This window comes from Pinus tabuliformis, chromosome 2_2 (genome assembly GCF_031772625.1).
Source record: "Pinus tabuliformis cultivar Carrire ecotype Pingquan chromosome 2_2, CPIR1, whole genome shotgun sequence".
Classification (NCBI taxonomy): Eukaryota; Viridiplantae; Streptophyta; class Pinopsida; order Pinales; family Pinaceae; genus Pinus; species Pinus tabuliformis.
In genome coordinates, this window is record NC_142300.1 from 1,074,917,536 (window position 1) to 1,075,061,714 (window position 144,179).

The following is a 144,179-nucleotide window of genomic DNA, read 5'->3' on the forward strand; positions in this document are numbered from 1 at the left end:
ATGTCCAACCAATCTACAAAAATTACAGAACAACTATTGTGAATTCTGTGTGTACTTCTATAATAAATGGCAGTTGTTCGTAGCATGCTTTCCTCCAATTTGACAAATCACACACCATAAAGCAGGCATCATGCTAGGTCCTGCTTATGCCTCCAGTCTTAATGACATCAGCCCTCCTCCTGCTAGGTAATTCACGAACACTAGGCAGTGGTCCTTGTCATGTCCCTAACCCTTGCATTTTACGCACCATACTTCTTCGTGTACTTTTGGGCGAGTTGTCCTATCCTGTTTTAGACTCTGCATCTCAAGGCATAAGTTTTTCAACTACGCATGGATTTGCGAAACTCCCAGGTTATGATCTTGTATTGGGGTCTCATGCAGCCTCATTGCGATCTCCAAGGCCTCTGCCTGGGTTGTTAACATCTTTTGTGACAACGCATTCCTCAAATGCGGCATTAGCAATTCTACAAACCATTCATAGTGTTTTCCATCTGTCAAAGTCATTTTAGCTTCACGAATTGTGCACTTCAGTGTCTAATCCAACTCCCAAGGAGTCTTACCGAATAGAATTGTGCTTTTTTTGAAACCAATGATCGACTACGCCTTTGACTTCGGTCTGCTAAATTATCTATTTAGCGCAATTTGGATATCTGTGATCCCCGCATTCGATTTTTTATTAGAATGCTTAATATACCAGGTCAAGACGTGATCTTGTAGAGTACTGACCAACATCACTTTCTTTATATTATCATTTGTAACTCCCTGTGCTTCCCATACAACCCTTACATGAACCAAAACTGGTCTGGATCTTCATTTCCTACTCGCTTGAACACCAACAAATTTATCACACTTGCCATGTTGACTCATGGTGGTGGCGAAGGTGGTATGGGTCAAGATGGGGTGAAGGCGGTGAAGCTAGTGGTGGCATGGGTGGGGGTGGTATGCATAGAATCCTCTGACTTATAAAATTGATCACACTCCTCGGTGAGACCTTCATGAGCTCTTCCTCATTCCCTCATGGAGGTGAAATCAAAGGGCTATTCTCTGATCCCTTACTCCTTTCGTTTCTATAGGTTTTTCCACTTTCGTGTAGCTCCGAACATCAAGGTAATCGCATAACCATTTTTTCACACAACAACATTTTAATCCAAGTATTCAGAGACTTTAGATACTTACCTCACAGTCCTTTGAGAAAGTGTCACTCTGCCTAGCTATAGCTGACTGAAGTATCCACCACAAACTTAGTAATGAATCCTCCTATAATCCGATTGAGCCAATGGTCAACAATGTGCGCAATATTATCCTCCGATACTTCCAACCTGTGCACCAACTATGGGGTCCAAACAATAGTATTCTCGTGTTTGCACCTTCCTTGGCTATCTGCTACCTTCGCTATCCACTCATAAAGTTCAGTAGGGAAAGATGCAAAGAAAATTTCACGGATCTATGCGTACAGGTAGCAGTCGAACCACTCTTCTTTTAATAGTAGCAGATTCTTGTTCTCCTGCACCGCGAACTCGTGGATTCTTCTGCCCAACCACCCATTAATTTATTTTTTAGTTGGATTCCAATGATACAACATTAGACATCTCTATGCAGATTATGGTCTCGGCAAACGAACCATTTGTTGGCTTGATGAGGCCTAAACTAGGGTCAGAGTTATTTAGCTAAACAAATCCCTGTACTACTGGCCCTTTCAGTAATAGCCCGCAGAGCGCAAACTGAGGTTTCACCCGAAGCAGTATGGGGGGATGCTGGAACCAAGTTTTCGCACCCTTGAGATGTCTGTGGGGTTGATTTAGTCCACTTATGAATACCTTCCCGTAGGTTACTTCGCACACTTTCCTGACCCGTGAGGCCTTTGCACCCTATTGTATTTGCCTTTGTGCAGCTCTAACCAAGGGTTGTGGAGCCTTCGCATTGTTAGAGCAGTGATCTGTGCTATTTACCCAAGTTACATTGCAGATCTTACTTATCTTCTTATGACAATTATTTATCTTCATGTAAACAGATACTTTACCTTGTATTTACTTATTTAACATAATCTTATAAGTGTGCGCAACAAATAAATAGTAAACTTGCAATTCATGCCCATTATACTTGAATGCAGAAAACAGGAACCAAGACACATAAATACTATAAAACTTCTCTTTATTAATGCTTCAATTAGTTACAGACTCAACTTGCCCTGCGCAGTCAGCTGCAAGGGTCCATGCACTCAGTTGTGGACTACTAGGCCTCTATGCACTCAACTGTAGAGCCTTCTCCTACTCTATGACCCAAATACATGATTTTACTCAATGCTTCCTCATTAGATATTCTATATTCTTTGATCTTTTAGATGTCTTTACACTTAGATCCTCACTCTATTCATTCAATCCCATGGTCAGCCAACACTACATTTTACAAAAGTAAGGGTAGACAACCCTATGACTCAATTACAACTTTGTGCTCTGCACCCACAAATCGTGGAGTCTTTACATCAGACTTAGTAAAAACTTGGGCTTTAAGCCCCAAAACGTGCCTTGGGGGGGATCCCATGCCAAACACTTCAGATTTCTTCTTAAGGAAATATATCCATGTATTCCTTGAGAAGTCATCTATAAATGATACATAGTACACATACTTACCCAGTGATGGAACCTTCACAGGTCTAAACACATCACTGTGCACAAGCTCTAAAATTTGTTTCACCCTCTTACCACCAGAGGGGAAACTCACTCGATTTTGCTTCCCATATACATAGTTTCTGCAGAAATCAAAATACAGAGAGCTATTACTCATACCTTCTACCATACCTTTACCATGAAGTATTCGAAGGCCCTTCTCTCCAATATGTCCAAGCCTTTGATGCCACAACATGGTCTTCTCTCTAGAGACCACTAGATTTTTTGCTCCACTTTCAGGAACCACATAACTTTTGCACCCATCAACAATAGTGCTACCTTGCAGCTTGTACAGAGTTCCAATCCAAACTCCCTACATCAATACCAGTGCTCCATGAACCATCTTGCAGGTATATTTCTCGAACACTATTTTTATACATGCATCATCCAACTTTCTTACAAAAATTAGATTTCTGGCCAATGCAGGAATATGCAAAACACCCGTAAGTGTTCTAACCCTTCCACCTTGCAAATTCAACTTTACTTTTCTGTGACCAATGATTCTAGCCTTCCTATCATCTCCTAAGAAGAAATCACCACCATCGTATTTCTCATACTTGCAGAACCACTCTCTATGGGGAGTGAAGTGAAAGGATTCACCTGAGTCAATCAACCATGCCTCATGATCTACATGTGTATTTGAAGAAGCCAAGTACACATCCCCACCTTCATTTGAGGTGGTTTTCACCTCTACAAAAGGAGCATCATCAGATCCCTTTCCCTTGTCATGAGCTTTAGATTTACAGTCCCTTTTGTAGTGCCCTTCCTTTCCACATTTCCAGCAAATCACCTTTACAAGTTTTCCTGTAGATTTAGATCTCCCTCTAGATTTAGATCTCCCACTCAATGACTTATTTTTGTTTCTGTTCTTGGACCATCCTCCTATAGACAAGGCATCACCATTTTGGCTCTCCATATTTTTCCGTCTCATCTCCTCTGTCATCAAGGATGAGACTATTTCATCAAACTGCAAGGCAGTTTTATTTTTACCTATTGCAATAACCAGAGTATCCCATGAATCTAGTAGAAAACACGACAAACTGATACACTTATCTTCATTTGAAATTTTAATATCAACAGATAATAACTGACTTACCATAGTATCAAATGCATTCAAATGCTCTGTCAGCAAATCTCCATCTTTCATCCTCAAGTTAGACAACTTTTTCCATAGGAATAGTTTATTCACCAGAGACTTAGATTGGTACAAATTCCCTAACTTGTCCCACAAAGCCTTAGTTGTAGCTTCCCCTGATACATTTAACAATACTGAATTTGAGACACACAAGCGCATTGCACTCTTTTCCTTTCGATCCAACTTCTTCCATTCTTCATCGGACACTCCCTTTGGTTTAGTACTTGGATCTACCGTGATCCACTGATCTTTATCCACCAATAGATCCTCCATATTGAGTTTCCACAACTCAAAACTTTGACCATTAAATTTCTCGATCTCTATCTTTCCACTGCTCGCCATCTTCTTTCACCACCAAAATTGATCCCATAGATCTCCCACTGAACAGGGTCTACCACAGGCCCGAGTGAAACCCCTCATCAATAAAGGCATCCCCTTGAAGCCAAAACATCTCTAATACCAAATGTAGGTTTAAACCCCATATAGAAATTACCTGCATATGAATTCTAAAACATAGAAAATAAACAATGCGAGAGCATAACACATAAAACACATATACATAGAGAATTTCCCCTGGATCCCAAAACCGAGACTACAAGATTGATTTTTCATTATATTTCTTTCAATGTTACAATACATATTTATACATGTTGAAGCAGCCAATACCATGGTCTGAAAATCATCACATCCAAAACCATGGATTGAAAACATCGTGTCCAAAACCATGCACAAAACCATAGGGAGGTCCACCCAACCTAATATAGGGTAAAAAGAAAAAAAATCCTTGGGAGGGGGCTACCCGCCCCCCTCAAACACCCTAGACAGGGGGGGCTACCGCCCCCCTTGTGACCCCTCCACTGCGCAATTAGCGCAACGAAAGGGGGTCTCCATCCCCCCTCTAACCCCCTAGTAGACTACATGGGCTAGTTGTGGAAAGAATATAACACAAACCAACAATGAATGCCTACTGGCAACAATTAATCTACTTGTGGTATTGTAGTATTATGTTACACTGCCAAATACTCTTTATCCTATTACCACCTATGGATTCATTTCTTAATGAAAATTTATCATTTGAACAACATTTCTAATAGCCAACATGCATGGTAACCTATATCTTATATACATTATATCATTGTTGTCCAATCACTTTACTGACAATCATTAATATTTATCGTCGGTCATATGTTTGCCACTTTTCCACCGAAGGTAAATATCCATTTACATCATAGTATAAATCTTTTATGTTTTACGATCATTTAAAATATTTTTATGTGTAATGCTTTGATTGCCTTTATTGTATTTTACACCACTTTTATTTGATTGGTTGACTACATTTATGAATCCTCAATGTCCTTTCCCTTTTTCCAATGCCTTATGGTCATGGATTCCCTTTTATAATTGGAGGGGGGAAGGCATGCGTTATGGGATAACAAGCATAATAATTATCGAACTTTGCCATAACTCGCTGATTTGACAAAATATTATTATTTCATTTATACAAAATTTTTTCTAATTGAAATCTTTGCATGTGGCTTATGCGTTGTTGTTCAAAACTAAAACTCTAAATTCAACAAAATTTCATGTAGAGTAGTGAATTATTTATAGGAGACCAATAAGTATGGGGGATAACTCTATTCGTAACAAGCCCACACTATTGCAACTAATTGAAGAGGCTCGAGAAACTTGGGATCATGAACAATTGTTCAGACAGGATGTGCTTGCATGGCTTCCACCTTTTGCATCACTTTCAGCATCAGCTCAGCCTACATCAACTTCAACAAATGCCAATCCATACATGTCATTCCATATATTTTTTTCAGAGGTAAAACTTGAGGTAAAATAGCATAAGTGTCTGATTTATTAAAACATTAGGATAATTTCATGAAAATCCATTGAGCATTATTTATCATCATTCATTCCACATCTTTACCACTTCCCATTTTCCAGAGACATAGAAGATTTCAGTTTGGGGGAGTGTTACTTTCATTTATTTATTTATCATGACCGTGCCATTAATATTCTTTATCATCCATAGATCTCCTTATTCATTCTCAACACCTCCCTTATTCCATTTTTTTTTATACCAAGCATAGATTTCAACAACGATTGTAGCAACTAACTCAATTTTTTTTCTAGTATTTCATGTGGGCATGCTAATTCTCCAGTTTAGAGGAGAAATTGCTACACATGATGGATGTTTTCTACTTTCTTTCTCATTTAAGGCATATAATTTCATTTTTATATCGTACAGAAATCGATTTGCATATATCTTTAAAACTATGAACTGAATTCTTGTGATTTTTGGACAACAAAGAGGTATCATTAAAATACACAAACCCAAAAAATTTCAAGTTAAATTAGTTTGTAAAATTTTAGAAATCATGCACTGTCACCTACATCCATTTTTCTTATATCTCATGATCCGTGCATCAAAACGATCTGATTTTTGGATTAGAGAAGCATTAATATAGTAGAAATCTTCTTGCAAAATTTCAGCAAAATCTAGTTTGTAGTTTTTGAGAAAATGGTTAATGAAGTTTTTTGTTACTTATATCATATTTTGCTACAAATTCATATACATATAGTTGAAAATCAATGTGAAAATTGTTACACCTTCAGCAACATTTCTAAAATTTAATATACATTATTTCAGGAAGAACTCATTTGTTCCATCAATTTCATGAGTTGGGATGAACATTTTTGTATTATAACTTGGTTAATACAAAGGCTTTGGGTTGCATGAGGACATGCAATGTATTTATTTTGGGGGTATGTCGGGCCACTAATTTGTCATTATTATTATCACTTTTGAACATCTATTTCACCCATTTCTACCCTTCTTTATCATTTCATTTATCATAATTTATCATATAATTCCATTTTATAATTATTTATGCTCTTATGGATAAATATTTTTTCTTCTCCTTTATTTTTAATAAATTGATGATTATTATGCATGATTTTATCAATGATGGTTTATTAATGAATTTTCTGTAACATCACTCATGATTTTAGCCTCCAAGACCTTTTCCAGATTGCAAATTTGATCTCCAGCTCATAATTAAATATTCCAACTCAGAAATTCATTGGAATAAGAAGCGACCATTTTCCATTGGATGTTTCAGAGAAATGAAGGAGAATCTAGAAAATCCGAAACATGGGTTTTGCCTAGAACGGACCGAGTTAGTTTTGGGATGTGAATTTTTCCAAAATTCAGTATGTATTAAGAGAAATGGAAGGTTCTTTGAAGATGATTTTTCTCATATTTTCTATTGTAGCCATTTTCCAAATTCTTCCAATTGCAATACCAAATTTGACTTGTTCCCGCTGAATGTTGATGGAAAAATCTTTAAGATATCATCTTGCTAATCGATTTTCTTTTTACAATCCAAATTTGTAATGGAAATAAGTTTTTAATCAACTTTGCTGTAACATCCCTTTGCTCTCTGTGTATTTAAATGAAAATAGAGATCAAATAGGAGGGGCATAATGAGGATATTGGGAAGGTAATTGGGAGGAGAATGAGAATAATTGGGAGGATAATCGTGGGGATAATAGGATGGATAATTAGGAGATAGGATATGGATAATTATTAGATAGGATGTAGGAGAAGAGACAAGAGATGAGAGATGGGAGATGAACACTTATTGAATTTGAGGAAAAGCTAAGAGCTTCATTATGCTGTAATTATTTCTCTCATATATTTTAATAAAGGAAGTTAAACATTGATTTCTACATCTGTTACTTATAATCTGATTTGAGTTATTTCTCAAGGTGGAACTGAGTCTTGTGCAGTCGGGCCCACTACCTTGGACGAGGTCCTACCTTGAACATCTACAGTGGTTTAGTTGTGTGCTTGTTTCTTTCAATTTCAATCATTGTTCTTTAAAGTAAATTTCCATCTTAATCAAGTAATTTGTTAAGTTGCTACATTTTCCATATTTGTTATTTCATCCTGTTTCTAGATTTAATTTAGTTTACTACTCTAGATTAGCATCTGAATTATGTTGGGTGCAATAGATTAAATTTCCAATTCATCAATGTGTCTTTTAAGTTAGCAATGATTCAAGTTGTGTGATTAGGATAATTGTTTTTCCTGTCATTTATTTTCTTCTTTTAAATTTTAATTTCATTATTCAAGGCTTACATTTTATTTCTTGTTGAATGAACTTGATGGTATAAAACACAATCATATAGAATCAGTGTTAGCTGTTGGTATTGTTATGCATATATTTTTTTGATTCTCTTGAAATAAAAATATGCTCCTCGGGTTGATAATTAATATCTAGGTGATTAGTTTCTTTATTTATTTATTAAGCAATTAATTTTCCCCAACAATGTGCATGCTTTCTTTTTTCTTAAGACTATTAATTTTTTAAATTAAAGGATGGTGTTTTCATCTCCCAACCCAAATACTTGCGAGAAACTTTAAATAAATTTTGACTGGAATATTGCAATATAGTTAGCACTCCCATGGTTATGGGCTATAGGTTATGCATAGAAGATGAGACACCTCTGTTAAATCAGGTTGTCTACAAATCGATGAAAGGAATCTTGTTGTATCCCACAACATCTAGACTAGACATCATGCAGTAGTAGGTCTAGTCATCAAATTTCGAGCCTCCCCCCATGAAATTCACGTCATTGTTGTCAAAAAGATTTTCAAATATTTGTAACACACAAAATACTATGGGTTGTGGTATGCTAGGAGTAGAGAGTTTAAATTAAAGGCCTATATTGATTCTAATTGGGGAGACAATATTGACGAAAGGAAGCAAAACTTTGGTGAAACATTATTTTTAGAAGAATGCTTGGTATCTTGGGTTAGCAAGAAACAAGACTCCATCTCTCTATCAATAGTTGAAGAAGAGTATATTGCATCTCCCACTTACTGATCACAAATTATTTGGATGAAGCAAAACTTAAAGGAAATCAAGGTAGATTTGATTGATCCAATTCCAATAATTTGTGACAACACTAGTGCTATCAGTATTCTAAGAATCTTGTCATGCACTCAAAGACCAAGCATATTCCTATCAAGTTTCATTGTTTTAGAGAACAATTTGTTTCTAATGTTGTTCGAATTGAATTCATGGCCACTAAAGAGCATCTTGCAAACATCTTCACAAAGCCACTTCTAAGATATCCCTTTGTGTATCTCTAACAATAGATATGAGTTGTGACTCCTCCTCCCAAATGACTCAATTACAATGAGTATTGGAAGCTACTCACCTTTAAGGATCAGTTGAAGAGTAGGTTGTAGTGTTCACGGGGGAGATTTCAAGATCGTCCTTTGGCATTGATGTCAAAGGGGGAGAAGATGATTAATATTAGTAATGATAAGGGGAAGAAAAATGATCATGAAAACCATACATGGTTTTAGTGGGAGTTTTTTTTTTTTTCCATTGATGCCAAAGGGGTGGGTAGTTGGCTTTGTTTGAGTGGCTAGTGGTATTTAGTATGTTCGCATTGATTTCAACAAAATTAGCATAGAAATTAGTGGAAATAAATGTTGGCACTGATGTGCAAAACCCAAGGCGCATCTCATCGTTGCTACAACATTTTAGAGAATCATAAGAGTAATAGGCTTAGTGGAGAAGCCATAAAAATATGACTATGATGGTTGGGAGTCCCAAAATTTGGAGGATATTATGTCTTAAGAGATCATCTCAAATTATCATGAAAGTGGTATAGATGGAAAGTTATTGGCAAAATATTTCCAGTGGTATGATGACGTCTGTAAATGGGCCTCTAAATCAAAATTTATGGCTAATCAAAATAAGGACCTTAAAGCCATACGAACAATGCCTAGAATCTCGAGAGCTTGGAATCCCATAAGTTTATTTAAAAAGAGTCACGAGATGGATTTGAGTTGGGGTAGCGAGAATAGTGCCAGGAAGCCCAAAGGCGTGAAAGCCTGTAAGGTATATGGAATTCATTTCAAAAAGGTTACATGCATGTGGGAATTCAGAATCCAACCCTCCAATAGTTTACATATATATATATATATATATATATATATATATATATATATATATATAGATATATATATATATATATATATATATATATATATATATATATATATATATATATGAGTGGGGATAGTAGCGGCCACTATGGTGTACATGATGCTAATAGGTGTAAAGTGGGTGAAGCCCAAAATACCCAATAACAAAGGCAGAGGAAGAGGAGCTTCATTACCTGTGGTGCACATAAGCGGGCCAGGCCCAAATCCTGGAAGCTCGTAAGGAGTAGGAAATTCATTTTATAAAATGTCACAAGCATGCAGGCATCCTGAATCTAGCTATGCAATGGATAATAGGAAGATAAAGGATAAAGTGTTGAGATTTAATGGAAAATAACAAAACCTAGTAACGAAATTTTTTACTGAATCATAGTCCGTCAAAAGTCGAAAGGTGCACCCACTACTTGGTTTACGGTTATTTCACGAGTCTTTGTGCCAAGGGGAAGGTGAAAATACCAAAAGAAATATCACTATGGGAATATGGTAATGGAGATCGTGGGCCATACCTAGAGGTTATTTCCTGGATGTTTGAAGAATTGAATTTTATAAAAGGTTACAGGTATGCAGGGTTCCAAGTTCATAATCTATGTTGTGATTTGGATGAGAGGACAACTCTTTGGTATATGTGCCATATTTGATATTACGTCATAGTTATGGATGAGTTAGAAGCTCTAGGACATAATATTTAGAGGACGTATGAGTTGGAAACTGAGTTAAATGTGCACAATAAGGTGGGTGATTAGATTAATTGTGATTGCAAATTCTGTCCCAAGAAGAATCAAGCCTCCTCTATTCTAAATTTCATGCCATGAGGAACTAAATGAAGAGGATGGCTCGGGGACACCATACCAGGGAATTTATACACTTTGATGGTGTGTTACATATAAATAAGGAATGATGGACATACTAGGAGTATGAGCTCAACACTGCGGGTGGTTAAGAAGGATTAAAGAGTCATGTCATATGTGTAGACATAAATCATGAGTGATACTCATTGAGTGTGTAAGTCGATTAAGATTTAATTATCAAGTATGGAGAATTCATAGGTTCCCATTATTATGCTTAATGCAGTTGTAGTGGCATATCTCTTTGATGGAACAACAACATGGAGAGCCATTCAAAAGTACATCTTCAAAAAATATGTAGTAGAGACAATAGGAGGACAACAAAGACATCATCAAAAATTGTGTAGAAGAGGAAAAAAAACACCATATTTCCATTGAGAATTTGGGGGATCCAACATTTGTCTACATTTAGAGTGTGTGAGGAGCAAAGAGCTAAGTGTTGAGAGTTAGATGTTTTTATAGTAGAGTTGAGGGCTAAGACTAGAGATTTTCAAGACGTGAAGAGGGCAGTGGAAGGTGGAACTACAATGCAGATTGGAAGGAGTTGATGTAGTAGTAGAATAGGGTTATATTTCTGAGCATTTGTTTTAGGTCTCTGTTTTATGTCTGAAAATTATATGAAAAGAAAAATAGTGGCTAGAGCAGGTAATGGCCTACATTCATAAGAGGTTGGAGCCTCTAGGCAAGTAGTGTCTTGCTACCTTAAGGGGGTTGGGACATCATATCAGTAGGTGCTCACAAACAAATTGATGTAATTAAGTGGGTGCTTAATTTAATTATAATAACAAATAGATTGGTGGTTTTATCCCTTTCGATTTCCACGTAGAAAAATACTTGTGTCAATATGTATGTGATGCTCAATTTATGGAATGTGTTCTCATGTGAATGGTTTATTTTATTATAGTTGTATGAATTCTCTCACAAGTAATAGGCTAAAGTAAAAGGAAATCTAAGAGTTTAGTTTAAATCTTAAGAACCTCACTGTGATTGATTCACCCTCCCAAGTAATTCCTTATTCCAAGCAAGTTAGCATCATAAACCAAACATGTAACAAAATATATACATGGAAACCATTACATGAAAAAATTGTTATCAACCTATTTTTCTCCTGAGGGTTAGTACCCCTAAGACATTATGTTGATTAACCTTTTACTTAGGCCTTAGACCTTCTTTTTCCAGTCATGACACCTAGTCTCATGGATGAGGACCTTGTGAGAGTGACTATATCCTTTCAGTCACTTGCAAGAACACGTTATGGGAGTGATTTTAGTATTTTCCCTTCTATTCTATGCCTCTGACTAGGGACTCCTAGAATTTTCATGGTTCCTAGGAGACTAGTTCAACCCATAACTTGTTCGAGTTTTCAAGGGCTTATCATGAAGAATGTTCCACAACTTCTCATCATCCTGAGCATCTACATTCATCCTCTTGGAAGCCCTCTTCATCCTATTGGTATTGGACCACTTGGGAGGGTTAGGCTAGACATAGAGAGCTTGAGTCTTGGATATATTGAGTTTATGGTTTAGATTTAGATTCTTGTAGAGAGAGAAAATTTTTGTGAGGGTTATGTTGTTGGAGTCCATATTTTATCTGTTGTAGTGAGGAGACTCTACTAGTTCTTGGAGAGGGAACCTAGGCGAAGTGATACTTGTACTTATGATTTTGGATTAATAGAGATTCATGTTCCTTCTTTGTATTTACATGTTTGCAACCATATTTCTTGTTATTTCTATGATTTTTTTCAGCTAATAATATTTTGAGGAAGATCACTTGTCATCTTTGCATGTTTGTGATTCTGTGTAGGTATTGAGATCGAGCGTGGACAAATAAGATCATTGAAGTAGAGCCTTGGGATTTTTCATAGATCTCTAAACCCTTAACCGATCTGCGAGAAGGCCAGTTGCATACCTTTCCCAATAACATCTAGAACCATTTGTGTTTTTCATGTGTGAGCCTTGGGTTGGTATCAATCTATCTATCCATTAGCCATCTTCCTTTTGATGTCTAGTAATCCTTTTGGTCAGAAGATTGCAGAGCAATAGCTCCTTGCATAATTCATTGCAACAAAATTGGTGCTTTCAAAGAGAGCTTTTCCTTTTTCCTACTTTTTTTAGATATCCTGTTCTTCTTGATGCTTTCTAGTTTTCTCTTGTTTTTGTTGAGTTCTCTATGGTTTGTCAAATTCATTTTGATCTCCATTGGTTTTACATGCTTCACATTTGAAGTGATCTTAGATTTGGAGTTTTGTTTTTCTTAAATGAGAGAATAACACATCGCGCATTTACAACCAAATTATGGAATTTTATATACAAATTTTTGGTTGAAGTGACCATAGATATAGATTCCTCTTCAAAATTTTGACCAAGAAAAGACACTGAAAATGGACTCCATATGAAGATTTTATGGTTGATTAAAGTGAGCTAGTCAAATTGTTTTCCCTAGTAGGAGGCACAATACTACCTAATTTCGACTGTCTCTTTTTGGTCACTTTGTTGCATATATCAAGCTAGTGACCAGTCAAAATTCTCTAGGTGCATATTTGTGACCGAACTTATATATTTCCAAATCTAAATTTCCCCTCTAAAATTTTTTGTCTCAACTTTGGATCTATGTTGCCTTTCTATCTACTAATTGGTCCTGGTCCAGATCTATCTTCTGGTGCTTCATTTCCTTGGATTAGGTTTTCTTTTTTGGAAGAGGCTTTTTACTTGTTTTGAGAATTTATCCTCTTGTTTCTTTCCGATATATTGGAGATTTGTTGGATCTATGATTTTTTTTGTTGATTGGCTAGCGATTTTTTATTGATCTGAAGCTATTTTTGATCAGTTTGTTTGAGGTCTTCTATTGTTAGTATCTTTTAAGGTTATCTTGAAGATCTTGTTTTACTTTGGTTGAGGCTTGTATTCTTGCCTCTAGATATCATTTTCAAATCTATTTGATTTTTTTAGTGACTCTTTAGATACATTTCATATCCCACTTTTGGATCCTTTTGGCCTTAGTGTGGTTTTGTCACTTATTTATAAGTGATCCTTTTCTTTTCTTGTTCATTTTTATCACAATTGGTGGTGTTGTGATTGTTTTTGCAATTGTCATCTAGAGAAATTCTTGTGAGTGCATTTTCATTGATTTTTATCAGTCTTTTGATCTTGTTTAGGCCATATTGCCTCTAGGGTTTGGTTTTGACCTTTGTAGAACGCTGGCCTTTGTTGAGCCATTTTTCTATAGCCCTAGCTTGATCCAGATTTAAATAGGAATGCAACAAATTACAGATATAACCATACATACAAAGATGTAGTAGAAACAATACTTCATTTCGTTACTGTAAAATACTGAAATATGCTTACAAATAGAAATGGAAATAAACAAGCTAGGGTGATGGTAGCTGACCTCTGAGAAGAGATGTGGCAGCTACATGCCTCTCAACTATCTTACAATGAAACTCAAAGGCCTATTTATTGTTGAGAAACAATGGAAAACCCTAAACATCCAAAAACCTAACCCTAGGAGATGAAATGCCAAACTATGGGCCCCATTTTGGGTAAATTGGTACATCAACTTCCCAGGGTCGTAACTTTCGCATACTATCTTCGTTTGACACGAAAAATACCTCATTAGAAATATATATATGAGGAATAAAAATTTGGGAAGAGCTAGATCAAACCATGGACCCATGTTTCTCCCAGTTTTCCAAAAAAGGTCATTTAGGGCCTCAAACCGGCTGCGGAAGTTCAGGACCCAAAAAACTGCTAAAAATAGTAAATTGTGCTTGTAGAAAATTTGTATGTAGGTTAACTCGATAATGTAATATGAATAAAAGAATAATACTATAACCTACTTCCGCTATCAATTTGTGGAAGATTAGAGATCGAGTTGAACAATATAACCAGAAGAAGAAGAAATCAATTGCACAATACACATGAAAATACTTTGGGGAAATCCTCAGCTAAAAACCCCACTATCTTTATTATCATACAAGGTGGAAATACATAGGAATTATACAAAGGCTTAGCTCTCAAAACTAGCCATCTCTTAGTATAATCCTCACAGATGCTCATAAGAAAACTTGGCTGCTCTCCAGCCTTGCTCTCTATCCTCCAAGCTCCTATTTCCTTGCGATGCTCCTCTGGGATGATTCTCTCTTACCAAGTGGAAAGCTCATCTACCAAGTGGATGATCACTTAACCTCACAAACTGTCAGAACTGTACAATACTCAAGGAATGATTCCTTGATTACACACATGAGTTTTCTTTATAAGAAAACGCGTGCAACTGATAATACATTTTCCTTGACATTTAAACTGATAAAACATCGTCCTTGACATTTAAACTGATAATACATTGTCCTTGACATTTAACTCAACTAGTTCTTTCTCGAAATAGACATGCATGAGTTTCTGATGAGGGAATTGTCAGTTAACTGGAGTACACTAGTTGAGTGCATGCATGCATCAACTGACTATTAACTCTCTATTAGTTCCTAAAATAGTTTGGAACTAATTTAACTAGACTTAACTCAGTAAAATGAGTTAACTAGTTACAACTCAAATATAACTCAACCTTATCTCCTTAATTTTAGGGATAACTCTTGCATGACTTCAGAAAGACTTCTAACTTGAATTTCTCCAACTAATTAAGTCAAAATAACTTAATTAGTTATTTCCAAGTAGCTATTAACACTAAATTCGATTTTAATTCACAATTTAAGTCAAGGACAAATTAAATTAGAATATTCTTGTTGCCACATTTCAACACTCCCTCTCAACAAGAAAGGGATTATCTACCACCCCAATCCTGTCTCTATGGAACTCGAATTTACAGTTTGACAATGCCTTTGTCAAAATGTCAGTATCTTGCTCCTCTGTTGAAATATACTGCAACAACATGATCCTCCCATCATCAGCAAATTGCTTTACCCTGTAAAGCCAACAGGAACTCACAACTGACTTGCTCTCTAGTCTCAGAACCACGTCCCAAACACTATTACGAACTATGGAGTCACACTTATCCACCATAGCATCAACCCAAATAAGCTGCTACATTGATTCCTCAAAGGAAGATGGCTCGGTATCAACACATTCCCCAACAAGGGCCATGTATCTAGTGTACCTCTCAGGTGACCTCCTCCGTCTGGGCTGAGAAGATGGTGCTCCCACATTCTCTCTCGCATCCTTCAACAATATTTTATCTTCTCTTGTGCACTTTCGTCCATCTCTAGAATACTATGCTTGAGTAGATGTCTCCATTCTTGGAAACTCTGCATGTGGATGCTCTGCATCAGTCTGAGGCTCCTCCTACCTAGGAACCAATAGTTCGTCCGCAGCCTGTGGTTGGAGCTCCCTCTCAAGGGAAAATCATATGACCTTCTACTCATCAAACTTGAGATCTTTGTGAACCACTGTCCTCCAACTCGTAGGTAAGTACACTTGATAGTTGTGAGGTGTATCAGTGTACCCCACAAGAATCCCCAACTCTGGGCTCAAGCTTCTTCCATGCATCCTTTCTCATAGGGAAATATACTGATAAGCCAAAGATCTTGAAGTGACCCACATTTGGTCTCTTATTGGAGAAAGCTTCCTGTGGAGTCTTCATCCCAAGTATGCGATGCGGGACTGGAGAAAGCTTCCTGTGGAGTCTTCAACCCAAGTATGTGATGCAGGCTTCTATTCTGCAAATAGATCGTTGTGTTGCACGCCTCAGCCCACAAGTGAAGTGGTAGGCCTTGGTCATGCAGCATTGCGCATGCTACCCCTACAATAGTTCTGTTCTTCCTCTAGACAACCCCATTCTGCTATGGGTTATGAGGTGCCATAAACTCTTGTTTAATTCCTTCCACTACACAGAAGTCCTTAAACTCTTGAGAGACATATTCTCCACTGTTGTCACTTCTCAAGGCCTTGATATTCTTCCCTGACTCTTTCTCGACCAAAACTTTGAACTCACAAAACTTTGTGAAGGTTTGGTCCTTCTTCTACATGAAATAAATCTAGCATTTACGAGAACAATAATCAATGAAAATCACATAATACCTTTGCTTCACTGTGGATGCCATCGAGAATGGTCCACACACATCAATATGAACTCGCTCTAAGATATCCTTTGCTCAACTATCTCGATCATGAAAGGAAGACTTGGTGTACTTTCCCAAGGTACAACCTTTGCATGTGTCAACTTGCTCAAGTTAACCTTTGGGAAGTCCTGTAGATACCTATTGCATTATCTTCAAATCCCCATGATGCAAATGGCCCAACTTTCTGTGCCACAACTCGCCAATGTCTTGGCTTTGCACCAATTCTAATTTTGTATTCAATGCTACACAATCATCTACCTCTAGTTTATAGAGATTCTTCACTCGAATCCCTATCCTCTTGGTCTGACCCATGGCTATGTGTCTTGGATCACCAATAGATGCGGCCCTGAAATAGCTCCGATACCATGTAGGAATTTACAGGTTAAGTTCCTCAGACAGAACACCAAAGGACACCACTCACAAATAGATCATAGATTAATACACCAGTATTCTTGATGTGGTTAAAACCCTCAAAGAGGGAAATAGTCCATGGCCTGAGCCAACATGGACACTTCAGGCAAAAGAATGAAAATTTACATAAGCTTCTCTGAGGAAAGGTCACCCTACAAATGGACCTCCATGCTCTTTAAATAGAGATCATGGACCAATTAGGTATCAAGCCACAGATCAAGTGTTGGTAATACGAAGGAGAGAATGAACCATCGGATCACTACATATCATGACTGTCGGATTGTAAGTTACAAAAGTACATAGTAAAGAAACACACTTTACCTAACTCTACACTAGAGTCGGAATACCCTAACACCTTTACTGAAGACAACATTGTAGCCTTTGTCCTCCAACATTGTGACTGATACCAAGTTCTTATTCAGTCTACGCACATACTTCACATCTTTCAAGGTGAGAGGAGCTCCATGCTCCCTCTAAAAAGCAACCGTGCACACTCCTGAAGCACTACACCTTCCATCGTCACCCATCTCTATGCAGATCTTGAGGTATTTCTCCTCCAAGGCACTGAATTTTTTTTATCACCGGTCATGTGGAATGAGGCTCCACTGTTGAGATACCAGACACAACTCATCATCGATGACACCATGCAGGCAATGAGGGTAAACTCAATTTTTAAATGAGAGGCTAATGCCTCACCTTCTGATCCTTCCGAGGATCCCTTCTTAGACTTCTTCGATGGGAAATTAGTTGCATAATGTGCCATCTCGTGACAATTAAAGCATCTCAGTTTAAGCTTGTCACCCTTATTCCCTCCATGATAAGAATTTGATTTGGAATGGGAAGCCTTCCCCTTCCCTTTCCTTTTCTTACTTGCTAAGGCTAGATTTTATTCATCATCATCCTTGGATGAAGAACCATCTTGTGTGCTCCTCCTAATATCCTCCTGCATGATATCTGACCACAATCATTCCAAATTTGACGGTTTCTCCCTTCCATTCACAAAGTCCTGGTAGCTATTCTAATTCTTTGGAAGGCTAAGGAGAGGGAAACTCACCATATATTCATCAACGGTAGTTATTCCCAAACTTCCAAGCTCATCTTTGTAGGTGGTGAGCTTGTTCAGATTTGTGGAAATAGTATCGCCCTTCTCCATCTTGATTCTTCGAAGCTTATCCTTGAGCACCAATTTCCTCTAGTTGCTACTATTCTGGTAGAGGTCCTTCAATGAATTCCACATTGAAAATGGAGTATCCTTTCCATGGAGACTTGAGACAATATGGTCTCGAACTCCCTCAAGGATGATCTATCTCGTCTTCGCCACACAATTCTTCCACTCAGCCAACTCTTGTGCATTAGATGAAGTTGGCTTTGGGATTTCTTGATCAATGAATTCCTTCAAGCCATTGTCTTCTAATATAGCCTCCATTCTATCTTTCCATGCTATGTAATTCGAGCTACCTTCCAAGGAATAATTGAGTCTCACTCCGTAGAATGCCATTGGCCAATCTTGAAGTATGATATGAATTCAATTTGTACCTGCAACCCTGAACTTCAAACTTTGAATTTTCTTCTCAGTTTACTGTTCACAATGTTGAAAATAGAAACAAGAAATGCTAAATATATAAGTTCTAAAAATAGCATTGCCATAAATAGCATTTCGGGATACCTTCCTATTTTAGTTAGTCCTCGAAGTAAAATATAGAAGTAAAATTTGAATTTGATCTTAGCAGTTGTTTGTAAAATAATTAATTAATTCATCTTGAATTAATTAGTTGTAGAAAAATCAAACATGAAGTCTATGTGAGGACGCGCAACAATTATCCCATTAATTAAGGAATTTATCCTTTAGTTAAAGAGATAAGGATGAGTTGTAATTAGTTAGCTCAGTTAACTGAGTTAAGTCTAGTTAGATTAGTTCAAATAGTTTGTTGAACTAATTGTGAGTTCAGTTAGTTAATGCATGCATGCATGTAACTACTGCACTTTAGATAACTGAAGTTTCTCTCATAAATAACTCATGCATGTGAGTTCAAAAAGAGACCCACTTGAGATCAGATGATGGGACAATGTACTATCAGTTGTACGAATATTCCATGGAGGATATCTCTTGCATGCAGAAGGAATTCATTCCTTGGAGATTGCGCAGATACTTTTGGGTTTGGTGAGTGTGTAATGAGGCCAATTCACACACGTGGTATCATTGGACCCGAAGGAGAACTGTGCAAGAAAATAGGAGGCTTGGAGGGCTGAGGGAAGGCATATCTTGTGTCTATTCAGTATGTGAGCTGTATTGTTTGATTGCAGAGAGAGCAGGATAGCTTGTGAGCTGATTCTTTGTGTAATCTGCACATATTTCCACTTGTATGATAATACAAAGATCATGGTTTTTAGCTGGGGCTTTCCCCAGAGTATTCTTCTGTGTTCATGTGTGATTGATTTCTCATTCTCAGTTATATGTGTTCTATTTTATCTTGCTCATATTCGATTAAGCTTCTGCAAGTTTGTTGTAGAAGTAGATCTTGTATTTGGCTTTAGTATATTACATAATCTATTGATCTACAGTGGGAATTTCTACATGGTATCGGAGCAAAGGTGATCAAAGCAAAGAAAAATATACAAACAAGGGAGAAGTTTCAAGTTTCAAGTTCCTGATTATAGAAATCGAGTTCTTATCACATCTCAATTTCACCAATGGCGTTTAGTAGTTTAAGACTTGAGTATGCCCTTGATGGCAACTTGAATTATATAGCCTAGAAGGATCATATGGAAATAGTATTAGAGGAGAACGGTCTAGAGGACTTCATTGATCAAGAAGTCCCCAAGCTGGCAGCAACTAATGCTACAGATTTGGCAGAATGGAAGAAATTTGTTGCTAAAGCAAGGAGAATCCTCTTGGAGGGAATTCGAGACCACATTGTCTCGAGCCTCCATGGGAAGGAGACACTGTTTCTGATGTGGAAAACATTGAAAGATCTATATCGGAACAACAACAATTAGAGGAAGATGGAGTTGAAAGACAAGCTTCAGAAAATCAAGTGTGAAAAGGGTGACACGATCTCTACATATTTGAACAAGCTCACAACCTACATGGATGAGCTTGGAAGTGTAGGGATCATGACAGCCGATGATGACATGGTGAGTCTTGCACTCCTCCATCTTCCTAAGAGTTGGCATAGCTACCAAGACTTAGTTAATGGAAGAGAAAAATTGTTAGATTGGGAATGACTTTGGTCAGATTTGATGCAGGAGGAGATAAGAAGCACTAAAGATGGATCCTCATCAAAGCAAGATGATGAGGAAAATCTAGCCTTAGTGAGTAAGCAAGGAAAGGGAAAGGGAAGGTGTCCCATCCCAAATCCAGTTCTTCCAATGGTCGGAAGAAGTTTGACAAATCGAAAGTGCGATGCTTTCATTGTCATGAAGTGGGCCATTATGCTACGAATTCACCACAGAAGAAATCCAAGAAGGGATCCTCGAAGGGATCTTATGGTGAGGCATTGGCCTCATAGTTTGAGTTGGATTTCTCTCTTTTTGCATGCATGGTTTAATCCTTGGTGGAATGTGTGTGGTACGTGGATAGTGGAGCTTCATTCCACATGCTAGGTGATAAGAATATTTTCAGTACCTTGGAGGAGAAGGATCTCCAGATGTGGACCGAGATGGGCGATGATGGAAAGTATCATGTTTTAGGTGAAGGTACAGTTGTGTTTCAGAGGGAGAATGGATTTCCCCTCACCCTGACTGATGTAAAGTATGTACCAGGTCTGAAGAAGAATCTTGTGTCTGTCACTATGCTAGAAGATAAAGGATGATGTAGTCTTTAGTAAAGGAAAGTTATTCCTGAGGCATATCGGTACTGGACAAACCAAGCGAATTAGGATTCGAGTAAGGAATCTCTACAAGCTAGAGGTAGACGAATGTGCTGCATTGAGTTCCAAAGCTGAGATGGTGTAGAGCCAAGATGTTGGCATGCTATGGCATAGAAGACTGGGCCACTTGCACCATGGAGCACTGAAGATCATGCAGCGGATTTCTATTGGACTTCCCAAGGGAAAACTATAACAGAAGGATACATGCAAAGGTTGTACCTTGGGTAAGTATGCAAAGTCTTCCTTTTCGGATTGAGATAGTAGAGCTGGAGCAATCTTGGAGTGAGTTCACTTAGATGTTTGTGGACCATTATCTATAGCCTCCACTGCTAAACAAAGGTACTATGTTATTTTTATTGATGATTTTTCTCGTAGATGCTGGATCTACTTTATGCAAAAGAAGGATTATACCCTCTTGAGGTTTTGTGAGTTTAAAGCCTTGGTAGAGAAAGAATCAGGAAAGAAAATAAAATCCTTGCATAGCGACAATGGTGGAGAGTATGTCTCCCAATAGTTTAAGGACTTTTGCACTGGAGTGTTGGCTAGTTGAATTGTTTATTGATTAAACAATCAAGTACCACATTAATTTTCAACCTGGGAAAGTCTTTTTATTCCAAAGGCTACCGCGTACTGTATGTACTTAATCCTAAAAGCATTAAAAAGTTGTAGTATACGTAATCCTTACGCTAAGTTATCACTGTACTGATAAAATGAAAGTAATTAATTAAGATTACAAATCTGAAAAGCGAAATGATGGATGCTCTGTTGGCAGAGGATCAGGACCCTATCCTCCAGGTGAGGACGTTCAGCACCTGCCTCTGTAACCAGATTGCTAACACACATTGCACTCTAATTCACCGGTGAAATATCCTTGCACAACTTCAAGCAATGAATGAAACAGAGTACTAGCAAAGCGAAAACACCAGAGGTAATGCTACAGAATCCAAACAGAGTACCAGCGGAAAAAAACTATCACACACTTACACACTTTGACAGCAAAGTAAATGGGTGAATCTTGTGAGGAAGGCAGGCCCAGTCCCTCTCACAAGATTCCCCAGAACACAAAGGCTAGATTAAGTGCTCAGAACAATCTTCTATTCATCTGCCAAAAGATTCAAGTACAATAAAGTTCAGACTTGTTGATGTCTCTCAAAATTTCCCTTACAGATTACACACTAACCCCCCTCTAATGTAGATGTCTCCTCTTTATAGAGGAGACATCTATTACAATAGATTTTTATAGTTCATTCAGTTAACCCATTCTATCAAAAATAAGAATTACAGAACGCTGTTACAATAGTATAATAATATATTCTTTCTTAGGTTCTGGCTGTTACGCAGCTGGTAACTGTCTTCGACCGTCTTCTTGGGATCTTCGCATTCCTTAGCTGTTTCCCCATGATGTTCCTGATTTAAGCAATGGTAACTGTGTTCTACCCGCTTTAGATAGCTGCAGATCGTGCCACGTCAGCGTTCTTCAGATAGTTGCCAGTTGTTATTCCCAGCTGTTGCAAAATAGCCTGCTTTAGATAGTTGTTGTTGCTGACTGTAGCAACTACGTAGTTGCTGCTTCTGGTGTTGCAGCAACTGCGTAGTTGTTGTTTCTGGTGTTGCAGCAACTGCGTGGTTGCTGTTTCGTGTGTTACAACAACTATAAATTATAATTTCTGCAGGCTTAAGACAATTACTTGGCAACTTAGTCATCTTTTCAAAGATAAATATAAAGATACTCACGAATATGCAATGAACAATTAAACATATAGATATGCGGAAAGTTACTTCGTACCTTGGGGTGATTAAGTCATTATGTAATCAAAGCTTACAACTTATGACTGAAAAGGATAGTATTATGGCAAAAATATAAGGTCAAAATAGGTCAATTCTGAGTCCTAACATCCCCCCAACTGAAGAGATTGCATGTCCCTATGCAATGCCTACTCTGAGTCTGAGTCGGAGTACTGGGATGAACAATGTAGATTACTGAGACAATAGTTATAGGAAGTGGCATCAAACTTCTTTTTGAATCCACAGGCAGTCTGTATTTGCCTCCATGTTGTTGCTTCTTCCCTGTTGGATAATCCAAACTTTCCTTTGTATTTTTCACCAGATAGCCATAAAAGTGGAAATTTAAATCTGTAACCCATCCAATTTTCAGCACAGTGCTGCATGCAATTAACATAATGAGGTACCCTTGAGAGTGCCACCTGCAAATTAGGTGGATTATAAGGGTGATATTCCTGCCTCTCCTTGGGGCGGTTCTCCCAAAACAGTTTGTTTGCCTTGATAGCCAAGGATGCCTTAGTCTTTACATAATGCTGACAGTCTTTCAGGACCATTGCTTGCAGTTGCTTAACATGGTCCTTCATTTCAGGATCACTTACCATTCTCAGGTGTTGTGCAATAAAGGTGGCTGCGTTATGCGGTTCAGCTCTAATCCACAGAAGACAATTATGTTCATTATGTTGAGCTGAAGCAAAGGTGTTCTGCCATGTAAGTTGATTAGCTAAAAAGGAGATAAAGGATCTCAGCTGTATGTCGCCAACTACAGGTATCATATTCATATTTATTTCTTCGGACATGGCTTCATTATGGAGATAAATCTTGCATAACAAATTTTGATCATTTTTAGGTGCCTCTGCAAAGGTTTGCATAAACTACTCTGATGTAACTACCTGATGAGGTCTACCTTCTTTGACAGCCTTTATATGCAAAAATGTGAGTCTTTCCCTCAAAAATGTTGCATAATTAAAAGAGCCTTTCCTTGTAGCAAGTAGTCTTTGGAACAACTCAAACATCTGGGTCAATCTGGCTTTTAGCTCCTTGATCTCCTTGTACTGGGCTCTGCACTGCTCAAGTGCTTCCCAGTTCTTGTATGCATGACTAAACCAGATCCCTTTTTGCTGTTGGAATGCCTTGCCTTGTGACTGCTCATATTCTCTCCACCACTGTCCCTTTAATGTTTGAAAACTATCCGTTTCTGTGCATACATCACTAACGGAGGGGAGCTCTGTTTGTGTAAAGGCATCCACAAGGATAACCTGCTCTGTAGGAGTAGGCTGGGATGATCCAACATCTTTTTCTTCATTTCTGGCTAGTGTCTCTTCTTCCTGTTGTTCTGATTCATTTTGTTCCATGGTGATTTGGGTGGGCCGGGGTGAGTCTGTGCCTTTTTCCTCATTTCCTTCTTCTTCTTCTGCTTTGTTGGCAATTTGAATAGAGCTGGGTGAGTCCAGTTTTTCTTCATTTCCTCCTGAAACTACTTCTTTTTCCTCCATAACAGTTTGGGTAGGCCGGGGTGAGTCTATACCTTTTTCCTGATTTTCTTCTTCATCTTCTGCTTCCTTGGCAATTTGGATAGAGCTGGGTGAGTCCAATTTTTCTTCATTTCCTCCTGAAACTATTTCTTTTTCCTCCATAACAGTTTGGGTAGGCCGGGGTGAGTCTATACCTTTTTCCTGATTTTCTTCTTCTTCTTCTTCTCGTTCCATGACACTTTGAGTGGGCCGAGATGAGTCTGTGTTTTCTTCTGCATTTCCTGATTCTTGTGTAACTACTTCTTCCATAGCAATTTGGGTAGGCCAGGGTGAATCTGTATTCTCCTCTTTCTCATTCCTTGTTTCTTTCTGCATAATTTCTAGGGAACTTGCTAGTTCTTGTGTGTCAGCAAGCCCTTCTGCTTGTTCTTGCGCAATCTCTGGAGAACTTACTGGTTCTTGTGTGTCAGTAAGCTCTTTTGTTCGGACCTGTGCAGTTTCTGGGGAACTTACTGGTTCTTGTGTGTCAGTAAGTTCTTCATTTTGGTCTTGTGCAGTTTCTGGGGAACTTACTGGTTCTTGTGTGTCAGTAAGTTCTTTAGTTTGGTCCTGCATCTTCTCTGGAGAGCCTGTTGGTTCTTGTGTGACAACAGGTTCTTCTGTCTGCACTTCTTCTGGAGTACCTGTTGGTTCTTGTGTGACAACAGGTTCTTTTACTTCAGCAGAGGATTGTGGCATTTCTGTCTATGTAACAACAGGCTCTTTTGTTTCATATACAGCATCGGAGGCTTCCTTCATTGGTTCTGCCACTACCTTATATCCTGCCTGAGTGTATATTTCACCACAATTGGTACACACATATTAATTATCCTTACTTTTCTCTGCTGCAGACGCTACTCGTGCTAAAACATGCAGGCTGAATTCATTCTGATATGCTTCCTTAACCCTTATTATTTCCTCTTGATAGTCCTGAATCTGAGATTTCAGGAATTCAATTTCTTCCTGTAGGGCAGGTATGGTAGGCTGGTCCTGCGGAGCAGTAGATTCCAATGGAGGCAGAGGTTGTGTTTCATCATTCTGATCAGTATTCCCCACAGGTGGTTCTTATGTGTCACCTGGGGTAGTGGCTGTTTCTTGTGTTGTAGCCACTTGGTCACTATTACCTTGGGTGTCGGCAGCTGGTTCTTGTGTGTCAGCTGCCTTAAAGTATGATGTCACGAAGCTATGAACACTCTGCATCTCAGCTTCCGAGGGTGAGGGAGAGGAGTTTTGAGGACTGGTGGGAGTGCGGATCCTTATAGTGATGGGCGGTGAACTGGGGGAATTAGGAGATTTAACTGTTACCGATGACCGAGTTCTTCTCTTTGGTAGAGAAGCAAGGAATTCAGGCGTTTTTCTCTTTAGGCTAGCTCTCTTTAGGCTGGGGACAGTAGCCGGAGTAGTAGGTGCCTTAGATGAAACCCTAGTTCTCCTTCTTTTCGATGGGGTTTTCTTTTCCTGCTGCCTTTTTCGTTTAAGCAGGGTAATAGGGATATTGTCATCGGAGTCATCAGTAGAAATACCAAGTATGGGAATGGAAGGATTGGTTCCTTTGGGAGATGGGGTTGTTCTCGTGGTTGCTGCTTGTTCATTCTCAGCAACTTGCGGGGGTGTTTGCTGGAGTTGTTCAGGAATGTGCTCTGCTTGCTGAGGGTTTTCTGGAGGGATTTGTTCAGGCATGTCCTCTGTTTGCTGAGGAGGTTCTTCATCTTGCTGAGGTGTGTCCTCAGCTTGGTGAAGAATTTCCTCTTCTTGATGAGGAATTTCATGTTCCGGCTGTGGAATTTCTGCCTCCTGATGGGGATTAATGGGGGGTGGAGGGTTATTTAGAGCGAGGGCTCTATTAATCAGCAATTGGGCTAAGCGGTGGTGTTTTAAGGAAAGAAGTGGATGCTTCGCTTTCACAGCATAACGTGACATATTTTGGAGACAACCCAATAGATAATATGGCATGTTTATTAACTGACCATTTCTCAAATGATTTAACAGGACGAAATCGTGCTGGTAAATTACCTGGTAGCGGCCTTCGCACGTCAGATATTGCTTTACAAATTCAGCAACTTTCGGCCACGGTTGAGGTAACGACCGAAGTGCTACGCCTCTGCCTTTGGGCTCTACCTGCTCGCCTGGTCGGAGAAAATCCTACTGTGCATTAAGAATCAGGTGCTTTCTGCTGAACCACCATGTGCCATTAGCTGGTAGCCCGGTAACTTCGGCTATGATTTCCTCCGTGACCAGAACTTGAATTCCCTGGATGACAGAGAATCCTTCTATTAAATTGCATGCGAATTCAAGGACTTGCTGCTCGTCAAAGTCCGGAAGTCTCCTGAAGTACTCTATCCATCCCGCTTGCAAGAAAATTTGATAAATCTCCGGAAAGAGTTCAAGGACTGCTGTCGTGCCAGGCTCATGTGTAATGAGGGTTCCTCCCATAGCCGTTGTTTCAGTAAATTTCAGAATTCAGAGCCGAGCTTCCAATTTCAGTTCAGAGTAGAACGTCGCAAATGGTAACATGTCGTGATAGGGTGGTTTTTACATATTACCAGGAGAGTTAAGGGTGGCGGTAGTTGGCATAGTATGTCATTATGAGAGTTGCTTTGGTAATCCCCCCCCTCCTACGTGTAAACGATATGATTGGAAGTGCAATTATTTGATAGTCCTATCAACTTCTCTGCATTATCTATTATTTAATGTCCATACATAATCATGCATACCTTCGTATTTTACCTTTTTGATTGCTGCGTCAAAAAGTCTTGTCTTGTCTTGTGCTGGATTATAATGATTACCACGGATCTAAAAGCATGGGAATACCGGTGATTTGTAATGATAATGACGGGAAGTGATAGTAGGGTGCTGTAATCATCACAAGAAGTGGTATATTTTATCAAAATTTGTTCCTTGGGGCTGAAGTGGTAAGACTGGCGTTTTCGTACATGAAGGAATTTGCTGGGAAAGATATTCCGTGATCGGGAAGTGATGTTGTAGCACTGGGATTGGTGTTGCAGCAACGGAAAATTGCTGATGTGGCAACAGGGAATGATGTGAGACGTTTGTAAAAACGGGAATTGTGCTGGAGCAATAGGAATGGTGTTGCAGCAACAGAGAATGGTGTTGCAGCAATGGGAGTGGTGTTGTAGCAACGGGGAATGGTGTTGCAGCAACAGGGAATGGTGTTGCAGCAATAGGAAAATGGTGTTGCAGCAACAAGAAAATGGTGTTGCAGCAACAGGAAAATGGTGTTACAGCAACAGGAGTTCCGAGTCCGCAAAGTAATTCCTTTGAAACTTTTGTTCTCAGCTACTTCCCAGGCTAAAATCTGCAAAATACTGAAATGTAATATCGCAATCCTTGGTAGGATTTATTAGTTTCTTAAGAAAAAAAGAATATCTAACCTAAAAAATTACATAAATAATAGAAACTCAAGTGCTTTGAGGGACAACAAGTTCCCCTGGAAAAGAATACTGTTTTATTGCCATGCAAGTGGCTTTAAAATCCTCTTTGGAAACCGGCCGCTGATATAACCGAAGTCGGTAGCCATTCACTAACAGTGGTGTTCTGGTTCCATCAATTGTTAAAAGTCTGACTGTTCCATTTGGAAAAGTAGCATCCACTTCATACGGCCCTAACCACCTTGTTCTTAGCTTCCCTTGGAAATTCTCGAAACGGGAATCATAAAGTAGAGCCCAATTACCTTTCTGGAACTGCTTTTGCTTGATGGTTCTGTCATGCCATCTGCTTCTTTGTTGTTGTATCATAGTTGTTTGATGGACAACATCCAGTCTTTTCTCATCCAATTCCTGAAGCTGCTGCAACCTAGCTGTCTGTGCATCAGTTAAATCAAGGTTAACAGCTAAGGCAGTTCTTAAGGTTTTAATATCAAACTCTACAGGGAAAATAACATTCTTTCCAAAAACTAATTCATAGGGTGAAAAGCCTGTTGTATTCCTCCAAGTGGTTCTATAGACCCATAGAGCCTCGGGCAACCTCTGAAACCAGTCCCTTCTATTCTCCTTTATCGTTTTTGTTAAGATGGCTTCTATGACTTTGTTGGTACTTTCCACCTGCCCATTTGCTTGGGGTTGGTACGGTGTAGTCATTTTGTGCTTGATATGATATTTTTGGAGTGTATTTTTGAAGCCATGAGAATTAAAAGGAGGTCCTCCATCAGTGACTAATTCTCTGGGTAGTCCAAATCTAACAAAGATTTCTTCAAATAAGAATGTTAGTACTGCTTCTTCATTAGCTTTAATGAGTGCTTTGGCCTCTACCCATTTAGTCATGTAATCTGTGCATACTAATATATAGACTCTTTGATTAGATGGAGGATTAATGGGACCTATAAAATCTAATGCCCATTTCTCAAAAGGTTCAAGAGTTACCTGGGGATTAAGTGGCATTTCATCCCTATAGTTAGGCTGGCCCATTCTTTGACAGTTGTCACAAGCCTTCACATATTTTCTAGCATCTTTAAAAAGTGATGGCCAATAATAACCCATTCTAAGTACCTTGTGTGCTATTCTTTTGTCTGCAAAATGTCCTCCACAAGGGCCATCGTGACAAGCTTTTAGTATATCATAAATCTCATCTTCCCCAATGCATCTCCGGATTTCTTGATCTATTCCTGTGTGGAACAGACACCCGCTTATCCAGCTGTACCTAGCACTTTGCTGGATGATCTTTCTTCTTTCCCTGTGTGATAGGTGTGATGGTAATTTTCCTGCAACTAGATAATTGACAATGTCTTCATACCAAGGTGAGTGAGCAGATACTGCAAATAAATACTCATCAGGAAAAGAATCATCTACTGGAGCATTTTCATCAGTTTTTAAATGAGAAAGGAAATCAGCAACTACATTTTCTTTTCCTGGCCTATCTACAATTGTGATATCAAATTCTTGTAACAGTAATAACCATCTGGTGACTCGGGCATTTGTAACTGATTTATTCATTAAATACTTAATGGCCGAGTGATCAGTATGCACAAAGGTAGTGTAGCCAGTAATATAATGTCTAAATTTGTTGATAGCATAAATAACTGCTAGAAATTCCTTCTCAGTAACTGTGTAATTTAGCTCAGCTGGTGTCATGTTCTTGCTAATAAAATAGATGGCATAGGGGAGACTGTTTTCTTCCTGACCCAGGACATCTCCAATTGCCATGTCTGAGGCATCAGAGGAGATATGAAAGGGTAATGCCCAATCAGGTCCTCTCAAAATGGGAGCTGCGGACAACTGATGTTTAAGTTTATTGAATGCATTTTCACAATCATCAGTCCACTTAAATTCAGCATTTTTCATTAACAACACAAATAGAAGAGAAGCTATTTTGGAAAAATCCTTAATGAATCTTCTATAGTATCTGGCATGTCCTAAAAAGCTTCTTACATCAGTTTGTGTTTTGGGGATAGGAAGGTTCTGAATTACCTGTATTTTAGCTGGATCGACTTGAATTCCTAAAAATGAAACAAAGTGACCCAATACAATACCTTGATTCATCATCATATGGCACTTTTCAGTGCTTAAAGTAAGGTGTGCTTCTATACACCGCTTAAGTACTTTTTCAATATTTTGTAGTGCATCCTCAAAGGTCACTCCATAGGGAGTAAAGTCATCCATAAATATTTCTAATGAATCATTTAACATATCAGAAAAGATCCCTATCACCGCTCTTTGGAATGTTGCTAGAGCGTTACATAGCCCAAATGGAAGTACTCTGTAAGCAAAGGTCCCCCATGGGCTAGTAAATGTGGTCTTGTCCTGGTCCTGGGGTGCAATCTTAATCTAATTATATCCACTAAACCCATCTAAGAATGAAAAGAATTTCTTACCTGCTAAATTATCCAATACCTGATCAATAAATGGTAAAGGGAAATGGTCTTTTTGGGTGGCTTTATTCAATGCTCTGTAATCCACACATACTCTCCATTTCCCATTTTTCTTCGGTACAATTACAAGTGGGGAAACCCACTCACTATCAGATATAGGGTATATAAATCCTGCATTCAAGAGTTTTTGAAGTTCCTCCTTCACAATTTCTCTAAGGTTCGGGTTCATTCTTCGCTGGGGTTGGCAGACTGGCCGGGATCCCTCCTTAATATAAATACGGTGAGTGCGTAGTTCAGGGGAGATCCCTTTCATGTCTGTGTAGTCCCATGCAAATGCCTCTTTATTTTCTTGGAGTAACTTTATTAATTTCTGTTTTTCATTATCAGTCAAATCAGGATTTATATTTAATGTTTTGCCAGGTTCAATTTCAATTGTTCTACTTTTGGAAGGGCTGCCTACTGTTGTCTGAAATAAGTTTTCATCTTTCATGTTCTGCTGAGATTCAGATTCTAAGATTGCAGTGAAGTGATTATATGTTTCAGGGCTGACCGAAGAGGGTTCAGAAATAAAGCTGCTAATTAATTCATCTTCGGTGGAGTCCTTAAAAGTCAAGGCCTGTCCAATAGTTAATATAGGTTGGGTCTCTTCATCCTCATAGTCTACCCATACAGAATTGTCATTATTAATCATGGGTGTAGCATGAGGATAGAGGGTAAGCTGTTTGGTTTCCTGTCCATTAGAGATGGTCATTGATCCAGATCTACAACTGATGAAAGCATCTGCTGTAGCCAACCAAGGTCTCCCTAGAATCAACGGATGACCCCCCAACTTTGTTTTAGTTTGTAACACCACAAAGTCAACCGGGTAATTCCGGGATTCTACAGAGATTATAAGATCTTCAATGACCCCTTCAGGTTTAATCGTAGAACGGTCTGCCAACTTCAAGATAGTTGGAGTTTCCCTGATAAAGTTTTTTAACTGGAGCAATTGTGCTGTTTCGAGTGTCATAATATTTATTGCAGCTCCTAAATCTACTAGGACTTTAGAGATAAAGGTTTTTCCAACCTGGATTGTTACTGTAGGGTGACCAGGGTCACCATACTTTACAGGATAATCTTTTTCGGTCATTAAAGCAGTTAATTCTCCCATCACATAAACTATGAGGGGATCCTTAGCCTTCCTTCCAGGCTTTTTTATACAAATGTCTCTAATAGTTCTAGCATAAATAGGAACATCCCTTAATGCTTGCAATAATGGGATTTTAACATACAAGTTCTGTAGCTCTCCTAAAAGGTTAAAGGTAGGTTGCTCAGGTGTTTTAGTGAGAGCCAGCCGTTCAGGGAATGGCAGATCTATTGTTTGATCATTATTATTAGGTGTTGATTCTGCTGTTTCAACATTATTGTTAGCTGGTTTCTCTTTTCTAGCTTCTTCTTTGTCAGAGTCAGTAATATCATCTATAATGGGTTCAACAATTCTCCCTGAGCGAAGATGAATATCATTACATTGCAGGGGAGACACAAGCTGATTTTGAATGTCAATAACTTGCAGGGCTTTATTATTATTTGCATTGGGGTTAGGTTTCACAGGCAGCTGTGGTCTCATTGCCTAATTATTTGGAGGAGTATTGGATGGTAAGGAAAGAGAGTGTTGTTGTTAAGGAAATGGTATCTGTTGGGCTGCCCAGTTTGGATTCCATTGATTAAAATATGGTTGCTGGGGAGCCCAAGGATTCCACACAGTAGGATCACGAAAAAGAAGATCTGGTTGCTGCATAAGTGGAAAATTCATTGTATTAAACGGTGGGTACTGCATTTGGTTCATGGGTGGGTAGTTTGCTTGAAAAGGAGAGTTATTATTCCAATGACTGAATGTTGTGTTAGAGTTCATACCTTGTCTTTGTGGCCATTGCCTCCTCTGTGTCATCAGGTACACTGCTTCAGCCTCTTCTTCAGTTGACTGCAATGCTGCTTTGATTCCAGGCAGAGAGGGGCATTGCTGGGTTTCATGGTCCTTCTCACAGATTGTGCAGATAGGTATCTTATCCAGTGGGCATTCCCTGAGTGGATGTTTTTCTCTGCATTTGGAACAGAAAATAGCTAGAGCAGCTTCTGCTTCCGCCTGCTTCTTCTTAACCTACAGAGCATCAATTTGTGAAGAAAAAGAGCTTAACATCTCAGTTTTAAATTCTTCTAATAAATTACCTATTTCAGCCCTTGTTGCTCCTCCACTTGCTGACTTCTGAACTCTTGAATATACATTGTCTCTGCTTTTTGATCTGCCTACTGCTCCCCTCAAACATCTCATGCAGAGATTGATAATTTCATCAAAGGGTTCTTTGGAAATGTCCCCTTTTCCCAGCATGTTTAACATGTCCAGGCAGTCATCTCGTACTCCTTTCAGTAGTATAGTCTTCAGAATATCTTTACTCATATTAGGATGATCAGACCGCTGCAGATTATATTGTAACCTTTCCACAAAATCTTCCAAATTCTCGTCCTCTTTCTGAACCATTTTAAACAATTCTTCCTTCCTTTCTCTCGTCCGGCAGTAGTCTTGGTACTTAGCCAGAAAGCTTTCTTTCATCTGGTCCCAAGTAGTGATTGCCTGAGCTCCTAGGCTCATATACCATCTTAGCGCATTCCCTTTCAGTGTTGCTGGAAATAGTTTTAGTTTCTGATTAGCGCTCACATAATCATAACTCCTACATAGTATGTCGAATTCGAAGAGGAATTCATCCGGATCTTCAGAGGATAACCCATGAAAGTTGGGTAATGCTGAGAGTGGAATGTTTTTCATGTGGGTTGTTCCTCTCGAGAGCTCCCCAATAGGGAATTCCAGGATAGAGAGCGAATTTTCCCCTCTTCCTTCTGTTATGTTATCCTCCATTGGTCTTTTTCCTTAATCACTTGCTTTATCTTCTGTGTCTTCTCTTTCTTCAGGTTCTTCTACCGGTTCCTCGGTGTATTCTGGTACTTCCAGCTTCCTTTCAGGTCTTATTACTTCCTCCGTCTGTCGGTCTGTTTGTGAGGAATACTGGATCTGAGGTCTCTGGGAACTTGTCCTTTGTGATGTTTCAGCCTTTGAGATGATTTCGTCAATATAAGTTTTTCTTCCTCCTTTGCCGCCTGTGAAATTAGGTTTCTTGCGTCCTCTCATGCATCTGTTATTCTCAAAAAGAAATCATTAATGCCTTTAGAAATCTCTAGTTGCCTTCCCCGGCAACGGCGCCAAAATGTTGGCTAGTTGAATTGTTTATTGATTAAACAATCAAGTACCACATTAATTGTCAACCTGGGAAAGTCTTTTTATTCCAAAGGCTACCGCGTACTGTATGTACTTAATCCTAAAAGCATTAAAAAGTTGTAGTATACGTAATCCTTACGCTAAGTTATCACTGTACTGATAAAATGAAAGTAATTAATTAAGATTACAAATCTGAAAAGCGAAATGATGGATGCTCTGTTGGCAGAGGATCAGGACCCTATCCTCCAGGTGAGGACGTTCAGCACCTGCCTCTGTAACCAGATTGCTAACACACACTGCACTCTAATTCACCGGTGAAATATCCTTGCACAACTTCAAGCAATGAATGAAACAGAGTACTAGCAAAGCGGAAATACCAGAGGTAATGCTACAGAATCCAAACAGAGTACCAGCGGAAAGAAACTATCACACACTTACACACTTTGACAGAAAAGTAAATGGGTGAATCTTGTGAGGAAGGCGGGCCCAGTCCCTCTCACAAGATTCCCCAGAACACAAAGGCTAGATTAAGTGCTCAGAACAATCTTCTATTCATCTGCCAAAAGATTCAAGTACAATAAAGTTCAGACTTGCTGATGTCTCTCAAAATCTCCCTTACAGATTACACATTAACCCCCCTCTAATGTAGATGTCTCCTCTTTATAGAGGAGACATCTATTACAATAGATTTTTACAGTTCATTTAGTTAACCCATTCTATCAAAAATAAGAATTATAGAACGTTGTTACAATAGTATAATAATATATTCTTTCTTAGGTTCTGGCTGTTACACAGCTGGTAACTGTCTTCGACCGTCTTCTTGGGATCTTCGCATTCCTTAGCCGTTTCCCCATGCTGTTCCTGATTTAAGCAATGGTAACTGTGTTCTACCCGCTTTAGATAGCTGCAGATCGTGCCGCGTTAGCGTTCTTCAGATAGTTGCCGGTTGTTATTCCCAGTTGTTGAAAAATAGCCTGCTTTAGATAGTTGCTGTTGCTGACTGTAGCAACTGCGTAGTTGCTGCTTCTGGTGTTGCAGCAACTGCGTAGTTGTTGTTTCTGGTGTTGCAGCAACTGCGTGGTTGCTGTTTCTGGTGTTACAACAACTATAAATTATAATTCCTGCAGGCTTAAGACAATTACTTGGCAACTTAGTCAGCTTTTCAAAGATAAATATAAAGATACTCACGAATATGCAATGAACAATTAAACATATAGATATGTGGAAAGTTACTTCGTACCTTGGGGTGATTAAGTCATTATGTAATCAAAGCTTACAACTTATGACTGAAAAGGATAGTATTATGGCAAAAATATAAGGTCAAAATAGGTCAATTCTGAGTCCTAACATGGAGAAGGAATTAAATGGAAGGATGGCACCCCATAACCCACAGCAGAAGGGGTGGCCGAAATGAAGAACAGATCGATTGTGGGAGTAGCTCGAGCGATGTTGCATGACCAAACCCTACCATTGCATTTGTGGACTAAGGCATGCAATACAAAAATATACTCACAGAACAGAAGCCTGCACCGTATACTAGGAATGAAGACACCTATGGAGGCCTTTTTTGGGAAGCGACCAGATGTGAGCCACTTCTAAATCTTTGGATCATCGGTTTACTTCCATGTGACCAAAGATGCCCGGAAAAAGCTAGATCCAACAGCTGAGTTGGGAATACTTGTGGGTTACACAGATACACCCCACAACTATCGGGTGTTCCTGCCTACTAGTCAGAGGATAGTGGTACGCAGAGATATGAAGTTTGATGAGTAGAAAGCCATGCAAGTATCACTTGAGAGGGAGCTCAAGTTGCATGCATATGAGGAACTTTCAGCTCCTAAGGAGGAGGAGCCTCAGATTGATGCAGAGTACCCACATGTAGAGGATCTAGTGGTGGAGACATCCACTTCATGTTGAGACTTCCAGAGATGATCGAAAACAATCAAGGGAAGCTGACAGGTTGATGTTGGATGTGTTGGAGAATGTGGGATAGCCATCTTCTCAACGTAGGCAGAGGAGGTCACTCGAGCGGTACACTGGGTACCCGAACCTTCTTCATTCAAGGAGGCAGTGCAACAACCAGTCTAGGTTGATGCAATGGTAGAGGGGTACAACTCTATCATTCAGAATAGTGTGTGGGATGTTGTCCCAAGACCTCAGGACAAGTCAGTCATGAGTTCTAGATGGATTTACAAGGTAAAGCAGGTAGCTGATGGTAGTGTTGAGAAACATAAGGAAAGGTTTGTTGCTTGAGGTTTCTCACAGGTCGAGAGGATCGACTACGATGAGGCCTTTGCTCCTATAGCAAGGTACTCATCTATCAGAATGATGTTGGAACTATCAGCTCAAATGGGTTGGAAGATCCATCAGATGGATGTGAATACCGCATTCGTCAATGGGAAGATTGAGGAAGAGGTGTACATTGAGAAACCAGAAGGTTGTGAAACCTTCGATCGTGAGTCGCATTTGTGCCAACTCAAGAGGGCTTTGTATGGGCTGAAGCAAGCACCTTGTTCTTTGTACACTAGGATCGACAGTTATTTCACTGGGTTGGGCTTCACCAAGAGTGAAGCAAATGTGAACCTTTACCAAATCATGGTAGAAGGTAAGCCATTAATCATTTTCCTTTATGTGGATGATCTAATTTTGACAAGTGATGATTAGTTGATTAAGTCTTGCAAGGAGGACCTTGCAAGAGAGTTCGAGATGAAAGACATGGGCCTTGTGCACTACTTTCTAGGCATGGAGGTGTGGCAGAAAGATGGGGAAGTATTTGTGTCTCAAGGCAAGTATACCAATGAGATACTCAACCGCTTTCACATGGAGAAGTGCAATCCCATGAAGACTCCTCTAGTTGGGAACTGGAGGAAGGAGGATGCTACTTTAGGTGAGGTAGTAGCTGCTACTATTTATCGGCAGCTTGTGGGTTCACTTATGTATCTAGTGAACACACAACTAGACTTGTGCTTTGCGGTGAACCAGCTGAGTCAAGCTACGTTTCAGCCTACCAAGCTATTTGGAAGGCAGTGAAGCATGTGCTCAGATACCTCAGAGGTACATGTTAGTTTGCATTGTGGTATAGGTGGACAAAGGGAGTGAAACTTCAAGGCTTCACAGATGCAGATTGGGTAAGGAGTCCATTAGATCAGAAGATCTCTTCTGGAGGAATATTCAACCTTAGTTCAGCTACAGTTTCCTGGAATAGCAGGAAATAGAGGTTAGTTGCACTTAGCTCAGCAGAGGCTGAATACATGGCTACTAGTTAGGTTGCATGTGAGGCCATTTGGATATGGAAGATTCTAGTGGGATTGTTTGGTCAGAATTTGGATCTAACTGTGACCTACTGCAATAATTAGAGTTGTATCAAAATCTCTGAGAATCCAATTTTCATGACAGGTCGAAGCACATTGATATCCAGTATCACCATCGTCGAGACTATGTGGTCAAGAGGATCATGTTGTTGATATATGTTTTGACCGAGGAACATGATGCAAATATTTTGACTAAGGCATTGTCAAAATGCAAGTTTGAGTTCTAGAGAGACGGGATTAGGGTTACTAATAATCCCTTTCTTGTTGAGAGGGAGTGTTGAAAATAGAAACAAGAAATGCTAAATATAGAAGTGCTAAAAATATCACTGTCATAAATAGCATTTCGGGATACCTTCCTATTTTAGTTAGTCCCTGAACTAAAATAGAGAAGTAAAATTCGAATTTGATCTTACCAGTTGTTTGTAAAATAATTAATTGCTTTATCTTGAGTTAATTAGTTGTAGAAAATCAAACATGAAGTCTATGTGAGGACATGCAACAGTTATCCCATTAATTGAGGAATTTATCCCTTAGTTAAAGAGATAAGGATAAGTTGTAATTTGAGTTGTAATTAGTTATCTCAGTTAACTGAGTTAAGTCCAGTTAGATTAGTTCAAATAGTTTGTTGAACTAATTGTGAGTTCAATTAGTTAATGCATGCATGCATGTAACTGCTACACTTCAGATAACTGAATATTCTCTCATAAATAACTCATGCATGTCAGTTCAGATAGAGACCCAATTGAGATCAGATGATGGGACAGTGTACTATCAATTACAGGAATATTCCACAGAGAATATCTCTTTCATGTAGAAGGAATTCATTCCTTGGAGATTGCGCAATTACTTTTGGGTTTGGTGGGTGTGTGATGAGGCCAATTCACATAGGTGGCAACACTGGACCCCAAGGAAAACTGCATACGGAAATAGGAGGCTTGGAGGGCTAAGGGAAGGCATATCTTGTGTCTATTCAGTCTGTGAGCTGTATTGTTTGATTGCAGAGAGAGCAGGATAGCTTGTGAGCTGATTCTTTGTGTAATCTGAACATTATTCCACTGGTATGATAATACAAAGATTGGGTGTTTTAGCTGAGGCATTCCCTAGAGTATTCTTCTGTGTTCATGTGTGATTGATTTCCAATTCTAAGTTATATGTGTTCTATTTGATCTTGCTCATATTCGGTTATGCTTCCGCAAGTTTGTTATAGAAGTAAATATTGTATTTTGCTTTAGTATATTGCATAATCTGTTGATCTATAGTGGGAATTTCTACACACAGCTCCGATGTCATGTAGAAAATTTCTACAAATTTAGCTCTGATACCATGTAGAAAATTTGTATGTAGGTTAACCTGATAATTCAATATAAGTCAAAGCAGAATACTATAACCTACTTCTGCTATCAATTTTCAAAAGCTTAAAGATTGAGCTGAACAATCTAACCAGAAGAAGAAGAAATCAATCGCATAATACACATGAAATACTTTGGGGAAATCCTCATCTAAAAACCCCACTATCTGTATTATCATACAAGGTGGAAATACATAGAAGTTATACAAAGCCTTAGCTCTCATAGCTAGCCAGCTCTCAGTACAATCCTCATAGATGCTCACAAGAAATATTGTCTTCTCTCTAGCCTTCCTCTCTGCCCTCCAAGCTTATATTTCCTTGCGTTGTTCCTCTGGGATCATTCTCTCTTACCAAGTGGAAAACTCATCTACCAAGTGGATGATCATGTGATCTCACATACTATTAGAACTGTGCAATCCTCAAGGAATGATTCCTTGACTGCATGCATGAGTTTTCTTGATAAGAAAACACATGCAACTAATAGTACACTGTCCTTGAAATTTAACTCAACTGGTTCTTTCTCAGAATAGACATGCATGAGTTTCTGATGAGGGAATCTTCAGCTAACTTGAGTACACTAGTTGAGTGCATACATGCATCAACTGACTGTTAACTCTCTATTAGTTCCTCAAACAGTTTGGAACTAATTTAACTAGACTTAACTGAGTAACCTGAGTTAACTAATTACAAATCAAATATAACTCAACCTTATCTTCTTAATTTTAGGGATAACTCTTGCATGACTTCAGAAAGACTTCTAACTTGAATTTATCCAAATAATTAAGTCAAAATAACTCAATTAATTATTTCTAAGTAGGTGTTAAGACTAAATTCGATTTTAATTCACAATTTAATTCAAGGACAAATTAAATTGGAATATTCTTGTTTCCACATTTCAACAGTTTTACAATTAAGGAAACTAAAAAACTGAAAGAAACAATGGTGGGGGTCCAAGTGGAATTGGCAGGTGGCCACCAATATCTACCTAGATCATTCCTCCCACCTTAGGAATCAATGGTCCCCCTTGCGTTGAGTTCCTCCATGAGATGAGGAAACTTCTGCTAAACTTGGTCCATGGTGAGCCACTTGCCCTGGTGAAGGAGTTGGCCTGCTTTGACAACTCGATACAGTTGTATCTTCTGTTGGTGCGTGTGCTTGATCTGCGTGTCCATGATCTAATCAGTTGCAGCTTGTCCAATGCAATCTGGATTTAACTCTATGGGTGTGATTTGTTCTGCAATGTCGGATGCGTCTAGTAATGGTGGAAAGTATGGTTGAAGGCCGTCCACATTGAAGACTAGGTGCAGGCCAAGGAATGGGGGAATGCTGAGCTCAAATATATTGTCTCCCATAGCCTTGGAATGGTGTAGGGACCATATCAGAGTGGTCTACATTTCCAATAGGCTCCTGTAAGGTGTTACTTTTGAAAATTCAACCAAACTTTGTCTCCCACCTGAAACTTGTGTGGCACCCGATGTTGATCATGTCGTTGCTTGTACTTGGCATTTGATTTCTCTAGAATTTCATGGACCTACTGGAAAATATGTTGGATGTGCTCAATGAATTTGTTTACCTTCTTTGTTGCAGACTGGACATGAGTCGCATCTGCCTGAGTAGTCACAAATGGCATGGCCACATCAATGGGACATAGTGGTTGGAATGCCAAGCCCACCTGAAAAAGGCTGTGTCTAGTCAAGCTATGGAGAGCCTGGTTATAGTTTTGATGAACATAGGGGAGGCTCTCATCCCATGTGCATCGATTCTTTGAGTTGTACATGTGAAAAATGTGTACGATCATCCAGTTGACAACCCCTATCTAGCCATCAGTTTGGGGATGGAAGGTTGTGGAGTTAGTGAGTTTGGTGTCGAGCATCGACCAAAGACTAGACCAAAATGTACTGAGGAACCTGCTTTCCTGATCTGAGATGATTGACTGTGGGAACCCAAAGTGTACCCACTTGTTCAAAGAAGAGTTTATTAGTGGCTTCTATTGTAATATTCTTCTTGCAGGCCACCACAATGGGTATCTTTGAGAACCTGTCGATCACCACAAAAACACAGTTGTTTCCATGCTTAGTATAAGGAAGGCTCGACATGTAATCCATGGAGATGGATTTCCAAAGTCATCCAAGGGTAGGTAGTGGGGTATAGAGGCCTTGCTTCTTGATGGTCGGTTTGGCAATGGCACACGCAGTGAATGATATGATGTACTTCCCGACATCTTCTCAAAGATTTGGCCAATAGAAATCCTTTTGTAGTACTGCCACCATTTTCTCGACCCCAAAATGTCCAGCAGCCCGACTATAGTGTGCTTCCAAAATCATCTTGGCATGCTCCCTTGAAGGAACAAAAAGATGACCCAGGTGGCATAACAGGGCATCTTGGATGTGAAAATCTGAAACATGTTGACCCTCCAAGAGTGTCTGGTATATGTGGCTAGATTCTGCGCCACTTTTGTAGAGAAGTGGCCAATCAGAGGTCTCGTACCCACAAGAGTTGAGCATGGTGGTTAACGCCATGATTGGTGGTCAACTGAGGCAATCTGAAACATTATTGGTGCTACCCTTCTTATACTTGATATTCAAATGGAGCTGTTGCAGGTAGGTGGATCACTTCTGATGGCGATCATTCTGAAATTTCCCTTAGGTCTGTATGAACTGTAGGGGTTGGTGGTCTATGCGGATGATCGTTTCCTTCCCCAAAATGTAATTTTTCCATTGTCGACAGTCTTGCACAATGGAATAAATCTCTTTTTCATAAGTGGGATACTTCCTAACTGTGTCTGAAAGTGTCTCACTATGATATACCACTGGATTCCTATGTTGAGTAAGGACTTCCCCAATGGCATAGTTAGAGGCATCTGTCTCGACCTCAAATGGTTGTTACAAGTCTGGTAATGTGAGCACTGGTGCCGAGCAAAGGCGATGTTTCAACTCTTTGAATGCCTTTTGTTGAGATTCATACCAAAAGAATTTTTCTTTAGCTCCTCCCTCAGTGACCTGACTCAAGGGCCAAGTGATATGAGAAAATCCCAACACGAACCTGTGGTAGAAGTTGGAAAGACCTAGAAAGATGTAGAGCTCTGTCAGAATGGTTGGAGATGGCCAATCCCGAATGACTTGGATATTGGTTAGATCCACATGCACCCCCTGTTCATCAATAATATATCCCATTTACTGAACCTGGGTCATTCCAAAAGTGAATTTCTCCAAATTGGCACATAAATTGTGTTGGCACAGTGTTTGGAGAACCTATCGGATGTGGTGGAGGTGCTCTTCCCAACTTTGGCTGAAGATCAGGATGTCATCCAAGTATACCACTACAAATGAGTTGGTTAATGGCTATAAAATGTCATCCATTAGCCTCATTAAGGTTCCAAGAGCATTTGTTAACCCAAAAGGCATAACCAACCATTCAAAAAGGCCCTCGTTGGCTTTGAAGGAAGTCTTCCACACATCGAAGGGTTCAATTAGTATTGGGTGATATCCTGACTTCAAATCAATCTTGCTGAAATATTCCCCCCCGTTCATTTGGTCCAGGAGGTCATCAATCCATGGGATTGGGTACCTATTATGGACAATGATCTTGTTCAGCGTCTGGTAGTCAATACAGAGTCTCCAAGTCCCGTCCTTCTTATGTACCAACACAATCAGGCTCCCACAGGGCGATGAACTCGGATGGATGTGACCTTTCTGTAGCAGCTCCTGAATTTTCCTCTTGATTTCATCATTCTCTTGAATAGAGCGCTAATAGATTGGTCCATTGGGAAGCAGTACACCTGGGGTTAGATCGATGGAGTGCTTGACCTAACAATGTAGAGGAACCTCCATAGGTGAGGTGAATATGTCCTCGTATTCTCCGTGAACTTGTCCATCTGTAGTTTTCATGCGGAGGGGCCCTATTTGGAGGTCATGGCCACTGTCTTCTTCTTTCCTTAAGGGCGTATCATCAGGAAAAAAAAATTCCCGGTTTTGGAAATGAGCTTACTAAATTGTTTTGTAGTAACCAAAGATATGAGAGTAGTCAGTGCTACCTTTGGTATCTTATACAACTTATTTCCCAAAGTAACAATAATAGCATGATGCCTTGATTCATACAGAGCATGTCGCTTCCACAAGTATGATTAGCCTAATAATACATCACAAACATCAACGGGGGAAACATCATAGAATGCCTCATCCGTGAAGGGCTTGATGTTGTATGGAAGAAGACACAGCTGGCTGAGGGAAAGATCCCATCCTTGGTGAAGCTGCCCAATGTTAAATGGTTGTGGTTGTGTTGTGGTCGGTAAGTCTGGCTGCTTCATGACCTCTGGCAAAATGAGGTTCTTTTGGCTCCTACTATCGATAATCAACTGTAGCGGGGAGCCCTTTACCCACATCTGGGAGTGGAAGAGGCGCTCCTCCTCCTCTGGATATTTCGGTTCCTCCTTTTGGACCTTCGTGGTGACAAAGGTGGCATTGGGCTCCGCATCGATGATCTGCTTCCCATTGTCATTCCCCTTGTTGGGTTCTGACTCAAAGGCTGAACATGCATCTCATTCTGAAACCATTAGTTCGGCCACTAGTGACTACATGGCCTGACACTCGTGTTGTGAGTGGAGCTATTATGGAACTCACACCACTTTCTCGTGTCCTTTTTTGGCTTCGCAACATTGTTCTTTACTTGCAACTTTAGTGGGTTCATGCAGGAGCATCTAGACCTAGCCAAAAATGTGATGGTGTGTTCACATGTTGTGGCTAATGAGGGTTTGGATGAAAAATTGGTTACTTAATTTTTATTAATTGCAAATTATGCAAGTAGTTGTTTGTTGGCAAATTCTAAACAAAAAAGGGAATAAGTGGCAAGTTGATCCTCCCTGCGTGGTGATCAAGCCAAGTAGTTTAGATTATTCAGTTAGGATAGGATTTGGTTTCTAAATATATATTAAATTCCTTCATTTGTAGAAGGATATTGTTAGATCGGATATATTGTATTTCCCTTTCTTTTCTGAATGATTACTTGAGGGAGGAAGAGAGGGAGCAGAGAGCGAGAGAGTAAAACATGTACTGTAAATCAAGCCATTAAGGGCCAATGGAAAGACTCTATTTTATTTTCATATTCTTTTAATTTCAGAAATGATTCTGTACATAGCTATCTGTGTTGAAATTCACTTTTTTTGTTCACTTTGAATTAGTTAATATTGTGATGGTGAAAGCCTGTGTTAAATAGTTCTATTTTTAGTTTCTTGTTTGTACAGTGGGAATTTCACCTGATCACAGTTCTTAAAGAAGAATCAGATGGATGATATTGGAACAATCAGATTCTTGGAAAAAAACTTCATAAATGAAATTGCAAATCGAGTCCAGAACCATGGGATTGACAAAGATCCAGAGAAGTCCAGCGAATGTGCGAAGTTTTAGTAAAGCGTTGTGCTTTCTCAAAGGAAGAGGGCTTTTCCTCTTGTCACTGTGATTTTTCATAGGGAATTGTGCTATTCATGGTGGATGGGCTCTGCACATAAACGGAGTTCTTAGTTGAAGCATTGCGCTTTACCTTCAAATATCACATATCACATTCAACCTAAAACTTTCATCGCAAATCACAATTTAATCCTGAGTATTTATTGCATATCAGTAAAGGGATCCACAATTGCGATAAGCTAAATTGTGATGACCCTTTTATTTGCGATATTGTGATGACCTTGAGTTTTGCGATTTAGGGATCAATCGAAAACGTCATGGCCCTTTTACTTGCGATTTAGCGATTAGCCAAAATGGAATGAACCTTAATTTTGCTTAAATTGAGATGAGCGTATTGCGATGTGATATGGATTTTTGATGCAATAAGAAATTGCGTAAATAGTATTTGATTATCATTGCGATGAAGGATTGTGAAAAGCACATGAGAAGGAGCATCAGACATTGTGAAGTGGTCATATGAAGAGGTGAAGGGTAGAAGTGTTAGTTGAAAGCACTAAGTTTGAAAGGCCTGTAAGGTTTAATTTTAATCTTAGTTTCTAGAGTGGGTTTTAAGGAAAATTTAGAAAGAAGTCTGATTGTAACACAAAATAGATTAAAGACTAGAGTTGGGAGAGGTTTACCAAGCATGGGTAGTATAAAGATAAGGCTATTTTGGGTGTTGGTGGCCATATGGTTGCATCACTTGGTATCAGAGAAAGGATCACTACAAGAAAAAAGGTCATTGGTGAGGGTCATGCTTGTGATGGACCTTTAAGGTCCGTCATCAATCTCGCATATGGTGAGGCTCTTTAAAAAAGCATTGTTGTAAGTGTATATAGTGATGTTTCTTTAAGGTTTGTCAACAAATCCATTTTCAATGACACTTTTGGTGAGGGTCGTTAAAGGCCCATCACTAATTATCTCTTTCATGACACTTTTAGTGAGGGTCATTAAAGGCCCATCACTAATTCTCTCTTTGGTGACACTTCCACTAACGATATTTTATTGATCATCACTAATGATCTTTTCGGTTACCTTTGGTGACGCTCAATAAATGTTGGTCATCATTGATCATTCCAATGAGTTTTTAATGACGCTTCATGTCTGTGACAGACCTTTAAGGTCAGTCACCAATGTCACATATGGTGACAGTCTTTAAAAAATCATTGTTGTAAGTGTATATAGTGATCGTCCTTTAAGGTTTGTCACCAAAGCCATTTTCAATGACACTTTTGGTGATGGTTGTTAAAGGCCAATCACTAATACTCTCCTTAGTGACACTTTTGGTGAGGGTCGTTAAAGGCCCATCACTAATTCTCTCTTTGGTGACACTTCTAGTGATGATCTTTTATTGACCCTCACCAATGCTCTTTTTGGTTACTTTTGGTGATGGTCATATTTATTTCGTCATCATTGATCATTCCAATGACTTTTTGATGACGCTATGTACCTGCTACTATATCTTTTGTCAAAAGATAATGATTTAAGACCATTGTTGTGGAGTATTTTTGATTATGTGTCCAAGGTCATAGTGGTTATAATATTCAGTCAATTTTTTAAGAAGTAATTAGTGTGTATCATTTCCCTCAAGTCATAAGAATATAGTTTTCCTATGAGCCAACACATGATTCATCTATATTAGGTTTATTATCTAGCAAATTTCCTTTAAATAAAGTTCCACTAGTGGGTGTAGGAACTATATCATCTAATACATAATAAAGAACTGTCAATTATTAATGAGAGAGACCTGGCACTCCTTAACACTCATAACACACATTAAAATGCTTTGGAACAATACACTAACATTCCTTTGCACCTCACATGTCTTGGAACATATTTGTACCTACAACATCTTACCATGAGTAGGATGGCCAAGCACATGTTGGCATGCCTTAGCATAGCATAACACTCCCCTATCATGTGTTGGCATGCCCTATAGTCCCTAGAATTCCTAGAACACCTTGGCATAATATTACATTGACAAACATTATCACTTGGCACATATTGGCACTTGGAAAGTATTAGAACATATTATTAGTGTGCCTAGCATGCCCCTTTTGAAAATGATAAAGTCTCAAATTATTAACCCTATTATGTGTTCATTGCCTTTCATTTTATCTTTGTTATTCCTTTTGTTGCCTTCAAACTCCTTAACTGATATTGGCAGACTCTGACATCCTACACATCCTAGCATGTCTTAGCACTTGTCATGCCTTGGAACTATTTGGCACATGTTAGCACACCTCGGAAATACCTAGCACACTCTAGCACTTCTTGACATTCCCTGATATTCCCTGTCATGCCTTACCTGTGCTTAGCATACCTTGTCACTCCCTCCTTGGCATGACAACTAGCACTCATTCACACTCCCCAACACACCCTCATATTCATTCACTTCCATGCATTTTGACCTAGTGCTCCCTTGTGTTGTCTTAATACTCCATATCACTCATAAGCATGCATTATCACTCTCTAGCACACCTTAGCACTCTCCGATATATTGTGCCACTTCATAGCATGCATCAAAATCCCTGATGCACATTGGCACTTGGCACATGTTGGCACTTGGAAATTCTTAGCATGTTTGGCATGTGTTGAGATGACCTAGTATGATTTGGCATGGTTTAATATTAAATTTAATTGGGATCAATTATTGGAAAGTAGATGAGAAGAAATGGAGGAAGATTTGGCACTTAGACTGCATTGACACTTGGCACTTGGCACCTATTGTCACCTATTTTTGGTGTGCCTAGCATTCCCCTCATGTAAAAGGTAAATTGATGACTTATTAACCCTATTATGTGCTCATTTCCTTGTACTTTAACTTGTTCCTCCATTTTTTTTCCTTAACAGTCCTTGGCATGCATTGTCACACCCTTGTACATCTTGGCATCCCTTAGCACTTGGCACATCTTAGCTTGTTTGACATGTCTTCGTACTATCTAGCACATGTTAGCATGCCATAGCGTTCCCTAACACACCTTGGCAGTCACGACCTCACAACTAGCATTACTTTTTTCCATGACTTGGGAACCTAACATTCACTAGAACACCTTGGCACTCCCTAGTTGTCATGTCCTTTGTTATCCTCCACAATGTCCTAGGCTGATGAAGATATCGATGGAGGTAACCACAGACAAAGATTTTAGTTTGGTAGCTAGCCCTACCAAACCAGAGAGGGCTCTCTCTATGAAATCAAAACCAAGAGACGACTGGAATGTAAAGGATTTTAGGCTAGATAGCTAGGCTTAGGTGGGTTTTGGAAAATTTAGGCTCGTCATGTTTGCTTGATGACCCCACCTCCATGGGTTGTACTAACATGGTTTGGTGTTGGCTTGGTGAACTAGTTATATGCATTTTCAAGGCTGCCTCAATGAAGGTGTCCCATGTCATGTTATTCTCTTTCAACTAATGGAGTACTATAACCTTTATTATTTTATGGTGAAAGAGGCTAGGATAATGCACTTTTTCTTTAAATTTCACCCTTTTAGACATTTTGGCTAGGCTCCTACACAATTAGCTGGACAAATTTAGAGACTTGGCAGCTGTAAATTGCATGAATAGTATTATGTGGTATTGATATAGCCTAGAAAATCTACCCTCACATGTGAAGAACTTCATGGAAACCTTCATCAATGATGCATATCTCTCCAACAAGTATTGTGATTTCAAGTATGGATTGTACTCTTATAGATCTAGGTTCATGCCTTTGAACCTGTTTTCACCATGGTTTGGTATGTCTGTAGCTTGAGAGATGGCATCCACTAAAAACATGAAATCAATCCCTGTAATGGTGATCTTGTCTTCCTTCAAGGTGAAGGCAAATATACCCATGAGATTCTTAGGGTAACCTACTTCCTGCACTCTTTGAAAAAAACCTAAACAATTGACATCTTCAAAGCATTTCACGATAAATGTGGAGGAGGTTATTTCATTGCAATTAGAGGGCTCAAACCTCAGTATCCTTCCCCCCTCAGTATCTTTAGACCAAATGAATTGATGCTATTACAGCTAGGTGCCTTTGTGCTAGGCCTAAATCCACAAATAATATACTTTTGATCTAGTTATAGGTTCTTGTGAGACATAAGAAGGATTGAAGGTGGGGTATAAAGGACACACAATGTTTTAGTAAGGCTTTAATTGTACTCAATAAATTATGGAAAACTTTCTAAAGGTATTTGGTAATAGGTTATTAAAGAGAAATATCTAAAAAATAGACATCTTAAAGAATGGATTAAAGAGGCGGCTCCAAAGAAGAAAGTGGCATCTTATATATGGAGAAGCATGATGAGAAACAAATATTGGCTACTAATGAAATCTGAGATGGGAGGTTGGAAGGGGGAATAGGATAGAAATAGAACTAGATGATATCAAAGGAGTGGAGGGAATACATACTCTTTCTATTCACATACTTGAGCATTTACATAACGAAAGGCTTTACTTTATGAACTAAATCTCTTGTGATTGACGATATTCTTCTGTTACAAGTTATTGGCTTAATGCATTTGAACTTGGATTTCCAGAGGACCTATTTGTGGAATGGGCACGTTTCACAACAGAATTAATTCTAACAGGTTTAAAACTTAGTGAGAAGAAAGAAAAGCTAAAATGGGAAGGTGTTATGTATAATGAGTAGATCTCGGTTAAGGAGATTTATAAACATATTTCTCATGGAGGTGGCTTGAACGATAATGCTTTTTGGTTTCATAACATGCGTAGATAGAATATAGCTCTCAAATTAAAATATTTTATGTGGTTGGTGGTCCAGAATAATATTTTAACTTGTGATAATATCCATAAAAGGGGCTGTTAGGATCTTGGAAGATGCTCTTTATGCAAAGATTTTTTAGAAGACATGGAACAACTATTTCTAACCTGTCCTTTTGTGATCTCGATATGGAGTGGGGTTCTTCAAACACTTAAAATACATGTAATATGGAACATGGTTAGAATTTAGAGATGTCTCACTCAATAGTTTGAATGTTTCAAGATATATCGTTCCTTTCCTTTCTAAATTTTGTGGGGCATATGGAGAAGCAAAAATGAGAAGATTTTTGAACAAAAAAAACTAGATACTATAGATGCCTATTTAAAGATCTTTGCACATTGTATGGAAATATGGCTAATGAAGGAGGAACAACCGAGAGGACATTTTTGACTCATGGAGCTATGGTCATACTTTATTTTTTTAATTTTTATTTTTAATTTCTATTTTTTATGGGGCATCCACCAACAGGATTTGTGGAAGTGGGTGTATGGAGCATTTGCCATGTCTTGGAATGCCTTGACCCTCTTTGGCACATTTTAAAACACACTAGAACTCCCTCGCACACTTTGGCACTTCTTAGCATGCCCTGATATTTTGTAGCATCCCTTACGAGTGCTTAGCATACCTTGTCACTCCCTCTTTGGCATGCTAGCTAACACTCGTTGACACTCCCCAGAACACCCTCATATTCATTCCCTTCCATGTATTTTGACCTAGTGCTCCTTTGTGTTTCCTTAGTACTCCCTAACACTCCTTAGAATGCATTAGCACTCTCTGGTGCACCTTAGCACTCTTTGACATGCCTTGCCACTTCATAACATGTGTATCACTCCCTAACACACATTAGCACTTGGCACATTTTGGCGCTTGTCACGTCTTATCATGTTTAATTTTTCATTTAGATTCCTTGGTATGATTTCGCATGGTTTATTATTAAATTTATTTGATATCAACTATTGGAAAGTAGATGAGAAGTAATAGAGGAGTATTTGGCACTTAGAATGCACTAACACTTGGCACTTGGCACATATTGGTACCTAGTTTTGGTGTGCCTAGCATGACCCTCTTGGAAAAGGTAAATTTATGACTTATTAACCCTCTTATGTGTTCATTTCCTTGTATTTTAACATGTTTCTCCTTTTTGTTGCCTTGACAATCCCTAGCATGTATTTTGACACCCTTGCACATCTTAGCATGCCTTAGCACTTGGCACATATTAGCATATTTGGCATGCCTTCACACTATCTGGCACATGTTAGCATTCCTTAGCACACCTTGGTACTCACACCATTAGAACTAGGCTTACATTTTTTCATGACTTGGGAACCCAATCAAGTCCTTAACTACTACAGTTCATGTGACATTGGCTTGCTTCAACGACAATAACTTGACCAATTTCACCTATTACGAGTAGATTGTTCCTTGTTCACATAAGAACTTTCTATAACTCATCTTAGGTAACTCATGTCCAAGCTCAACTTGTCCCACTTAAGAACTTACCAAGACAAGGATCACATCTAGCCATGGTCATAAAGCAACTAACCAACATATCTTACATAGACAATATTTCACATGTATATCTAGTTCATCTAAATAATAGAGCATTAACTAAGAGTTTTCAATAACCACAAGATGCACAAGACGCACATGATATAATCTGACACAAGTCAAATGCCCCAAAAATTATAAGCAACAATGTACAATATGAAACTGTCTAAAATAGTTTAAAACATGAGCATTTGGCCAAAATGTGCCACATATAATATAAAAATAATAGCTAAAGGAAAAACAAATTTGTGCCTAAAACGAAGTCTCCCTTTGTCTAAAATTGCTCTGTAGATCCCCTTATTGCAACCGTAGGCTTACCTCTTGAAAATCCTATTATGAACTTCTACTAACACACTTCATCCTTGGCACACTTAAATTCACTGACACTCCCTAACACTCCTCAACACCTATTTTTTCATTTCCATGCATTTTGACTTAGTTCTCCCTTGTGATTCCTCGACATTCCCTAACACTCCTCAACATGTATTTATATTATCTAACATGTGTTAGCACACCTTTTCATTCCTTGTCATGCCCTGACCCTCCCTAGTTATCATGCCCTCACAACTACCCTTATTTAACTTTCAACTTGGGAACCCAACCAAGTCCTCACTTGACTCCAAGAGCTTGAAAAGGTTATGATTACTACAACTAGACTTGTTGTTGAATTGTGTATCTAGGGAGGTACTCCACAAGCCTAGTGAGTTGGGTTTGTGTGAGTTCAGTCAAAAAATGATTTGTGGGAAAAGAAACCAAGTGAAGTGGTTTTGGATCGAATATGGGGTTTAAAATTTAAAATAAAATTAGAAAGTAAAATCAATATTTCATAAGGTCTAAGTGGATAAAACTCGTAAGTTCTAGAGGGTTCCTAAGAGGCCTCCTAGGAAAATATATTTAAGGAGGCATTAGTATGAAGGTTGGAACATCAAGTGAGAAGGAGCTCATTTGATCAAGGAATCCAGGAGAGATGTAGTCCTAAAGTAGACCAAGTTATAGGGTTGAGTAAGGGTTATTAAAGGGAGGCCATGATCATCCAAAAAGCACAAGATCATCATCTGAGGGTTCACAAGAATGTCACATATCTTAATGGGTTTGAGCTAGGAAGTAGGATGGCATACTGTTGGTTCTCTTATGGTAGATCGAGCTCAAGAGAGGCGACTCATGAGAATTTGGGCATGTGATTTTATTGGTTCTTTACTCTGAAGGCCACCTCAAATTCTAAAATAATAGAAAGGGCTGAGACCCTATATTATGGTGGTCAGTAGGTTGCAAGGTCTATGATAAAGACCAACACAAATAGAGGAGGGCCTACACTGGAATTGAGGGTGAGAACATAAGTAGCTGCAGGTGTAATATTGACTAAGGTAACTATAGTTTGAGGGTTATAGATATCTGAAGTTCAGGTTAAGATTCAGTAAAGGAAATGCCAAGAATCTATGGATCCACATGAGCTAGGAAGAGTCCATTATCGAGGAAAGAGTTGTTGTTTTTGCTATGGGTGGATATGATTTGTTCTAAAGTAATTATAATATAAGTATAATGCCCTAGTTAGGGTGGTTTCTTAGCATGTTTATTCCATAAGATATTCCCTTATGACTGTGACAAATCTGCATAGAAGAAGAAGGGTCATGGCCGTTAGAGGGAAAATTTTGATGAGTTTAGTTCAGTAAACTAGTGCTACCTATCATACCATGTGACTCCCTCCATAACACACCTGGAACTCACTGACACTCCTTGTCACACACTCTTTTTCATTCATTTCCATGCATTTTTACATAGTTCTCCCTTATGTTTCCTTGGCACTCCCCAACACTGAGCACACATTGACACACCTTGGCACTTGGCACACCTTGTTATGCTTCCCTAACATACTAGCATGCCTTGGAACTATCTAGAATATCTTGTCACTCATTCCTTGGCACACTTGGAACTCATTAACACTTCATTTCCATCAATTTGAAACTAGTACTCCGTTGTGTTTCTTTGACACTTGGCCCAAACATTCCCTAGCATTTTTTCACCCCACACCCTAGCACTTGGCACATCTTGGTAGGCCATAGCACTTGGCATGTCTTGGCATGCATAACATGCCTTGGAACTATCTAGTACTGCCTAACATTCCCTAGCACACCTTGGCACTCCGTAGTTGTCATTCCCTCATAGATAACCTTACCTTTTTTGCGGCTTGGGAACCAAACCAAGGCATTAGAAAAACAATGTTGTGCCCATCCCAAAGTATCCTTTTGTTTGAAAATGCTTCTTCTAGCCCCTTATCGCAACCAAATTATTTTTTCTTGCAAGCCTATTATGAACTTCTCGTTGCACACTTCGTCCATGGGACACCTAGAATTTCCTGACACTCCTTGTTACACACTCTTATTCATTTATTTCCATGCATTTTGACCTAGTTCCCCCTTGTGATTCCCTCATTGAAACGTATACCTAGGTTTGGTCTTCATAATGACATGTGTAATTGCGATTTTCTGTAATTGGCATAAAGAATAAAATAAAATTATTTTTGTAATGCTTGAATCATGGCTTTCATGTTCAAGGAATTTTATTTTTAGTTAGATGCTCTCATTGTGAGCTATTATGTTTGGTCATGAAGCCATAAAATTCATAGAGTCAATTTCAAATATTCAAGACCCATTTTGGGCATGTAATCCATTTAAATAAATTTTATTAGCCCTCCAAGACCTTGTCACAAACTCTTCTTCATGTCGGCCTAAGGATGCTTCCAAAATGTCAAGTTCTATTACCTATATCACAAGTTGGCTTATTTTGATGGATGAAACACTATATATACGAGAAATCGACCTCAATTTGTGGACAAGCAAATCCAGTTAAGTAAGTTTGCAAGAAGAAGTGAGAAGATTGTAGGTTTTAACCCCGTACAGAAATTACTTGCATACGAATTCTAAAACACAAAAAAAAAAACAATGTGAGAGCATAAAAAATAAAACACATATACACAGATATTTTTCCACTGGATCCCAAAACCGGTACTACCAGCTTGATTTTTCATTATGTTCCTTTCAATATTACAATAAATATTTATACATGCCGAAGCATCCAATACCATGGACCGAAAACCATCGCGTCCAATACCATGGATAGAAAACCATTGCGTCCAAAAAAACATGTGTGAAAATCATGAACAAAACCATAGGTGGGTCCACCCAACCTAACATGGGGTCCAAAACCAAAATTTTCTAGGGCGTCGCCCCAGACACCATAAAGTGGTGTTATGGATGCCCTTCAAACCCCCTGTTAACTACGTGGAAAGAATATAACACAAGCCAACATTCTCCCACTTCTTGTTTTCTTTCCACAAGGAGCCACAAGAGAGCTTAGTCATTTTCCTAGCCTTGAAATGCCCATTGTCTCTCTGCACCAAGAGAACTTCTCAGAGCTTACAAATTTTGTCAATGCATCTGTAGTATTCTTCAAAGTGTTCACCTTTACCAGCAACACCCTATTTTCTTCTAAAATATCCCTCACAAAGTGATACTGAACATCAATGTGCTTTGTCTTTGAATGATATGCAGGGTTCTTTGCCAAGAAAATTGCACTTTGGTTGTCACAGTCTATCCTTATAACTTCCTGTACAGACCCCATACTTGAACACAATCTCTGCAACCAAACTGCTTCCTTGCTTGCATGAGTGGCTGCCATGTATTCTGTCTCTGTAGTTGATAGTGCCACTATAAATTGTTTCTTACTCATCCAACTGATTGCACCTCCAAATAGGTTAAACACATACCCACTTGTAGATCTTCTCTGATCCAGATCTCCAGCCCAGTTTGCATCAAAAAAGCCACGAATATCCAACACTTTTTCTAATCTTGGTATTCCTTGATAGCATAGACCATAATCACTAGTGCCACACAAATACCTGAAAGCCCGCTTCACTAATGTCCAATGCTCATTTTCTAGTTTTGACATAAACCTACTCAATACTCCCACTCCATATACACTGTCTAGTCTAGTACAGACCATTTCATACATCAGGCTACTGACTGCACTTGCATATGGAACACAGGACATGTCCTCTTCCTCTTCCTGTGTCTTGGGACATTGTTCAGCAGATAACCTCATACCTGTAGGAATAGGGAACTTCATCGGTTTACTATCCTGCATATTAAACCTCTGCAGAATTTTCTCAGCATACTTCCTTTGGTTTAACCAGAGCTTCCTCTTTGCCCGATCTCTTTTAATTTCCATGCCCAAAATATAGTTTGCAGCACCAAGATCTTTCATGTTGAATTTGGAGGACAATTGGGTCTTCAAATCTAGGATAATTTCTTTGTCATTTCCAACCAGCAAGATATCATTCATATACAAGACCAGATAAATAACATGGTCACCAATTAATTTAAAATACACAATTTGATCTGCTTTGATTTTGGTGAAGCCAAGTCCCCATATAAATGTATCAAATTTCTGATACCACATCCTTGGCGTCTGTTTTAACCCATACAAAGACTTCTTCAACTTGCATACCGGTTCTTTCTTACCCTTCGCTGCAAAGCCTTCAGGTTGCTTCATGTAGATTTCCTCTTCTAGATCCTCATGAAGAAATGCTATCTTCACATTTATCTGTTCTACTACAAAATTAAAAGTAGCAGCAACAAATAAAAGTAATCTAATAGAAGTTACCTTGGCAACAGGAGAAAAAATATCACCAAAATAAATTCCCAGCACCTGGGAATAACTTTTTGCTACCAACCAAGATTTGTATTTCTCCACATTTCCTTCTGCATTTGTCTTCTTTTTGAACACCCATTTGCTACCAATGGGATTCCTTCCAGCCGGCAACTCCACCAGATCCCAAGCCTCATTTTTGTGCAAAGATTCCATTTCATCAACCATGGCCTCTTTCCAGAGTTTTCCATCTGTTAGAAAATTATATATTACGGAGCAATGGAACACATAAAATATTGCAGAAATATAAATACAGAAAACACACAAAACAAGAGAGACACAAATATACGTGGTTCACCCAGTTTGGGCTACATCCACCCCGAACAGCCAGTCCTTCCTTTCTATTATCCAACAAAATGAAGAGACACAACCTATAGCAAATCCGCTGTAATATCCTCTGTTTTCTCTCATAGTCTCACCTATCTGTTTCTCGCTCACAGAATACACATCTATATCTCAGCCTCAAATACAATGCCCTCATGCAAAGAGAGGGGGTTGCCTTCTAGGGCAAAAAACCCTAAACTAAAAATAAGTTCTACTGTCAGATCATCTGCCTAATGAACAGCCCAGATTGACTAGAAATTACTATACTTTTACAAGGCAATTTTACATTTGTTTTTAGCTTCGGGGGCGCTGCCCCCGAGCCCCCGCCGAGGGACCTCTAGCCCACGAACCCCCCAACCGGGGGAGATCGGCCCCCCGATACCCCCGCGGGGGGGACAAGTCCCCATCGCACCCCCCGCGTGGACGGGTGTACAAACTTCTTGGGTTATACATCCAGCTGAAACAAAGACCTCTGAACAATCATGCTCCACACACAACAATCTCCCACTTGGAGAATGATTGTAGAAACTCCACCACTGCTTCATTTGCTAGACAATGACTCCTCTTTGGACCTGGCTGTTTCTCATCTTCATCGTCATCCTTGAAGACCAATTGAAACTGAGCATATTCTCATTTTCTCCCTGGTTACAACCTTTGTTAGAATATCTGCAGGATTCTGGCTAGTGTGTATCTTTTCTAGCTTCAACTCTCCATCTTCCAACACTGATCGTATGAAATGGTACTTGAGTTGTATGTGTTTAGTCCTAGAATGAAATGCTGAGTTTTTTGCAAGATGAATGGCACTTCAGCTATCACTGTGTAATGTGCCCATATCATGCTCCTTACCCAATTCACCCATAAACCTTTGTAACCAAATCATTTCTTTAGTAGCCTCTGTAGCAGCAACATACTCTGCTTCTGTTGTTGAAAGTGCAACAACACTTTGTATTTTTGAAACCCGACTGACAGCTGTTCCTCCAATAGTAAATACATATCCTATAGTGCTCCTCCTGTTATCTCTGTCACCTGCCATATCTGCATCAACATATCCCTGTAGAGAAATGTTTGAACCACCAAAGCATAATGCTTGATTTGTGGTACCTTTCAAATATCTGAGAATCCATTCCACTGCCATCCAATGTTCCTTTCCTGGATTGTTCATGTACCTGCTTACAACTCCCACTGCATGTGCAATATCATGCCTTGTGCAGATCATTGCATACATTAAGCTTCCAACTGCTGATGCATATGGAACTTTAGACATATAATCCATGTCTTCTTGGGTCTTTGGGCACATTTCCTTGCTAAGTTTGAAATGGCTAGCAAAAGGTGTACTAACTGGTTTTGCATTTTTCATATTAAATCTTTTCAACACCTTTTGTATGTACTCATTCTGAGACAATGTTAATTTGCGATTTTTCCTGTCTCTAGTTATTCTCATACCAAGGATTTGTTTTGCAGCTCCCAAATCCTTCATTGCAAATGAATTTGCCAATTTTCTTTTGAGTACATTTATTTCCTGCATGTTAGATCCTGCAACATGCATGTCATCCACAAACAATAACAACATAATATAGCTGCCATGATTTTGCTTTTTCAGATAAACACAATGATCGGAGTGACATCTAGTATAACCTTGTTCAGACATAAACTTGTCAAATTTTAGATACCACTACCTTGGAGCTTGTTCAACCTGCACACTAGTTTCTCCTTCCCTTTCACCTCATATCCTTGTGGTTGCTGCATATATATCTCTTCCTCCAAATCCCCATGGAGAAAGGCTGTCTTTACATCTAACTGCTCAAGATGAAAATCTTCAGCTGCTACAAGACTTAAAATAGTTCTGATTGAAGTCATTTTAACAACAGGAGAAAATATTTCATCAAAAACAATACCTTTCTTCTCTGCAAACCCCTTCACCAAAAGTCTAGCTTTGTACCTCTGTTTTCCTCCATCTTCTTCCGTCAGCCTGTAAACCCATTTATTCTTCAATGTAGTTTTTCCTGCAGGCAACCTGACTAAATCCCAAGTCTGGTTATGCATTAAGGAGTCCATCTCTTCTTCCATGATTACCTCCCACTTCTTCCTGCTTTCAACCTGCATTGCTTCTTCATAACATTCGGGTTCACCAGAATCAGTCAACAATAAATAATATAATGAAGGAGAGTATCGTTCAGTGTGTCTACTTATCCTGGTAGATCTTCTAACACCACTTTCAGGTGTTTGGGGTGCCTGTTGCTGTTGTGGTGGTTGCTGTTGTTGATTATTATTATTTTCAGGAACCTTTACCTTTACAGTGATGTCATCAAGAACTGCGTATTCCTTGTTTTTGTTTTCTTTCTTCTTTTCCTGGAACTGATTCTTATACAAGACCTTTTCATTGAATATTACATCTCTGCTCCTAATGATTTTGTGATTTTCGTAATCATATAAGCGGTAACCAAAATCATTAACACCATATCCAATAAAGGTACATTTCTTTGACTTTGCCTCAAGCTTTGTTCTATTTTCTTTATCAATATGGACAAAGGCCTCACAACCACAAGGTTTTAAAAAATAGTAGTTTACCTTTGTACCTGTCCATGCTTCCTCCGGAACACCACCATCCAAGGAAATTGAAGGCCCTATGTTTATTAGATAAACAGCAGTATCTACAGCATCTACCCAAAACTGTAAAGGCAATCCTGCATGCAATCTCATGCACCTTGCACGCTCCATGATTGTTTTGTTCATCCTTTCTGACACACCATTTTCTTGTGGTGTTCTTGGAACTGTCTTCTCTCTACGAATTCCATGTTCTGAACAATACCTATCAAACTCTTTGCTGCAATATTCACCTCCATTTTCTGATCTAAGACACTTCAATTTCTTTCTTGTCTCAATCTCAACCAAAGCTTTCCATTTCTTGAAAGTATCAAATACATCAGATTTATTCTTAATACAATAAATCCAAGTTTTTCTAGTTGCATCATCAATAAAGGTAACATAATAATGAGAGCCACCGAGAGATGATACCTAAGTAGGTCCCCATATGTCTGTATGCACAAGCTCTAATTTTTCGTTCTTCTTTTCTTTCCCAACTCTGAGAAATCTGACTCTCTTCTATTTTCCATAAATGTAGTTCTCACAGAAGTCCAAATCAACATTCTTCAAACCCGGCAACAAATTCCTTGAGTGAAGAATCTTCATCCCCTTTTCACTCATGTGTCTGAGCCTATGATGCCATAATGCTGCATCTGCTCCTTAGGAAGTTAAATCATTAACAGAGTTATAAATACCATTGCATAAATACAATGTACCAACCTTTTCGACTTTTTCTAATACCAGGGCTCCTTTGGTGACCTTCCAAGCTTTATTTGTGAAAGTTGTCACACAACCTTCACCACCTAACTGCCCTGTTAAAATCAGATTTTTCTTTAGATCTGGAACATGCCTTACCTCCTTCAATAGCCATTGGTTTCCATTCTGCTGTTTTACAAGAACCTTACCCATTCCAATGATTTTACAGGTTTTATCATCACCCAGACGAACTTGTCCAAAATCTCCTTGAACATAGTCATGAAAGTATTTCTTATCAGGTGTGGCATGGAATGAAGCCCCTAAATCTGCCACCCAGGAATCAGTCATATTTTCGAAAGAAAGAATCAAAGCATCTTGTAACACCTCACCTGTCACATTTGCTTCATGATTGTTTTCTTGTTGTGCATCTCCTTCTTTTCCCTTCCGAGATCTACAGTCTTTCTTTAGGTGCCCTTTCTTTCCACATTTCCACACAACACCATCCTCTGAATCTACTACTTCCTTCATAGTTCTGGGACCATCGTCAGTAATAGATAAAGAAAAACTTGAATAGAAAGCATATGGACTATACCTTTCAGGTTGCCTTCTTTCTCAAGCTGATCCTCTCACAGCCAGAGTTTGTGGCTCTTCATCTTCTGCTTCCTCCTCTGTTGTAGAGTCTGATTCTTCCTCCTTTAGCTCAAACTCTAACTTCTCAGGTTCCTTTAACTGGACTTCATGTTTAATAACATCTTTTGCCTCTCTGAACACGACATCTCGGCTATACACAACCTTCCATGTGACTGGGTTACAAAGCATATAACCCTTTAGACCATCCTTATACCCAATAAAGATGCACTTTTCAGATTTACTATCCAACTTGGTTCGTTTCTCCTTTGGAACATGTACATATGAATCACATCCAAATACCCTCTGATGTGAAAGAGAGGGTTTCTTACCAATCCATACCTCTTGTGGGGTCTTATCCTCCAACGCTGATGAAGGTGACCTGTTGACCAAGTAACATGCAGTATCCACCACCTTTGCCTAGAATTCCTGTCCTAACCCGACACCACTAAGCATGCTTCTTGCCCTTTCCATCAACATCTTATTAATTGTTTCTGCAACTCCATTTTATTGAGGTTTATATGGAGTAGTCTTCTGTCATGCTATACCACACTTCTTACCGAATTATTAAAATTCCTTACTGCAAAACTCTCCACCATTATCTATCCTCAACACCTTTATCTTCTTCTTTGTCTGGTTTTCCACCAAAGCCTTAAATTCTTTAAACTTCTCAAAGACTTCATATTTCTTCTTAAGGAAATATATCCATGTATTCCTTGAGAAGTCATCTATAAATGATACATAGTACATAGACTTACTGAGTGATGGAACCTTCACAGGTTCAAACACATCACTGTGCACAAGTTCTAATATATGTTTCTTCCTCTTACTACCAGAGGGAAAACTCACCCGATTTTGCTTCCCATATACATAATTTTCACAGAAATCAAAATCCAGAGAGGTATTACTCATACCTTCTACCATACCTTTACCATGAAGTATCTGAAGGCCCTTTTCTCCAATATATCCAAGCCTTTGATGCCACAGCATGGTCTTCTCTCCAGAGACCACTAGATTTTTTTCTCCACTTTCAGGAACTACAAAACTATTGCACCCATCAATAACAGTGCTACCTTGCAACTTGTTAGAGTTCCAGTCCAAGCTCCCTGCATCAATACCAGTGCTTCTTGAGCCATCTTGCATGTATCCTTCTCGAACACTGTTTTTACACATACATCATCCAGCTTGCTTATAGAAATCCGATTTCTGGCCAATGCAGGAATATGTAGAACACCTGGAAGTGTTCTAACCCTTCCACCTTGCAACTTGAACTTTACTTTTTGGCGACCAATGATTCTAGCCTTCCTGTCATCCCCCGAGAAGACATCATCACCATCATATTTCTTATACTTGCAAAACCACTCTCTATGGGGAGTGAAGTTAAAGGATGCACCTGGGTCAATCAACCATGCCTCATGATCTACATGTGTACTTGAAGAACCCAAGTACACATCCCCACCTTCATTTGAGATGGTTTTTGCCTCTGTAGAAGGAGCATCATCAGATCCCTTTCCTTTATCAGGAGCTTTAGATTTACAGTCCCTTTTGAAGTGCTCTTCCTTTCCACATTTCCATCACACCACCTTTACAGGTTTTCCTAGAGATTTAGATCTCCCTCTAGATTTACATCTCCCACTCGGTGACTTACTTTTGTTTCTATTCTGGTTTAGCCCTCGTACAGACAAGGCATCACCATTTTGGCTCTCCATATTTTTCCGTCTCATCTCCTCTGTCAGCAAGGATGAGACTATTTAATCAAAATTCAAGGCAGTTGCATTGCTACCTATTGCAATAACTAGACTATCCCATGAATCTAGTAGAGAACACAAAAAACTGATGCACTTATCTTCATCTGAAATTTTAATATCAATAGATGCTAATTGACTTACCATGGTATTAAATGCATTTAGATTCTCTGTCACCGAGTCTCCATCTTTCATCCTCAGGTTATACAGCTTTTTCTGCAGGAACAGTTTATTCACTAGAGACTTAGATTGGTACGAAGTCCCTAACTTTTCCCACAAAGCCTTCACCGTAGCTTCCCCTGATACAATCAGTAATACTGAATCTAAGACACACAATCGTATTGTGCTCTTTGCCTCCCAATCCAACTTATTCCATTCTTCATCGGTCACTCCCATAGGTTTAGTACCCGGATCTACCGCAATCCACTAGTTTTTATCCACCAACAGATCCTCCATCTTGAGTTTCCACAACTAAAAACTCTGACCATTAAATTTCTCGATCTCTATCTTTCCACTGCTCGCCATATTCTTTCACCACTAGAATTGATCTCACAGATCTCCCACTAAACAGGGTCTACCACAGGCCTGAGCGAAACCCCTCAACAACAAAGGCGTCCCCCTGAAGCCAAAACAGCTCTGATACCAAATGTAGGTTTTAACCTCGTACAGAAATTACCTGCATATGAATTCTAAAACACAGAAAAATAGCAATGCGAGAGCATAACAAATAAAACACATATACATAGAGATTTTCCCACTGGATCCCAAAACCGGGACTACCAGCTTTATTTTTCATTATGTTCCTTTCAATGTTATAATACATATTTATAGATGATGAAGCATCCAATACCATGGACCGAAAACCATCACATCCAAAAAGACATGTGCGAAAATCATGCACAAAACCATAGGTGGGTCTGCCCAACCTAACATAGGGTCCAAAACCAAAATTTTCCGGGGCATTGCCCTGGACCCCATAAAGTGGGGTTATAGGTGCCCTTAAAACCCCATGTTAACTGCGTCGAAGGAATATAACACAACCCTTATCTTAGCTAACAATTGCAGGATAGCAATGGTCTGCATGGTTCCTCGGAGCTGGTCGTAGGCATGCTGCAGTTCCCAGGCCTTTGCTTCCAACGTGTGGAGTGTGGGATCTTCCTAAAGAACAGTGAGCATATCAATTGTTTGAGCTAGCAACTCAGTACATTCTTCGAGTGACTGAGCAAGCATTATGTGGCCCATATTGATAATGTTCTTGTGCTGTACGACGACCTCTAGGGGCATTGGTGGTGGGACTTGCAATTTCAACTCGGCGATCTGCACGGTGAGTTCGAGCTGCAGTTGTGTGGCCTCCTCTTTTGTCCTTCGGAACTCCGTAGCCAATGTATGAATCTATGCTTCAATAGGCAAGTCCCCTGTAATATCTAATGCTAGAGCACTCAAATAGGCTTCCGCTACTACCTTATCCATTTACTATTTTTGTGTGACTGCATCATCGCGTTGGTACCGTAGCTGTTCAATATTAATTTTCTACTCTTTGAGTATCTGGTCAACATGGCCAGCCCTTGCACGAAGTTTGATTGTGATGCTGTCATGGAGTTGTTGCAAACTATCATGTGGGAGTGCAACCACGTCCAGTCCCAATCCAGTAAGACGTTCTAATATTGCTCGGTCTTCTGGTTGGTTGGTGACCAATGCGCTTGCCGGGATCGAAGTAGACTGAGTAACCTGGGCTCTGAGCAATGGTTCTATAGCTGTCATACCAGAGGCTTCTGTAGAAATGCTAGGGCCTACCTGTTGGGTCCCTATAATACTAGTGATTACCCCATTACTATTTTAGCTGTACCCCTTATTAATATCGTTGTGCCCCTATTATCCCCATATTGTTATTACTATGCCCCATAGAATCCCTCTATTGTTATTTTTGTGGCTTTATATTATTATTGTTAGGTCAGCTGGGTTATATTGTGACTCCTTAGACTCCTATATATAGAAAAGAGGTTTTGTCATTTGAATCAGCCAAGAATTGCTCATTTATGTAATGTAAAGGAGGTTGCCCCCTCGAAGAGGCTGAATTCTAAGGCATTGATCTATCTTTTCTATCTTTTCTTGAGCTGTTTTCATAACATTTGGTATCAGAGCTTTGGATTCTAGTGTTTCACTGCTCCAAACAGGTCATTGTGGCATTTTCGCTATAAATGTTTTTCTGCGACGTTTCAAAAGTTAGAAAAAAAACCCATTTGAGAAGCAATTGCCCTGAACCTCGGGTCTGAATTTCAGAGCTATTCGCGCTACATTTGTGGAGATATGATCTGAGGAAGTTGGTCTTTTTGCAGAATCCTAAAATACATTCCAAACAAGTGACCTGGGGAAAAGTGTAATAACTTTCTCTATGGGGATCAGATTGAAATTTCATAAGGTACAGAAATAGGATGGACTGTAGTTTCTTGTATGCATTTTTCAGATCCAAAGGTCGAAACAGTGAGTCGTGGCACGTCGCACAAGTTCGCTCTACTGAACTAGTCTATAATCAAGTCACTGTGGGAGCTTTCGCATAACTCTTCCTTGGAGAATCCAATTTGGGTTAGAATTGTGGCATTGGAAAGAGGACACAGAGGGCTACTGCAGGTCACAAATTCAGATCTAGATGATTGGAAAGTACAGAGATACATCAGAGGCAATATCCAGCTCCTACAAAGTGAAAAAAGGTGAGTAGATTTTCTTAAATTTTTTCTTAAGCTTGGTTTGAAAATTTATTTTGAAGGAATTCAAAGGGTATAGTAGAGCATTATTATCAGTAACTGATGCCCTGAGGAAAGAAATTATTATACATAGATTGTGAAGAGGAAGAATAAAAGGAGCAAGAAAGGTCAAAAGAAGAGGATATACTGCAGGAACAAAGCCTAGATAAAGAAGAAATGAATCCGACCATATCTTGTAATGCATTGGTGGGAATTACCACTCCTCAAACCATCAAGATAGAAGGAAAAATCAAGAAGAAAAAGGTAATACTGTTGATTGATTCAGGAAGTACCCACAATTTTATTCATTGTAAGGTAGCAAGAGAATTGAATTGCTTCTTATATCCAACACCATAGTGTCAAGTGATGGTTGCAAATGGAGGAACAATAAATTGCTCGGGAAAGTGCCATAATATCTAGCTATCCATGGGAGAATATATTCTGACTAGCCCAATGCTTTCCATTCCAGTGGGAGGTGTTGATGTTGTACTAGGAGTCTAATGGCTACAATCCTTGGGTACAATAGCTTTTCATTTTCAAGAACTTTTCATGAAATTTTTAGTGAAGGAAAGGAAGTTGAATTAAGGGGTATTGCAGGGAAAATGGGAAAGATAATCAGCTCTAACGGTATGACAAAGATTCTAAAAAAGGAACAAAGAGGTGTAATTGCATAATTATGTTCGCTAGATGTGTCCACAGTGGAATCATCTATTTCTCTAGATCTCCAAAAAGTCTTGGACAATCATTCCAAGGTATTTGAGACTCCCAAAGGTCTCCCACCTATTCGTGATCATGATCATGCTATTCATCCGATTCCAGGAAGTGTTCCTCCAAACATCAGGCCGTACAGATATCCATATGCCCAAAAGAGTGAAATTGAACGCATGGTTGCAGAAATGCTAGAGGCTGGTATAATTCAACCAAGTCAAAGTTCTTTCTCTGCTCCAGTCGTATTGGTGCACAAGAAGGATGGATCATGGTGCATGTTTCCGGATTATAGGGAGCTCAACAAGCTCACTATTAAAGATAAGTTTCCCATTCCTGTCATTGATGAATTACTGGATGAATTGCACGGATCAATTTACTTCACCAAGTTGGATCTTCGTTCAAGATATCATCAAATCAGAATGAAGATTGAAGACATTCCTAAAACAGCATTTAGAACTCATGAGGGTTATTATGAATTTTTGGTCATGCCTTTTGGCCTTATCAATGCACCTTCAACATTTCAAGGTTTTATGAATTCAATTTTCAAACAATTCCTTAGAAAATTTGTGTTAGGTTTTTTTGATGATATACTAATCTACAGCAAGTCTTGGAAGGATCATGTTGAACAAGTTGACAGGGTACTACAACTATTGGAGGAGAAACAATTATATGCAAAAAGATCCAAATGTTTCTTTGGAGTAAAAGAGGTGGAATATCTGGGTCATATTGTATCTCATGAAGGATTTAAGGTACACCCTAGAAAAATTAAAGCCATTAAGGAATGGAAAATTCCCACATCCATAGAGCATCTACGAGGATTTCTCGGGTTGACAGGGTATTATCGCAAGCTTTTTAAGAATTATGGGAGAATAGCAGCACCTCTAACAACATTATTGAAGAAAGATGCATTTTCCTGGACTCCAGAAGCAACAAAGGCATTCGAACATCTTAAAGCAGCAATGTGCCAAGCACCGGTCTTAGCTACACCGGACTTCACAAAAACCTTTATTGTGGAATGTGATGCTTCAGGAAATGGAATTGGTGTTGTTTTAATGCAAGATGAAAGAGCCATTGCTTTTGAAAGCCATCCAATCAAGGGAAATTTTTTACACAAAGCTATCTATGAGAAGGAAATGTTGGCAATACTCCATGCACTTAAGAAATGGCAACCCTACCTAATGGGAAGACACTTCAAGGTAAAAATGGATCATGATAGTCTTAAATTCTTTTTAGAACAAATATTATCCTCTTAAGAGCAACAAAAGTGGGTCACAAAGATGTTGGGTTATGACTTTGAAATCATGTACAAAAAAGGGAAGCAAAATGTGGTGGCAGATGCACTCTCAAGAAAGGATGAGGATGTGGAAGCATTGTTGTGCGCCATTTCTATTATCCAACCAGATTGGATAAACGAAGCGAGGGAGGAATGGAAGAATGACGAAGAAGTGTGGGAACTTATTCGAAAGTTACAACAAGATTCCAGTATGTCTGATACATTTAGCTGGCAAAATGATTCGTTATGGTACAAAGATCGCTTATACCTCTGTAAGAATTCCCAGCTAAAACAAAAGATTCTTATGGAATTGCACACTTCTCCCTTAGGAGGGCACTCAAGATTTTTAAAAGTTTACCATAGGGTTAAGAATGAATTTTTTTGGGATGGCCTTCAATCAGATATTCAAACGTTTTTGGTGGAATGTTTGGTTTTCCAACAAATTAAAGTTGAAACAATTAAGACACAAAGACTATTACAACCTTTATCCATTCCAAGCCAACGTTGGGAGGAGGTTTCAATGGATTTTATCACAGGTTTACCCAAGTCTGAGGGAAACAGTGTCATCATGGTGGTAGTTGACAAACTTACCAAGTATGCACATTTTTGTGCATTATCACATCCATTTAAAGCCAGTACAGTTTCTACTGCATTTATGGAAACAATTCAAAAGCTACATGGAAACTGAAAGATTATTGTAAGTGACAGGGATCCAATTTTCACTGGAAATTTTTGGACAGAATTATTTTCTTGTCTTCGTACTCAGTTAGCTCATAGCTCATCTTATCATCCTCAATCTGATGGGAAAACTGAGATAGTAAACAAATGTTTGGAAGGATATCTTCATTACTTTGTATCTAATAAACAGACACAATGGGTCAAATGGTTGCCTCTGGCTGAATGGTGGTATAACACTTCCTTCCATACAACAACAAAAATGACCCCATTTATGGCACTTTATGGGTATCAGCAACCATCTATCATCATATTTAAGAGAAAATTCTAAGGTTCAAGCAGTGGAACATCACATTGAACATCAACAACAAGTCCTCCAACTCGTAAAGGATAACCTCATGTTGGCACAAAATAGAATGAAACAACAGGCAGATCAACATCAGAGCGAAAGAAGTTTTGATGTAGGTGATTGGGTATTCCTACGGCTACAACCATATAAGCAAATGTCCCTCAAGCAAGCTAAGAAGGATAATAAATTATCACCAAAGTATTATGGTCCATACAAGGTGTTGCAAAAGATTGGTACTATGGCATACAAATTGGAGCTTCCTGTAGCTTCTCGATTGCACCCAGTTTTCCATGTTTCATGTTTAAAGAAGGTTATAGGCGACAAGCTCCCAGTTCAAAAAATATTGCCAGAATTTGACGAGGAAGGAAAAATTATATTGGAATTGGAAGCAATCACAGAAACAAGAACTCGACAGCTACGAAATCGATCAATTTCAGAGTATCTTATCAAGTGGAAGAACTTATCCGCTGAAGATTCCACATGGGAGGATGAGAATTTTATACAGAAGCATCCAGAACTTCTCAAGCGTTGAGGACAACAATTTTTTGAAGGAGAGGGGCATGTTGGGTCCCTATAATACTAGTGATTACCCCATTACTATTTTAGTTGTACCCATTATTAATATTGTTGTGCCCCTATTATCCCCATATTGTTATTACTGTGCCCCATAGAATCCCTCTATTGTTATTTTTGTGGCTTTATATTATTATTGTTAGGTCGGCTGGGTTATATTGTGACTCCTTAGACTCCTATATATAGAAAGGAGGTTTTATCATTTGAATCATCCAAGAATTGTTCATTTATGTAATGTAAAGGAGGTTTCCCCCTCAAAGAGGCTGAATTCTAAGGCGTTGGTCTATCTTTTCTATCTTTTCTTGAGCTAGTTTCATAACACTACCTGTGAAATTCTTGATCCCAATTCGCGTAACTGTGTCTAGAGCTCCCCCAACATAATGTGTTGTTCTGACATAGCCTCGTCGACTACCTCCCAAGTAGCTTTGCGAACGATGTTTTTGATGTCATTTAGATTTCCCTCTGTTAGGGTGGTAACTTCATTGTCGATCTTAGATGATTTTGCTTTTTTTCATGCCTTCGGTTGCTCTGGTGTGGCTAAGAGCTTTAGTGGGGTACCTATTGTGACCGTCTGAGTAATTTCCTTTTGAGTTCCTTTATCCTTTGCTGGAATTTGCGTGCCTGGTACATTTTAGTCCGTTGCTGCAAGTTTGGCCTCCCGTGCTACCTTAACCTCTGCAGCATACTATTCATTCCTCTTTTGTTGTGTAGCGCACTTGGATACCTCTTTTTGCTTTTGAATAGTGGCCTCGTTGCGTTACACTGTCGTGGGTCCTCGCCAAGCCACGGGCCAAGCCTCGACAATCTAGTGAACAATGTCATTAGTGACAATGAACCAGAGAGGGGTCCATGTCTAGGCTGGGTCCTTCCGCACCTAAATGTAGATGTGATGCATATCTGCTTTGAATTCTGCAATGTGCTTCATACTCTCATAAACTTTATTTATTAAGCATGGTAACACATTGATCCACTAATGTTGCCTTAATGGCCCGCCACTTGCTTCAAGGTACTTTAAATGCACCATCATACCATGGACAGTATCTTAAACGGTCACTTTCCACATTTCCTTTGCAACATTGAATCCCTAAGGTCGCAGATGTGGTTTCTGCAAGGGGCTAGTGGTCATATCGCGCCATTGTACAACAACCTATTTTAAAGTTGCACACCCTCTTCTAATTTCTTGGGGTGCTGGGACTGAACCCTTGACAGATAGTCAGAAGGGTGAACCCTTCCCGCGGGTCCCCCAGTTCCTCACTGACCCAGCTCACGAGCACCCTTGATGTCCTCCTGCTTCTATTACAAAATTATGGTGTGCACGCCCTTATGGCTTTTGGTGCAGCCGTATCAAGGTAGGAAAGCCAACCATGTTGGTTTCCTCGGGCCATTCCTTTTCGTTATCTAGGGTGGCCACTTCTAATTGAAGTTTCTCAATGGGTTTCTCTAACTGCATACTGGGGTCACAGATTCAGGCCTCAATTTTTTCCAACTCATCAAGTGATCGTTTTGCACGCAGAATGGCAGCCCAGAATTGCTAAACCGTGTCGCGGATGTCATCTTTAGTGGGAGAATCTATGCCTATAGTGTTTGATTGGGCCGTATGGGGGAGTTTCCCTCTAGCCTGATGATCCTGTGGTCCACTCTGGTCTATTTGAAGTGTCGGTCATCTTCCATACACCCATATTCTTTGTGCTCTCGTTTTGTGCCAACTTAACTGCCACACATATCTTCCAATTCAGAGTCAAAACTTTCTCATGTATCTGAGCTTTCCTAATCCTTCTATCGGTGCACACGCCCTATCTGTCGACGCACTGGGTGGTTCCTATACTACACATGTGAGTTGGTCTTTAGTAGTCACGTCCTACTCTTTCTGGTAGTGTCTTTCTTCACATCGTGCCGACTGAGTCACCCTATTACAGTTGAGTGTTGTAACTCCCTGCAATTGATTCTACCATCACTCTGTTTCCTCCTCAGAATCGATAGTATAGATACTCTCACGTTCCCATGAGGTTCTTCTGTTGTCGTTGCAATCCATCTGACTAGGGTTCTGCGCCGTTATCTATAAACGCAATCCAGTTCATCATTATTTTCCTCGTCACGAATGGGTTCTTTGTAGTTCTCCCCTTCTGCTGGGTCCAGCGGAACTACTACGTGAAGTGACTTCTTTTCGAAAGTCATCATGCACCTTTTTAAGTTGATGATTCCTTTCATTTATATGGCCCAATGAATCCCGAGAAAAGTAGGGTAAGGATTGCTATCATCGATAAGCTCTATGACTTCGAAGATGGTCTAGGTCGTTACACCATCCATATCCACCATCACCCCTTGCAATCGGCCCATTGGTAATATTTTTTGCTAGTTAGCCATTTGTAGTTGAATTGGGGACCATTGTAGTACGGGCTTGCCTATACGCTCCCATGTTTGCTTAGGTAGTATATTTGCATCCAAGCCTAAATCCAGGATGACTTGATCCATCTCATAATCTCCTATTTGCACCGTCATTATCATTTCTCATCCAGTGCATAGAGCATGCCATCCCATCCTCCGGACCACCTGGTGTTCGCTAAATTCAGCGCTCTTGGTAAGAAACTCCTATAGCCCTTGGACAGCCTTTTGATTCCGTAGTAATTTCATGCATGCATCAAGAAAGGAGGTGACCATGTAGGAGTCCATTTTGGCATCCATTTGGTTCTTCTCACCTAAGGTAGCAACTTTCGCGAAGCTCAGCTGATCTTCATTTGACATTGCCCTTCCTTGCTTTAATTCAATAGTACGGTTCCCCATATGCAGGTCGCCTCGCTCCCCTCCTGTGTTCCCTCCTTCCGTTGCACCATTCCTTCGCACCATATTTATACTAATGTCCTCTTCATGGGGTTCCACATGCATCATCTGGACATTCTAGGTTGGCGGAGATTGAAGAACCCCTTTCTCATTTTAATTGGACAAGCAAGGTTGGACAATCTACCAATTTGTGATCGAACTATTTGCAATAAGGACATGAGGTCCTAGTTCGGTTAGTGCACTCGCGAGCATAATGTCCTTGTTCACCATAATTATAACAATTTATCTATCCACGACCTCGGCCGGGTCCCCATCCTCTTCCCTGACCTCGTCCTTGAAATCCTCCCTGTGTTTCAGCCTGTAACGTGTAGGCTGGGGTCCATTCCATCATTAAGTTGTAACTTCGACACGTTCACTCATTGTGTCCTACTGGTTGAAAAACATTTCAATATAACTATTGTGAGGTCTCGATATACTTCTGTAATAGATGGAAATTATCTGTTGCATGTTTCCCTCCCACCTGGAAAATCGTGCACCAAAGCACAGGCATGGCATTTTGTCCTATCTGGACTTCCACTTTTAATGGAATTGGGCCTCCTCTCACCAGATAGTTCGTGAAGACCGAGCAATGGTCTTTTTCGTGTGTGTGGCTTTTACATTTAATACACCGTGCCTCCAGCTGTACCCCTGATCAAGGCATTCTTCCTTGCTTCAAGCTTTGGACCTCCAAACTTAAGTTCTAAAGTTACGCATGGAGTTGCTGAACTCCCAACCCTGGGTATGGAATCGGGGTCACGTATAACCTCATAGTTGCCTCTAGTGCCTTGGCCTGGGTTGAGATCTTCTGTTGTGACAGAGACGTCCTTAGATGGGGTGTTAACGATGCTAGAAAGCACACACAATGTTGTATGTTAGTCAATGTCATATTAGCTTCACGAATAGTACTATTTAATATTTGGTTCGGATCCCACGAGATTTCACCAGGCAGTATTGCTATTTCCTTGAACCCAATGATTGATTGGTTTTCAGAATTTGGTTGGCCAAACTCCTTATTAAGTGCTTCCTATATAACTGCTAGTCCTTGATTCAGATGGTCGGTTGAGTGTTTTATGTACCATGTCAGTGTGCGGTCCTGGAGTGCACTGACCAGCGTAGCCTTTTTGATGTTTTCATATATTATACCTTGTGCGTTCCATATGACGTTTATCATAAACGAGAACCATGTTGGATCTTCATTCCCTATACCTTGAAAGGTCAGTAACTTGACTGCAGCTACCATCCCTATTCTAGGAGGTGGTGAAAGAGGTGGTGAGGGTTGAGGTGGTGTGGGCAGATGCGACATGGGTGATGAGGGTGATGGCGTAAATGGAGGTGGTATCAGCGGAAGGCATTCTGTAATCAATCGGACTGCACTTCTGGGTGAGAACCTAGTGAGATCTTCCTCTCTTTCCCGCGAGATAGAAATCAGAAGATTGTTCGCTGCTCCTCTCATTCCTCGGTAACCTCTTCCACTCTTTGTTACCCTAGACATTAATGTATGCATATAATATGTTTTTCACATAACAACATCTTAATCCAAGTGTTTAATGACTTGATGTACCGACCCCGCAGTCCTTGGAGAAATTGTCTTTCCACTTCATTGTAGCTTACAGTGGTATCTATTACGAATTCAGTGACAAATCCTCCAATGATTCGATCTACCCAGTGATCGACCACGCGCGTGAGTTTGTTTTCAGTGGCTTCTGTTCTACACACTAGTTCTAGGGTCCACACTATTGGTTGATCTAATCTGCACCTTCCCACGCTATCAGCTAACTTTGTGATCCACTCATACAATTCTATCGGGAATGTTACGAAGAAGATCTCATGTATGTCCGTGAGGATATAGCCATCCAACCACTATTCCTTTAATATCTGCGAGTTCTTTTTTTCCTGAACCGTGGACTCGTGGAGCTTTCGATCCCACCAATCTTCGAGCTCTTTCTTTTTAGGATTTTAGTGTTCCCACATTAGACACCCCTTAGGCAGATCCCAGTCCCAAGAATGGAACAATTTGTTGGCTTATATGGGCTTGACCCAGGTTCAGAAGAATTATTTAGCCAAACAAATCCTGTAGCTACTAGCCCTTTCGGAAATACCCACGAAGCGTGGACTGAGGTCTCACTTGAGGTAGTATGGGAGGGTGTTGGAACCAGGTTTTCACACCCTAGGGATGTCTTGGATGTGGGTTGGGGCTCTCAAGCTGTTCTACAGCCTTGCACTACGCCAGATCCATGCAGATCGGAATACCCTTATCGTTCTTATTACAAATTGAATCACTTATTACTAGTTTGATCTAGTTACAACAGTCTTTAAGAAAACATTTATTACTTTTGGTTACTTCCCATATCAATATTAACCCAGTTCACATGTATTCAACTGTAGAAAATGTAGAAATAGTTCATTTATCATAAAAGAGTAAAGTTGCAATCAACATAGAATTCAGAAGAAACTTATCTTTATTATCAATCTTCAACAATACATCCAAATCCACCCTACGCACTCAGCTACAAGGGTCAGCACACACGGCTGCAGACTTTCTAGGCCTCTGCGCACATAGCTGCAGAGCGTCTACTTTCTACCCTAGTCCCTTGACTCAGACTTCCAATTTCTCTTAGACTATTCACCCATTACATATGCGGGCCAAAAAAAAAAAAAATTTCCTTTCCCTCATAGAGCCTCGCTCTATATATACTTTTCCTTGGCCTGCGATCCCATCGCAGGCCGACTCTATTACTATTTCTTTAAATTATTTTTGGGCTGACTATCCTTTGAATCAACCTACTATAGCTCACGCTCCACGCTTTCCGTGGAGCATTTTACCATAATATTACCCAAAATTCTAGGCTTCGCACCCCATACTCGTTCCGCGGGGCTTCCACTACCCAACAATTTCCACTAGCAGATGTTCAAAGAATTAGGATTATCACTGAGCCATCATCAATCATAATCATCTTCCAAGACTGCCTTTATGAACAAACATCAAATCATCTGGTCATATTGTTAGGGATTTTATGGCTCCCTCTGAAGCCTTGTTTCATGAGCTTCTTATGTGAAAGACTTTTCACAGGGCACCATGATATTGTCCCTAAAAAAGTTGCAATGTCTTCCTTTGCTAGATGATTGTGACCAATGCATTAAGTTATCCCTTCCATGATGAGGAGGGATCTTCCATATTCAAGAATTCATATTCATCAGACATTATTTAGGCTCAATGCATTAAAGAGCCCAATGACCTAATCATGATCCTCACAATTTCCTTTGCTCATTGTGCTTGCTGAGGCATAGGATTTGGTATGCATTTTCTACAATTCACCTCTGATTTCATGCTTATAAGGGTTGTTACAAGAAACTACTCCAAAGTGCCATGCACATATATCCAAGGGTATTTAAGGGTGTCAATCATAAGGTGAACATAGACTTTCATTACTCCAGCTACTAGATGTAGATATAAATGGTTGCTTCCATATATCATTATTGCTCCTATAATTACTGCTACAATTCACTACAGCAAATGCTACCACCATGACCATAACTGATGCCTTTCCACTCTTGCGCACTCTCAATGGAGCCTCTAGACAGAAAACCATTCATTTAATACAGTGATAATATCATGCTAACTAATGTTGTGGTGAATGATCTTTTGAGGTTCCTCACCACACGTATATATTGAATAGGTTCACAGGAGGATTTGTCATTAGGAATTTTACACAAGATGTATAGTCATAGATCTGAGCAACTACTGAGGGGTAATAGTGATGAAACCTTGAAGCTTGTTGTTGTATGACAATAAAGATATTGTACATAGGGACTGATTGACAACATGGCTACTGTGAAAATGATAAGATCTTAATTTTGATTCATTTTCGCTTCTTCAACTTAAATAGGTCGGGTGAAAGCAAAACATGACTGTAGATATAACTAGTCACTCAAGGTAGAATATCAAAGCACTAAACATGCCAATATAGAAAGATCAAACTTTAGTTGAGAATGAAGAGATTTAATGAAGTTTGCAAATTTCATTCCTTTAATGCAAATGACTAAAGGACTTGGAGGAATGCTTGACATTGACATGATTTAAAATATTATTTAGAAGAAGGGACCAGGGCACATCTCTATCATGCTTCTATTTCAAAGCATTGGATCATATCTAGGCAGAGGTATCTTGGATTACTTATGACATATATGTGTTTGATATACACATGAATAGTGCTGCCAAATTAAATTTTGTCATGATCAGTCATGCTTAAGCATGATCTAAATATCGAAGTGCCCAATTGTCATTGAATTTTCAGCTGCATCTTTGTTTTCGGAATGAATCCTCCACATGCAGCTCCAAGACTTGATTCCTTGGGAAACTAACTCAGCCTGTTTGGGCTATTGAATCAGCCCCTTGGTAGATCAATAGAGAGATACAAATGGCACCATACTAGCCATGGTCATGACTTATTCACAACTTTGATTGTGAACAAGGTATTATCGTCAATAATTTTCCCAAAATGTCACAACTACCTTGAACTAGAGGAGTGTCATTTCAATACTTCTTCTTATGCTGCCTATGTGTATAAATGATGATGCCAATATTGATCTGCCCGCAAATATGTTGCCACACCAAATTTGCATAGGTATTCAACCCTCTGACTAGGGCTTCCCATTTTCACTTGTTGAGTAATATTTCTTTAGCTTTTGTTGAAAAGTGTGCAACAAGAAATGCTAAAAAAGAAATTGCTAAAAATAGAACTACTAAAAATAGCACTTCTAAAAATAGTGGTTTTGCCAGTGTGGATATTAACAACATTGGGTGAGAAGTGAAACTACTAAAAATAGCATTTCTAAAAATAGCGTGTCAGGGTCCCTTCCTATTTTTAGCAATCCTTGGTCTAACTATAGGAAGTAAAATTCGAATAATTTTGGACTTACCAACAGTTTGAATATTAATTGATTAATTCTCCGTGAGTTAATTAGTTATGGAAAATCAAACTTGAAGTCTTTGTGAGAACATGTAATTAGTTGTTCCACTGATTGAGGAATTAAGGGTGAGTTCTATATTGAGAGGATCAGTTGACTTAGTTTAACTTAGTGAAGTTAAGTTAGATTAATTTAACAGTTCGTTAAATTAATGAGATTCAGTTTGTTGATGCTTGCATGCATGTGACAGCTGGTATTTTTAGATAACTGAATATTCTCTCATGGATAATTGATGCATGGCAGTTAAGACAGAGACCCAGTTGATATCAAATGGAGGGAAAATGTACTATCAGTTGCTAGGATATTCCTAGTGAATATTCCTTGCATGAGGAAGGAATATTATTCCTTATAAGATTGCGTAGTTGGACCTGAGATGACAACAGGTATGATTTGGGCCAATTCACACATGTTATGAAATTGGAATCAGAATTGTGCAAGGAACTAGGAGCTTGGAGGACTTGTGGAGCCTATATAAATAGGCCTAGATAGTCCATGAGCTACATCTTCAGATTGCAGGAAGAGAAGGATAGCTTTTGAGCTGATTCTTTTCATAGATTGAAGAGGATTTCCACTTGATTGTTAATACAATGTTGGGGTTTTATGCTAGTGCTTTCCCCAGTGATATATCTTGTGTTATGGTTGATTATTTCTCTTAGTTATGTATTTTTATGCTTGATGTTGCTCATGAATTCGATTATGCTTCTGCAAATTGTTTTGTAGAACTAGATCAAATATTATGCTTTAGTACAGTGCATATATCAGCTTGATCTACAAGTGAAATTTCTACAACTTTAACCTGTGAGAGAAAAGTTTGTTGGCAATTGTTGCAAATAAATTTTATTAGAAATGGATACAATCCTTTGTGGACATAGCTGCGACTTACTTCACTTGAGGAGATGGAGTATACTCATTGCAACCTTAGGTCTGTTTCATGGAAATCCAAACAATGCTCACCTGAATTGATGTGATCTCCTTCATTTTAGTGGATGTCAGATAAATTTGATTGAAATAGTGCAGCATACAATCCTGGAATGGGTGCAAGCAGCCTTTACTCTTGTAGTTGTTATTGATGTGATCCAATGTCAATCAAATTGTTGTGTTAAGTTCAAACTAAGTCACTATATAATGAAAGGCTCCCATACTCTTCCACACAATTCAATGCTGTATATCTCTATAAGTGTTGCATTTATAAATTCTTGCAAATCAATTCAATCACAATATATCTCTTTCAAAAACATAAAAATATGTCATCATCACTAATAATGAAACTTCAATCTTGTTTCATAGTGTCTTTGGAAGAAATATCGAAATGATCTCGACACAAGGTTTTTTGAATAACATAATAAAATCTGATAGGATTTGGAACATTTAGCTTCTTTCAGGTGTAGATTTGAATGCCATTCATTCCCTGAATTCTTTCATACCAGTTGCCTCAATCAGCCACATTCACAGAGCCTTGTAAACTCAGACCACAAAGATAATGTCTTAAAGTGTGTTTCTGCTTGAGATCTGTAATATTATATATATATATATATATATATATTAGAGGAATGCTTGAAATTGACATGATTTAAAATATTCTTTAGAAGAAGGGACCAAGGAACATCTCTTTCTCGCTTCTATTTCAAATTACTGGATCATATCTAGGCAGAGGTATCTTGGACTATTGATGACATATATGTGTTTTCTATACACATGAATGATGTTGCCAAATTAATGTTTGTCATTATCAGTCATGCTTAAGAATGGTTTAAATATCCAAGTGCCCATTTGTCATTGAATTTGCGGCTGCATCTTTGTTTTCAAAATGAATCCTCCACAGGCAGCTCTAAGACTTGATTCCTTGGGAAACTCACTCAACATGTTTGGGCTATTGAATCAACCCCTCGGTAGATCAACAGAGAGATACCAATGGAACCATACTACCCATGGTCATGACTTGTTCACAAATCTGATTGTGATCAAGGTATTATCGTTAATAATTTTCTCAAAATGTCACAAGTAGTTATGGTCTTTAGGATTGTCACATGTTAGAGTTCAAGATGTAGCATCTCCCAGAAGAGGTTGAATTGTGGTACCTCGTGGAGAAGGAGATTTTACTTTCAACATATACTAAGGAGTTGGCTGAGCATGATTAGAAATTGGTCAAACTGGAATGAATAGTTTTTGATTTGGTGAAGAATCATCTAACCCATTCCATCGTAGAGAAAACGATTGATAGGGAAATACATATTACGTTGATTACATTATATTGGAGTGAGAACATGTCTAGGGGAATTCTCTTAATGAATAAATCATCCATTACTTGCATGAGCAACACTACTACAATAGTTATCTATCTATTAAAGATCAAGAGTTGAGAGATCAATGAGCTACACTTGATGACAAGTTAGAAGAGAATGGACTAATTTGGATTAGTTTGAATGACTTTGGTCCATCTTAGCACCATTTTGTATAGGTTTTAATATTTATGTGCTTGTGAGAATCTACCCTCAAATCGAAAGTTTGTGGGATTGGAGATGGTTTCAGCCAGTGATGAGGATGTACCAGAGCTAGCCCTCATTGGGAGGGTGAGGAAAGGAGGAAATAAAATAGGATTTGTGAAGGGTTAGAAGAAGAAGGAAGATTCAATCTCTTCTAACGAGCAGAAGAATAATTTGAGCCATATCAAGTGTAAGAAGCACGGCCAATATGCTTCTCAGTATCTTGAGAAGTAGGGGAAGGGTAAGAAACAATAACAATAAAATAGTTTGCAAGAATTGTAGAAGCTTCGAGTATGGATGGCCAATATGCTTCTTAGTGTTCTAAGAAGAAAGGGAAGGGTAACCAACAACACGAATAAAAAATGTTTCCAGGAATTCTAAAAGCTCCAGGTTCATACAAGTTCAATGACAGGTGTGGTACAACCTTTGCCATGGTGTCATGCCTTTCCACCAACATTGTTTCAAGTGTTTGTGGTATGTTGAGAAGTGGAGCCTTAAGACATGACAGTAAACAAAATAGCCTTTTTCAATTATCTAGATGAGTATACCTCAACACTTCTAGTCAATGTTATCTCCTTTAGGACAAAGTAAACAGAGCATTCCACATGAGGTACTTGATGCTATCTACCTTTAGGAAAATGTAAATAGAGCACTGCACACCAGAGCCAGGTATATTTAAATTTTACAACACTTGCACACACAATTAACCTACATGATTTGGACATTACCTCTTAAATGATCCTTAATAACCTGCAAGTTATTTCGTAGAAGCATATATTTGTATGTCAGTATAATTCATCTTAGATATACATTTAGTGAAGGAAACATGATTCTCCTTCCCAGATCTTGCACAAATTATTAAATTAATATCGTTTAAACAAGAAAATTCTAAAGGTGGCCAAGGTGCCACCTGAACTTGTAACATAAGATTACCTATTCTGCAGGTGCAATTCAAGAAGCATCATAAGATCAACATCAACAAAATCATGATAAAAAAGATGTCATGTTTATCTTTCCCGTAAATCATGTGAGAACACAAATAACTACAACTACCCAACAGTCACTATATTCAAACTTAGCCAAAAGATGATCTGTATAGGATGGAGACACCAACATGCAAGAGCCTCCTATATTCCAAATATGCATAGTCATGCCATCACAACTAATAAGTAATGCTATGTCAAGACTCAAGCCTTACACCATCTCCTGCTAAATCCTTCCAAGGAGAGCTCCTTTGACATATGATTGCTACATCACTATTTCCTATTGTAGTCAGCCATTCCTTAAAATCATGTTGCAGTTCCTAATCTAGATTCTATATACATCCAACTGACACCTCTACCATCCATTGTAATCATTGAAATGTTGGAATTATGCTCTATCATACATCTTTGTACTACACACCATATCTAACTTGTATATGACAATGCATGCTCAACTACGTGAGGAGTATAAGAGTATGTGAGGGATTTCTTCAATTCTTTATGTTGTCTATATATATATATATCTATATATATATATATATATATATATATACATATATATATATATATATATATCTATATATATATATAGATATATGTATATATATATATATATATATATATATATATGTATATATATATATATATATATATATATATATATGTATATATATATATATATATATATATATATATATATATATATATATATATATGTATGTATGTATGTATGTATGTATTTCTTAATCCTGGGAATATTTTATAAAGCTTCTGTTATAAACAACAATGGTATCTAACCATGAGAATTCAAATTGATATCCCATAGAGCAATGATGATGTCTTAGCTTTTTTCATCTTTGAAGAAATTTCTTTCAATTGAATATTAAGTTGAAAAAGGAGTCTATTGAAATTTGAGCAAATTGTGTATTCCCACTACTGACATTTGTCTTGGAATTCCCAAGCTAACAAACAAAACACCCTCACTTTATAGCTAGAGAGTAGTGAGCAAAGGCGTTGCACTCATAAATGCATTGAATATAGAAGCAAAGGGGAAATCAGCTAAGACTTTTCATATGAATTCAGGGAACTTTGATGCATGCAAGAGCATTTCTACCCTCTACTAAGGCTTACTACTAGAGGTCTTAAGGCAGCATCTAAGGTCACTTGATGATGGACATACTAAACAAAGGTACAAGGAGGTACAATAACATTCTGATATTTATGAAGCAAGGATAATAAGATTGTGGTGCTTTCATTCTATTTTGGAATTATGTGATTTTTCTTAACAGAGTAGAGATGAATTACAAGTGTGACCTATCATCTAAGTGATCATATTGGTGGGGAAACTAGCTCTGGATTAGTATACTCCCAAATAGATAGCACTTGGAGCAGCAAGGGGACTTTTATTATTTATATGTGCATGATCAATGTGACCCCAAGATAATTCATTGTGATGTCAAAGCAACAAACATTTTACTGCATGAACATTTTGAAGCCATCATGGGAGACTTTGGATTGGAAAAAAATTTAGACCAAAGCGATTCACATGTCACTACTATTGTTTTTGGTATTGTGGAGTGTTACACAAAAATATCGTCAGCATGATTATTTGCAGTCAGTATGCGTCTATCATCACTTGCACTGTCCTCCTAAGCAAGTCTCAGACCTCAGCTCTTCAAGTCAAGCTTTGAAAATGAGAGAAAGACATTGAAAATCAACAAAGCTCTGGTTCCGCACTTTCTCTCACTGTTGCCTGCGGTCTTGCACCTCCTGTTTACAAAAACTGTGGACCTGCCCACTCTGTCCCTAAAGGAGTGGGTGCGGACCCCTGTGAAAGTTAAAAAGGCACAAGTTTATTCTAAAAACACTCACTTTAGGTTAATTCTAGATGATTCTAGAACGAATTTTGACGTGGATTGGTCGCTCTTAGGTGGTTCATGCATCCCAAAAGAGAAGGAGCTAATCCCTTGATGAGAGGAGCTATCCCTTTGAAGGAGGGCTTTATCCCTTTGAAGGAGGACCTAGTAACCTCCCTCCATTGCACTATAAATTAAGGCATTGGGCTGGTTGCTAGGGAGGTTGGAAGCTAAACATTTTTTAAAAATCTCTTTTAAAAAAGTTTGTTTGAGTGTTTTGAAAGGAGACTTCTTGTTGGACCTTGGGAGGAGCTTGTACAGCGTCAAGGCACAGATTGTAAATTTCTTCTTTGATTTGAATTAATACAATCAGATTCATTTTTCTCAAAAAATTGTCTTATGTCATTTGTTTCATGAATTCCTTGATCTTCATGTTAAATATGTTTTATAATATTGGCTTTTCAAGTGCTATTTAATTTGTTTGCTTGTTTGTGTTTGCAGACTCGTAACGAGGGAGCTCATTTGGATCAAAGGAGCGAGGCTTCCACAAACTTGCATTGGACCCAAGGTAGGCCTAAACCACTTGTTTGCCTTTGTTTGTAAATGAATATTTAGAGAAAGATAGTTTCTGATTGACTTGCTTGTCACTAGGTCTCTTTAGATTCTAGGAAGGTCTATCTTGTCCGCAAGATCGACTCATTCCATGTGACAAAATGGCATCTCCGCTGGGGACTTGATTTTTTCCTTGTTTTTACTTTGACCTGAGAAACTGTGTTTTTGTTTCTGTTTTTGGCTTGTTGTGTGTGGAATTGGGTAGATTTAGTAGATCCAGGGTTATTTTTTTTCATAACTTTGGGAGAGGACCACACCCTAGGCTTTTAACACAGTGCAAGCCTATCTGCACTTTTTCTTTTAGCACAGAGCAGTACCGCACCTATGTTAACTGCGGGCCTTCGGACCCTACCAAAATTTTGGAAAATATAAGGTTTTCTCTGTTAGTCAGCTTAGTTTTTGTTTAGATGTTATTATCCCCTGCCCAGACCTGCATATAACCTGTCAGAAGCTTTCCTTCAGTTGATTTCATTAGCGTTAGGGTTTTAGGTGAATTTCCTAGAAGTTTTTCTTATTCGGCTTGGTTTTCATTTTGGTCTTGTAGTAGCTCTGAGCGTAGGAGCTGTAGGAACCTCAGATCACCTTGGTTTTTACTAGCCTTATTATGAGTCTGACCATTTGCGAAATCTACCTTTGTTGAGGAATCCGCCTTGTGTTTTCTCTTTACAAAACTTCGAAAAGCTTGTGTTTAAAAGTTTGGATTTCATTTTTAAAAAGGAAATAAAGATTGGTTGTTTTTTGGCTGATTTGTGATTCTGCATAAATTGGTCCTCAGTTTACATCTAGCTATGTAAAATATCCTTAAAAAAGACATCTTGTAAGTTTTGACTTCAAATAGGTTTTTATAGTTTATAGATCTCAAAGTTAGTCATTTCCATAGTTTTGAGTGTTTTATAAAAATAAAAAAATCTCTTTTAAAAAAGTTTGTTTGAGTGTTTTGAAAGAAAAGGGAAATTCTTGTGAAAATAACTAGTTGTCTCATTTTGAGTGCATTGGAAAGGACAGAAGCTCTTCTTTTAATTTGTTTGTTAAGAAAGATTTGTGTTTACAAGTATTTGCATTCTCAAACTCTTTCCTAGCTAGAAGTTCATTGAAGGCAAAAGATTGTTTAATCATCTTAAGTGCATTTTTTAGTGATTTCGAGTTAAGTCTTCATACCACGAGTTTCATCTCCGCACCTCTTGACTTAATAAAAAACCAATAAAAATAACGCTTAAAGTAAAATTCATCTAGAAATATTTTTATTTCTAGGGCTCTGATACACCAACATAGTTTAGGCTAGTGCCTTGGAGTAGGAGAGTAATTAACTCTCCAAGACAGTAAAACAAACAAGTAGCTGTATCTTGTGGTAGGAGAGAAATACAATTGTTGCATTTATGCTCGGGGAAATCTCCTCTTAAAGGAGAAGCACGAGATCATGTCCGAACCAGTGTGGGAATGAATCCTTCCTCATTGGGAACGACGCTAGATATTCACGTATTAAAAACGGTAAACCTCGGATTAACCATTGTCGAGGAGACTGGGGTCACTTGTTGGTAAACCTTGGATTATGTCAAGGAGCCTTCAAGGGGATTGAGCTTGTTACTCTGCCTTTGCGTGCGTATCAGATCGTAGACTGTTCCCCCAGGTATATTTGTTTCAGTTGGTAACCTTAGTGACCATATTCTTTAGGATTCTTCCTAAGGTGACAGTGGTGGGAAGATCCCACTGTACCTGGATCAGACATCGGCTAGACTCACTTTAATTTTCTGGGGGGTGTTAGCCTCCTGCTGCAGCAGGTTAATCATCTTTCATGATCGATATTTTCACATGCCAAATATGTCGTACTATGCATGCTGCAATGCTCCATATTTGCTACAGATGGCCAAAGAAGTATCCATAAGAGTATGCTAGTCTAAGGGCCACTACTGTGTTCTAATTTTGATAAGCAATCCATTTTTCGGTTTAAGGCAGTTTTTCAGTTGGAGGTACTCAGGCTGGAGTTCACTAACCTCTCCCTTCTTCTCATCACCCTTATTATATAACTCCCTAACAATTTTCCCTTTACCCCTATTTTAATCACGTATATAAACTCCCCTATGTAAATACCCCTCCCTGGTATTATAGCCATATATTCACTAAGTCAGGGAAATCTCAGTCCATCTGGCACTGTTTTTAGCCCATCCGTGTCATTGAGGAACTAGTTTGACATCTGGTCAGCTAGTAACCTCTCCCTTAACCCTGAAAACCCCCAAAAAAACCCATGACCCGCCCCTAAACCAAAGTTTTGTGCATAAATATTAACCCGTGCCTGTGAAAACCCACATAAACCCGTTTTCCTAAGTTTTAACCCATTCGCCGCGCATATTAAAAAGGGAATATTCTTGTGAATATTCCCACCCGTTAACCCGCCTTCCCTTCGCGTCCGCCGCCAACCGTCGGATCGCCCGCCCCACAGATCAACGGCTGGCGGGCATCCCCATTCCCGATATGCCCGGCCTTTAACATCCAGGAGTTCGGTGGTTTTGCCGCCGTACTCCCGCCACGCGTCAGGCGCTGGGCTGTGGCGGAGCCCCTCCCTCCGAAACTGCCATCCCCGAAAAGCGGTGCGCCACATACCGCTTACCCTGCCTGGTGACGTCACTGCCTACGTCACCCCTGCACAGTGACCGCCCACGTCACACCTTGTCCAGTCACCCGATGAGTCACCTGCCTGCGTGGCCTCCTACCACGTCATTGCCACGTGTCCCCGCCACCGTACCTGCCACGTCATCGTCCATACATTATGACGTCATGCTGATGTCATCCCGCCACGTCACCCTGCTGACGTCACCCGCCGTACAATGCTGAAGTCATGCTGATGTCATCAACACTTTTTGGGCGCAAGGGCACAAAATTCGCACTAGCACAAATCGCTCATCGCAGTATTTTTTGGGCCAAAATGGAGAATCTTCAGCGAATCTTTAGGGAATCTTCTCACCATGCGGCCCCAGGAAGCCCGAAAAGGCGCAAAAATGATCTGTTTTCTTCACAAAGCATACCAAAATGATCATAAGACAATTCCAGATGATATCGAGGCCGCACAGTGGCCATTTACTAGTGATTAGACCAGCAGCACATCAGATCGGCAGTCCAGATTTTGTCAGAGAGTATCAGTGGAAGAAAGATGCCGGAGAGTATCAGTCAAGGTTTTTTAGGGGCTCGAGGCACCTAAACATTGATGAAGCCCCCAGAAAGTCAAATCAATAAGCATCAGCCCATCCTTGCCTTCAAATCACCATTAAGGCATTCAAGGTGCCAGGACAACAAGAAAGCAGAAACCCATACTCATTTATTGCAGAAAGCACTACAGCAAGCCACCAAGGAGAGCACCATTTATTCAGTTTTGACACATCGACCCTGAGCACGGCCCGAGATATTTTTTTCATTCATTTCTAGATAGGATTAGGTCAAGTAGTCATTTTTATGACCTAATTAGGTCAAGATGTAATAAAGGAACTCTGCAGAGAGTTTTTTGCCCTATATATACCACCCTCTGTATAGTTTTAAGGGTTGGTCAATTGAGATTTTCACTAGAGACTCACTGTGTATACCTGGATTTTTCTGTAATCAAAGATTGCTTAAAGCTTGGAGAGTGAACTGTCTGTTGCTGATGAATGTTCTGAAGAGTTGAAGATGGAATTCCTACGCAGCGGCCTGAAGCAATAAGTGCCTCTTATCTCTGTTTATGTGTTTGCCATTATCTAAATAGCAGAAAAAAGGAATGGCCTAGAATTAGTTTAAAAACTCTCTATGCTCAATTTTTGTTGTTTCTTGATGTTTTCCTCTAAAAGAATTGATTATGAACATTGAATTCCTCCTGGCTCATGTTTACCCCAATTCGCCTGTATTGGCCAATTACCTAGGGATTCTTAACTGCCCCTAGGTAGCGCCCTGTTATTTTCTCTGCTAATCTGTTGGAGAGATTCTTAACTGACTCTCTTTCTTTAGCATTCAGTTCATCCCTTAAATCTAAATATTGCTTCAAACCTCAGTTATCTTGCTCCATGTTCCCTCACTGTTATTAAGAAAACGCACCAGCAGTTCCCCTCCTCGACTCCACGCCCAATGGCTCGAAAAATTTAGACTATACTCTGCCTCTCTACCTGAAAGTGTCAGTTTTCCCACCAAAACTCAATCAAAACCCCTGTGCATCATATCTAGCCTAAAATCATCCCTTTCAACAAAGCTAAATCCTAAAGAGAGAGCCCTCTCTGACTGCAGGTAGGCTAGGGCCTGCAGTCCAAAGTTGGTTTGTGGTTACCTCAGCCGTATCCCTTTAGTAGTCAAAAGGGACAACCTGAGTGATAACATAATGGCGACTCCACTGGGGAAGTGAATCATGTGTTTATTAGTGTAAATCCTCAATTTTGACCAGTTCGCCTTGTTTTCTGGAGAAAGTGTTCCTTTCTTCAGGGTTTTTCATGTTCAACTCTGATCTGTGATGGTGGACAGAGATCAGGGACTTCAAGGTTGATTCATCCACCTGGCGACTCCACATCATCCTCATAATAAAGTCTCGGTTGGAGAAATGAACCCAAAGGAATTATATAAGCAGATCAGGCTCTTGACCTGGACTATCATCCAAGAGATCATGTTCTTTCTCTTGCACCAGATTTTGCTATGCATATTGTACTTTAAAAATGATTTTATGTCAGATTTTTATGTTTTTCCTTTGGAAAAGGTTGTTGAAAAGCATCCTTGCACATCAGAGCAGCAGCGTCCAAATGCTGTTGAAGATCATCATACAGCCAAGGAGAAACCAAAAATAGAGTCCAGTCTTCTAGTTCCTGCACATACTCCCGTGCCTCGTAAAGTTCCTGAAAGATATAAGCCGCTCATTTTGCCTCCTGTGCTTGGTCCCCTGCCAGCAAATCATCCTGAATATCTCCCTAGATTTGATGGAGAGAATGGAATTACTGCCCAGAAACATATCCGGGTTTTTGAAGATTATCTTAATACATTTGAAGTGGAATATGAAGATGTCAGTCTTAGACTATTTGCCCTTTCTTTGCAAAGCGAAGCTAGGACTTGGTTTAAAGTGTTGCCTGAGGCGAGCATCTCTAAGTTTCAGCAGTGTGCCAAGATTTTCCTTGATAGATGGATGATCAGAGGTAATCACTTCGCGCTCATTGAAGAATACAATCATTTAGAAAGGCATCCAGAAGAATCTGTTCAATAGTTTTCAGACAGATTCAATCAGGTTTATCAGTCCATGCCTTTAAATATAAGACCTCCCCTTGATTTAGCTCTATCGCAATATCCTAGAGCATTTGACACAGAGATGGAATTCTGTTTAAGAGAGAGATGCCCGTCCACTTTGAAACAGATGCAGGGCATAGCTGTGGATGTAGAGGCAAATCTAAAAAGGAGGGAAGAACAGCGCAAAGAAGAGCAAGAAGAGAGATTTCATAGTGTGTTGCAAAAGACAGAGGAAATGATGCAGCTGATCACAACGAAAGTGGAATGTTCAGAGCACCAGAACAGATCTGTTTCACAATAGGAAAGTAGTGACATTCACGAACAAACCTGCCACAAAACAGATGACATATTCATCCAGCCATACATGATGGAGCAGTCTCTTGATATACTGTGTGAATATGATAGCTTCTCTTCTTTCAATTGTCTGCCCAAATATGATCTGTATGATGATGACTATGAGCTTAACGATCAAATCAGCCTTGCAGAGGAATTGGATCCTATTTTGGCAGGAAGCAGTGTTCAGGTTCAGCAACCTGAACCCAATGATCAGCGTGCCTATCTCAGCTATGAAGAAAAGGAAGAAAACGCAGAGTGTGTTGATTTCAGTAAAGGAACTTTACCCTTTTGTTTTGAATCTTTTCAATTTATCAAGGATAACTATCATGCTGTATATGATCAAGTGTCATCGTGTGTTGCTATTGACCGTTTGGAGGTCAATCAAGATATTGTTCCAAAGGTATTGCCTCTAATTTTGCAGCCCCAAAGAGCCATTGAATATCAGATTGAGGTGGATCCAGAAGCAGCAGTATATGACCAAATAATCCAAGTGGATCCCCTGCCTCTTTGTTTTAAGCCATCTGAGTTGTTCAAAGAAGAAGAAGACCAACAGTCTGCACAGATCAGTCAAGCCCTATTCGAGGCAGATTGTAACAAATTACAAGCACCTCCGCAAGTTCTAAATGACCTATCCGCTGGCAGGCAGATTGATCAAAGAGATCAGTGCTCTTCTCCATCGACAAGCTGCAAGGCTCAGTATAGAGTTGTCAATGATCTCCTGACTCCAAGGCATGGTAGCGATCCTCAACCTTTGTACGGTTCTTTAATTCAGCCTAGAAAGTGTATATATATGTTGCAGGACAATTTTTTACAGTATTTAAACACCGCAAAGGAGCTCAGTAGCTTCCTGATCTTCTCAAAGATTGACAAAGCCATAAAAAATTGCAAAATCTCAGTTGGTCTCACCAGCAAGCACAAGCAGCAAATCCCACTCATGTTATTATTGCTTAAGTGGCTACATTGGCTATTTCACTTCACCTAACAGCAAAGTAAGTACCGGTTAGAGTAGGTAGGTAGGTAGGATCAATAAGGCAGCCAGCTAAGGGAAATTTGCAGAACATAGCAACAATTGAACACAAGGCAGTCTGACCTGCTGTTCTTGACTTTTCACAAGGAAAAGCCATCCCCAAGTGGAGCCATTGTTAGCCTCCTACTACAGCAGGTTAATCATCTTTCATGATCGACATTTTCACATGCCAAATATGTCGTACTATGCATGCTGCAATGCTCCATATTTGCTACAGATGGCCAAAGAAGTATCCATAAGAGTATGCTAGTCTAAGGGCCACTACTGTGTTCTAATTTTGATAAGCAGTCCATTTTTCGGTTTAAGGCAGTTTTTCAGTTGGAGGTACTCAGGCTGGAGTTCACTAACCTCTCCCTTCTTCTCATCACCCTTATTATATAACTCCCTAACAATTTTCCCTTTTCCCCTATTTTAATCACGTATATAAACTCCCCTATGTAAATACCCCTCCCTGGCATTATAGCCATATATTCACTAAGTCAGGGAAATCTCAGTCAATCTGGGACTATTTTTAGCCCATTCGCATCATTGAGGAACTAGTTTGACATCTGGTCGGCTAGTAACCTCTCCCTTAACCCTAAAAACCCCCAAAAAAACCCATGTCCCACCCCTAAACCAAAGTTTTGTGCATAAATATTAACCCGATCCTGTGAAAACCCACATAAACCTATTTTCCTAAGTTTTAACCCATCTGCCATGTGTATTAAAAAGGGAATATTCCTGCGAATATTCCCACCCGTTAACCCGCCTTCCCTTCGCGTCAGCCGCCAACCGTCGGATCGCCCGCCCCACAGATCAATGGCTGGTGGGCATCCCCATTCCCGACACGCCCGGCCTTTAACGTCCGGGAGTTCGGCGGTTTTGCCGCCATATTCCCGCCACGCGTCAGGCGCTGGGCTGTGGCGGAGCCCCTCCCTCCGAAACCGCCATCCCTGAAAAGCGGTGCGCCACATACCGCTTACTGCCCTGCCCAGTGACGTCACTGCCTACGTCACCCCTGCATAGTCACCGCCCACGTCACCCCTTGTCCAGTCACCCCATGAGTCACCTGCCTGCGTGGCCTCCTGCCACGTCACTGCCACGTTTCCCTGCCACCGTACCTGCCACGTCATCGCCCGTACGTGATGACGTCATGTTGACGTCATCCTGCCAGGTCGCCCTACTGACGTCATGCTGATGTCACCTGCCGTACAATGCTAAAGTCATGCTGACTTCATCAGCACTTTTTGGGCGCAAAGGCGCAAAAGTCGGACTTCGGAGCCCCGGAATCGAATTCTGAGGCAGTTTTTGTAGGCGAATCTCTCATCACAAGATTTTTTGGGCCAAAATGGAGAATCTTCAGGGAATCTTTAGGGAATCTTCTCACCATGCGGCCCTAGGAAGCCCGAAAAGGCGCAAAAATGATCCGTTTTCTTCACAGAGCATACCAAAATGATCAGAAGACAATTCTAGATGATACCGAGGCTGAACAGCGGCCATTTACTAGTGATTAGACCAGCAACACATCAGATCGGTAGTCCAGATTTTGTCAGAGAGTATCAGTGGAAGAAAGATGCCAGAGAGTATCAGTCAAGGTTTTTTAGGGGCTCGAGGCACCTGAACATTGATGAAGCCCCCAGAAAGTCAAATCAATAAGCATCAGCCCATCCTTGCCTTCAAATCACCATTAAGGCATTCAAGGCACCAGGACAGCAAGAAAGTAGAAACCCATACTCATTTATTGCAGAAAGCACTGCAGCAAGCCACCAAGGAGAGCACCATTTATTCAGTTTTGACACATCGGCCCTGAGCACGGCCCGAGATATTTTTTGCATTCATTTCTAGATAGGATTAGGTCAAGTAGTCATTTTTATGACCTAATTAGGTCAAGATGTAATAAAGGAACTCTGCAGAGAGTTTTTTGCCCTATATATACCACCCTCTGTATAGTTTTAAGGGTTGGTCAATTCAGATTTTCACTAGAGACTCACTATGTATACTTGGACTTTTCTGTAATCAAATATTGCTTAAAGCTTGAAGAGTGAACTGTCTGTTGCTGATGAATGTTCTGAAGAGTTGAAGATGGAATTCCTGCGCTGCGGCCTGAAGCAATAAGTGCCTCTTATCTCTGTTTATGTGTTTGCCATTATCTAAATAGCAGAAAAAAGGAATGGCCTATAATTAGTTTAAACACTCTCTATGCTCAATTTCTGTTGTTTCTTGATGTTTTCCTCTAAAAGAATTGGTTATGAACATTGAATCACTCCCGGCTCATGTTTACCCCAATTCGCCTGTATTGGCCAATTACCTAGGGATTCTTAACTGCCCCTAAGTAGCGCCCTGTTATTTTCTCTGCTAATCTGTTGGAGAGATTCTTAACTGCCTCTCTTTCTTTAGCATTCAGTTCATCCCTTAAATCTAAAGATTGCTTCAAACCTCAGTTATCTTGCTCCATGTTCCCTCACTGTTATTAAGAAAACGCACCAGCAGTTCCCCTCCTCGACTCCACGCCCAATGGCTCGAAAAATTTAGACTATACTCTGCCTCTCTACCTAAAAGTGTCAGTTTTCCCACCAAAACTCAATCAAAACCCCTGTGCATCATATCTAGCCTAAAATCATCCCTTTCAACAAAGCTAAATCATAAAGAGAGAGCCCTCTCTGACTGCAGGTAGGCTAGGGCCTGCAGTCCAAAGTTGGTTTGTGGTTACCTCGACCGTATCCCTTTAGGAGTCAAAAGGGACAACCTGAGTGATAACAGGGGGTTCTCTTCACTCGAGACGGTTAAGTGGAGGAACTTGTGCCAGTCTATTCATTAAGCAGGTTACTGGGGTAACTGTTCCAACTGTGATTTCTGTATTGAACTCTGTGACGTTGGATTTCATCACCAACTAGTGTTTTCAGTACGGAAAGTTATTGTTTGTGTGTGTTTGATCTCCTAGATTCTTTAGGCGTGTGATTCAAATTTGTTTGGTTCTTTAGAGGCTTTAGGTGGTTTTCATTGAGATTTTACTTTGTTTACGTGTGAAGTAGTTAAAATTTTTTAATCGTGGCTGAATTACCGAGGAAGTTCCGTAGACTTCGGGGCCAACCTCCTGAGTTTTCACCGAGCCATCCTGAAGGGTTAAGAGCCCTCGTAACTCCTAGAGACAGTAGAGTTCGGTCACCTAAAGAAGGAGAGTCTTCTTTGGTGGTACATCCTTATTTTCAAGCTTTAGTAGTAGATTATAATCCACAATTAGTGTCTATTTCCGAAGTTACTGGTAGCTTTTCATCTACTAGTGATATAGGTGAGGAACCTAAAATATCCGAACCTGAAAGTGAATTTGCTGCTACTCCAACATCGGGGTTTGCTTCTCCAGCTTCTAGTGGTCCTGGTTCACCTAGGGTAGAAAGAATAATCACCAAAAATCTTCCTTATGGACTTATAGTTATCGAAGAACTTGCTACTCTGGGAGAAGAAGTAGGCATTCCTATCCCTAAAAATCAACCTGCTATTGAACTAAGGGAGCGTGAATCAATTTTTTATAGTCCACCTAGGAGCAATGCTTGGTATCTTTCTTTGACTAATTTCTTAGAAAAACCAGGGTTATGTTTTTCACTGCCTCGTGTTGCTTATCACCCAACACCTAGAGGTTATTATCCTCCGTTAAATATGTCAAGAGAGTCGTCCATGTTTACTCAATCGCCAGAATCCTTCTTGTACGGCGGTCCTTCTATTCCCTCTAGGTATCAGTCACTTTCTGGTACTTTTTCGGGAGCATCTCCTCAACCCATTGAACAAGGGTTATTAACTGGAAGCAATGGTACTAAGCCGTTGAGCGTAGAAGATATTCTCATGATGTCAGGTACTATTCCTAATCCTCAACCTCAAGGTGGCCAGTTACCGCCTGGGGGGCAGCCTCAAAATCCTCAATTATCTCTTGGGGGGAAACCTCAAGGTACCCAATTTGTGCCTGGGGGGCAACCTCAAGGACAGTACATACCTACGGGACAATACATTCCTCAAGGTCAGCCCCAGACTCAATATTTACCCCAAGGTCAACCCCAGTATCAATATATACCTCAAGGTCAACCCCAGTATTAGTACGTGCCCCAAGGGTATCAACCCCAAGGTCGGTACTCGAACCAAGGTTTCCAACCACCCTCCGTTCAATCATATGTTCAAGGAACAGAAAATGTACCTTTGAATTATCAACCCTACCCTCAACCCAGTTATGGTCCTCAATATTCTCAACTTGTTATGGGTCCGTACCCCGGAATGAATTTAGTGTGGGATCCATCGCAAACTCAACAGGTTTTGCAACCGAATGTACAGTTGTCATCTCAAACTAGACAACCCTTAGTTTTTGGTACACCCCAGCAACCTATCCAGTCTACCATTCAAACTTCTGTACCTTCAATAGTTTCTTAGCCTGGGCCTAGTACGCCTCGTACTCCACCTCAAATGACTGCTACAACTGCCGCAACATCTTTTCAATCTACCCCACCCACCTCTGGAGTATTGGAAGCTTCGGTTTCTACTATTCCTGTATCTACTCCTCAGACATCTTTACCTCCGTCTGGATCTATGATTCAAACTTTGGTCCAGATGCCTGTAGGACAACCTAGTTCAAGTACGATTGTCACAAGTCAACCATAATTTACTTATCAACCGTACCAGGGACAGTACCAATTCGGTACTGCTGTGCATCAGCCAATCTATCAGTATCAACCGTACCCTGGGTATACATATCGACAACCTCAACAACCCCATTACGGTCCGATTAATCTTGGTTTTCCAAGAGGATACAATATCCCAAATGCAATCGCTATTCCTAGTTATCCTAGATATCCTCCTCCTCAGGCTAGTCTCATGACCCAGAGTTTTAGGGACCCTAATCATTAGTTATCGTTTATCGCAACTTTGGACTTGCCTGACTTGTCGCGCCTAATGAACGATCCCATTAATTATCTTCTGTTTTGGCCACCAATGCTGAATAAGTTGTCTAGTGATATTCCTAAGTTTGAAGTCAAATCAGGAGAGGACCCGTCGAACCATGTGATGACTTATCACCTCTGGTGTGCGTCTAACTCCATTTCAGATGATTCAATCCGTCTAAGGCTTTTCCAGCGCACTCTAATTGGTCTCGTAGCCAAGTGGTACATTGAGTTACCGCAAGGCACTTTTTATAATTTTAGTCAGTTAGCTACCTCATTTTTAACTAATTTTCAGTTGCCAGTCAGATATGAAAATGGCACGGAACTACTAACTTCATTAAAACAATCGACATCCACTTACATTTCAGATCACATTCATGAATGGAGACGTCGACGATGTTTAGTGAAGGTTTTTATTCCGGATCAGATTTTGGCTGAATGGTTTGTAAAATCTTTGTTGCCAAAGATCACTGAGGATGTGGCTAAGGCTGGAGTCATTACTGAGGAGAAATTAATTGCTCAAGCACAATACCTTGACTTGGTTTATACTCAGACAGGTACGTTACACAAGAAAATCCCCGATCTTCCCAAGCAAAATCAAATCGCTGCAGCTCCTTCAGGGTCTCATGCCGCTGATGGTATGATTGGTACGGTTAACACTAAAAGTAAGAAGAAGTCTTCCAAGAATTCTTCTGCTATCATAACCTTGCAAGATTCCTTGACAGGAGATTCTTCCGCGGAGATTTCCGCCGATATTCACGTTGTAGAGTCATCTACAGCCAAATCAAAAATCCGGTGGTAAGAAGAAGGGGAAAAATAAAAATAAAACAGAGAAGAATTCAAAAGAGAAACATGAAAAATTGGAATCCAATGATGAAAAAACACAAACCTCGTTATCCTTGTCTCATTTGTGACGAAGAACATTTTACAAGAGACTGCCCTCATCGTGTAGAGGTTGCGAAGATTGTCAAAGGTTCCCAAAAGCCTGCTGTTTTGAAGGATCCTTTTCCAAGTCAAGAGAGTAAGATGACAGGTTCTTCCTCCAGTGCCAATGAAGAACCCATATTGATGATGTCCCATGTTAGGATTGCGACTCGATCGCATGATTATGGTAGTAAAAGTTCTGTTGATGGTAAAGAAGCAGAATCTTCTCATTCTAACCCATCAACCTCAGCTCCCAGTTCCGATCCACTACAAATCGAGAAACCTAATCCAGATTTGGTAATCGAATCGCCCGCCAAGGGTATACTTCGAAAGTTAGCTTTCAATCCACATGCAAGAGCGGCTTAGAACTATAACATTGTTGAGGATTTAGCTGTTTCACACTTAGCAATGTCGGCTTTGGAAGTGCTGCAATCATGTCCAGCACAACGTAAATTACTTTTGTTGGCTATAGGAGTTGTTGACATTCAGGACTCGAACCTAATAATTTTCGATCTAGAAAAAAGTACACCGCGCTTACCTCGTCAAATGGCTTTCCAGATTCCAGTGATAGTCAAAAACAGGCCTATTCATAGGACTGTGATTGATGAGGAAGCCTCAACATGTATTATGTCGATACAATGTTGGATATCGCTTGGTTCTCCTTCAATAAATCAATCCCCGACGATTCTTAAGGCCTTTGATGGCCGTGGGTTTCATCCTTTTGGCATTCTACAGGATCTACCTATAGGAGTTGAAGGGAAAATCATTAATTTAGATGTGGAGGTGGTTGATGCCCCTCTAGATTACAACCTTCTCTTGGGTAGTAGTTGGTCTTATGCTATGACAACTGTCATTTCATCGGTATTTCGGGTTATAAAGTTTCCTCATAATGGAAAGATCATAACAATAGACCAGCTGGCTTATTTTTCATCCGACCTAGCCTCTTCTGAAAGCATTCAGCATGTCGGTAAAATGACTATCCCGTATAAGGATGTTTGAGTAGGACTAGTTAAAGATGTCGGTTTACTGGGAACTTTTCCTTTTCCTCTGATCAACGCATCGTCTTCATTTGCAACCATTCATATGATTTCATCAGACACCATTGTTTATGATGATCCTTGGATCGTTCCTTCTGAATCTGAGATATAATCATTTGGTGATGTTATGCCTTTGAGTCCATATGAAATTGCGTATGAGACCGTGCAATCATTTACCGACCCATCTTCAACCAAAATTGACTTAATGAATGTGGTCCATGAGGAATCACTTTTCACATCAAGCTCGAAATCAACAATGTTTTCCGAACTTGCTCACTCTGATGAGAAAATTCGTGAAATCCTATGTGTAGATGATTTACCATGGAAAGATCTCCATCACAGATCTTCGTTCTTACCCGAGAATGAACATTTTGAAAATGATTTTTCATCAATTTTGACGACTGAATATGTCAAGAAACCTTAGAATCCAATGAAAAATCCTAATTCAGAGTTAAATTTGAGAAACATCTCTCGAACTATTCCTATTGACATTTCGGTTAAGCCTGGAATTGTTGAGAACATTTATATAGGTGCCTCATGTACAGAAGATGAAATTCAAATATATAAGGCCCTATTTCAAGAATTCTGCAACGTGTTTGCCTGATCCTATGAGGAAATGCCAGGAATTGATCCCGCGATTGTTGTTCATGAAATCAAGACTTACCCTAATGCTAAACCCGTCCGACAACGTTTGCGTCAGATTCACCCAAGAAAAGTTGTTGCTATTAAAGCAGAAGTTGAAAAATTACTCAAAACAGGTTTCATTTATCCGATCCCGTTAACGGATTGGGTATCAAATATCGTTCCGGTTAACAAAAGGCAAGAGACAATAAGAATATGTATCGATTATAGGGACATTAATCAAGCCTATCCAAAGGACAATTACCCAACCCCCTATATCGATCAAATCATTGATGATTATGCCAACAACAAAATATTTTCCTTCATGGATGGTTTTTCCAGATACAGTCAAATCAATATTCTACCTGCCGATCAACCAAAAACGACTTTCATTTGTCCATGGGGGACATTTGCTTATTGCAAATTACCTTTTGGGCTCAAGAATGCTGGAGAAACTTTTCAAAGGGCCGTGCCTTATGCGTTTCATGACATCAAGCACATTGTGCAACCCTATCTCAATGATTTGCCTGCTCATTCATTACATCGAGCTGATCATCTCATCCATTTACGATCAATCTTTATGAGGTGTAGGCATTATCAGATTAGGTTGAATCCACACAAGTGTGTTTTCTATATAGAAACAGTTCGATTGTTGGGGTTAGTTGTTTCAAAATCTGGCATTCGCGTCAATCCCTTGAAGGTCGAAGCTATTGTCAAATTGCCTCCTCCTTCGAGTCTTCGCCAACTCCAAAGTTTGCAAGGGAAAGAAAACTTTTTATGACGATTCATTCCTAACTACGCTGAGGTTACAAAGGGTTTTACCCAGTTGTCAAAATAGAATACTCCATTCTATTGGGATGAGATAGCTCAGAAATATTTTGATGCACTAAAACACGCGTTGACCCATGCACCGTTATTGCATCCTCCCAACTACAACCAGGACTACTTCTTGTATCTCGCCGCCTCTCATTCTACCATTGGAATGGTCTTAGTTCAGGAAGATGAATTCGGTACTGAACATGTGATATATTACCTTAGTCTAACTTTAAATCCAACTGAGCTAAAATACTCACATGTGGAGAAATTGGCATTGGCAGCTGTTCAAGCTGTCCAACGTTTTCGTCACTACATTTTACTACGTAAAACTACAGTAATTTATGATTGCAACCCTATGATCTACATTTTGACCAAGAAATTGCTAGGGGGCAAGTACTCTAAATGGATTGTCGTCCTGCAAGAGTTCGACTTGGAATTTGAAAAATCCAAGTCTAAGAAATCTTTAGTTTTTGCGGAGTTAATGTGTGACTTCCCGCGTGCTGACATGAAAACTGTGGCAGAGGAGCCCATTGCGAACGAATCCTTGTTTCTCATCAACACTTTAGATCCATGGTATGGATATATCATCGTTTATCTCCAGACCCAATCCTTTCGGCCAGAAATTTCAAGGTCAGAACGTCGGAAAATATGATTCCAGTCCCAACAATTCAGAATTATTGGAGATACTCTTTATCGTCGTGGGGCGAACTCTATTTTTCGACGTTGTTTAACACACGAGGAAGCTGAAAGGGTTCTAAATGACTGGCACTCTGGAGCGTGTGGCGGTCATATGTCTGGGTATGCCACAACCCAAAATATATTGCAAGCAGGCTACTTCTGGCCGTCTTTGTTCAAAGATTGTATTAACGCGGTCCGAAAATGCCACAATTGCCAAATTTTGATCGAAAGATGCACGCTCCACCTGCTCCTCTCCACCCTATAATTGTCATTGGTCCTTTTGCCAAATGGGGTATCGATTTTATTACATGTAACCCTCACTCGGTCGGGGGGCATGCGTATATCATCCTTGCGGTAGATTATTTTACCAAGTGGGTCGAGGCGATGCCTACATTTGAGGCAAATGGAAAAACAACTGCAATTTTCATATTCAATCACATAATTGCTAGGTTTGGTGTCCCACAAGCGATTATCACTGATCATGGGTGTCATTTTCGAAACGTTATGATGACCGAACTTACAGGCCAGCTTGGTTTGCATCACGATAGTTCAACTCCTTATTATCCACAAGATAATGGTCTGGTTGAATCCATCAACAAAGGTTTAGTCATCATGATCTGACGAATCATTGGCATTCATCGGTCGAATTGGCATAACATGCTATTTTCAGCATTTTGGGCGTATCGAACCTCAGTTAAAACATCAACAGGGTTCACTCCTTTCCAACTAGTTTATGGTCTGGAAGCTGTGTTACCCATTGAATGCGAAATCCCTTCATTGAAAATGGCCATCGAGTTACTTCCAGCTACTTCTGAAGAGGAAAAAAAATTGTTATACTTGGCTCAATTAGATGAGAATCAACGTGATTCTGCATTGGGGATTGAAACTCACACAAAACGTATGAAATCTTAGTATGATCGAAATGTGACCCCGCGAAATTTTTCAGAAGGAGATCTAGTCTTAATGTATGATCAAGCTAATGATAAATTAGGTGCTAGAAAATTCATTCCTATGTGGCGTGGTCCCTATGTTGTTAAGCGAAAGCTAGCAAAAGGGGCCTATGAATTGGTAGACTTTGACGAGGACTCTTTAGGTAAACCCAGAAATGGTCTTTACCTGCAGAGGTATTATGCTTAAAGAATGGGTATGGAGATTTTTAGTTAGGATAGTTTTTCTTTCTAGCTAGTATGTTTTAGTTTAAAAAGTGTGCTTAGCTTAGAAAGTGTTTTTCGTCATTATTCCTGCTTATCTTGGTTTTACTCTTGATATTGTAGATGTCGATACCTCTCCAAACATACATTGGTCTCGCTAATGGTGCTTGTCGCAATACACGAAACATTTCTTCTGCATCTTGGGTTCTCTATTCACCCTCTAACGAGTTGGTATCTATGTATGGGGTAAGCCTCGGTCAAACAACGAACAACATTACTGAGTATAGTGCAGTGATTAAGTTATTATCTGAATCTATTTCATTTGGGATTCGGAGTTTGATAGTGAGGTTAGATTCTAAACTCGTTGTATTACAGCTTAATAGAGTGTATGCCATTAGAAATCCAGTGTTATTGAGATTATTTTTTAGAGTGCATCTCTTGGAAAGTAAATTTGATTATATTGAATATTAGCATATTCCAAGATCTTTAAATACATTAGTAGATGCAATTGCTTCTCGAATGTTAAGTATACATTTGCAATAATCATACATGTAAATTTAAAACCATTCCATAACATGATTTACAAGATAAGCCGGTAATAGTGATATATATAGGAGTGTGTCAAAAAATACATCGTCCTCGATCATAGGTTGAAAAACACCTTATGATCGACAAAAATGATAAGTACAAAAAGCAAAAATGTCATATGTGCCCACAATAGGCGATCATCCTATCACTAGTGATGATCTCAATAAGAAACCACTGCACGGGCCACTTTACAAAGGAACCTCCTAAAAGGTCGTGGGATCCCAATCACATAGTGCTAAAGTCGACGAGGAATGTCATCTATGCTGGTCTCCGGAATATCTCCTGTCAAGCGCTCTAGGTGACTCTCCTACTCGGCCAAGGTCTCTGCTGATTCGTCCTGTGGGGCTGGCGCGGCTGCAGCTGGTTGTTTCCTCTCGTAAGGCCGGAGAGCGGCAGGTCACTGTGGACCCACATCTGCATTTGAAATTTTTACTATCAGTTTTGGGACGATATAAAAAAAAAAACGTAAAATAGGAAAATGTTGAAAATGATTTTACCTGAGTCATCCCATTGCTCTCCTGGTGGAAGAGCCATGTCTGGGTCACCACGAAAATCTACCCCAGCATAAGGGAAGTCCTAAATAGAAAAAACCTGGCTTTCCAACCATTGGAAATACTCAGGTTTGAATCGAACAACCTCTGTCCCCTTGTCCGGATGACGGGCCATAACTGCAACCCATCGCATCAGTTTGGACTCTCGAGGAAGCCCAACTCCAACAGTAAGGTGTTGTGGGATCAACATTGGAACCCTCTCCAGACCAAATCTTACAACTAAAGCCCCATAACCAAAGGTCTTCAGTTGTCCATTCTTGGCTCTGGTTAGTTGGCCTTTTACATTGACCAACACAGCATCGCACCAATTGAAGATGGTGCCTCAAAAGCAGTCAACTACCAACCGCATCTGGGATCTGGTGGCAATATGTAATGCGGAACTCCCGCAAAGTTTGGTGACAGTAAACGCGATCACCATGAGTTCAGGATGGGATATGGTTTTAATGTCTATCCCTTTGTCTCTAGCCTAGATGTTGCAGAACTCTAGCTGGAGACTATCGACAGACTGGCCACCTGGCCTAATGCCGAATAGAGTCAAGTCTTCACCTCTCTTAGGCAAACCAGTCAAGAAGTATATGTCTGCCGGCTCGATTTCGAGCTGGTGGCCACCAATGAAGAAGCACTGGTCTTCTATGCTCCATCTGTCAACTAGCCACTATAAGAAATCTACCTGGGCCCTCATGCCAGGTATGGCCCAGAATTCGTACAAGCCGCATGCCTTCAATGCATCGATCAAAGGTTGGTGATTCAAAAAGGCAAGATCCACGTCCTCATGCTCTCGTTCACGCCAATCTAGCATGATGTACACTCTACATCCAATAAAAAGACAAATTAGAATGCTAGAAATTAAATTGTTTGGGTCAAATTTGAGAATTTTTGGGTTAAAAACCCTTGCTACGGGGACCGCACCCTCTGTGTTAGAGATAGTGCGTGGGTCCATACCTTGCCTACATGGAAGGTGCAGACCCCTGAATTTTTCCCCATTGAGAAAAAGTCAGGGTCCGCGGGCTACGAGTGTTACGCCTACGGGCCCCCGCGCGTGGGTTTTTAGCCGAAAAAACCTCCAAAAAATGAAATAAAAACCTAAAACAAAAAATGAAATGGTTAAAAATGAAGAGTAGGATGATGTGGATTACCTGGAGAAGACGACATTCGATTCCGACGGTTGGATTTTCCGCAATCTTTATGGGAAGTTTCTGAGCAAAAAGCACTATTTTCTCACCCAAATCTCAAACGGTAAAAACGAATTGACGAAAGCCCTTTTTATAAGTTTTTTGAGTAAATAAATTGCAAATTTGTTTATGTTTCACTTTAAAAAGGTAATTTTTTGCAGTATTTTTATCCATTTCGAACAGGTATGAGTAATGTTTGCATTTTGGTTCAGGATAACGGATTATTCAGGCAAAATCTATCATTTTCGACGAAAAAACATTTAGAGTCACCTTTAAGCTCTTTTCTGACTCCTAAAACATGAAAAGATCGCCGAGTTTTTCTTTTTAAACTTGTTAAAACGGAAGTAAAAAGACGGTCCACTTACAACTCTTTTCTGACCGTAAAAACATGAAAAGATTGCCGGATTTTTGTTGTTTCAAATTCGATATTGGTTATAAAACGATGTGTCGTTGATCTCTTTTTTACTTTTCTCGGATCAGGGGCACTAATTACGAAAAGTACTCCTTGGTCGTAAATATCAAGCGGTTCTCTCAAGTATTATTTTATATTATACTTTTTCGAGCTTGAGAGACACAAATTTACGAAAAAGGTAAACCCTGGAGTCTTCTTAAGTTTTTCAGACTCTCTAAAATTGAAAAACGCCGAGTTTCTCCTATACTGGACTCATTAAAATTTCACAGTAAAGGACTTGTTCAATTACAAACAGGAATGAACCACTCCTTCTTAGGGTTCAAATTTAAACTAAGTTGGACTCATCCGAAGGATGAGCTTATAACCAAGCAAATGTTATCCTCCTCAAACTTGTCAAAAATAAAGAAGTACTTACCAGAAATGGTCGGGGAAAAGAGAGAAAAATGAGCCTGTTTGTCATACTTTGTAACCACTCTTGAACACTACACTTTTATTCACCTGGGTTGGGAAATCCTTTGCCTAACAGCTGATCAAACCACATTGAAAGTCTTCAGCAGATTTCTGGGTATTAACTTTGGGTCAATTTTCACCAAACCATCTGTTGTGTCGTTAAGTGTTCAAGAGGTTATTGCCAATAAGCCATTCATCTGCAAAATATCTGTCATCCATCTTGACCATCCCTGAGTCAGTCCTTGCAACTAAATTTCTTCAACTTGATCTATGATTTCATGTTTTGGGCTTGCCTGCGATGGATTGCTTTCTATCGACTTCAGCTCATTATCTAGAAAGTTGATCTAGAAATCGTCAGTACCTTGGGATCTGCATGCCTCAATGGTAGGCTTCTCGTCTTTGATGATAGGTTGCATCATTAACCTTCGATCAAAGGATTCTGTGACATGTTCGACATCGACACATCTATTCACATCTCATGGATTGTACTGGGTACTTTGAGAGCCATTGACATCACTTGTGGTTTATCTCACACTTGTTAACAGTTTACATCATTGACTTGTAATCAAGTGGTTTCTACCATGTTTGACATCAACACATTCATTCACATGGATAGAATTGTACTGTTTCGGGAAGTGGAAATGAAGATCCTGGATCTATTTTCTGCAATCCAGGCTGCGAGGAATTTTGTATTCATTACATGATGGACTATTCATAAACAGATGGTTGCATCCATACTATGTCCACATGAGTCTATACTTGTGATGTATTACAAGATCATTCCTGTATCAGAGCAGTAGTTAGTTTTCTAAGTCAGTTTTGATCTGAGTATGGGAATGCCTACCTCAGCGATGATATGATCTCATATATATATCTTGCATTGAATGTTTTTACAAGTTCCGACCAGGCTCTCCACACGATGATCCTCGAAATGATAAAGTACTTCACTCTTCCTAAATGATAAATGAAATCCTCATCTACTACAGACTTCGCACTTTAGGGGGCAATCTGTTACACAAAAATATAGTCACCATGATTATTTGCAGTCAGTATGGGTCTATCATCACTTGTACTGTCCTCCTAAGCAAGTCTCAGACCTCAGCTCTTCAAGTCAAGCTTTGAAAATGAGAGAAAGACATTGAAAATCAACAAATCTCTGGTTCTGCACTTTCTCTCACTGTTGCCTGCGGTCCTGCACCCCCTGTTTACAAAAACTGCGGAACTGCCCGCTCTGTCCCTAAAGGAGTGGTTGCAGACCCCTGTGAAAGTTAAAAAGGCACAAGTTTATTCTAAAAAAACTCACTTTGGGTTAATTCTTGGTTATTAACAATGTAAACTTTGAAACGGGAACTATAAACTCAAAAAGGGAACTCTCGCAAAAAAACCCCGAAAAAACATCAAAAACAATGCTAAAAATAAAAACTGTGTATACTGGAACGATGATTTTATTTTTTAGGGGTCAATTTTGAACATGTTTTAAAAATGGCAATGACTACGAAATTTTTGTGCAAAATATAGCTTCAAAACGAAAGTGATGATACTGGAACAATGATTTTTTTTTAGGGTCAATTTTCAAACTTTTTAAAAACTGCTAGTAAAACCAAATTTTTATGTGCCAAACAAAGTTGTTTATGAGGAAAAAAACACATTAATGTTTTTGGTAGGATATCATTTTTCTTTCTTAAGTATAAATTAAACATGTTTTCAACCATAACATGTTAGATAGAAAAGAAAAATGATTCCAGGAATTGCCCAGCCACCATCCGGGTGGGCGGGCGGGCCACCCCGGTGGCCAGCCTGCCCACCCGGCGGCTGACTGGGAAATTCTGGGAATCGACCAGCCAATAGCTAGACAGGCGGGCAGGCCGTCGAGGTGGCACGACTGGTGACAGGGTGATTCCCGAAATCGGCCAGTCCCCAAGCGGGCAGGCGGGCAGGCAGCCGGTGTGGCGCCAGCCCAGGCCACGCCACCATGGCGGCCCACCTGCCCGGTGGTTGGGTGATTTTCAGAATCGCCCATCCACCAGCCGGGCGGTCGGGCGAGCGGCTGGTGGCTGGGCAATTCCCGAAATCGCCCAGCGACCAGCCGGGTGGGCGGGCGGGCCGTCGGGGTGGCGCCAGCCAAAGCTGTGCCACCCCGGCGGCCTAGCCGCCCGCTTAGCTGGTGGTTGGGTGATTCCCGGAATCGCCCAGCCATTAGCCGGGTGGGCGGGCGGGCCACCAAAGTGGCGCCAGCCCAGGCCGGGCCACTAGGGTGGCGCCAGCCCAGGCCGGGCCACCCTGGCGGCCCGCCTGCCTGCCCGGCTGGTGGCTGGGTGATTTACGCCACCCCGCCTACCCGGCTGGTTGGTGGCTGAGCGATTTCGGGAATCGCCCAGGCACCAGTTGTTCGCGTCTGCCCAACTAGTGGCTGGGTGATTCCAGGGAATCACCCAGCCACCAGCAGCACGCCCGGCCTAGCCACCAGCCAAGTAGGAGGGCGGGCCACCGAGGTGGCATCAGCCTAGGTCGCGCCACCCCAGCGGCCCGCCCGCCTGCCTGACTCGTGGCTGGGTGATTCCTAGAATCACCTAGCCACTAACCAGGTAGGCAACTTGTGGCTGGGTGATATCCGGAATCACCCAGCCACTAGCCAGGCGGGCAGGCAGGCCGCTGGGGTGGTGTAGTAGCTGGGCGGGCGACTGGTGACTAGTTAATTCCCGAAATCACCCAGCCACTAGCCGGGTGGGCGGCTGGTGGCTGCTTGATTCCGGGAATCACCCAGCCACCAGCCGACCACCTGGCTGGTGGTTGGTTGATTCCCAGAATCAACCAGCCACCAGTCGAGCAGCCAGCTGGTGGCTGGTTGATTCCCAGAATCAACCAGCCACCAGCCGGGCGGCTAGCTGGTGGCTGGTTTATTCCTAGAATCAACTAGCCACTAGCCGACGCTGGTGGCTGTTTGATTCCCAGAATCACCCAGCCACTAGCCGTGTGGGCGACTGGTGGCTGGTTGATTCCCAGAATCACCCAGCCACCAGCCGTGTGGGCGGTTGGTGGCTGGTTGATTCCGAGAATAAACTAGCCACCAGCCGTGCGGGCAGCTGGTGGCTAGTTGATTCTTAGAATCAACCAGCCGGGGCAGCTGGTGGCTGGTTGATTATCGGAATCAACCAGCCGCCCGCTCGGCTGGTAACTGGTTGATTCCGGGAATCAACTAGCCAACAGTCGCCTGCCCGGCTGGTGGCTGGGTGAAGCCAGGCGGGCGGCTGGTGGATTCGCGGAATCAACTAGCCACCAGCCGGGCAGCCAGCTGGTGGCTGGATGATTCCCAGAATCAACCAGCCACTAACCGGGCGGCCAGCTAGTGGCTGGTTGATTCCGGGGATCAACTAGCGACCACCCGGGCAGCAATTTGGTGGCTGGTTGATTCTCGGCTGGTGGCTCGTTGATTCCCTGAATCAACCAGCGACCAGCCGCCTGCCCGGCTGGTGCCTGGTTGATTCCCGTAATCAACCAGCCACTAGCCGGGTAGGCGATTGGTTGCCCGGCTGGTGGCTGGTTGATTCCCTAAATCAACTAGCCACCACCCGGGTGGCTAGTAGGTGGCTAGTTGATTCCGGAAATCAACCAGCCACCTGCTGGCCGCCTAGGTGGTGGCTGGAGGAATCAACCAGCCATCACCCGGGCAACCATCTGTTGGCTGGTTGATTCCGGGAATCAACCAAGCACCTGCAGGGTGGACGGCTAGTGGCTGGTTGATTCCCGGAATCAACCAGCCACCAGTTGGGCGGGAATCAACCAGGCACCTGCCGCCCGCCCGGCTGGTTGATTCCCGGAATCAACAAGCAGCCGGGTGGTGGCTGGTTGATTCTCAGAATCAACCAGTCACCAGCCGGGGGGGCAGCTGGTGGTTGGTTGATTCTCGAAATCAACTAGTCACCAGCCAGACAGGGGCGGATGGTGGCTGGTTGATTCCGGGTGGCTGGTTGATTCCCGGAATCAACCAGCCACCAGCCACATCAACTCAGAATCACCGGGCCACCAGCCGGGTGGGCGGCTGGTGGCTTGGTGATTCCGGGAATCAACCAGCCAGCAGCTCACCGCCCGGTTGGTGGCTGGGTGAAGCCATGCAGGCGGCTAGTGGCTGGTTAATTCCCATAATCAACCAGCCACCAGTCAGGCGGCTAGCGGGCGGATGGTTGATTCCGAGAATCAACCAGCCACTAGTCGGGCAACCAGCTGGTGGTTGTTTGATTCCTGGAATCAACCAGCCACCAGCCAGCTGCCCGGCTAGCCGGTTGATTCTCGGAATCATCCAGCCACCAGCCAGGCCGCCGGCTAGTGGCTAGTTGATAGCAGGAATCAACCAGCCACCTACCGGGCGGGCCGCCGGCTGGCGGTTGGTTGATTCCGGGAATCAACCAGCCACTAGCTGGCCGCCCGACTGGTGCCAGCCGCTCACCTAGCTTCACCCAGCCACCAGCCGGGCGGGCGGTTGGTGGCTGGTTGATTCCCGGAATCAATCAGCCAAGTGGTCGGCTGGTCGTTGCTTGCTTCTCGGAATCAACCAGTCACCAGCCGGGCGGACAGTTGGTGGCTGGTTGATTCTCGGAATCAACTAGCCACCAGCCGCCCGCCCGGCTAGTGGCTAGATGAAGCCGGGTGGGCGGCTGGTTGATTCTGGGGCTGGTTGATTCCCGGAATAAACCAGCCACCAGCCAGGCGGCTTACTGGTGGTTGGGTGATTCTGGGATTCAACCAGCGACCAGCCGGGCGGTGGCTGGTTGATTCCGGGAATCAACCAGCCACCAGCTGGTCGCCCGGCTGGTGGCTGGGTGATTATGGGAATCAACCAGCCACTAGTCAGGCAGCTAGTTGGTGGCTGGTTGATTCCCATAATCAACCAGCCACCAGCTGGCCGCCCGACTGGTGGCTGGTTGATTCCCGGAATCACCCAGCCAACAGCCGCCTAGAATCAACCAGCCACTAGCCGGCCACCTAGCTGGTTGATTCTGGAAATCAACCAGCCACAACCCGTCGCATCGGCTGGTGGATGGTTGATTCCTGAAATCAACTAGCCACTAGCCGGCGGCCCGGCTCGTGGCTGGTGGCCGGTTGATTCCAGGAATCAAAAAGCCACTAGCTGGCCACCCGGCTGGTGGCTGGTGGCTCATTTATTCCGGGAATCAACCAGCCGCCCGCTGGTTGCCCAGCTGGTGGCTGGTTGATTCCGACAATCAATCAGCCACCAGCCGCCTGCTCGGCTTCACCCAGCCACCAGCCGGGTGGCCAGTTGCAGGCTGGTTGATTCTTGGAATCACCAAGCCACCAGCAGCCTGCCCGGCTGCTAGGTGATTCCGATTTGCTGCGGCTGGTGGCTAGTTGATTCCGGGAATCAACCAGCCACCAGCCGCCCGCGCGCAGCTGGTGACTGGTTGATTTTGAGAATCAACAAGCCACTAGCAGCCCGCCCAACTGGTGACTGGTTGATTTTGAGAATCAACCAGCCACCATCGGGCCGCTGGTTGATTCGGGGAATCAACCAGCAACCAGCTTGCCGGCGACCCAGCTGCCCGCACGGCTGGTCGCTGGTTGATTCCCGGAATCAACTAGGCGCTAGCCGGGCGGCCTTCTGGTGGCTGGGTGATTTCTCGAATCAACCAGGCACCAGCCTGGCAGGCGGCTGATGGCTGGTTGATTCTCACCCGGGTGGTGGCTGGTTGATTGCGGGAATCAACCAACCACTAGCCGCTCACCCGTCGGGTGCTTGGTTGATTCCTGGAATCAACCAGCCACCAGATGGCTACTCGGGTGGTGGATGGTTGATTCTGGGAATCAACCAACCACCAGCTGGCCACCCGGGTAGTGGCTAGTTGATTCCGGGAATCAACCAGCCACCAGCCCGGCAACCAGTCGCCCGCCCGGCTGGTGGCTGGTTGATTCTCGGAATCAACCAGCCACCAGTCTGGCAGCCATTTGGTGGCTGGTTGATTCCCGGAATCAACCAGCCACTAGCCTGGCAGCCATCTGGTGGCTGGTTGATTCCGGGAATCAACCAGCCACTAGCCGGGCAACTAGTCGCCCGCCCGGCTGGTGGCTGGTTGATTATGGGAATCAACCAGCCACCAGCCTGGTGGCCATCTGGTGGCTGGGTGATTTCGGGAATCAACCAAGCACCAGCCGGGTGGGTGGCTGGTGGTTGGTTGATTCCAGCTTGGCTGGTGGCTAGTTGATTCCGGGAATCAACCAGCCACCAGCTGGCTGCCCGGGTGGTGGCTCGTTTATTCCGGAAATCAACCAGCCACCAGCCGGGCGGGCCACCTTCCGGGTGAGCGGCTGGTGGCTGGTTAATTCCCAAAATCAACCAGCCACCAGCCTGGTTGTGGCTGGGTGAAGCCGCGCGGGCGGCTGGTTGATTCCCGGAATCAACCATCCACCAGCCGGTGGCCGTCGACTGGTTGATTCCTGGAATCAACTAGCCACCAGCCGCCTGCATGGTGGTCGCTCGTTGATTCCGGGAATCAACCAGCCACTGGCCGCCCGCCCGACTTCACCCAGCCAGCTCACGGCTAGTGGCCTGCCCGGCTTCACCCAGCCACCACCCGGCTGGTGGCCCGCCCGGCTGATGGCTAGGTGAAGCCGAGCCAACGGCTAGAGGCTGGTTGATTCCCGGAATCAACTAGCCACCAGCTGGGTGGCCAACTGGTGGCTGGTTGATTCCGGAATCAACCAGCCACCATTCGCCCGTCCGGCTGGTGGCTAGTTGATTCCCGGAATCAACCAGCCACCACCCAAGCGGCCAGCTAGTGGCTGGTTGATTCCCGAAATCAATCAGCCACCACCCGGGCGGCCATCTGGTGGCTGGTGGCTGGTTGATTCTTGGCTGGTTACTGGTTGATTCCCGGAATCAACCAACCACTAGTCGCCCGCCCAGCTGGTGCTTGTTGATTCCTGAAATCACCTAGCCACCAGATGGCCGCCAGGCTGTGGCTGGTTGATTCCCGGAAACAACCAGCCACCAGCCGGGCGGGCGACTAGTTGCCCGGCTGGTTGCTGGTTGATTCCTGGAATCAACTAGCCACCACCCGGGTGGCCAGCTGGTGGCTGGTTGATTCCTAAAATCAACCAGCGACCACCCGGCGCGGCCATTTCGTGGCTGGTTGATTCCGGGAATCAGCCAAGCACCCGCCGGGTAGGCGGCTAGTGGCTGGTTGATTCCTGGAATCAACCAGCCACCAGCCGGGCGGAATCAACCAGCCACCAGCCGCCCGCCCAGCTGGTGTCTGGTTGATTCCCGAAATCATCCAGCCACCAGATAGCCGCCCGACTGGTCGCTGGTTAATTCCGGGAATCAACCAGCCACCAGCCGGGCGGGTAGTCGGGCTGTCGGCTGGCTAGTGGCTAGTTGATTCCCGGAATCAACTAGCGGCCGGCTGGTAGTTGGTTGATTTTCAGAGTCAACCAGTCACCAGCCAGGCAGGCGGCTGGTGGTTGGTTGATTCTCGAAATGAACCAGTCACCAGCCTGGTGCGGGCGGCTGGTGGCTGGTTGATTCCCGGAATCAACCAGCCACCAGCCGCATCAACCCGAAATCACCCAGCCACTATCCGGGCTGGTGATCCGGATTTAAACTGGAATGCAACAAATTACAGAGATAACCATATACACAAAGATGCAGCGGAAATAATACAACATTTCATTAATATAAAATGCTGAAATATGCTTACAACCAGAAATGGAAATAAACCAGCTAGGGCGATGGTAACTTATCTCTGAGAAGAGATGTGATGGCTACATGCCTCTAAACTATGTTACAATGAGGCTCGAAGGCCTATTTATTGTTTAGAAACAATGGAAAACCCTTAACATTCCAAAACCTAACCCTAGGAGATAAAACGCCGAACTGTGGGCCCCGTTTGGGGGTAAATTGGTACATCAACTTCCCGGGGTCGTAACTTTGGCATATGATCTCCGTTTGACGCGTACAATAGCTCATTAGAAAGATCTATCCGAGCACTATCATTGTTGGAACGGGCAACATGGGTCCATAGAATGGACCGATGTTGCCCCTGGATTCCCCAAAAAACGTCATTTAGGGCCTCAAAACGGCTCTGGAAATTCAGGACCCGAAAAACTGCTAAAAATAGTAAGTTGTGCTACAATTAAAGAAACTGAAAATGCTGAGAAAGACAATGGTGGGGGTCCAGGTGGCCACCAATATCCACCTGGATCATTCCTCCCCCCTTAGGAAGCAATGGTCCCCATTGCGTTGAGCTCCTCCCTGAGATGAGGAAACTTTTGCTGAACTTGTTCCCTGGTGAGCCACTTGCCCTGCTGAAGGAGTTGGCCTGCTTTGACAACTCGATGCAATTGGATATTCTGTTGGCGAGTGTTCTTGATCTGTGTGTCCATGATCCGATCAGTTGTAGCTTGTTCCATACAATCTGGATTTAATTCTGTCGGTTTGAGCTGTTCTGCAATGTCGGATGTGTCTAGCAATGGTGAATCACCCAGCCACTAGCCGGGCTGCCGGCTAGTGGCCAGTTGATTTCGAGAATCAACCAGCCACCAGCCGGGCGGGCCACCGGCTGGTGGCTGGTTGATTTCAGGAATCAACCAGCCACCAGCTGGCCGCCCGGCTGGTGGCTGGTTGATTCCTGGAATCAGCCAGCCACCAGCCGCCCACCTAGCTTCACCCAGCCACCAGCCCAGCGGCAGTTGGTGGTTGGTTGATTGCCGGAATCAGCCAGCCAAGTGGCCGGCTGGTCATTGGTTGATTCCGCTAATCAACCAGCCACCACCCGCCCGCCCGGCTGCCAGCCGGGCGGTGGCTGGTTGGTCGCTGGTTGATTCTGGGAATCAACCAGCCACTAGCTGGTCGCTCGGCTGGTGGCTGGTTGATTTCTGGAATCAACCAGCCACCAGCCGCCCGCCCGGCTGGTCGCTAGTTGATTCCGGGAATCAACCAGCCACCAGCAGGGTCGGTTGACTCCGGGAATTAACCAGCTACCAGCTGGTGGCTGGTTGATTCCCGGAATCAACCATCCACCAGCCCCGCGGGCGGTTGGTGGCTGAGTGATTCTGGAGTCACTAGACGCCCGCCCGGCTGGTGGCTGGTTGATTCCCGGAATCACCCAGCTGCCTGCCTTACTGGTGGCTGGGTGATTCTGGGAATGAAGTAGCCACCAACCGCCCGCCCTGCTGGTGGGAATCACCCAGCCACCAGCCGCCCGCCTGGTGGGAATCACCCAGCCACCAGCCGCCTGCCTGGTGGGAATCACCCAGCCACCAGCCGTCCGCCTGGCTGGTGGGAATCACCCAGCCACCAGCCGCTCGCCTGGCTGGTGGGAATCACCCAGCGACCAACTGCCCTCCAGGCTGGTCGCTGGTTGATTCTCGGAATCAAAAGAAAAAGGAGAGATAGTTAACATTTATCAAAAACCACAATTATTGATTAACTATCTTATAGACATTTGTTCAGATGAAGGAGATTGGGTTCTGGATTTATTTTCTGGCTCAGGTAAGTTTTATTATATGGAATTGAATTTCAATATGTTATTTTTTAATTAATATGCCATTGTACTAATTTAGTTCATTATTTATTTTGTGCTTGATAATTAGGTGCAACGCTAGCATGTTGCCTTCAAAAATGAAGAAATTGCATTGCAATTGAAAAAGATCTGGTACAGTGCAATTTCATTCAGCAACGAATTAATGTTCTTCAATTTCTTTCAGATGCAATGCAACAAATTGGGTTGAATAAAGGGGACTTTAGTGAATCACGTGTGGCAAAAAAGGCAAAGGAACCCCAACCACCATTACATGGAATGTTTGGAAAGACATACATTTGGAGATCCGCAGACATCAAAGACCCATTAGAAGAGGAAAGTGAGCAAAAAGAAACAAAAAATATTGTGGAAGAAGACAATGATGAAACTCTAGAGGATGAAGAGTTTGGATTACGTGACATTGTTGATTAAATTTAAGTTATGCTTGTAAATCAAGCTTTGCAATGTTTTGACTTTGACATTTTATGAGAAGAATAAACACTCAATTAGGGTTGTTGTACGTTCAATATTTGTAATATGTGATTTTCACATTGATTTTTAAGTTAATCATTATTTTTTGGAGAAAAAAGTGATTATTATTATTTTTTTGACATGAAATTCATAAAAAATCTATTATTTAACCATTTTTAGTTAAAATTATCGTATAAAAATTGTGATTTTGACATGTCAGTTCTAGCAAAATATTATCAAAACGTGTATTTTTTTAGTTATATTTATGTTAAAAATGGTTATCTTTATGTCCATTGTTAAAAAATATTGTTTTTTAGAAACAATTATTTCATGTGGATTGAAAAGTTAATTAAGGATGTATAAATATGTAGAGTATCGAAAATTCTAAATATCGACCTCCTAATTAAAAATGCAAAACAATAAAAACCTCACTAACAAAAAAGTTAAAATTAAAATAAAAAAACAAAAAAATGTGAAGAAAACAACCACTTTAAAAATGATCAAATTTACAAAATAATTATTTACATTTTATACATTAGAAAATTTAAATCCAAAACACCGGGCTCTTAAAAAAGTGGGGTGATGCAGAATACTCACTTTTTAAAATCAACATGAAAATCACTACCATTCTAAAATGATTCTAAAAAGTAATGTACATAAAAAGAATTAAAGTGCAAAAAACTATGCTCTAAAAAAAACATGTTCATTCTGCATCACCCCTTTTCAAAATCAGGTCACTTTTTTGCTATCTCTACGAAATGGGTAACAGTATCAGTTCCCGTTTCAAAGTTTATATTGTTTATTCTAGAAGAAAGTTTGATGTGGATTGGTCGCTCTTAGGTGGTTCATGCATCCCAAAAGAGAAGGAGCTAATCCCTTGATGAGAGGAGCTATTCCTTTGAAGGAGGGCTTTATCCCTTTGAAGGAAGACCTAGTAATTTCCCTCCATTGCACTATAAATTAAAGCATTGGGCTAGTTGCTAGGGAGGTTGGAAGCTGAACATTTTTTAGGGTAAATGCTGGTGGAATTAATACTTCCTAGTTAAGCTTGAGAGAAGAGATCACATACTTTTTTGGCTTCATTGGGAAGAGAGTGAAACTTGTCGAAGTAGAGGAGACTTCTTGTTGGACCTTGGGAGGAGCTTGTACAGCGTCAAGGCACAGGTTGTAAAGTTCTTCTTTGATTTGAATTAATACAATCAGATTCATTTTTATCAACAAATTGTCTTATGTCATTTGTTTCATGAATTCTTTGATCTTCATGTTAAATATGTTTTATAATATTGGCTTTTCGGGTGTTATTTAATTTGTTTGCTTGTTTGTGTTTGCAGACTCGCAACGAGGGAGCTCATTTGGATCAAAGGAGCGAGGCTTCCACAAACTTGCATTGGACCCAAGGTAGGCCTAAAACACTTGTTTGACTTTGTTTGTAAATGCATATTTAGAGAAAGGTAGTTTCTGATTGGCTTGCTTGTCACTAGGTCTCTTTAGATTCTAGGAAAGTCTATCTTGTCTGCAAGATTTAAATTTGAGCAAATTATGTATTCCCACTACTGACATTTTTCTTGGAATTCCCAGGTTAACAAACAAAACACCCTCACTTTATAGCTAGAGAGTAGTGAGCAAAGGCGTTGCACTCATAAATGCATTGAATATAGAATCAAAGGGGAAAATCAGCTAAGACTTTTCATATGAATTCAGGGAACTTTGATGCATGCAAGAGCATTTCTACCCTCTACTAAGGCTTACTACTAGAGGTCTTAAGGCAGCATCTAAGGTCACTTGATGATGGACATACTAAACAAAGGTACAAGGAAGTACAATAACATTCTGATATTTATGAAGCAAGGATAATAATATTGTGGTGCTTTCATTCTATTTTGGAATTATGTGATTTTTCTTAATAGAGTGGAGATGAATTACCAGTGTGACCTATCATCTAAGTGATCATATTTGTGGGGAAACTAGCTCTGGATTAGTATACTCCCAAATAGATAGCACTTGGAGCAGGAAGGGGGATTTTATTATTTATATGTGCATGATCAATGTGACCCAAATATAATACATTGTGATGTCAAAGCAACAAACATTTTATTGCATGAAAATTTTGAAGCCATCATGGGAGACTTTGGATTGGAAAATTTTTTAGACCAAAGCGATTCACATGTCACTACTGTTGTTTTTGGTATTGTGGAGAAGATAGACCCATAATACCTTTCAATAAGAAATCCATTAGGGAAAACTAATGTATTTGGTACAAAGGATATATTACTATTGTTAGACAAAATTATTCAATTATTCAAAAAAATTGTTCTGTGCAGGGAGAACTTAGAGATTGACCTTGGCCACAATTGCTGCCAATTACTTTAGGGATTTTTTTTTACCATGTCACATGTGGCTTCAGGGTTTTATTGAAAACTTAGGGATAATCATGAAACAACTTTATTGTTTTAGGGCAATTCTGCAATAGATCTCCTATTCCCAATAGATTGAAGCATAGTATAACTAGTGTAGGCACATTTTCCAGTGGTATTTTCAACTAGAGCATTATAGGCTTATTTCTTCCAACATATAGAAACTTGTACGAACAAATACTTCTACCAAAGCATATTATGTTATATCATCTCGTCACTATTAAACAAGTATGTCTTCACTATGTATATGGCTGAAGATGTATTTGTTTGGCTTGATTACTCCTAGTAATATTGATTTTGTATTGGAGTTTCTAAAATACATAAGAATATTACATGGTGTATTGGCATTTAAAAAATACATAGGATGTCACAAGTAATCCTAATAATCAACTTCCCTAATGACTAGGAGGCCTTAAAACTCCACTAGTGGTTTTTGCACTAAATGTGGGTATCATTTATTGATAAAAGTGGGATCTCAGGGAGACTTGTGTGGAAGTTGTCTGTAAAGAGAAACCAAATTTAGAATTAAAAATTTGGCACAAGTGCACTCTAAAAAAACTAAAGAAGTTTCTCTTTGTGCTTTCAGGGTAGCTCAAGACACCCCTACATATTGGTAATTACGGATTGTACATTCTAGTCTCATTGCCATATTTTTTTGTCATTTGTTGGACATTGATAAAATTGCCTTTCTCTGCTTACTGCAAATTAAAAATGTTAAACAACTGTAGTTTGATATGAATGCTCTAAATGAAGGTATCCATGTTGTGGAACCTATAATGATTTTCTCTTAAATAAGATAAATGACCACCAATGAATTCCATCTCCAAAACTTAGTTCTCCTACAACTGCAGTCCTTCCTTTGAGAGAGTATATGTTGTGCTATTAAGTTCTCTTAACACATGGGAGGTTATGATCATTTGGAACTACCGAGAGAGCTCTTTCATCTGAGTAGCTAAGGAAGATAAGGAAGTATCTTGAATCTAACCTTATGCATTCATCCAATTAACATCTAGTGCTGAGTGCCCAAAGACTTATAGATAACCAATATCCTTGTCAAATGAAAATGTTAATAAGGAAAATAGAACCTTAAACTTCGCCAAGTTATTTTTATCTCTATCCATGTTTTCCTTAGTTTGGAAATAGTGAGTGTCACAAAAATAAAGCACAAACACGTGACTACAAATCTGATGAGAGTCTTGGCAAGAAATTATACATGTAGTAAATTTGTTTTTGTGTTTGAACTGTATTTCTTTTAAGTTATCAAACTGTAGTGTTATCAAAGGAAAATAGATACATGTGTTGATGATAATTATCACAATTGTAAGATATTCAACAATAAAAGTTTAAAACCATTTTTATGTGGACTGTGTTCATTTAGTCTCATTTGTGTTATTGTTTTCCATCAGATAGAGTCATCTTGGTCTTGCTGCTACAGTTTACCTTTGTCAAAATCTTGACAAAGATGACTTATTTAAACTTTCATGCTCACATATATCTAAAGTTAATAGCCAATCAACTTGCGAGTTGTAGGATGGTATAATGAATTAGTTCTCTCTCAAGGAGGCCACAGAGTTATGTTAATGACAAGGTTATCATGCTTCAGTCAGCGAGCAAGTTCAATATGCCACAGGGTTCAGATATGAGCCTTCCAAATAATAATAACCAAGTCTGCATAGTCACTGTAGCTTTCACCAACATGAATATACTATAATTTCACTGCAACAATGACCTTCAAGGAGGCTAAGAGATTGTGTAAAATGACCATCGAGTTCCTAGTGTTGACTAATCGAACCTTCCTGTGCTCAGATTATCGATAACCTTGTTTTAGGGATACCTCCAACATAACCATAATATGTCTCTTGAGATCAATATGATCCTTCTTTAACTTTTCTCTTACACAATCCCTCAGCCTTATTCCTGCAACAAGTTAGATGATTCGATCCTTCAAGCAAGGAATCATAGTGACTTGACCCTATTGCAAAAAATTTCTATCTTCAAAGCGAAATATCCTTCCAAAACCAAAGGCCTTGATAGAGAGAATAAAAGTTGAACAATTGATACTAATTAATGATCATGGTGATCATGCTTAGAATTTGATGGAGGAATTTTAGATTCTGAGACCCTTATAAAATATGTTTTGGTCTAGGATTTGGTACTCTTGGTCGATGTCTAGGACTGTAACTTCTTAGGAAAGAATCTCAGCTTCAAAAGTAATGATAGATTGAATGCAAGCCTATACTTGTTATCTGAATTATTTGATATATCTTAGATAGATAGATCCTACACTTTATCACTCCTCTAGAGATGAGAATAGTATTTCAAAAAAATATTTCTAGAGGATTGACCTCACCTCCAGGGATCATAGAAAATATCTTTCCATCAACTTACGATGATGATACAATCTTAAGCTTGATGAGTAGGACTGTTATAAAGTACAAAACATATCTTATTGTCTTCCAACTTTTCCTCGTGATAGTTGAATATATTTAGGATTGGTGCCCATGTTTACTAATTAGGGCTTAAAGAAGGCCTTGAGAAATAACCCAGATTTTAACTCTGACTTGATTTACCATAGAGAGTTGGAGGCATCAATGAAATTCTTTAGTGATTGCAATCTCTTTAAGCTTGGGCTTGTCCTCACTTGAGCTTTGATACCATGTTAATTTTCAGTTAACATGTTATTTTCTTAGGTTAGATACTTCATTCAACCATATGCCCATTAATCCATTTACCAATCACATTAGACATTATATAATAGTAAGTGACGAAATAACATAAATGATAGACGTAGAAGACAAGCCAAGACAGAAAGACACTAGAATATGGCTCAAGCTAGGGAAAAACCCCAAGATGGGGAATAACCTTGATCAAATATTCTTATTATTATCATAAAATGTTCAGTAGAGAAAGAGAGGGAGAGTAAAATGATATAAAATAACTTGCCAATATGAAGATCAGGCATCACTTCTCTTAGATCCATTCAATCCTATAATCTAGGCAGTTTGTTCATAGAGGACAAATCATATTGTTGTACAAGATCGGTCTGGTTAGGGCAACAACAATCCACTTCTTTCTAAGTTGACTGATCCAAAAATCCTCCTTTCTACTGTGACCTTCCTTATTTCACATGATTCTCCCTTTCATTGGCTTAAGGAGCTAGTTTATGACCACATTAAGGTCACCGTTGATATTATCTCTATGGTTTTGGATTAGGGCTTCTGAAGCATGCTACTCCAACCCTTGAATTCTATAAACAGTGCAACCTTTTTCTTCTTACAAGGGCTCTATTATTTGTAGTAGTCCTAGCCTATTTTTAAGTTTCCATGTCATCCTCAACAAGCACATGAATACTATCATATAAGGTCAATGAATTTCTATTGTATTTCAGCTTCCTGGGCAAGTGATTCAAGGCGTACAATCATGCCATGAGAATATCTTCTAGCTGCGGCCAAACTACAAGAAGAAGTCCCATACGAAATAGGTCACAACCCATATATACGATTGTCCTTAACAATAGCAAAGCAGTGCTTCCAAACTCAGACCTTTTATGACAAACCCCTAACCAAAACAGTCCCAACAATAACCAGAATTTATCCTCCTTAATCTTCACTACCACAGAGATATCTTTTTCTTTTGATTGATGTGTCGCAAATGAGAGAGAATTATCCTCTATATAAACAATTAAATGGATTTGAGGGGACATGGATTTTGATCTTATTAAGCCAACATATAGTTGAGGCCAACCTAAATAATTTACATGAGAGAAACATAAATTCAAAATTCCACTTCTACTTATCCAAATTTGACAATCTTTAGATCGATTTTGGTCCTCTCGAAAAGAGGAATTCAATGCCACAATTATATTCCCCAAAGGATCTATTCAAATTGGAATTTGGACCTAGTTTCCATTTTTAACAAAAATAACCATCAATATTTTTTTCTAGCATTTTGGGTTGAATTCACAATAGTATGCTAAAAAGTGTCATTTCAATGTCTGGAAATTAGGATATATAAATATGAGATATATACTCTACAGCTTTGGGTTATCTCTTTTTAAAATATGAGTTTTTTTAGACTACATGTTAATTGTTTGAACTTTGAACTTTGAAGAAATTCCTTAATGGACTTCATAAATACTCAAATGAATGAACTTCGTAAGGTAGTGGTACCATAAATTGTGTTATTCCAAAGATTTGACTTCCATATTTTCACAAAATACAGTGTCCTCAATAAATACTTATATGTATAGATACTTAGGTTTAGGATTATATGTGTTGGAGTGGTTCCTTTATGTTTTACTATAATCTTGATGTTGACAAGCTTTAACTGACTTTTTTCATCAATTGCTCATAGAATATGCAAAAGGAAATGATTTTCAAAATGTGGAAAAAATTATATTTCTGTTGATTTCCTTTTTTATTGTTCATGACATGATAATCATGTTGTAGGAATGAGTTATGCTACAATATATTTCAATTTGTGGATTATTTTTTCCGCCCATTTTTTTATAAGGATGTAGATTTCATTTTCATGTTGATGGGTTTTGCATGTATCTTATCTAGCCCCAAATGCTGGTAATGGAGCAGATCTTGAGAATTAGTTGTGGACACAGACTCTATCATGGGTTAATGTTACAATACCACTTCCACCTAGTATCAAAAAAAATTTAATGGTCTGTGACATAAAGAAGAGTTATTTAATGACAGGGTTGAAAGGGCAACCTCATGTCTTAGATGTATGTCATTTATTTGTGTTTCTTAGTTGTAAGTCATCTGTTTGATTCTGAGCATTATCACATCAATTATTTTGCTACTCCAATATGAATTGTCTGTATTTCTCACTTGATGTAAGTTACTTGACATGGTTGATATAACATTAAATTCTGGGCCACTTTTATTTTAAGTTAGAGATTTTATTGATTAAAAGGATGTTCATATTTTGATTGGTTTTTTAAATTCCACGTGGATGTTATTTTTTTAGGGTGAGCTCTTTGAATCAGTAACGTCAGATGATTTCTAGAACATAGGTATACAACAAGTGCATATTTGGCCTTTGTTGTGTATCTATTATTATTTATATCATTGATGGATGGTTATTGATTTATGTAAAACAGATGATGGGAAGGTCCTACCAATTCTCTTGACAAAACAAAATCAAATTGAGTAGTAGAATTGTGTTTTAAAGGGTGAGTTGGAAATCAACACTGGAAAGGTAGAACTTGAGAATAATAAGCTATCTGATCTGGACATAGAGACACAATAGACCGTGGAAAAAAAATTGATGGTATTGACGCATCTTCCCTGCAAATAAGCTATAAAAGTTAGAACACTGCCCAAATTTCAGTTATCTGCAATGATAATAGTGATGTTGTTTTTCTTGTTTAGTACAATATTGCCGAGACTTTAAGTCTAATTCTTTAAAGGGTGCTAGCTCAATGGAAGAGCACCTGCTTTACAAGCAGGAGATTAGTGGTTCAATTCCATCATGCCCTGACATCTTGTTGGGGGCCCGGAAATCGGGTCGACAACAAGGGGGATACCCACCCGGTCCGGAACTTGGTTGGAAGCTCCTTATCCATTTGGTATAGCGGGTCCGACTGGGGATAATGGGACCAGTTTCCCAATCTAAGGGGTGTGTGTGTGTGTAGCGTTTGATGATGCTGATCTAGAAGTATTTTTAAGTTAATTGAATTCTAATTTCTAAACTGACTCTATGATATTGTAATCTAACAAAAATAACACATCTAATCTACGCTAACTCGGGGTATATTTCCTCTATTATGCGATCTAAAAAGATTTCGAACAATAACTGGTAATAAAGATCATTCAGCTACCATAAGAATAGAAATCAATTAAGATAAACCATTTTGCATAAAAAGTTAGGCAAAACAGTTGTGAACAGCATATCGTATAATAAGTTATTCATATGTCAAGCACAAATAAATGACTCCACCATACAGAAGTGCCAAATGGTAACCCACACATTCATACATTATCATAAAAACAACTCAGGTGCATATCACTCTAAGAATATAAGCAGAAATTGGTCAAGAGATAAAAGTAAAATTTATGACTGATTTCACTCATAAACTTCAAGCAATAACGATTTATCTCTACTTGTTCTAATATCTACTAAGAGTATAGAAGTGCAACATCAGTAGAAGACATTAAAATGCAAACATAAATAAATCTCGATCCATCCATTCATCAAAAACCCCCTCCGAGGGTGCAAAAGTGCATGTTCTGACGACAAGTTTTTTGACAAATTTCCGGACCCTTCTCCAAATGCCATGAGAAGGGTTAAATACTACTAACTAATTAATCTTAATTACACAAATTTAGGAAACGGCTTCAAATGACCGCCCTCTTACTAAAACAAATTTATTTCTAAAAATTGAATCTAATTTCTAACCGTTTCTGTATCTGCTCCTTAGTGCTGTAAGCAATGCAACGTTCGCCTGGGAAGAGTCGGCTGGTTGTCTTTTCCTTTCGTTCAAGCGATAAAAGTAGAAATAACAAGAGCTGGCACCTCTTTCTGACAAACTAGAAGATATTTTCGAAAATCTTCCTCTGGCTGGGTGTATTCGCTGTGTGTATACTTAGTGTAACCCAAATTTCTTTCAAACTGATTGTGTTGTTGCTATTTCGGTTTCCGGTCGTGCGAATGACTCAATGAGTTAGGGATTTCGTTGCCTGAACAAATCTTCTATATTGGAAATTGCTTCTGTTCTTTGTTCCAGGCTTTTCTGGAGCATCTTCCCTCTTTAGCGTTTTTCTTTTTGCTTTACCCAGTCTGAGCTTCAGGATCTTTTGTAAACATGCTGCTTTTGTGCGCCTTTGACTCTGTGTTATAGACAGTTTTGTGCCTTACAGCATTAAGCATGAAATGTCCATAATCTAAGGGATCCAAAGTCCCTAAACATGTTGTTCCTACCCCTAGAGGAACAAGGCTAACAAACCACAGCAATTCACAGAAGTTCTCCACCAGAAACTGCTAAAAAACAAGTCAATTCAGGATCAATTCAGTGGCTCCACTAGCTGTCTGCGCTGAAATGCAAAGTCAACACTGGCTACCTGCACTGCAACGCAGGTAGAAGCACTACCAGGGTGCACTGAGCGAGAGTTGACAAATGGCAAGTTCATTCCAAGAGGTGTCAAGACCCAGGAAGCTTCCAGAATCTTCCTCAATGACACTTGCCTCAGTGAATTCGACTAGTGATGAGTAAGAGGTTCCCAATCTCCAAGTGGAAGCAAGAACCTCCAAGTGGAATCAAGAACTGACAGAGGGAGAGGACACTAGTCAGATCTCAAGCTGACTCATCCTCTCTCCAAACATCTATATATGGATCTCTCCTCCATGAGATCTAGAGGCTGGAATTTTGTTATTGCAAAGAATTGCTATTGGTTTGAGATTGGAATCATTGGGTGATTAATGCTTTGAAGGGGGTGAAGATAGGAATTCCATTTGCTAAGAAGGAGATGTTGGATTGGAGCCCTCTAGGTTGTATCTCTTCCTGAACCTTGTTATTCATCAATAAAGCTATCTTGGTTTCTCCTATATACTGGTGTATCTTTGATGTATGATTGCATTAGTATGTTTAGTTTACTTCTAATCCTGAACTAGTTATGAATATGAATCTATGTCTTTGTGTAGTGTTCTCTTCTTGTGATCTTGCAGAAACCTCTTGAAGCTGGGCGAGCGAGAAGGCAAGTAGCTGGGAACTCCCAAAGAGAAGAGAAACCGGATCGAGGGACAAACGCAAGACACCGGTTAGTCCATCCATCTCTCTTCATTCTTGATTCATAAAGGAAGAATACTAGAGTAGCTGTTTCTATTTGTTGCTAAGGCACTATCACACCTTAGGTGGATAGGATCGTCGTGCATAGGCATTTTTCCCCACAACACTCTGAGTCTTGGATAGTCTATTTCCATCAGTATCTGTTGAGTGATACTCTGGAATCCGCGGTCCTACTGCATGCGGCAACCATTTGCGAAGGAATCTCCTCTCTGTTCTCCTAGTATTGGCGCTTTCCCCTTTTCCTTAGATGTTTCCTGCATATTGATTTATATTAGTTGCTGCCTTACAGTTTACGCAAAGGAAAAGAGAAATGATGAAAAGATTGACATGAAAGCATTAAGTTCTAATGAATGCATAATCATGACACTCATAATGACTTGACTCTTCAAAAAACGCAACACAATAATTCTTGGATACTCAGGCGTACAATCATTAATTTCCCTTAAGGTGCGCGCTCAATTTTGGGTTTACAGACTATGTCGAGGAAATCTTGCGATGAGTGGTTTTCTGCGATTTGCATCGCAATATCGAGGATTGTGATGTCAAGAAGTGTCATCGCAGGAATTGATAGTCTCATTCATCGCAGATCGCAAATCGCAGGATCGCAGATCGCAAGATCGCAGATCGCGTTTTTCATTCAATCACTGTGTGCTGCTTATGCGATGATGCGATATGCGACGTCGCATATCGGCCATCGGCGATTCCTTCAGATTTTTCATTTAAGGGTGCTTTCAATATATGCGATGCGATGAATTTCGCGCCACTTCTTCGCAGCTTATTTATGCACATAGGAAACGCTTCACTCTCTCTTCGCGATGCGATCTAGCTTTAGGGAGTTAAAATACAAAAATTTTGATAAAGATATTTTTTGGATTTTTTGATAAGTGTCCCCCTTTGCTTGGTGTTATTGCTAATATCAAACAAAGAGGGGGGTTGTTGGTGACCACAACAATGGCGATTCACTGTGAAGAACCAGTTATCTCTGCTTTTCTATTGAATTTCCACTTCTGAAACAGAAAAATTTTCGTATGTCTAAATTTTTTTATGGACAAATAGAGTACGTTACCCCTTATCCTATCAACGATACTTTGTCTCAAACTTTTCATATCCCAGTTGTCTACTTCCTTAGGCTTAGTTCTTGCATTCATACCAGACATTACTCGGTCTTTTTAAAGATAAAATAAGGTCTTCTCTGTGTACTGGCTTTTTTTCTAAAATTTGCTCATTTGTCGTAGGTAGAGCCTCTGCTTCCCGCAAGCGTCCATAGCCTCGACAGGGTTACCATGTTATCCAGCAATTATCCTTTTCCCTGCTTGAGGTTATTTACAACATTTCAGAGAAAAATCCTTTTTGAAACTTTTTCCTTTTTTATTCTCTAAAGAACAATGTCTTGGTTTGGTGGCCAAATTATGACACAGTCATTCACTTGATTTACACTTTTGCTGAACAAGCTGACTCATGATGAGACCCCTTGTCTTTTGATTGCAACAATCTTGAGTCGTTGCCCTGTTTTGATAGACAATATTGGCAAAGTCAGCAAGTCATAACATCTGTGATCATGATAAGCCCGCTCGTGATGAGACCTCTTATTCTTTGAGATATAGTGTTTACTCGGATTGTTCCTCTGAATGCTGCGATTTCCTTTAGCAGGGAGGAAGTCATTGTTTTTCCTTAAGAAAGCTCTGGATGACAATAATAGAGTTTGAAAACAGCAGCTTTACAGAGAATATTTATTTTATTATTGATGATACCTTTCATTGTGCTGACATGAAACAATTTTTTACCAAAGATTGCTTTCATCAAAGTTTTTCTTTTGGGGTTGAAACTAACATCATATTCAGGCTAAATTTAACTCTACTTGTCAATAATAAAAATCAGATTTTTCAAAAAGTTTTGCTACTTGTACAAGCGAAATCAAAATATGATAGAGAATTGGTGTGCTCTTTCATGAATCCTTTTTGATGATCATTTACAACCGGTTTTATTTACAAGAAAGAGAAAAAAAAATAAAAACTAAAACTATCCTACAAAAATAGAAGAATTATCTTCTATGGAAAATACATTTTAAGAATCTGTCCATTCAGAGGCAAAGAATCCCTTCTACCTGCCAAATCCTGCAACACAAACATCGATGGGCCTATGACTTCTACAATCTGAAAAGGACCAAGCCACAACTTCTGAAATTTTGTATATTTGCCCTTTTCTTCATGAGCCTTATCCCATTTCAAAACTAAATCTCCCATCTGAAAGTTTTTTCTGGTCATTATGCTTGAGTCAAAAGAGGATTTTATTAGCGCTTGGTGGTGAGCATGGGTTCTCTTAGCTTGTTCTCGTCGTTCTTCTAGTTTGATTATTTCCATTTGTCTTAGTTGTAAGGAGGAAGTAGATACTTCATCGATGTATTGTACTAAAGACAAAGAGGGAATGACTAAGTGAGTTGGAAGAACCACTTCTTTCCCATAAACTAAATTAGAGGGAGAAGTGCCGATTGAAGCTTTCTTCGTAATTCTGTCTGCCCATAAAGCATTTACCAGTGCTTTGTGCCAATTCTTTTGGTTTTGGTCGACTGTTTTTTTAATAATCCTGATTAGGTTTTTGTTTGTTGATTCAGCCAACCCATTACCTTGTGGATAGTAGTTGGCAGAATACTTCAGTTTGAACCCTCTTTTAAGTGCAAACTCAATCATTGTATTTCCAGAAAAGTATGAGGCATTATCAAATATTAAGGCCGTTGGCAATCCAAACCTAGTGATGATAAATTGATCTATGAATTCAATAATGTTTTCATAATTAACTGTCTTGAGAGGAACTGCTTCTACCCATTTAGTAAAATAATCTGTTGCCGTGAGGATATACCTATGCTGCTTAGAAGAGTGAGGAACGATCTCACCTATTATGTCCAAGCCCCATTGGCTGAATGGTTGCTTGATGTTAACCGGCTGCAGTGGCATGGACGATTTCTTTTGTCTTCCTGCAGTAGTCTGGCAGACTTGGCATTTCCTTACGTAATTGTATGAGTCTTTGAATAGTGTGCGCCAATAATATCCTGCACGTAAGATTTCATGTGCAGTAGCTTCTCCAGCATAGTGTCCACCTGCTGGTCCATCGTGGAGTTCCTGCAAAACCTTTTCGGCTTTAGTTTTCTCAAGACACCTAAGAAGTACATAATCGTAATTCCTTTTAAACAGAACATCATTTATGAGCTGGTATTGTTTAGCTTTCAATCTGAGAGCTCTTTTCTTGGTGTGGTCCAGGTGTGATGGAGCATACCCGTTCTTAAGATAATAAATGGTGTCAGCATATAATGATTCTGCATCGTTTAGGCTTACCTCATACGTATGTACCTCTTCAGATGAGTTCTCAGGAATTTGCGATGCTCCAGCTAACATATTGCAGAAGCCTTGACCTCTTACAATGTTTGCTGGCTTGATCTCAAGATCGTATTCTTGTAAGGCGGTAATCCAATTTGCTCTCTTTTCGCCCACATCCTTCTGTATCAGAAGGTTTCATACCGCTAGAAACGGTACTATGAATTTGGTATGGGCTTTAAGAAAGAAAGGTATGAAATACTTGATTGCTTTGAAAACAACATATTCCTATTTCTCCACGTCTGAATAATTGAGTCCAACGCCTTGTAAGTTAGAGCTAAAAAATGCGATTGGAGCTTCCGCTTTCTCTTCATTTGCTTGAGTTAAAATTGCGGCATAATATTTCTCTGAGGCAAATGTGTATAAGATAAAAGATTCTGAAAAATTTGGGGTCGCTAAAGATGGAGCATTGATGATAGCTCGTTTGATCAAGTTGAATGCTTCATGCTCATCTTGACCCCATTTAAAATTTGAATTCTTTTTTATCATATTTTGTAAAGGAGAAATAATACGTGAAAAATCCGGGACGAACCTTTTTACAAAATTGATTTGACCAAGGAAAGATTGCATGGCCTTTTTGTTATAGGGCATGGATATTTCAGAAATTTCTTTGAATCTGTCAGGTTCAATGTGAATATCAGATTTTGACACTATGAATCCTAGCAATTTCCCTTCACTTAATGCGAAAAAAGATTTCTTTGGGTTAAGTGAAATCCCATACCTTAAACATCTTTGAAAGATTTTTTTCAAGTATTTGAGATGGTCGCTTCGCTTCTTGGAGTACACTGTTATATCATCCAGGTAAATCACTACAGATTTATTGACTAATCCTTTAAACGCGATGTCCATGGCTCTCTGAAAAGTAGCGCCGACATTGATCAGACCAAATGGCATCTCCCAATATGCCTATGTGCCCCATTTAGTTCGGAATGTGATTTTTAACTGATCATCGAGGTGCACCAGCACTTGATTGTATCCTGAAAATCCATCCAGAAAAGACATTAATTCTGAGCCTGCTACTACCTGTAATATTTGCTCCATAGGTGGGAGGGGAAAATTGTCTTTTTGACAGGCTTTGTTGAGATTCCGGAAATCGATACAGATCCTAATATTTCCGTTTTTCTTTCTAACGGGCACCATATTGGATACCCATTTGGAATGTCTGACCGGGAAAATTATTCTGGCTCTCAACAACTTATTTAGCTCAGTCTTTATCTGATTTTCTAAGTTGGGGTGGATTTTTATGAGTTTCTGCTGGACAGGTTTTTCATTGTCAATCATAGGGATAGTGTGTTGAATGATAGAAGTGTTGTATGTCTTCAGCTCATCATAATTCCAGGCAAAAACGTTTTTGTATTGTCTTAGAAGACGGATATATGCTGATTTTTCTTCAGGGGCTAGGCCGTGGCCTAGATTAACATTTTGTGGCTTCTCATCGGTTCCTAGGTTCACTAATTCATAGTTCAGAGTCGAACTGTAGAGTTTAGAATTGGCAGACCTTTTAAACCAACTTTTTAGATCATATAAGTCTTCTAACTTAACCACCGATTTAGGTATAGCATTATCAGTGCTATTTTGTTGTATTTGGTGATCATGATGGTCTTCGTCAATTATTTGGTTTGAGTAGGATCCTTCAGAAGTGAGGAAGTTTACAATGTCAGGATCGTCGTTGAATACTCTCCAGTTGGTGATGTTGTCAGGGATGGATGGTCTAAAGATTAATTCTATTGAGAATCTATCTGGACTAAAATCTTCGGAGGGAACAAGTCTAGAGGCTACATTAGCTAACAGGTCTGCGCTCGCATTTTGGAGTCTTGGGATTGACGAAATATTAAATGCTATGAAATGTGCAGTCAGATCTTGTACTAAAGATTGATAGTGCTTCAAATGACCTGATAGGCAATGTATGGTGTTACGTACCTGTTTGACGACGATCTCAGAGTCTCCAAAGACTTGAGGATACTTAACGTTCAACCCGATTGCTTTGTATAGGCCTTGCACCAAGGCCTCGTATTCCACTGTATTGTTTGTGCAATCGAACTCAATTCTGCACGTAAGCATGGTCTTATTTCCGTCTGGGCTAATCAGAACGCATCTTGCTCCTGCTCCCTCATTAGATTTGGAGCCATCAAAATATAATTTCCAAAACAAAGATGTATTTACAGGGTTATCTAAAAAATTAACACATTTTGAATTATCAGTTTGGGAAAAATTTTCAACTTGGGACAAAATTGAATTTTCTAAGTAAGGTGAGGTATGAGCATTGAAATTGCCGAGGAAAGAATCTACCGAGAAATTGCCTACGATACTATTGTTGTATGCTATTGCTTCATTCTCTCCTTCCAATTCCGTCACTATGTATTTTTGGTGCAACTCTTGTTCAACCTTTATTTGATTCGGTTTACCATTGTAGGGTAACCACATGTGCGACCAGTCGGTTGAGAAATATCCATGGAGTTTTTCGGACCAATCCCTGCGAAGAATCAAACCATAGAATTCAGGGATATCAGCTACTAGAATGTCGGTAACCTGGCATACCTTCCGGTTAGACAACAATCTTATGGTCACTTGATTAAGTTCACCAATCACTTCGACTTGAGATCGATCAAGTTGAACTATGCGCACTGCGAATTTTTGTGGTTGAACATTCAATTTGGCACATATTGATATGGGTAAAATATTCGTTGAAGCACCAGAATCAACCAAGCAATTGTGCACGTTTTTATTGAAAATTTCATAAGTGAGAAGAAAAGGAGGAGTATGAGATCTTGATCTTCCTCCAATCAAGGCGATGTCATTTGGATCAATCTTATTGATCGTGTTGGTTGGAGGTCTTCCCATGTTGTGGGAAGCTACGACTGTAGGTAAAGACGTAGTAGGCACGGCATGCAATTCTTTCATCATTATTTTTTGTTGATGTTTCAATTTGCTCAGCTCGTAAAGAGTGATATTAGCCCTAGTCTTTTTCATGTCATCGATAATGTTATACTCCATTTCATCCGACACTATCAGTGTTCTTGATGGAGGTGCTTGATCTGATTGGACTGGGCTAAATTGGGTCGCTCTAGCGTTGTTTTCTTTGTTGCGACCTTATCTTTTGTTGCAGGGCTTGCGCCCTTCTGTTTAGGGGTAGTTTGGGGAGGATCAAGTTGGTTTTTGCTTCGTGTGCTAACTGGGAATGCTTCTTGATCTTCTTCTTGTGGGAGGATGAAATCCCACATTCCTTGTAGTTCCACAACTTCTTCATCATCGGTCTACCCTTCAGTTGTATTCTCTTCTTCTTCTTCTTCTTCTTCAGATTCGACATTTGAGACAGCATTGGGTGGTCTGACATCCATGGGAGGATTTCTTTTAAAATCTCTGTAGGGCTTTTTTGAAGAAGTTTCTGCTACTTGTTTTTTTATGTCAATCATCTCATTGGACATGGCCTTTAACACTTTTTGTAATCCTTCCAAATCGAAAGGATCTTTCATTTGTTTCTTCTTGGTGTCTTCTTTGAAAGAGATTTTCTTAGATTTGCGTTCTTCTATTGCAGACTCTTTTCTAGGGCTACTACGCGCTTTTCTACTGCTAACGCCTCTGTCAAGTTTTCAACTAAGGTCGTCTTGTTTGCCCTATCTATGAAGATAGCCAAGTTTGATGGTAAGACCGTAATATACCATTCACATCTTACTTCCTCGCTGGGTTGAGAAGCAGCGGGAATTTTGTTGAGGATCTTATTGAACCATAAATTGAAATCTTTAATGGGTTCTCTAGCCTCAGCTTTAAGATTGGATAGGTCATTAATCAATGTCGCTGTTGATCTATCATCACCGAACTTGGTAAGGAATTGACTCTGAAAAATTTCCCAGCTTGTGATAGACCCGGAAGGTAATGAAAAGTACCATGACCCGGCTGTTCCTTGCATTGTATAGGGAAAAAGCCGGACAACAGCATCTTCGTTGGTAACTCCATTGAGATTAACAGAAAGCGTGAAATTATTGATATGCTCTTCAACTAGCATGCCTGTTTTTGGATTGAATTTAGGTAGCCATTTCTCAGGATGGGTCGGTATTGGGCTCAGGGGTGGAGGCATTAAAACCGCCCCAGGGTTGTTCCATGGAGACTGGGCCATCGTTGAGCTACTAGTTAATGAAAGTGCAGGGGATGATCCCCGATGCTGAGAAGATGAAGATATTATGATCTTTGATGATTGAAGAGGAAGGGTTGTGGAAGATGGATGAGTGATTTAGGATGAAGATGTGGGTGGTTGACTTCGCGGTGAGGGAGTTGAAATGGACGAAGTGGATGAAGGAGTCTCACTGTCAGACTCTGGTGGTGTTTTCCTTGCTCTTTTCCTAGTGGGGAGAGGAAGTTCAGTTGGCTGGATGCCAAACTTTTCACTCTTCAATCTGGTCAGGGGATGAGCAGGATTGTATTGCGAAGTCACACTGCTTTGAGATTTATCAGACCTCTGATTAAAAATAGAGAATCCCTGGAGTTTACGAATCAGAGTTTGAATTTCAGGGGGTTCAATGATAAGTTGGTCTGATATATTAGGGTATGTAGCAGCGGTGGATACTCGAGCGACTTCTAACTCTGGGTTTAACCGTACTGGAGAAGTCGGGGGAGTTGATGAGGGTGATTTACTCTCAGAATGGTATTTAGATTTTGATTTAGGTGCCATTCATAGTTCGGGCCCTCCTAGCGCCAAATATGTTGGGGGCTCATAAATCAGGTCGACAACAAGGGGGATACCCACCCGGTCCAGAACTTGGTTGGAAGCTCCTTGTCCATTCGGTATAGCGGGTCCGACTGGGGATAATGGGACCAGTTTCCCAATCTAAGGGGTGTGTGTGTGTGTAGAGTTTGATGATGCTGATCTAGAAGTATTTTTAAGCTAATTTAATTCTAATTTCTAAACTGACTCTATGCTATTGTAATGTAACAAAAAAAACACATCTAATCTACGCTAACCTGGGGTAGATTTCCTCTATTATGCGATCTAAAAAGATTTCGAACAATAACTGGTAATAAATATCATTAAGCTATCATAAGAATAGAAATCAATTAAGATAAACCATTCTGCATAAAAAGTTAGGCAAAACAGTTGTGAACAACATATCACATAATAAGTTATCCATATGTCAAGCACAAATAAATGACTCCACCGTACAGAAGTGCCAAATGGTAACCCACACATTCATACATTAACATACAAAAAACTCAGCTGCATATCACTCTAAGAATATAAGCAGAAATTGGTCAAGAGATAAAAGTACCATTTATGACTGATTTCACTCATAAACTTCAAGCAATAACGATTTATCTCTACTTGTTCTAATATCTACTAAGAGTACAGAAGTGCAACATCAGTAGCAGACATTAAAATGCAAACATAAATAAATCTCGATCCATCAATTCATCAAAAACCCCCTCCGAGGGTGCAAAAGTGCATGTTCTGAGGACAAGGTTTTTGACAAATTTCCGGACCCTTCTCCAAATGCCATGAGAAGGGTTAAATACTACTAACTAATTAATCTTAATTACACAAATTTAGGAAAAGGCTTCAAATGACCGCCCTCTTACTAAAACAAATTTATTTCTAAAAATTGAATCTAATTTCTAACCGTTTCTGTATCTGCTCCTTAGTGCTGTAAGCAATGCAACGTTTGCCTGGAAAGAGTCGGCTGGTTGTCTTTTCCTTTCGTTCGAGCAATAAAAGTAGAAATAACAAGAGCTGGCACCTCTTTCTGACAAACTAGAAGATATTTTCGAAAATCTTCCTCTGGCTGGGTGTATTCGCTGTGTGTCTACTTAGTGTAACCCAAATTTCTTTCAAACTGATTGTGCTGTTGCTATTTCGGTTTCCGGCCGTGCGAATGACTCAATGAGTTAGGGATTTCGTTGCCTGAACAAATCTTCTGTATTGGATAGTCTATTTCCATCAGTATCTGTTGAGTGATACTCTGGAATCCGCGGTCCTGTTGCATGCGGCAACCATTTGCGAAGGCATCTCCTCTCTGTTCTCCTAGTATTGGCACTTTCCCCTTTTCCTTAGATGTTTCCTGCATATTGATTTATATTAGTTGCTGCGATACAGTTTACACAAACGAAAAGAGAAATGACGAAAAGATTGACATGAAAGCATTAATTTCTAATGAATGCATAATCATGACACTCATAATGACTTGACTCTTCAAAAAATGCGACACAATCATTCTTGGATACTCAGGCGTACAATCATTAATTTCCCTTAAGGTGCGCGCTCAATTTTTGGTTTACAGACTATGTCGAGAAATTTTGCGATGAGTGGTTTTCTGCGATTCGCATCGCAGTATCGAGGATTGTGATGTCAAGAAGTGTCATCGCAAGATTGATAGTCTCATTCATCGCAGATCGCAAATCGCAGGATCGCAGATCGCAAGATCGCAGATCGCATTTTTCATTCAATCACTGTGTGCTGCTTATGCGATGATGCGATATGCAATGTCGCATATCGGCTGTCGGTGATTCCTTCAGATTTTTCATTTAAGGGCGCTTTCAATATATGTGATGCGATGAATTTCGCATCGCTTCTTCGCAGCTTATTTATGCGCATAGGAAACGCTTCACTCTCTCTTCGCGATGCGATCTAGGTTTAGGGAGTTAAAATACAAAAATTTTGATAAAGATATTTTTTGGATTTTTTGCTAAGGGTCCCCCTTTGCTTGGTGTTATTGCTAATATCAAATAAAGAGGGGGGTTGTTGGTGACCACAACACATCCATATGGAATGGAAAAGATCAATTTTGGGGGATAGAGGCTCTTTTGACCATCAACAATGAGCTTTTTTGACATTTTTTGACCCTCACCAAAATGTGAAATGGTGACGGTCAACGAACGCCACCATATATACGCATCAATAGTGATGACCCTCAAAGGTCCATAACCATAAATCGTTGTTGTTGATATGAAATGGTGATGGTCAATGCCCATCATTATAGTCCTTATTCTTGATGGACCTTGAATGTCACCACAACACCTATACTTTTGGTAATGCGACTTTTGGTGACAGTCAACGAACGTCACCATATATATGCACCAATAGTGACGACCATGAAAGATCCATCACAATAAATTGTTGGTGCTCATATGAATTTGTGACAGTCACTATCCGTCATTATAATCAATATTTGTGATAGACCTTGAATGTCACCATAATACCTATAGTTTTGGTGACGCCACCTTTGGTGACATTTAGTTTTTGGTGATGGAGGCTATGGTGCATCACCATTGCTCATATGAAATGGTCATGTTATCTATCCATCATTATAATGTGATGGACTTTGAATGTCACTACAACACCTATACTTTTGGAGACACCACCTTTAGTGACGTTTAGTTTTTGGCGACGGAGGTTATGGTTCGTCAGCATTGCTCATATAAATGGTGACGGTCGCTGTAGGTAATTATAAATAATTATTGGTGATAGACTATGAATGTCACTACAACACCTATAATTTTGGCGATGCCACCTTTGGTGACATTTAGTTTTTGGTGACGAAGGTTTTTTACTATCACCAATGAGATTATGGTGACATTTTTCGCCCATAACTAATGTCTTCTTTTCTTGTAGTGGATGTTCTTGTTTATGGATATTTATAATTAAAAAGGTATGAAAGTTCATAACAGTTGAATGAATGGAAAAGTTTGGCATAAGAATACAACAGTAAGAATGTAGGAAGAACTTTTGGAAGTTCTTAGAGATTGTAGCAAAACCTCATTCCAGCTGAGGCTTGGAATAGACAGGGACAGAGGAGTCCTTAAGAGAAGTGAGTGTAGCAACCAGAGAGAGAGCAAGATTAGTCAGTGCAAGTTCTAAGGAAAAGAGAACTTGGAAACCAAGAATAGGAGAAGCTTGGTGAGAAGATCAACTTAGAAGGAAGTTGATTGGTTGCAGGTGTAGAAGCTCACACAGAAGAGAGGATGGCTATGGAAAGTCATATGGAAGGTTCAGAAGAAGGCTACAAGATGAAGGAAAAGGGTGCTAAACAATCTGCAGGAAACGGATGAGTTGAGAAGAGCTTGACAAGGAGATGGCTAAGATAAGAGAAGAACTCGATGTGTTAACAATGCTGCTAGGGGAAAACCAAAGACAAGGTTGGCTCTTGAAGAAAAAAATAGTGAAGTGGCCTAAGTTACAGAGAAGGCTATGCCAAAGACAAGGGAAGTAGTTGATGGAAATCCTCAGAGAAGCAGAGTCAGAAATGGAAGTTTTCCATTTGTGGACCAGAACAAGGTGAAATTTTGGGTGAAGAGGATAGTGGGAGATCAACTGAAGATCTCATGGACTATTGGAATAGTTTATATCAATTAGAAGATATGTTGACAAGGGAAGTAGGTGAGGCTATGAAGCCTTGTGTTTTTAAATCTCATAGTTTGAAGGTGTTTGCAGGATGTGCAGAAGATGATCGAAATTCTGCTTAAACTTTTACAAAGATGAATAAATCTCTTGAGTTTAAGTATGATGGAGAACACCTTTTAGAAGAGAAAGGTGCTCATTTATTGCAGCATAAAAAATTCATAGATGAATTTATGTTTGGTGTAAGACAGTGAGTTGAGGTTGTTATGGACCAAAAGGATAATGAAAATTCCATAGAGGTATTCCAAGGGGGTAAACAAATGAATTTGTTTGATGAAGTTGATTAAATAATTTTGCAATGTGATGGTTCAGAAAACAAGATAACTCAAGAGGATTTCCATAAAATTAATGAAGCTGAGAATGATGGTTGTGATGAAATGTTGGAAATATTTCACATGGAAATAGAGTTCTTGGAAAAATTGCTAGAGGAACCTGAAGGAGAAACGAAGCTTTCAAAACCTGATAAAAAAGAGATTGTGGTTACCATGCATGATAAGAATGAAATGTCTCTTAATGTTTATAGAGTTAAGTGAATGTTTTGACTCTTCAATTAATAATGTGGCTGTAGGTATAGAAGACAACATTAATAAATATGATGCTGAAATCAGATAAATTGAGCAAAGATTATTTGAAGATGAGATGAAAGATTAGGAGCAACAAGAAAGTTATGTCCTTAGAGAAATGAAGGAAACAAAAGTATTAATCCAGCAGGATAAATATGGAAGAAACCAACAATTTAAAATATATGGTCAACAATATGAGAGTAAATTTGAAGAAGGCATTAAATTGCAGGAGTATAGAAATTGGAAGTAGAATGAAGAGCGCGAGATTAGTCTAGCAGTAATTAGAGTAGAATTAGATATATTAACGCAGTGGCTACAAAGAAAATCAAATGAAGACCGAAGATACAGATGGATAACGAAGAAATGGGTCAAGTGGAAGCTATTGCAACAAAAGTGGAATGGCAAGCTAATAAACGAGATTAGAGAACTTGAACAAATTCATATTAATTTGTTAGAGAAGGAGAGACTCAAAGGAACATAGTCACATCAAAGAGGATCTTTTGAAATCCATAAGGTCTATAATGGGAGATTGGTGCTTGAAGTATCAAAAGAGGGCGAATGGTCTTGTATTTTTAAAACTGATAATTATTGTGTGCTTGCAGGTCATGTAAACTTGGGGGGAAACAGGAAATTATTAGAAAATTTCATATCAACAGGCGAAAAGATGATTGGTTGTGGTCATGTAGGTAGTTTAGATAAGAGAGATGGAAGACATTCTTGTGATGTTACCATGGAATCAGGAAGGAAGATGACTATCCATAGTCATATGAAGAATAGAGAGAAAAGTTATAGTCAAGTGAAGGAAGATGTCTAGTCGGATGATATCCAAAGGATAAGTCAAAAGGAGGATGACAAAGGAATTATTGAGATCAAATAAATGTTTGGAAAGGAAGAGATCCATTCATATGAATATGGAACAAAGAGTTTTATCAGGAAAACTGATGAATCTAATACAAAACTAACGAAGAATATTATGGTGTATTTAGGAAGTGAAAGTCAACCGGAAGAATTGATGATGAAATTATTTGAGGAGACCTTGGTGTCTCATAGTTTTGAAACTAATATTTTGTGTGTAAATGCATGATACAATGAAGAAGGGCAGTTGTTTAATGTTGTCATAAGGGAAAATAAAAGCAAAGATATTGTTTTTCAGAAGATAGAAGAAGGAAATTCACATAATATGATGATGTAGGGGAAAGGGAAGCTGTTAAACATGGCTATAGTGAATTATGTAGATATTGGACAACTATTGAGGACTGAAGCTAGAGGAGAGTAGCTACTAAATGTTGATGTAGAAGACTTTGTAGATAATAAACAGTTACTGAAGGATGTTGACCTTGAAGACATCCAGAGTAAAGAAGGATTGTTGATAGTTGTTGCAAGCAATGAATTTTGTGAAGATTGTGTGAATATTTTTGGAGAAGTTTCATGTGAGATGGAAAATTTGTGGCATGAGTTAAGTCTTTTGGATAAGAAGCTAGAAAACCAAAGAATAAGTGTTCAGGAAAAATTCATAGTTTTCAAGAAATTTGTCAAATTACAGGTATACTGGGAATTGAAGTAAGAAGTGATGAAGCCATGAATGAGAAACCAGAAGAAGGAACTGGAATTATTATAGGGCATCAATAGAGAAGGAATTTGTATGTCTTAGAAATGTATATGGGAAAATATTAGCACATGGATTATGATGTTCTTATGCAAGAACACATCTAGTTGCAGGAGAATAGTATTCATCATCTAAGAAGTGAATTGGACAAAGAAATAGACGAGTTGTGGAGACTCATACAACAACATTCCAATAGAATATATAGAGGAAAAAGAAGAGATAAAGATTGGCTAAAAAGAATGGTATAGGTGAATGTAATGGTAAACTACAAAATAAGGTGTGGAAGCCTTGTAAGCTGAAACCAACAATGAACTATGATGATAAGAAAAGAGTAGTAAGCTACATTAAAAAGGCAGGAAATAATTTGAGATATTTGATCAAGTGGGTGAAGCATTCCAGAAGGGAAGCATCGATTATTTACATGGATGAATACTGTAGAGCTGAAAGTTACAAGTTTTACAGTGCAAGAATTAATGAACCAAGTTTTAAGACTTTTTATCGCTGGGAGTCTGATGCAGGAGAATTTAGACCTAGCTAGCAATGTGATGGTGTGTTCACATGTTGTGGCTAACGAGGGTTTGGAAGAAAAATTTGTTACTTAATTTTTATTAATTGCAAATTATGTAAGTAGTTATTTGTTGCCAAATTCTAAACAGAAAAGGGAATAAGTGGCAAGTTGATCCTCCCTACATGGAGATCAAGCCAAGTAGTTTAGATTATTCAGTTAGGATAGGATTTGATTTCTAAATATATAGTAAATTCATTCATTTGTGGAAGGATATTGTTAGATAGGATATATTTTATTTCTCTTTCTTTTCAAAGTGATTATTCAAGGGAAGAAGAGAGGGAGCAGAGAACGAGAGTGAGAAAAAATGTAATGTAAATCAGGCCATCAAGAGTCGATGGAAAAACTCTGTTTTATTTTCATATTCTTTTAATTTCAGAAACGATTGTGTACATAGCTATCTGTGTTGAAATTCACATTTTTTGTTCACCCTGAATTAGTTAAGATTGTGATGGCGAAAGCCTGTGTTAAATAGTTCTATTTTTAGTTTCTTGTTTATATAGTGGGCATTTCACCTGATCACAGTTCTTAAAGAAGAATCGGATGGATGATATCGGAACAATCAGATTCCTGGAAAAAAACTTCATAAACGAAATTGCAGGAACCCTGGGATTGACAAAGATCTAGAGAATTCCAGCAAATGAAGGGTTTTGTTTTCTCAAAGGAAGAGGGCTTTTCCTCTTGTCGTTGTGATTTTGCGTAGGGAATTCTGCTATTCATGGTGGATGGGATCTATACATAAATGGCATTCTCAGTTGAAGTGTTGCGCATTACCTTCAAAGATCACATATCACATTCAGCCTAAGCCTTTCATCGTAGATCACAATTTAGTCCTTTATCGCATATCGGCAAAGGGATAGCTACCATTGCAATAAGCAAAATTACGATGACCCTTTTATTTGCGATCTTGCAATGACCTTGAGTTTTACGTTTTAGTGATCAAATGAAATTGTGATGACCCCTTTATTTGTGATATTACGCTGACCCTGATTTTTATGATTTAGTGATCAACCGAAATGCGATGAACCTTAATTTCACTGAAATCGTGATGAGTGTCTTGCGATGTGATATGGATTTGTGATGCAATAAGCAATCACGTGAATAGTGTTTGATTATCATTGTGATGAAGGATTGAAAAAAGCACATGAGAAGGAGCATCGAACATTGTAAAGCAGTCATATGAAGAGGTCAAGGGCAGAGGTGTTAGTTGAAAGCACTAAGTTTGAAAGGCTTGTAAGGTTTAATTTTAATTTTACTTTCTAGAGTGGGTTTTAAGGAAAAGTTAGAAAGAAGTGTGATTGCAGCAAAATAGAATAAAGACTAGAGTTGGGAGAGGTTTCCCAAGCGTGGGTAGTATAGAGATAAGGCTATTTTGGGTGTTGGAAGCCATATGGTTGCAATAACGGGTTGCCTTGAGCTGCCCCATCTTGGATTTGTAATTTGTTCTGTGGTTCGGGGCACCTTTCCCTTGCTTCGGATTCGCAGATCCAAAGTCTCGCTTCTTCTGTTTAAACTTTTGTTCAATCTTGACGGCAAATCGATATGTCTTGCTGATCGAGGAGATGTTCAGGAATTCTATTTTGTCCTGGATGTAGATGTGCAGGAAATCATGGTATTTGAGTACCAAATTCTACTTTGAATCCTTGATACCCAACTTTGCGTGAAGGGTATGGAAAATATTGGTAAACTCTAGCACGTCTTGGTCCCTTCCCTATTGCAGCATGTTCCACTTTATGTATTGATCCTCATAGCTTCTAACAAGGTAGCACTGCTCCTTGATGGTAGCTTGGATTGAATTCCAAGTGGGTGTAGCTAAAAATAGTGAGGCCATACTTTCACCCTTCTGCTCAGAGTAGGTTTCCCACTAGTCCTTGACGTGGGGGGTGGCTTTGAGAAGAGCAAAAGTAATCGTTTCCTAACCGGAAAAGTCATGAACATAAAAATACCCTTCTAGAACATTTAACCATTTATCTATGGCATATACATCTTTCTAACCCTTAAATATGGGAATGTCAAAGTTAGCATGTACCTTAAAGGGTGTGGTGCTTCCAGAGTAGCTGTTGAAATTAGATTTGTCACCCCTGGGTAGCTGTTGAAGGATCTGGGCAAAGTTGTCCATCATCGCATTCCTTTGTCGCTTGAGGGCCTCTTCGAGCAAGATTTTGATAGGATCTCCTACCCCCTTGTCTCTCTTTTCATCCGCCATGGGAGGCCGTCGAGATTTTCAAGGGTAGTCTTGCAAAGGTTCGACTAGTTTAAGCCAGAACTCCTTATATTCCAACCTCGTTGGGGGCATGCAAAGAAAGACATAGAAAGAGTAGACTGCTCTGATACCACTGATACAGATTTAAATAGGAATGAAAAAAATTACAGATATAACGATACATACAAAGATGTAGTAGAAACAATACTTCATGTCATTACTATAAAATACTGAAATATGCTTACAAACATAAATGGAAATAAACTAGCTAGGGTGATGGTAGCTTATCTCGTAGAAGAGATGTGGTGGCTACATGCCTCTCAACTATGTTACAATGAGGCTCAGAGGCCTATTTATTGTTGAGAAACAATGTAAAACCCTAAACATCCAAAAACCTAACCCTAGGAGAGGAAACACCAAACTGTGGGCCTCGTTTTGGGTAAATTGGTACATCAACTTCCTAGGGTCGTAACTTTGGCATACAATCTCCATTTGACACGCCCAATACCTCACTAGAAAGATCTATCCGAGGACTATAACTTTGGGAAGAGAAACATTAGACTATGCACCCATGTTGCTCCCAGGTTTCCCAAAAAAAAGTCGTTTAGGGCCTCAAAATGGCTCTGGGAGTTCAGGACCCGAAAAACTGCCAAAAATAACAAATTGTGCTACAATTAAGGAAACTGAAAGAAAAAATGGTGGGGGTCCAAGTGGAATTGGTGGGTGGCAACCAATATCCACCTGGATCATAGCTTGTTGACATTGTCTTCATTTTTCACTTTTGGCTTTCTTTTCAATTGCATTGAGTGTGTTTTCTTCTATGGCTTTGTTTTCTAAGATTTGACACTTTTGAAGTGCTTTGCATTCTAGCTTGGGCACTTTTCTTTGGATTTTTTTTCAGTTGCTTTGATTTTTGGTTTGTTTTTATATCAACACCTTTAAAATTATGGGATCCTTTTATTTAAGAATTTAGTGAGAGGTGAATTATACTAGGCATTGGTGTCTTGTGAAACACTTTTACCCTCTTATAGTTAGCATTCATCGAAGTAAAAACAAAAATTTTCATATAGCTGCATTAAGGTGACTGACAAAATTCATTCACACCATCTAAGTTTCATACCACATCCCAACTATGTAAAAAAAATCCACTTAAAATTAACATGATAATAAAACTAATTGGACTCATCCTTTTATCTTTCTTGTAGTACAACACTAGCTTATGTTAGCATATTGGAGATAGTTGTGTGAGTTAATTTCTCCAAGTCTACAAAACAAAATTCACAGCTTACAGTAGGGAGACAAATCCACTTGCAGTAGTGTAGTCTCAAAATCCCTTCTAACAAAAGGGTCAAGCATGAGGTCATAATTGGGTTGGCAAGGTGACATGGCCCATTTTGCTTAGTTTTGGTGGCACAATATAGCGGAATTTGCACATATTACAAACAATTTAATTAGAATTTTGTTGTAGCAATTAGGGGCCACTTGGGAGGCAACTCTCAAAGGGGTTTTGGTCTTAGCTCTATATTCTAAGTGTCCTACCCTTCTGTCTAAATTTTTCTTATGACTGTTCCCCGAGATGTGTTATTATCAATGGTAACCATAGTGGCCTATATTTTAGGGTTCATAAACAACTGTAGGGTTGGGTTCGTATTCCCTTTACCTATATAAAATATTATTCATACTCTCTCAGTCCTCTCGAGGGGTTCCCCATGGTTAATAAGGGCAGTTGGACTGAGTTCGCAACTAAAAGGGTTGGGAAACAGGCCAATAGTATGATTGTTCCACTTCCAACTTCTTCATATTTTGGTTTATTGTGTGACTATATTTTAGGACGTTTCTAGTGTGTATTGTTTGGTCCAAGTTAGTATTCTTGTCCTTAGGGTGTTTTCAATGACTTAATTGTGTCAATTTATAAATTTTCACCTTGGTTGAATATAGTCATCGTCAGTCATGTTGCCTTCAAGGTCTACCTCCTCAACAAGGTGGACTTGCCACTCCTAAATGGAGAGTTCATGTTGGTGCTAAAGACTTAGACCAAGACATAGTTTTGGAATCTATACCTGGTCCTTATGCTAGTGATATAATTTCCATCGAAAAATTGGTAGATTATTTTGTTGCTCTTGCCAATCCACTAGGACTTGAGTTGTTATGACTGAATCCTGATGGTTCCACACCTTCTTATAGCTTTTTACCATTGTTAGTCATCTATCTTATGGTGGATTCTAAGACATATTTACCTTCTCCATCAGTATTGTGAGATGCCATATCTTCCTTGGCACTTCTAAATGTGACCATTCCCACTCCTATTCCATCTATGCCTCTCACATCTTCTTGGGGCATTCCACTAGTTTCCCTTATTACTCCTAAAAATTTCTTATCTATTTCCTTGCCTACTCTCGTATCTACACCGACCATGGTTATTAATCCTAGTCAGCTGGTAGGGTCAAGAGTCTTTTCACCTAGTTTTACTCAACCAAAATTTCTTGTTCCTCAGTTAGGTGTGGTTACTTTTAGAAATTTTTGGGGAAGGTCATCCGTTTTTCCTGGCTAGCCTAGGGGTAACGTCACTTCTAACATTTCACAAGCCTGATATAGTTCATTTTTTGTAGGAATTCCACCTACCAGTGATTTTCCTTAAGGGTCTAGTTTACCTAGGGATAACCCTATTGTTAGTATCATCGCCAATACAAGATATTCTACTTATGTTGGTACTACAACACAGGCCGATCTATCTTATCCTTATAGGTACAACCCCATCAGCAGTCATGCTCTTGGGGATAATTTTCTCTCTGGGGGAATATTCCCTGGGGCATAACAACCTTTCAGTAGCCATTATAGCCAACAATAGTCATATGTCAGGGTGAATCCATACCTTCACCAATAAACCATATATCATAATCCTTATATGGGGGGACCACAAGGTTGGTCAGGGGCCTCTCCTACCTATGACCTATTTAGCCAACTTCATAATCCATTTTTTGTAGGTTTTAACCCGTATAAAAATTACCTGCATAGGAATTCTAAAACACAGAAAATAAACAATGAGAGAGAATAGCAAATAAAACACATATACAGAAAGATTTTCCCCTGGATCCCAAAACCGAGACTACCAGCTTGATTTTTCATTATGTTCCTTTCAATGTTACAATACATATTTATACATGTCGAAGCATCCAAAACCATGGACCAAAAACTATTGGGTCAAAAACCATGTGCGAAAATCATGCACAAAACCATAGGTAGGTCCGCCCAACCTAATATAGGGTCCAAAATTATTATTTTTTTCCCAGGATGCTGCCCTGGACCCTGTAGAGGGGGGCTACCTGCCCACCTCAAACCCCCTGTGACCCCCCCATTGCGCAATCGACGCAATGAAGGGGGGGCTTCACCCCCACTCTAACCCCCTAGTTCACTATGTGGGGTAGTTGTGGAAAGAATAACACAAACCAACATTCTCCCACTTGTTGTTTTCTTTCCATAGGGGGCCACAAGAGAGCTTAGTCAGTTATCCAGCCCTGCAATGCCCATTATTTCTCTACACCAAGAGAACTTCTCAAAGCTCACAGATTTTGTCAATGTATCTGGAGTATTCTTCAAAGTGTCCCCCTTTACCAACAACACCTTTTTGCCTTCTATCATATCCCTCACAAAGTAATACTAAAAATCAATGTCCTTTGTCTTTGAATGGTAAGCAGGGTTCTTTGCCAAGAAAATTGCACTTTGGCTATCACAATCTATCCTTATAGCTCCCTGTACTAACCCCATACTTGAACATAATCTTTGCAACCAAACTGCTTTCTTGCTTGCATGAGTGGTTGCCATGTATGCTGCCTCTGTAGTTGATAGTGCCACTACAGATTGTTTCCTACTCATGCAACTGACTACACCTCCAAATAGGTTAAAAGGATACCCACTTGTAGATCTTCTCTGATCCATATCTCCAGCCCAGTCCGCATCAATAAAGCCACAGATATCCAAAACTCTGTCCAATCCTAGTCTTCCTTGGCAGCACAAACCATAATCACTAGTGCCATGCAAATACCTAAAAACCCACTTCACTGCTGTCCAGTGCTACTTCCCTGGTTTTGACATAAACTGGCTCAATACTCCCACTGCATGTGCAATGTCTGGTCTAGTACAGACCATCGCATACATCAGGCTACCGACTGCACTTGGATATGGAACATGGGACATATTCCCTTCCTCTTCTTGTTTCGTGGGACACTGTTCAACAGATAACTTCACACCTATAGGAATAGGAACCTTAACCGGTTTACTATCCTGCATATTAAATCTCTCCAATATTGTCTCGACATACTTCCTTTGGTTTAACTAGAGCTTCCTCTTTTCCTGATCTCTTTTAATTTCCATGCCCAAAATATAGTTTGCAGCACCAAGATATTTCATGTCGAATTTGGAGGACAATTGGGTCTTCAAATCTTGGATAATTTCTTTGTCATTTCCAACCAGCAACATATCATCCACATACAATAACAGATAAATAACATGGTCACCAATTAATTTAAAATACACACATTGATCTGCTTTGCTTCTGGTGAAGCCAAGTCCCCATATAAATGTATCAAATTTCTAATACCACATCCTTGGTGACTATTTTAACCCATACAAAGACTTCTTTAACTTGCATACCAATTATTTCTTGCCTTTCATCGTAAAGCCTTTAGGTTGATTCATGTAGATCTCTTGTTCTAGATCCCCATGAAGAAATGTTGTCTTCACATCCATTTGTTCTACCTCAAAATCAGAAGTAGCAACAACAGATAAAAGTAATCTAATAGAAGTTACCTTGGCAACAAGAGAAAAAATATCACCAAAATGAATTCTCGACACCTAGGAATAACCTTTTGCTACCAACCGAGTTTTGTATTTCGCCACCTTTCCTTTTGCATTTGTCTTCTTCTTGAATACCCACTTGTCGCGAATGGGTTTCCTTCCAGTCAGCAACTCCACCAGATCCCAAGCCTCATTTTTGTGCAAAGATGCCATTTCATCAACCATGGCCTCTTTCCAGAGTTTTCCATCCTCTGAATCTACTCCTTCCTTCATACTTTTGGGATCATCATCAATAATAGATAAAGAAAAATTTAAATAGAAGGTAGATGGACTATAACTTTTTGGCTGCCTTCTTTCTCGAACTGATTTTCTTGCACCCAGATTTTGTTGCCCTTCATGTTCTAATTCCTCCTCCATTGTAGAGTCTAATTCTTCCTCCTTTATTTCAAACTCTATCTTCTCAGGTTCCTCTGGTTGGACTTCATGTTTAATAACATCTTTCACCTCTTGAACACCACATCTTGATTGCACAAAACCTTCGTTGTTACTAGGTTCCAAATATTATACCCCCTTAAACCATCCTTATACACAATAAAGATGCACTTTTCAAAATTTACTATCCAACTTGCTTCATTTCTCCATTGGAACATGTCTATATGCATCACATCCAAATACCCTTAGATTTGAAAGAGGGGATTTCTTACCAGTCTATACCTCTTGTGGAGTCTTATCCTTCAACACTCATGAAGGTGATCTGTTGACTAGGTAACATGTTGTCTCCACTGCCTCTGCCCAGAATTCCTATCCTAACCCGACACCACTAAGCATGGTTCTTGCCCTTTCCATCGATGTCTTGTTCATTCTTTCTGCAACTCTATTTTTCTTAGGTGTATATGGAGTAGTCATCTGTCGTGCTATACCACACTTCTTATATAATTCTTCAAATTCCTTATTGAAAAACTCTCCACCGTTATCTGTCCTCAACACCTTTATCTTCTTCTCTCTCTGGTTTTCCACCAGAGCCTTAAATTATTTAAACCCATCAAAGACTTCAAATTTCTTCTTAAGAAAATATATCCATGTATTCCATGAGAAGTCATCTATAAATGATACAAAGTACACATACTTAGCCAGTGATGGAACCTTCAAAGGTCCAAACACATCACTGTGTAGAAGATCTAATATATGTTTCTCCCTCTTAACACCAGAGGGGAAACTCACCCGATTCTGCCTCCCATATACACAATTTTCACATACATCATAATCCAAAGATCTATTACTCATACCTTCTACCATACGTTTACCATGAAGTATTCGAAGGCCCTTATCGCTAATATGTCCAAGCCTTTAATGCCACAACATGGTCTCCTCCCCAGAGACCACTAGATTTTCTGCTCCACTTTCAGGAACCACAAAATTATTGCACCCATCAACAACAGTGCTATCTTTCAACTTATATAAAGTTCCAATACAAACTGCCCGCATCAATACCAGTGCTTCCCAAACCATCTTGCAGGGATCCTTCTCAAACACTATTTTTACACCTGCATCATCCATCTTGCTTACAAAAATCAGATTTCTGGCCAATGCAGGAATATGTAGAACACTTGGAAGCATTCTAACCTTTCCACCTTGCAACTTCAACTTTACTTTTCCGCGACCAACAATTCCAGCCTTCCTATCATCCTCTAAGAATACAACACCACCATCGTATTTATCATGCTCATAGAACCACTCTCTATGGGGAGTGAAGTGAAAGGATGCACCTGAGTCAATCAACCATACCTCATGATCTACATGTGTACTTGAAGAAGCCAAGTACACATCCCCACCTTCATTTGAGGTGGTTTTCAACTCTGCAGAAGGAGCATCATCAGATCCCTTTCCTTTATCAGCAGCTTTAGATTTACAGTCCCTTTTGTAGTGCCCTTACTCTTTGCATTTCTAGCACACCACCTTTACAGATTTTCCTAGAGATTTAGATCTCCCACCTGATGACTTATTTTTGCTTCTGTTCTAGGACCATCCTTGTATATACAAGGCATCACCGTTCTGGCTCTCCATATTTTTCTGTCTCATCTC